The sequence below is a fragment of the Emys orbicularis genome, chromosome 24, assembly GCF_028017835.1.
Source record: "Emys orbicularis isolate rEmyOrb1 chromosome 24, rEmyOrb1.hap1, whole genome shotgun sequence".
NCBI classification, from domain to species: domain Eukaryota; kingdom Metazoa; phylum Chordata; order Testudines; family Emydidae; genus Emys; species Emys orbicularis.
The window spans coordinates 5279031-5392049 of record NC_088706.1 but is presented as its reverse complement, the minus strand read 5'-3'; the positions used below and the strand labels follow the sequence as shown (position 1 = coordinate 5392049).

The following is a 113019-nucleotide window of genomic DNA, read 5'->3' as shown; positions in this document are numbered from 1 at the left end:
TGCTGCAAAACGACCGGTGCTGTGTGTCTGGGCAACCAAAGCTTCTCCCATCAGCAGCGACGCACATGAGGGGCAGTGAGCTCGGGGGGAGAACTGGATCCTGTTTGAACATTTCTTTGGGGAGCAGGGATAGCTTGGGAGGTCAAGGAGGTTTAATGTTACGGAAGCCACTTTCCCAAAGAGAAATCTCCTGGTTAATTGGTCTGGTCATTCTCTGTGGGTTTGTGTTTATTTAAAGCCAAGGCCCTGCGTGGTGGGGCGAGGTGCTGGCTCTTAGCAGACAGAGCTTTTGGGGAGTGGTTTATTGTTGCCAAATCACTTCCTTGTTAGGAATGGGTAAAAATACCTTTTCGCCTCCGTTTCTAGCAACTGATTATTTTTCAGACAGACTGGGGGTGCCTCACCAGAATCAGAGACTATCAGGGTTGGAAGGGACCTCAGGAGGTCATCTAGTCCAACCCCCTGCCAGCTGCTTCCCCAAACCCTTGGAGATGACCCAGCCACGAGGCTGCGATTTCTGACGTCCCCACCTCCGCTAGGGAAGAATGACCTTGGTTTGGCAAATTTCAAGCCCACCTGATCAGAGTCGGTTCAGAAGTTCCTCTAATGCTCCAATGTGACTGGCTCTGAGTTTGCTTAGAGGCCGAAATAAATCTTCATGGAAGGGCAAACGTGACCTTTCTCCTGTTTGTTGAACCCAGCTTAGGTTGGGGGGCTCAATCTCTGATGCAGGGGGCTTTGTGTTTTACACTGGCCTGCCTGTCTCGTCAGGGCTGGCGAGGGATCGTGGGTTGAAACGAGGCAGGGGGAAGAAAGAAGTGGAAAAGCCTGGCTGTGTCTCAATTGACGGTTCCCCTCCTCTCTCCTTGCTAGACCAAATTCACCCAGGAAGCCAGTGGAGTCGCACCAGGCCTACTAGTAATAAGGTTCATGTGGATGTCGTTCCCTACTAGCTTGTCCCCCTGTTAAAGGGAAGAATCGGTCATCTGTGGTTTGTTCCCCTGCTCCTCCCTTGTGCTAACTGTGTCTGGGTTCCCATGATGCCCCCAGCACGGATCCCAGCCCACGGCAGTGTGGCTTTAGCTAGGCATCCCGCTCTCCCTAGCCTGGAGCGCTGGCTTGCCCTTTGCACAAGATGTCCCCAATTTCTCGGTGTCTCTGGCTGCAGGGGAAGCTGGTGGACGCTGTGCTAGGAGCTGGTTGCTGCATCACCAAACTCTTCCCTTTGCTGGCTGACCTCCCGCTCCCCACCCAGTGGCAGATTCTCTTTGTTCAGGATCAAGCTGCGAGCGGGGAGCATCCCTGCCATGTCGGAAGGAGATGGGTTCTCTGCTCGCAAAGGGATGCTGCCAGCAGGAAGCTCTAGATTTTGTCTAACACGCAGTTTGTGGGTCAAACCGTACAGCTTGACTGTGGCAATTCTGCTGTTTGAGTGGAGGAGGGGGAGTGGACCCTGGGAAGCATAGTGGGTGTTGCGCTCCCATGTGTGTCCTGTGCGGGTGAGAAGCCAGTGGGTGGAACCTACGTGGTGTGGTTAATCCGCTCACGTAGGGATTGCAGGTGGGTGCGCTTGTGCTCCCTGGCCAGCAGGGGGTGGGATTCCATTCCATGCCTCCCGCATCCATCTCCCCCTGGAGCTCTGACATGATATATCAAAATAAGACCCTTTGCAATGTTCTGAGCCCAGATCTTGTGCTGATCCACGAAAAACCAGCAAGCGAAACTCACGGGGGCTGAGCTGAGCGAAGTGCGACTAGCACAGATGCCGTAATGAGCGGGGTCCCCCCACCCCATTTAACGTTCAGTTTCAACAACCTCCGGGGTTCAGAACACACTGCGATGCGGCTTTTAAACTGAGGCGGCGGCTGCGGGCACAGGCCGGGGAAGAGAATCGGAGCTGCGGGATGGCTGGTGGAACTCAGGCAGATCCAGCCCAAAGCATTGTAGGAATGGGTCGGTCACTGGCCTGCCGGTTCTCGGATGGGAACCATCCTGGGCACTGCCAGGACAGCGGGAGCCGACGTCCTCTTCTCAGGTGGGAGCAGGGTGCTGGGAGAGAGCAGACCTTTTAGGGAACTTTCTTTTGCAAAACGTGGGGTTGGCTGGTCGGTCCCCTTTTTAACCAGGTGTCTGTTCTTCAGGTCACTGGCCCGGGAGCTGCGCGTGGAAGGATGGGTTGAAAACGTTGCACAGTCTTGGTGCTGTATTTTAAAATAAATTTTTTTATTAAAAAAATAAGTCCGTGAAATATTTTGACTCGTGACCACATTTAATTCTTGGGATGCTTCTTTCGAGCTTATCTGTTCCCTCTTCCCACATCCTCCTTCCACCAGGGCAGTGCCCCAGCCTGCTTCTAGCCCCAGCCCAAAGGAGATTGATCGGACCCAGCCCTGCCCTCTTTCAGGTGCCTGACCACCTTGCTGGCCGAGCTTTAATTGAGCTCATGAGGCCTGACCCTCAGCTGGATGGCGCTTCTCTGTAAGTCTGTAATGCAATGACTTCTGAACACCACGGGGGCAGGTGGAGAGGGGAAAGTGTACGTAGCCCCTGATGTGGAGGGAGAAATGGGGGATGCGGCTGTAGGGTGCAGGCAGGAATGGGGGCCACACAGAACCATGGGGGACCCTGCCATTGGGGGAATGGGGATGCACACAGCTGCTCACAGGGGATGACACGGGTATGGGAGGAGGTATGAAGAGGGGCCACACAAACCCCTGGCCAGGGAGAGATTAGGGGAAGTACAGGGAGTCCCTGAAATAGAACGGGGTGTAAGGGGGGAAATGGAGGAACATAAGGAGCCCTGCTATGGATAATAAGTTCTGGCTACAGAAGCTAAAGACATTGGCAACCCCTTCTTAATGATAGTATCCAATTGCCAAGGTAGAACTTGGCTGGCAGATAGACCCCTGAGCAGGTTCAGTGGCATTTCTCTCTGCAGGACCTACTGTCTCCAGCTCCTGGCTCCAAGACTTTCTGCCTTTGGAATGGAGTGGGGATAATGAGACACATCTGCTCTGCCTCTTGGCATGAGTCAGCGGAACAGCTCTGCACCTGCAAATGGAGCCCTGCCGTTATACAACTGTTGTGTTTTGGTTTTGAAGGCCAGGTAGTTCCAGTAGCTAACAGCTTTCCCCACTGGAAATGGGGGGTGGGACAAGCCCTCTCCACCTGGGGAATGAAGACACCAGGCACCTCCTGGAAGCCGCTGAGCATCTTCCCCTGTTCACTTCAGTGGGGCTGAAGGTGGGTGAGTCGCTGGGTTCTGTTCCTAGCTCTAAACAGCGAGGCTGTGGCAGCTTTGAGAAATCCCTTCACTGCTTGATGCCTCAGATTCCTTATCTATAAAAGGAGGTTTAGGCACTTACAGGGTTCAGCAGCAGCTGACTGTGTGTGTGTGTTGTGAATCCCAGTGGGGCCTGATTCTGGGATTTAGGTGCCTAAAGTGGCAGTTAAACACTGAACCCTTTTGCGGATCTAGATTCTCAGGCTCTTTGTGCTTCAGCATCTCCACCGCCATGGATACTTTCCCCTCCTCATGGGGCATTGAGGATAAATACACCATGGTTCCTGGGGGCCATATCGGTACTTTCGTGCCCATCAGTGGAGCCCACCCTGTGTCCCGAATGGTTACCCTGGGCATGCTGCCGCTAGGTGGCTGGGATTTATAGCTAGAGATGGGTCTGATCCAAACACAGATACATGAGCCTACACTGTGTCTCGGGGGCAGCGGAAGGAGATTTCCTGCGACCCGTGAAAGAATCCTGGTCCTTTTAAAAGGTGACCCTAGGAAATGCCCCACAGAAAACTTTGTGACCATTGTTAAGGTTGGCAAACGCAGCTCAAAAGCCGGCCACGTTTCCACTAGTCTGCTGAACATCCAAGTGCAGAGCAAAGCCCCCAAGGAGCGGCCCTCAGGGGCCTGCGTACAAGGAGTCTGTTGGTCTCAGGCAGCTCCCAGGCGAGAGGTGTCGCCACGTGCCAACTGCCCCTTGCAGGACTCAGCACCCAGGAGCTGGTGCAGGGAGGCCAGGGCCCAAATGGCACAGAATGACCCTCTCGCCCCAGGCAAGTCTGAGCACAGCGGCGGGGAAGCCTGCCCTGCTGCCGGCCGGATGGGCCTGTCCTGGCGGGCCAGCGTCTTTCAGTCCCACACAAGACACTGTTAGTAAGTAAGGGCTTGCCTGGCTCCCTGTAAAATCTCTGCATGGCAGCTCCTGAACCTTTCCGGGGTGCGTCAGCCCCAGGTTACAGCCGGCGGGGTCTGAAAACTGGTGCCACGCTCGAGTGACGCCGGAAGTAGGAAAATCCCACCTCCACCAGCGAGCCCGGCGTGCGCAGCGGCACACTAGCGAGGCCTGGTCTGTGCTTCAAGATTGGCTTGACCCAGCAATGTCGCTCGTGGCCGTGACCGGTCGTGCGCCCTGAGCACCCATCCTTCTGTGGACCCAGCTGCCGTCTCTCTGAAAGAGGGATGAACTACGCCGGCGGCAAACCCCCCTTCCGCCCATGCTGGGAACCTCTGCACTGTGGCACTCCCGCTGTAATTTAGACATAGCCTGAGTCTCTCTCCTTCCTGCATGAAAGTGTCACCCACGCTTCTCCTCTGCTAGGCAACGGGCAGGCTTCCCTCGCCTATCGCTAGGCAACTGAAAGCCGCCTTCGCCTGTTGCAGTGGTGGGATGGGTTGAGCGCTGCCCCCTCGGGCTTGTCTAGACACGCACAGGTTGCACCGATGACATTTAAATTGGTTTAGTTAAATCAGAGCAGCTTTTGTGTGTGGACTCTTGTGTTGGTTTAAAATGGGTGAACTGATTTAGCTTGTGCCAGTTGATCTACACCCATAACGCTTTACACTTTCCCCCAAGCCTGGGGGCAGTTCTGCCTCGGGACAGGCGCTCCTACTGGTGTCGTTATTCCGCTAAGGACAATATTGCTGCTACAAGGCACCTCTCTCCAGCTGACTGGACATAACTGTTGCACTACTAGGGAGGTGGCATCGATTTTACTGGAGCAGCAGAAAATCCCACCCCTCCCTGAAGCATCGATACAAACAAACCCTGGAGCTAGGTCAGGGATCACAGGTGCAAATTAAACCACTGACGGCCAGGCTGAGTGACCAAGGTTTGGCTGAAGTGTAATGGGTGAAGGAATGGCTGGGGGAGTGGGTGGGCTCACAGAGTGCTCTGTGCAGAGGGCAAGCACTGTCTGGCCCTTGCTCACGGCTCAGGATCAGTGCCTGGGCAGATGGCGAATACCTGTGGTCACAGCATGCCGGCCCTACTGTGCCAGCTGCCACGGGGTTCCGGGCTCATGAAGGCCCTCATCCTTTCTGGAGCCAGGCTGCTCCAGAAGTTCCCCAGCCACGGTGTGCAGGAAACGGGCAGCAGGGAATTGCTGCATTTCATCCCATTGCAGGGGATTCCAAGGAAGAGGCTTTAAGGGGGTTTCCTACTGGACCCGTCCCCTCTCGACAGTACTCAGAGGGGCAGATTCTGCTCCTGTGCAACTGGAGCTGAGTGTGGAATTCGGTTCGGAGGAGGAGCGGGTCCCTTGGGGCCTGCAACCTAAATCTGTCTCGCCAGCTGGTGCATTCTGACTGCCCCTTCTTTGATATTAGCATGCGATGTTTAAACCATGGACACGAGCGGGTGCTTGCATGATGACAGTGGCACTTAGAGCCTCCACGGTGCTAGCTGCTGTACATACGCACAACCCCTGCCTCTGAGCCAAAGAAAACAGAGCCAGAGAAGGATTTGCCTGAGGTCCCCCAGCAGGCCAGTAGTCGAGCTGGGAATAGTACCTAAGTCTGCCACATCAAAGGCTGGGCCGCTCCACCTCATAGCTAGAGTGAGATTGGTGATGTCAGGAGGTCTGGGTTTTATTCCCAACTCTTGTCACTGTGTGACCTTAGGCAAGTCACTTTGCCTCCCTGCCAGTCACCAGGGGACAATGAGCATGCAGTCCCACAATGCCATTTTTCCCATAGTCACTTTTTGGAGTCAGACTGTATTGTGCCTCAGTTTCCCCATCTGGACAATGGGTGCCATGAGTCTGACTCGCTGCAAAAAGTAAACCATTCATATTTATTGCTAACCATGACTCTGTGGAAATTAATTGTGTACAAATCATTCCATCCTGCTTCTCTCAGAGCTATTCTCCCTAAATACATTGCAAGCTATCCAGGGCAGGAATCAGGGCTTCAAACCTATCCATAAAATGCCCGGCCCAAGGATGGTGCTATACAGTTAAAAATTAATGAAGATAACCAGTGGCCTCATCACCAAGTTTTCATTTTATTACTGTTAGGAAGTTTGTCCTAATTACTTTCCAAACATTGATTAATGTAAGTGATATTACCCCTTATTTACAGATGGGGAAACTGAGGCATAGCAAGGGGTGTTTGTGTGTGTGTGTGTGACTTTTTGACTCAATCTGATTAAACTGTGGAACTCCTTGCTGCAGGAATTTGTTGACACCAAGAACATCATAAGATATAATTAATGGCAACAGACAATTTGGAAGGGATATTGAGCCTCATGCTTCAGGGCTTAACCCAAGCTCCATTAGAGAGCAAGATGAGGTGGGTGGGTGGCAGATTCTCTGCATTTGCTACTGAGGGGTTCTTGCACCTTCCTCTGAAGCATGTGGTCAGAGACAGTACACCTGGCTAGATGGACCCTGAGTCTGATCTTACGAGGCAATTACTCTGTTCCTATGACTTTTTCAAGGTCACAGACAGAGGCAGCATTGGAGGCGGAAGTAGAATTCAAGGTTTCCCGGCATTGGGCTCAGACCATACTTAAGTTAAAGCCAGAATGTCTGCCAGGAAGTTCTGCTTTTCCTGGAATTTTGGTCTGAGAAAAATGATTAGAAGGAAAAGTGGAGAATGGGGAGAGAAAAGGGAAAGAAGGAGAAATGAAAACCCAAAGAGGAATTTAAGCATTGTTGCTAGCAACTTGACTTACCACCGTTTGAGTGTAAGATTGAATGGTAGTTTGGCTCTTTCTAGATCAGAGGTTCTCAAACTGGGGGTCGGAACCCCTCAGAGGGTCACGAGGTTATTACAGGGGGGGGGGGGTTGCAAGCTGTCAGCCTCCACCCCAAACCCCACTTTGCCTCCAGCATTTATAATGGTGTTAAATAAATAAAAAAGTGTTTTTAATTTATAAGGGGGGGTCGCACTCAGAGGCTTGCTGTGTGAAAGGGGTCACCAGGACAAAAGTTTGAGAACCCCTGGTCTAGAGCTTATCTTGGCCAAAGTGCCTGACTAGAGACACTTTAAAGGACCGGATTTGCACTGGAGCGGCATCCAAAAGCATCAGTCCTTCTTGAAAATCTAGGATCTGAGTATGCTGCACACTTAGTTGATCTGGCCTGGAAGAACAGGGACACAAAATGGCCACACGTGATCAAGACACTGATGCACTGATCACCGTATCTGGGCACCAGGGATGGGAGGGTTTTTTCCTTTCTTCAGAACATCTGGTAGCGGCCCCGGCTGGAGGTAGGATACTGGACTGGATGGTCCAATGATCTAACCCAGAATGGCAAATCCTCATGTTTCTTCGATCCTTGGAAAGGAAGCGATAGAAGGCCAGGCATCCTTGATCGTTAAATTTCGGATAAACTTTCGGAACTGGAACCAGTATAGGGTAAACTGTTGTGGCTTAAATAACAGGAGTACTTGTGGCACCTTAGAGACTAACAAATTTAGCTTTTTGCACAATGCCCAGTTAGCTAGCGGATCTCCTTGCCAAAAAATCTCACTGAAGCCAGGAGCCTAGCAGGGTTCCAAAAAGGGGTTGATATGGATAATGAGGACAAACAGAGCTAGAACTGTAAATATTAAAAATAACCAAGAATTTGGCAGGGAGATTAAACCCTCCTGCTTCAGGGCATAAACTGACTTCCAATTAAGGGTGTAGAACCAATGTGAATGAAATTGTTTTTAGTTATTCACTGTACCATTGTAACTTCTGTTCACCATTTCATTACACTTGCCATTTTGCCTACATTGTAACATTGTAACTTCTGTGCAATATTGTAATTCAAAACCCATTTTAAAATGCGGACTCCATTTTGTAGAAGGCCTGTGCTGCAGCCTCCATTTTTGCAAGCCATACTGTAATTTTATTAGTCTAGTTGAGATGTGTGAATGAGGTATGTATGGGTGACAGAATCAACCTCCAGCACCAGCCTGTCCTGATGAGATAAAGTTCAAATACCAACGGCTGAAGAACTAGACAACAGCCCTAACTCAAGCAAGAAGCATCCACCCTAAAAAGAAAAAAACAACAGAAGGAAGATCAAAGCCAGGTCCCAGGCTGACAGTCACGCCTGCAATTGACGGGTGATCAAGCACCAAACCCAGAGGCAGCGTGACACAGCAAGACCTAGAGACTTTGGATCCAGACTAAAAGCCTATAAAAAAGGAAGGGTGAGAGGAGAGACTTTGGGTAACGTTCTGCTATCAACATCAAGGAGCATCAGTGCCCGACAGAGACCCGGCTCCTCCTCGGGCTCAGCCTTCCTGGCCAGTTAGCTGCCACGAGCTCCGATCCCAAGCTGCGAACTCAAACTACAATCAGGACCGGTAACTATCCAGCAGCTGCAGAACATTTTGGTGTGTGTGAGTGTATGTGTATAAGCATTAAGGTATTTGCTAATAGTTACAGATTAATAATAAATGTGGCATCTTTATCTTGTCCCCTTTAATAAGATCCTGCTAGTTTTTATTGGTATAACAAGGGATGCCAGGAAGATTCTTTCTCTGGGGGCAGGTTACCCCATAACTGCCACTACAGGGTTTTTTGCACCTTTCTCTGGTGCACCCGGTACTGGTCTCAGTTGGGGACAGCGTACAGGACTGGATCCAGTCTCACAATGCCTGTGTTCCCATTAGAACAGCCCAGGGATGAGGAAAAATGCAGTACAGAACTGAGAACACTAGAGGGCGCCGACGCAAAGGTACAGGAGCAGACCGGCAGGTGGGAGCTGTGATATTGTGTGTATCTGCTTGAGTCAAGAATACAGTTTAATCCCTCTCACTGCTGGCTTCCTTCGTCCACGATCCAACAGAAACACCCTACAGCGCTCCTCAGAGCTGCACCCCAAAATAAAGCTCTCTCAAGAGGGGGCAGCCTAACACCACTGCCCCCTCTTGGATGGAATCAGAACCGATGGGCTGCGTGGGATGGGCTAACATGCTGCTCACCGTTTATGGCAGGGCCGGCTTTAAGCCGATTCCCCCGAATCAGGCCCTGCGCCTAAGAGGGCCCCGCGCCCTAAAGAAGAGCACCTAACTTAGGCGCCTTTTTAATTTTTACTCACCTGGCGGCGGTCCGGGTCTTCGGCGGCACTTCAGTGGCGGTTCCTTCACTCGCTCCGGGTCTTCGGCGGCACTTCGGCAGCGGGTCCTTCACTCGCTCCGGATCTTCGGCGACATTTCGGTGGCGGTTCCTTCACTCGCTCCGGGTCTTCGGCGGCACTTCAGCAGCGGGTCCTTCACTCGCTCCGGATCTTCGGCGACATTTCGGTGGCGGTTCCTTCACTCGCTCCGGGTCTTCGGCGGCACTTCGGCAGCGGGTCCTTCACTTGCTCCGGGTCTTCGGCAGCATTTAGGTGGTGGGTCCTTCAGTGCCGCGGAAGACCTGGAGTGAATGAAGGACCCGCCGCCGAAGTGCTGCCGAAGACCTGGAGTGAGTGAAGGACCTGCCGCCGAAGACCCGGACCGCCGCCGGGTATTCGAATCGGGCCCCACACTTCCTAAAGCCGGCCCTGGTTTATGGAAGTGTCTACCACCAACCTGAGTGACTAGGGCCTGTGCCGTCACAGCAGGAGTATCTGTTGTGTTAATTGAACCATTCATCTAGATTCCCAGCTAGGTTCCCGGATTCTCTGCACTGATTAGGCCTCAACTGGAGTATTGTGTCCAGTTCTGGGGGCCACATTTCAGGAAAGATGTGGACAAACTGGAGAAAGTCCAGAGAAGAGCGACAAAAATGATGAAAGGTCTAGAAAACATGACCTATGAAGGGAAGATTGAAAAAACTGGGTTTGTTTAGTCTGGAGAAGAGAAGACTGAGGGGACATGATAACAGTTTTCAAGTATGTAAATGGTTGTTACAAGAAGGAGGGAGAAAAATGGTTCTTCTTAACCTCTGAGGATAGGACAAGAAGCAATGGGCTTAAATTGCAGCAAGGGAGGTTTAGGTTGGACATTAGGAAAAACTTCCTGACTGTCAGGGTGGTTAAGCACTGGAATAAATTGCCTGGGGAGGTTGCGGAATCTCCATCATTGGAGATTTTTAAGAGCAGGTTAGACAAGCACCTGTCCGGGATGGTCTAGATCAGAGGGACTCGAGGTCCCGTCCAGTTCTGTGATTCAATGCCAGGCGCAGTAGGGGAGCCTGGGGTTCTGTTTCTCTCATTTGGGATCCAATTAATTGACTCAGTTTTAAACCATGTGAATTCTGCCCAGATACTGAGGTAATGGGTGTCCTAAGCTGTAAATGCTGGCGAGAACAATTTAAGCTTTTCCCATGAATGGCCACAGGGGGCAGCATGGAGACAACTTGATGGCCATGTAAAAAACTCTGAACCCGTCAGTCATTCTTTGCCTACCAAGGGCAATACGTAATGACCCTTCATAGTGTACAGCCCTGCCCTCTACTGGACAGAATCTGAACCACTCAACGAGGTGTCACAGGTTCTACCCCGCTACACGCTAATGGTGATTCTCCTTCGGCTCTTGAGGCCTCTGTTTTCAAGCCGGGGGATCTGGATTCGTTTGCCACAACTGTTGTGTTGTTCGGGCAGGCAGCATAGCGACAACCAGGAAGTTAGTAGGTGCCCAGAGATGTATTAATAACAGGAGTACTTGTGGCACCTTAGAGACTAACAAATTTATTAGAGCATAAGCTTTCGTGGGCTACAACCCACTTCTTCGGATGCATATAGAGTGAATCATATATCATAGAGATGTATTACTGTGTTATAATGTGTGTGAAGAATGGCTGGCCATAGCTTTCAGACCTAAATATCTGGGATCTGGATGTGCCATTGCAGGTATGTGCTCTGCAAACTATCCCAAACTTGACCCTGGATCAGAGGGAACATAACCCAAGAGGGACAGCCCACCCTTCCAGTGAGAAAGCAGTAGAGAGCTCTCTAATCAGCGTATTAACTGAGATTACCTATTTCATATGTTCCACACAGCCCAAAGGAGAATGAATAACAGTACCACTCTATGCAGGAAATGTCTGTTATACAAGCAGGGTGTATCTATTTTTATCTGGTGGCTCCAGACGATAAAGGAACTGTCAGGTCCACCTACACACGCACTGTGTATTCAGCACCACTTCAGAGAGCGGCTCTGAAATCTCCAGCTACTTCCTGACATCTCCCACCTCGCAGAGGACTGCCGGCTGCCGCAGCTGAAGAATACCAAGCGGCGCGCCTCGGTTTCCATTGCTTGGGAGCAAGATGTCCTGCGGTAACTAGGGTTGGCAACTTTCTATTTGCAGAAAACTGAACACCCTTGCCCCGCCCCTTCCCAAGGCCCCGCCCCTTCTCCGAGACCCCTCCCCCACTCACTCCATTCCCCCCTCCCTCTGTTGCTTGCTGTGCCCCACCCTCGTTCACTTGCGCATTTTCACTGGGCAGGGGATTGGGATGCGGGAGGAGGTTCAGGGTGCGGGCTCTGGGCAGCTGAGCTCAGGCTGGGGATTATGGTGCAGGAGGGGGTGAGGGCTCTGGGCTGGGGTGTGGGCTCCAGAGTGGGGCCAGAAATCAGGTAGCAGGAGGGGGGTCCAGGCTGGGGTAGGGGGTTGGGGTGCAGGAGGGGGTGAGGGGTCCAGCTCGGGGTGCAAGCTCCAGGGTGGGACCAGAAATTAGGGGTTGGGGTGTAGGAGGGGGCTATGGGCAGGGGCAAAGGGTTGGGTGTGGGTTCCAGGAGGGAGTTTGGGTGCAGGAGGGATCTCAGGACTGGGGCAGGGAGGGGCGTGGGCTCCAGGCGGTGCTTACTTCAGGCACCTCCCGGGAAGCAGCGACATGTCCCTGTAGCTTCTAGGCGCAGGGATGACCAGGGAGGCTCCGTGCGCTGATCCCGAGCGCCGGTTCCACAGCTCCCACTGGCTGGGAACCGTAGCCAATGGGAGCTGCGGGGGTGGAGCTGGGGGGAGGGTGTGGAGTCCCAAGCACCGGCTCTGCAGCTCCCATTGGCCCGGAACCGCAGCCAATGGGAGCTGCAGGGGTGGAGCTGGGGGGAGGGTGTGGAGTCCCAAGCGCTGGCTCTGCAGCTCCCATTGGCCTGAAACCACGGCCAATGGGAGCTGCGGGGGATGGAGCCAGGGGCAGGGCGCAGTAACTCCCTGGCCACCCCTGTCCTAGAAGCCACAGGGACATGTTGCTGCTTCCCAGAAGGCGCCTGAGGTGAGTGCTGCTCGGAGCCCAATCCCCGAACCCCCACTCCCATGCCCCAGCCTGCCTGGGGCCGACCAGACTGGTAATGGCCCTGTCAGCAGGGCTGAACGGAGCCACCAGGGTCCCTTTTCAACCGGGCGTTCTGGTCGAAAACCGGATGCCTGGCAACCCTAACCCAGGCAGCCTCCTGAAGGATAACAGTCCTGTCTGTGTCCGGGGTAGGGGGATTCATTTTCTTTTGCAGGCGGGGGTGATGTGGCGGGGGATGAGGTAGAAGAATTAATAAGCGATGGCCTTTCTGGGCTTCACCTGATCAAATAAGACAAAGAGGCCTGGTAAGCATGCCCCTGCTGCAGGAGGAGCTAAGAACAGGGGGCACATTTGGGCCACTGGGCGGCATCTTTTAACCCTGTAGTCAGCCCATAGACGCCCCATGACCAGTGCTTTAGGAACACTGCCCGGCCAGACACCAACGGTGGCGGTGCATGATATAAAAATACAACAGTCCAAGTACAGAACCCCATCTGTTGATTCAGTCCCCCAAAACTGCCTGGAGGACTAATGTCCTCTGGTCATTCCCGGAGACAAGCGCCGCTTGGGGAGTGCCAGGATGCGTTCATCCCCGCCGCCCTATCCACGTGCCTCCAACCTGAGCTGGAGGCAGTAGCCCTAAGGGGGAGGAAGGATGGTCCAGTGGTTAGGGCACTAGTCTGAACCGCAGATTTAATTCCCTGTATGACTCTGGGCAAGTCACTTCGTCGCTCTGTGCCTCAGTTTCCCATCTGTACAATGGGGATAATAGCCCCTGACCTGCCACACAGGGACGTTGTGAGGATAAATACATCACAGGCGGTCAGGTGCTCAGATACTGCAGTAATGGAGAACCATATAAGATACATGCCTCTGTCTCCCAGGAGTCGAGACTGCAAATTAGTCCCCATTCGGGGATGTTTTTGTGCTACGCACTCTTGGGAAACTGAACTGATGCGGCCAGCTAATGACACACAAGCCACTTAATGAACAACCAGTCTGGCCACTCCTGAGTTGGATGCAATCTGAACTAGCAACTTTGCCTGCGTGCTGAGTAGGGCTAGTCAACCTTTCTCATCAAAACAATTTTTCAACAGTATTTGTAGAAAATGTACAGTTTGGTTGACATTTTGTTTTTGAAATGAAAAACAGGGACCTGGAACATTTTTTAGTAGAAATATTTGTCTTTTTTGGGGGAAAAATTGGTTTGGGGGTTTTGAAAACGGATTATTTTTACTGATCATGGTTTTCGAAAACCAAACATTTTTGGTTTCATTTTTAATGAGGGATAATGAAACATTTTCAGGGATTTTATTTCTGAAAAACAACTTGGTTTTTTGCAAGTTCCCGTGAAAAATAATTGGTGGGTTTTGACCTGCTCTAGTATCGAGCGGGCCCATCTCACAGTCTTGGACTTGAAGACCCAGAAGTTGAAATAGGATTGGCCCTCCTCAACGCAGCCCTAAATGGTAGCAAAACATCACTATATTGAGAGTGCTGTTGGGTGGACAATGCGATGGTACTTTACTCAAAATCCACTGACAATCCTTAAAGCACCCACAATCCCACAGAGACTCAATATTTCCAATAAAAGGATGGAAAGAGAAAGAGTTAACACTGAGAGCTAAATTGTAGTCATTAGGCTTCAGAGTCAACACCCAACTGATATGAATGGGGATAGTTCATGTCTCTCAGAACTCAATCTCTATAGACTCAAGACAACGGCACGGCATCAAGTCACACACAGAAGCTCTTCCTTGCACCATAAGGGATAGAAACGGGATCCCATCTGCACTACAGGACACCTGACTGAAGATGCTTTCCCCCAGCTCAGCTACATCCAACACACTTTGTATCTGTAATGTGGATGGGATCGCACTGAGTTCCCGTAACTGGGCTAACGCTGGTGCTGGCTCTTAGTTCTCATCTAGAACAGTGAGTGCGCAACAGAACTTTCCCCGCCTGCGGTGCATTCGTAGGTTCTCTCCCACGTGGACACACCAAGTAGGCGCAGTGGTTGAAGCTTTTCCCACCATCAACACACTTATCGGGTCGCTCGCTCGAGCGGAGCCTCTGATGTGTAATAAGGTTGGAGCTGTGACTGAAGCTTTTTTTTTCCCTGTGTTTTTTCCCCAAGTGGGTTGTCCGATTGCCATCAGGGGCCACGCTGGCATGGATACTTCTCCCGCACTCGGGAGATCTCTCTCCCCGTGTGCACTCTCTGATGTTTCAGAAGGCGCAATCACCGTGAAAACTTTTCCCAGTCGGGGCAGCCATCGAGTGTCACTCCTGTGGGATGCTCTGATGTGCAGGCTCTGAGCTTGACGGAGGCTCTTCCTGCAGTTGGGGCATTGATGGAGGGTCTCTCCTATGGGGATGCTCTGAAGTTCTTTTGGAAGATTTCCCCACATCTATAGGATCTCTCTCCACCGTGGGTTCCCTGATGTATCACTGGGAGCCCCGTCCACATTCAGTGCTTCCGTCTCTCCGTTGTACTTCTCCTTAACTAAGGACTAAGAGCTCTTCAAGTTCCTTGAGACTTCCTTCTTCAGGAGTGGATTTCTCCTCGCTCTTCCTGGGTGGGTTTCCCTGCTGCTCCTCCAACCTGCCCTGATTTTTGCAGCTTTCTTCCTGGCAGATGTTCCCCTTGCACCTTCTCGAGACTGTCCTGTGTGGTTCTGCTGACTCAGGATGTCCTGGCTGGGGAGTTCACCGTCCGGTCACCTGCTGCGCTGGTGCCTCTCAGGATCTCCCTCCCCCCAGAGATCTGGGAGTCATGGCTCGTCCCCTCACTCCATGCATGAGATCAGGTTGGGTTTAGGGATGGGGGATCCCAGTGAGGCCACAGTCACATAATTCTCCTGCATGACTTCCCTGTAAAGGGCTCAGGCCAAGTTCCAGCCATGCCCCATGGAGAAATACAGCCACTTTGGGGCTGCTGCAGCCACGTCCCTTCCCCATCCTGTGGGAGGACAGGACGATCTGGAGTAAAACTTGGACACTATTGTGCAACTGGCTGGAGATTTTAGTGGATTCTTGTGTAACTTATGCTCCAAACCCCCATGGCTGGGGGGATGGGAGGGGGAAGATGCTGCCTGGCTCCTAGTGCCTGGGGGGAATCCTCTGCAGTCCTTGATCCAGAGGGGTGCTGTGGGGCTCATTCCCCCCCCCCCAGTGCAGCAGGCCCTGCTTTGGCTGCTTCTGATCCTATGGGCTGTAGACTCCCCTTTCCCAACTCCAAACCCTTAGCCTTTTGCCCCTCTCCCCTCTTATCTGCCTCCTCTTCCTCCCTGTCCCTCCCCGCCCTTTGCTCTGCCTCTCCCTCTCCCTCCCCCTTTCCCTTCCTTCCCCTCCCCTTGCACCCCATCTCCCTTCCTTCCCCTCCCTCTGCACCCCCATCTCCCCCTTGCACCCCTTTCCCTTCCTTCCCCTCCCCCTGCACCCCCATCTCCCCCTTGCACGCCTTTCCCTTCCTTCCCCTCCCCCCGCACCCCATCTCCCTTCCTTTCCCTCCCCTTGCACCATCTCCCCCTCCCCCTTTCCCTTCCTTCCCTCCTCCTTGCACCCCATCTCCCCCTTGCACCCCCATCTCCCCCCTTGCACCCCCTTTCCCTTCCTTCCCCTCCCCCTGCACCCCCATCTCCCCCTTGCACGCCTTTCCCTTCCTTCCCCTCCCCCCGCACCCCAACTCCCTTCCTTTCCCTCCCCTTGCACCATCTCCCCCTCCCCCTTTCCCTTCCTTCCCTCCTCCTTGCACCCCATCTCCCCCTTGCACCCCCATCTCCCCCCTTGCACCCCCTTTCCCTTTCTTCCCCTCCCCCTTGCACCCCATCTCCCTCCCCCTTGCACCCCATCTGAGCTTTCCCCAAGAATTGGGGTGTTTGAATTTACAGGGGGCTGGTTGATCAGTGTGGAGGTGGATGGGGGAGTTGCACGGGGGTGTGGTGGTAAATCCCTGTCACCCTCATCTCCCTTCCCCCGCCCCCCGGGCGGGTTTCCAGTCAGGCGCGGCGCGGGCAGCCCTCTCCTGGCAGCGGCCTCGCCGGGGTCCTGGGCCGGCCGGGCCCGGCTCCCCAAGATGGCGGCGCTGGCGGGGCCGCGGCCCGGGTTGTTCGTGTGAGGCGGGGACGGAGCCGCCCGGCGCCCCGCGGAGCCGGCGCGATGCTGCGACCCAGCGGCTACTTCCGCGGCATCGACTGCCCCTTCCTCGGCGCCGGCGGCCGGGGCCCGCCCTGCAGGAGGCCGCACTGCCACTTCCGCCACCCGCCGGCCGCGCGCGGCGCAGCCCCGGAGCCCGGGGCCAAGCTCGGCGCAGGTACCGGCCCGCCGGCTCCCCGGGACCCCCCTCCTCGCCCGGGATCCCGCCGCCCCCGGCCCCGAGCCTCGCCCGGCCTCGCCCCCCGAACCAGGGCGCGGGGCCTTGTGTCCCCCGAAACGGAGCGACAGGCGCCCCCCCCGATATATACTGACCGGTGCCTCCCCCCCGATATATACTGACCGGTGCCTTCTCCCCCTCCCCCAAAATATACTGACTGGTCCTTGCCCCTCCCCCCCCAAGATATACTGACTGGTGCCGCCTTCTCTCCCCCCCCCAAAAATATACTGACCGGTCCTTGCCCCCCGCCCCGCGATATCGATATATAGTGACCAGTGCCTTCTCCCCCCCCCCCCGGAAATATACTGACCGGCACCTCCCTCTCCGCGATATATACTGACAGGCGCCCCCCCCCCGCAATATATACTGACCGGTGCCTTCCCCCCTCCCGAAATATACTGACCGCTGCCGCCTTCTCTTCCCTCTCCCCCCCGATATATACTTACAGGTGCCGCCCCTGAAATATACTGACCGGTGCCTCCCCCCCGAAATATACTGACCGTTGCCGCCTTCTCTCCCCCTCCCCCCCCGCGATATATACTGACAGGTGCCCCCACCCCGAAATATACTGACAGGCGTGTGCCCCCCACCCCGCGATATATACTGACCGGTGCCTTCCTCCCCCTACCCCGAAATATACTGACAGGCGCCTCCTCCCCCTGAAATATACTGACTGGTTCCTTCTCCCCCCCTTGACTGTTTTTTTCTTAGAATCAGAATATCAGGGTTGGACGGGACCTCAGGAGGTATCTAGTCCAACCCCCTGCTCAAAGCAGGGCCCACCCCAACTAAATCATCCCAGCCATCCCATTCCTCTCCCCCCTCCCCCCAAAATATGCTGACTGGTTCCTTCTCCCTCCCCCCTCCCAATATACTGACTGGTGCCTTCTCCTCCCCCCTCCCCCATGTACTGACTGGTGCTTTCCCTCCCCCGCCCTGAAATATACTGACCGGTGCCTGCCCCCCTGAAACATAGCGACCGGTGCCTCCCCCCCCCCCCAATGTAGCTACAGGTGCTTTCCTTCCCCTCCCTGAAATATAGTGACAGGTGCCTTCTTCCTCCCCCCTCAAAATGTAGCGACAGGTGCCTTCCCTCCCCCCCCCCCAAAAGGAGTGACAGGTGCCTTCCCTCCCCCACCCCAAAAGGAGCGACAGGTGCCTTCCCTCCTCCCCCCCTCGAAATGGAGCGACAGATGCCCTCCCTTCCCCGCTCCCCCAAAAAGGAGCAACAGATGCCTTTCCTTCTCCTCCCCCGAAATGTAGCGACAGGTACCTTCCTCCCTCCCCCGAAATGTAGCGACAGGTGCCTTCCCTTCCCTCCTCCCCAAAATGTAGCGACAGGTGCCTTCCCCCCCAATGTAGTGACGGGTGTCTTCCCCCCCCCTCCCCAATATAGTAACAGGTGCCTTCCCTTCCCCCACTAATATGTAGCAACTGGTGCCTTCTCTCACCCGCCCCCCCCAAATATAGTGACAAGTTCCTTCTCCTCCCATCCTCCCTCAAAATTTAGTGGCAGGTTCCTTCTCCGCTGCATTCCCCCCAAATAATGACAAGTTCCTTGTCTCCCCCCAAACATGACAGGTTCCTTCTTCCCCCTCTCCTCCCAGCATAGAGACAAGTTGCAGCTCTCCCCAGAGTGACAGCTCCCTTGACCAGTCTTCTTCCCCCCTTCCCAGCCCTCACTCCCCAGTGAGAGCTCCATGTATCGCCCATCCACAGTCACCCTGTCCCTAATTACAGGTCTGCTGAGGGGACAGTTTCCTTTCCCTTCTTAACTGCAACCCCACTCAGGGTAGCCCCCACCCTGTTATACTCCAAGGGTCCTTTCTTAGTCATCATGGAGGTGATAGGCATAGAGGAGACCTGTTAAGTCACCTCGTCTGTTCGTCCTGCTGCTTTTGTGACCTTCTCATAGACCTAGGCTTCGCAGTCAATTTTTATTTTGTTATAATTTCAATGGATACATTTGAGGTTGGTTTTTAGCATCTTTGATTGTTATCAATTTAATGACAGTAAATGTTGAGGTTCAAAAGGTTAAAGCTTTATAACAGTTAAAAAATTAATTGCCAACATCACAATGTTCAAAAAAAAAAAAAAAACCCAGTGTAAATATTCTTAAATCAAACTCTAATAAGTTCTCAAGCAGCATTTTTCTTACCTTGCCTATCTGTACATTTCGATTATTATTGTTAGAAATATTTGTCCATCAGTTTGTGTGCATTTTCAAATGAGCCTAACTGACTTAGGTGCCTGGGACCAACTCTCTGCCCCCCCCCCCAACCTGACCCAACTTTATTCAGGTATTTGTGCCGTGGTATGTGAAGCTATTTTTGTAGTACGTACAGCACTTAGAGTTCCTTTTGGATGATAGAGGGATCTATACATTCATGATTGTATGATGTCTGAAAGATAACCTTGTTTTTTTGATCATTCTTCTTGTGAGGGATTCTTTTCAGTAGAACCCTTTTATATATGTGGATTTGGGTTGAGAAGTGGAGAGTAATTATAAATCGACTCCAAGGCACTGCCTTTAATAGGAGGCTGCTGGCACTGCTACTGTTAGCGTGTGTAATGTCTTTAAGAACAAAGTACTCTCTAGTTTTAAAATCTGGGGGAGGGAACAACCCTTTTGTTTTAGCTCATTTGATCTGAGATGGATTTAGACTAAAGAGACTATGCTTTGATTTAGTATTTCCTTTCATGTGCAGTAGTGTAGTTCCCCTGATCTGTGAGGTTACATTTAAAATTTACGCTAGAGGGTGGTGGTTTCTCTGTTGTATTCTGACTTTCTTTAGCAAGCAACCAACTTTTTGAGATCAGTCTCTCTTATTCAAGATGAGTTGCTGTCTGTCAGTTAAATTGCTTGTATTCTAAAGGAGCCTTACAAAAGATCATGAAAACATATGAGGCCAGACACAATATCTCCTTTCATGTCCATGTCATGATGTTTACTAAATAAAATTAAAAACCATATATTTTGTAATCCTTGGGCAAGAAGAGCAGTGGAAAAAGCAGCCTGCAAGCAAATAGTTTTTTCCCCCAAGGGTGCTATCAAGGGTAAAGAATAATAATGCTCTAACAAATCCAGCGTATACAGGGTGTTTGCTTCTGAGGTTGAGGTCAACCATGATGCCCAAGGAGTACATTGGGCCTGCCATTACTAGTGTGCCACCCAAAAAATATTCCGTAGTTCATCCAAGGCAGATCACGGTGTGGAGGGAGGAGGAGAGTGAGTCCGATTGACTGACTGCAGGCAGTTACTGAGCTTTTAAAACAAGGGGCCAAATCATCTACTCCTCCATGCCTGAGTAGAAGATATGAACCCCAGGCAGACCTAGGTGAATGGAGGGCATACGAGGGAATACCTGCTTCATGGCATCATTCTCCTTCCCTCTTCAACTACTCCTGCCTCTGAAGGGTGACAAATGGTGGAGCCGTGGCCTCCAGAAGAAGAGCTTCTAAAATCTGCACGTTGTAAGGGTGACCCCCCTCCAGCCTTGCACAGAGGTTGCAAATGCCAGTCGTTCCCTCCCTGATGTGAAAGCACCCCAGCAAATGGAAACTTGGGGAGTTTCCTGGCCCCTTACTTGTAGGGAAAACCCACCTATGATTTCTCACCGAGAAATCTTCCGTGAGCTTAAACACAAAAAGGAAGCTTACAAGAAGTGGAAACTTGGACAGATGACTAGGGAGGAGTATAAAAATATTGCTTGAGCATGCAGGCGTGTAATCAGGAAGGCCAAAGCACAACTGGAGTTGCAGCTAGCAAGGGATGTGAAGGGTAACATGAAGGGTTTCTACAGGTATGTTAGCAACAAGAAGGTGGTCAGGGAAAGTGTGGGCCCCTTACTGAATGGGGGAGGCAACCTAGTGACATGATGTGGAAAAAGCTGAAGTACTCAATGCTTTTTTTGCCTCGGTTTTCACAGACAAGGTCAACTCCCAGACTGCTCCACTGGGCAGCACAGTGTGGGGAGGAGGTGACCAGCCCTCTGTGGAGAAAGAAGAGGTTCAAGACTATTTAGAAAAGCTGGACGAGCACAAGTCGATGGGGCCGGATGCACTGCATCCGAGGGTGCTGAGGGAGTTGGCTGATGTGATTGCAGAACCATGGGCCATTATCTTTGAAAACTCATGGCGATGGGGGAAGGTCCCGGATGATTGGAAAAAGGCAAATATAGTGCCCATCTTTAAAAAAGGGAAGAAGGAGACTCCAGCCTCACCTCAGTCCCTGGAAATATCATGGAGCAGGTCCTCAAGGAATCCATTTTGAAGCACTTGGAGGAAAGGAAGGTGATCAGGAACAGTCAACATGGGTTCACCAAGGGCAAGTCATGCCTGACCAACCTGATTGCCTTCTGTGATGAGATAACTGGCTCTGTGCATATGGGGAAAGCGGTGGATGTGATATACCTTGACTTTAGCAAAGCTTTTGATACAGTCTCCCACAGTATTCTTGCCAGCAAGTTAAAGAAGTATGGATTGGATGAATGGACTAAGGTGGATAGAAAGCTGGCTAGATTGTCGGGCTCAACGGGTAGTGATCAATGGCTCGATGTCTAGTTGGCAGCTGGTATCAAGTGGAGTGCCCCAGTGGTCAGTCCTGGGGCCAGTTTTGTTCAACATCTTCATTAATGATCTGGATGAGGCGATGGATTGCACCCTCAGCAAGTTTGCGGATGACACTAAGCTGGGGGAGAGGTAGATACGCTGGAGGGTAGGGGTGGGATCCAGAGTGACCTAGACAAATGGGAGGATTGGGCCAAAAGAAATCTGATGAGATTCAACAAGGACAAGTGCAGAGTCCTGCACTTAGGACAGAAGAATCCCATGCACTGCTACAGACTAGGGACCGACTAGCTAAGCGGCAGTTCTGCAGAAAAGGACCTGGGGGTTACAGTGGACATGTGGCAACAGTGTGCCCTTGTTGCCAAGAAGACTCACGGCATATTGGGCTGCATTAGTAGGAGCATTGCCAGCAGATTGAGGGAAGAGATTATTCCCCTCTATTTGGCATTGGTGAGGCCACATCTGGAGTATTGCGTCCAGTTTTGAGCCCCCTGCTACAGAACGGATGTGTACAAATTGGAGATAGTCCAGCGGAGGACAATGAAAATGATCAGGGGGCTGGGGCACATGACTTACGAGGAGAGGCTGAGGGAACTGGGGTTATTTAGTCTGCAGAAGAGAAGAGTGAGGGGGGATTTTATAGCAGCCTTCAACTACCTGAAGGGGGGATCTAAAGAGGATGGAGCTTGGCTGTTCTTAGTGGTGGCAGATGACAGAACAAGGAGCAATGGTCTCAAGTTGCAGTGGGGAAGGTCTAGGTTGGCTATTAGGAAACACTATTTCACTAGGAGGGTGGTGAAGCACTGGAATGGGTTCCTTAGGGAGGTGGTGGAATCTCCATCCTTAGAGGGTTTTAAGGCCTGGCTTGACAAAGCCCTGGCTGGGATGATTTTGTTGGGATTGGTCCTGCTTTGAGCAGAGGGGTTGACTTCTTGAGGTCTCTTCCAACCCTAATCTTCTATGATTCGGCCCATTGAGGGGTACTGGATACTGAAGTATATGAATAGTTGGAGTAGAAATATTAATTTCTATTTATTAACCGTTAGGGTCCATTTGTGCAGTAATAGAAATAGTGCCCGGTTTGAGGGGCGTATCTCTAAAATATTGCCTGAAAGGTGGGTAAGTTACTGGGGGTGATGTGTAATACACTTGAAATAGTATATCAGATATGCCTTTTGGGAGAAGGCATTGTGTGAAAGATTGAGCGCAGGATTGGGAATCAGGAAATCCTGTGTTCTAATCCTGACTTTGCCACTGACTAGCTGGGTGACTTTAAGTGAAATGATTTGCCCTAACTTTTCCATCTGTAAAATGAGGGCAATATCCACTTGGCACATTAGAGGGCGTGTGAGGATTAATGAATGTTTGTGAAGTGCTTTGAAAATGTAGGAAGCAAAGAACTATCTTTTCCCCCCAAAAGCATTGCTTTCTGTAGCTATGGTTTGGGAGAAACCCCCCCAGCTATTTGTTCAGTTTTTCTGTTTTGTGAAAGTCTAGAGCTTGTTTGAGCTGAAAAGTCATAAAGCATAACAAAGATTTTGTTTGTGAACATTTAAAAAAGAAAACCAAACCTTATTTCTACTTGAATTTTTGGTTAGGCCAAGACCATGCTCAGAAGCTGGGTGCTCTCTGCCCTGGTTTCAAAACCAAGCTACAATCCAGCTATGGATTTCTAAGGTTCTCATCACCTATGTGAGTCTGCTATCAGAGTAGGATTGAAAGAGCAGAAGTTTTAGCATATAGCCTGGAAGCAGTTACATTAGAACAATACATACGGATAGTTACATTGTGTAGAACAGCTGTATGGTAGTGGACCAGGCTAAGCCATGAGACAGTCTCTTTGCTAAACAAAGATCAAAAACCTGTGGTGGTTTCGTGTGCTGTGTGGATTATATGTTTAGAATGCTTCCAAGGATTTTGCAAATTATTTAGATAAAATACGCATCCTTGAGAATTCCTTTAAAGGAGGGAGTATAGTCTAGTGATTAAAGCTGGGGACAGTAGGAACCAGGACTGTTTAGTTCTTTTCTTGACTTTGTCACTGATGCAGTGTGCCCTTCACTTCATGTCTCTGTTCCTCAGTTTCCTTATCTGTAAAACAAATACTTACCTCACAGGAAGGTTGAGGGTTAATTGTAAAATGCTAGAGGCTTAGATTGTAGAAGTGCAGGGTAATAATAAAATACAGGAGATAATTTAAATATTAAAACAATTTGGCAGTCTCCCTTTAGGAGATGCAGAACCGTCCGTTTTGGCAAAGCCTTTCAGTCATCACAAGAACGACACAATAACCCCTCCTTCTACCTGCCCCTTCTCCCTAAAACCCCCTCCCAAAAACAAGCACGGACACCCAAAATTAATAAATCAACCAACCAAAAACCTAACCATACCCCAAGCAGAAATTTTAATAAAGCAAAAAGGGATTCATGAAGTCGCCTAGAAACTCCGCTATTGCCAATCAGTTTTACATAGAAGGTTCTCAGTTGCTATGGTGATAGAAGCAGCTTATTACCAAAATATACAAAATATTAAAGGATAAAACTATTAATAGAAATATTATTACTAAATTTAAAGAATGTCAATGAAAATACACAGTTTTCTGCAGTGTATGTATTGGAAACTTTGTAGCATTTTGCTAAAGTAAAAACCAAGAAGTTAAATTAACCTGGTTTTGGTGACCTAGCTCAGTGAAATGAAGAATTGGGGAAGGGAGAAATAAATTTAAATCCTTTGTTTTAAGAACTGACGTGTTAGTAACACAATTGAGAAGTTTAAGACACTTTACTTATCTCTTTAGGTAGGATAGGGAGCAGAGAACTAGCTGCTGCTTGCATGGAAAAGCTTGATGACACACACCTTTGCATTTCTTTCCTATACATTTAAATTAAATACTTTTCTTAAACCTGTTATAAACTTTAGGAAAGAAGTGAGTGAAATGCACACATTTAAAAACAAACCACAAAACTTGTATTCCTTGTGGAGGAAAAAAGATGAATAGTGAGACAGTCCACAAAAGCATGCTGCGAATGCAAAATATTTTCCTGATTCTGCAAACACTTACATATGTGCTTAGCTTCACTTGTGTAAGTAGTCCCAAGCACATGCATAAGTGTTTACAGGACTGAGGCCTGTGTTTAATCTGTCTGATCTCTCTGGTTTCTAATACATCACATATTGCAATGGCATCTGAATTAATACTCTGTGGGCTTATTGCATTCAGTAACGTATTTTGGGAATGCCCTTTTTATTTTTCCTAGGAAACTTTTTTTTTTTTGGTGCTAACTGGAAAGGGAAATAGAATGAACAGAAATGGTAAACTTTTCTCTTGCAACACATGTAGGCTGCGTCTTCACTACAAGCGAGGGGTGTGATGCCTCTGCTTGTGGCCACATACTTGCAGTAGCTCTCATCACGCTGTCATGAGTATAAATAGTAGTGTAGTCACAGTAGCACGTTTAGCAGCAGCAGAGGCATGGGCACTGGTTTTAGGTGGGTTTGAACTTGGCACAGCTAAGCGTTCTGTTGCCCGTGCTGGTGCTGCTGCAGCTACCCTACTGTTTGTACTCCCACTATCATGTGGACACAAGCAGGGGAATCACACCCTTAGCTCGTAGTGTACATGTAGCTGTAGACTAGAGTTCAGATCAATTAAATGCAAGCTTTTATTGTGGATGTTCATACTTAAGTGGATTCCAAGACTGGGTAGAATCTTTTGACTAGGCTCTCTAAAGACTCTAGAAAGTCATGCTGGCTGGTAGCTCCAAAGGCTTAGTATCTGTCATAATTAAAAAAATACTGTCAACTTAAGATAGGTAATGATTACAGCTGTGATTTGTGAAATGAAGACTGGCAAAACCACTTGACAAACCACTTGATAGCAAGGTCAAGAGCATGTCTTTTCATTTAATAAACTGATCTTAATATTGGTCTTCCAGTTGTCAGAGATGACTTGTCATTTCATTAAATTGCCAGACGTGGTAAATTATGTAGCAATGTTACATGGCAAAATAGTTGAGATTTCAACATGTTACTTGCCCCTTGGAATGTTTTATTCTTTTGTAACGTCTTTCACTTCCCTGTGAATGGGGAATGTCAAGATATGGAGCTTTTTAAAATACCTCACTTTTCAGAGTGGCTGCATGTAGTGCCCTCATTTGGTAAAGATGCAAAACAGTTTCCATTCAAACTTCTGTTTTCACATGTTCATAACTTCCTAAAATATTTATTTTGGGGGGAGGAAATCTTCCATGTTTGATCTCTGCTAGAATGTGAAACTTACTTGAAGCAAAATTTCTTCAGCTGGTACAGACATGATGCGGTCTGCAGTTCCTGGAAGCATTATTACTGTGCCACCTTTTGAAACGTGCAATACGTGCGCCCCCAGGGAAGTCTCCACTGGTGGAGGCAGATCCCTGGCTCTTCCCACCCACTTGGGAGAGATTTGTCCTGCTGTCACAGCTAACCTCATGAAGTCCTTGTGCTTAGATTCATGCAAGGACCAGATTATGTGCAGCCTCTTCTCAGGGCTGTAGGGTTGTGGTGGAGAGGAAGGCTCATTGTGTTGTTTCTTTCTCCCCCATACCCTCTCCCTTTTACACTTGCATAAAACCAGGCACAATCCAGCTCTGATTGTTCTAAAGCCTTTTTTGGCAAGTGTTCATTTGGAAGCATTTATTCAGTACTATCAGAGGTTGTTATCCTAAATTTATTTTATGCATTGTAAAAGGTCCATTAATTAGCCTCCAATCCTCCAAACATGTACGTGCATCCGTAGCTTTACTTAGGCAGCTAGTTCCATTGAACTCAATAGAACTATGTTTACATTTTGTAATTTTGTCGTCAATTGAGACCTGCCTCTATGATGTTAAACGGACACACTTTTAGGTAATTTAGGCTCAGTAATTAGATTTTGTGCATGTTTTTTAACAAAAAGGCTTTTATAGGTCCCTCTAATTAGAAATATTTTGCTTCATATTTAAATGGTTCCCGTGTAATTTTCGCAGATCAAACCTTGCCACATTGCATTAATGCATGAAAACCAAGAAGTGAAATTGACTAGTCAGTTTTCAGTGTCTAAGCTGAGTGATATAAAAAGTAAGTAGAGTAAATATTGAAAATAAATTAGATTTTTAAAAATTCCCCTAGGTGATATTAATAACACTGATAAGGGGGTTGGGCAGGAGGAGGGAGAAACTGTCGTAGAAATGATAATTTTGCTTTAGAGTAAATGAGAGTGGGGGCGGGACTTCAGCAAGTTTCTATGTCCTGCCCTCCTGCCACAATTATCTTTGGGACCCAGAAGGTGCTGTCAGTGTACTGGTCAGCAGCACATTGTGACATAAGCATTTGTTTGAGTGCCTTGACTATACAAAATAGATATTAAAATCCTCAAGCAAAACATGAACAAATATCTTCATTATTTATTAACTGTGGAGAAATCAGGTAATTCTTTGACATTTTTATTATTGTATATTTGGAGTTGGCTTGTGAGTTGATGTGGATTTCAGTACATGAAGCAGTTATAGAGAAATGCTTTCTACAAGCAAACTTTTGTCTGTTGAAGTATTTTTGTGTATTAACATCATATTCTATCACTCAGAATAGAATCATGTCTAAATAAATAACTACCCAAAACCTCAGTCCTGTTCTGGAGGTTATAGATATATAATATTTCCCATATTTTTAAAGATCTGACCCTTTTCTGAGAAACTAACTCATAGGTTCCATGCTTAAAACCGCTTGAAGAATGTTGTACTTACTAATTGTGGCGTCTGGAAAGTTTGAGCTGCAGGTGTTTGAAAATTGTAAATCAGTTACTTTGTTCTAATATAGGCTTTGAGTCAGTGAAATGTGTGGTGTTTTTTATACAGTTTGAGTTTTGTTTTTAGTCAAACTTTTTCATAGGTAACTTGATTTTTTTTTAAAATGTAACACCCTCAAGTTTGAAAACTGTTCTTTTTATATGTCAGTTAACTTTAGTTTTGCTCTTCTAGAAGTCAAAATTGCTGACTTTCCACTGAAGTACTACATCTTTTTAATTAAGTGCTGCACAAGACATAGAAAAGAAGGTTGTTTATGCCCTAAAGAGTTTAAAAAATAAAAAGCAGATACTGAGAAGAAAGGACATAGTGAGAAACCCAGAGGGAGGAATTGACTTTGAAGATTAAACAGAGAAAAAATTGTTGCTTCTGGTGACCGTTGTGGCAAAAGTGAACTTTTAGGAGATACTTGAATGAGAAGAGAGGATATCAGAATATTTAAAAGATCCTTATTTTGGTTCTGCTAATTGTAACGTACTAATAATTATTTGAAGTAGCTGCTTTAAGTTGACATGCCGTTTCTGTAGTGGGCTCTGAAAATTTTACAGGTGCTTTTGTTTTCTGGAATCGGAGACAATTACTCTCAGCTCATGCTTTTTCAAAATAGTTAATTTAAACTTTATTTTTTTAATACTAGAGGGAAAATAATTGTTTTTAAGCCAGACCAATTGGAGGTCTTTAGATTTCCTTTTTAAGAATGTAAACGTATTTAAGATCCTGTCACAGGGCGTAAAAAAGTTACCAGACAAACTACTAGTCAGTCTGGTACGAAAGATTAGGGGTAGGAAGGCCACTTTGATCCAAGGGCAACAGTCCCAGTATTTACTTGTCTTCCCTTTGTGCACTCTTTTTCTGTTAAGTACACTAGCACTCTTTAAATATAGTTTTATATTTAAATTCTTTGTGATGTTCTATCCCAACTTTGAAAATTTCCTTCTTACTGTGAGTCTCCCCCTTGGAAAGATTTTTTCCCGCCATAAAGCTTGACGTTAATCTGGTGGTTTTTGTATACTTGTATCATTCACATCACCACAGCTCAGGGGCATTAATAACAGTTGCAATGGCAGGAGCATAAACTATTGTTTTTGTATACGCCTGACAAACAGTGGAAGCTGTCAGTTATTTTTTGTATCTGTTATTTTGACCTCTTGCATCTTTTAGCAATAAAGCTTTAGCTGACATTGAGGAGGTCTGTGTGAGGCAGCATAGAACTCAGCAGCCTCTTTCACCGCAGTATTATCTCTGAAGGTGCCATGAGAGTAAAGCAAGCACTTGGTTAGATATGCCCTCTTGTGAACAGGAAGCAAAAAGAACTGTCAAGGAGATGTTCTTGGTAGAGACTGTTGACCTTGCTCCCTTTGGTGGCTTCTTAGGCCTTATCTTCACTAGGAAAAAAGGTGGCTTTTTACCACGTGTTAGTGAACGTATGGTAAAATATAGCGTTTATTTTGACCTGCTAACATGTTAAAACCCTGCCTTGTTCACAGCAAGTTAGCTAAGATGGGAGGAGGAGATGCAAACTAACCTTTTTTCCTGGTGTGGATGCTGGGACACTGCATCCCATATTCTTCATAGTGATACTAGTATGATTAATTATATCATAATGATGTATTTTATGCAAGGTAAGGCATGTGAGGTGTCATTGGAAAGGTAATGGTTTGCTGAATATGATATCCTATTTGTTTGCAGGTATTTTTGTATCTGAAGTTATGAATATTGTCTGTGTATCTATTTCACATGTAGCTAATCCAGGGCAATGCCCACTAGGCAAAATGCTCTCAGTCTAGATGGCTGGCTGGGAAGGGCCCATTCAGGTTAATGAGCCATTAGAAAGAAACAATAGGCCTTAGGAGAAGCTTCGCTCCCACCTAGTGAGCCTTCCTGTGAGCGCGCCAAACAGCCCGTGGGGAATGGCTGTGGGACATGTGACCAGGTCACCTGGTGCTGGACTCCATTTTGGGATGTCAGTATTTTTCCACTGACTGGTGTGGGAACCAAGCTTTGAAACAAAGGGTTCCTGCCATTTGCAAAAGCTATATAAGGCAGGGGAGTGACATCATCTTGGTTGTCCACTGACTCCCCACCCAAGAAGACTCCTGGAAACACCTGAGGAACAAAGACTGAACTGGGGGAAGTGCTGCACCCAGGCTAATGGGATTTTCAGCCTATGAATGGAACACCTGGGGATTCCAAGCTGTAAGCAAGTGTAGCTTGCCCCTTAAGAATCTGCAGCCTGCTTGTATCATCACTTAGAGTGCGGATCTGCTCTTCATAGCCAGTCTATTTAGTATATTAAGCTTAGTTTGCGTTTTTGTTTATCTGCTTTGATCTGTTTGTTATCCCTTATAATCACTTGAAATCTATCTTTTATAGTTAATAAACTTGTTTTTGCTTTATCTAAAACCAGCGTGTGGGAATCCTAACTCGGGGAGAAAGCTGTTGCATAATCCCTCTCCACATTGAGGGAGGGGGCGAATTTTATGAGCTTACGCAGCACAAGACAGTATAATTTTGGGTTTATACTCCATAGGGGGTGTGTTCCTTAGGAACTGGGAGGTGCCCTAGCTGAAGCCTTCCCATGCAGGGGCTGGTTAAAGAACCTGTCTGCATGTACTGCAGCTGGGTGTGTCTCTACCTGTATGTATGCTGGTGAAAGTGCAGGCTGAAGCCTGGAGGGTTGGCAGCTTGTCAATAGCAGTACCACCCTGGCGGGAACCCGTCACAGATGCACCCTTGAAGCCTGAGTTTAAAGCGGGCGCTGCCACTTTGAAATCTACTCAGTTTAAAACATAAGTTAAATAAATTAGATACTGTGTCTGCCCAGACTCCCCTGCCAATGATTTTACAATTACACTTTGCCTTTTTAAAAAATAATCGTGTTTCTCTGTTCCCTGTTGCTGTGTGAAAGATCCACACAAACAGGAGAAACTGCTTGTCTATACAGGAAAAAGCCTGGAACTTACAATACACTAAGTGCTGTCAGATGTGCTAGGTAAGCAAACTCCAAAAAATATAGCGATATTTCTCTAATCTTTCACTTAGACACATTCGGTGTTACTTGTAACAATAGTATGTTAAAAAAATCAGACAATTTAAGTGATTGAGGCAATTTTGTCAAATCTCTTGTGAATAAATAAACATGCAGGTAAGACTTACACACAAGGAGCAGGTACATTGAATAAGAAGGGATACATTGTGAGTTTTCTGACTGCAACTGTACTTTAAATAAAAAAACCCTTGCTTTCGGTTCCGCTTTTACACCCCTTTCCCAAACCTACTTAATCTGAGCCACTTATTTGAAATGTTCTACTATTAATTATTTTCTGCCCTTTATGGGATTTAAGCTTCACCATTGGAGCTGTGCAAAGCTGTCAAACTCTGCTTTGGGTATTTGCGAATAAGGTCTTTGCCAGAAGTCACCATTTCAACCAGCACATACTTGTGGTATTTTATCACTAAGTTCAACCTGCTGAGCCAAGCCTTTGTTGCTAGGACGAAATCTTGCCATTTTCACAGAAAAGCAAAGCCTCTTGTGAAATAATAATATCTTCTTGTGGGAATTGCCTTTCTTTTTCTAGAAATATTAAAGGCAAAGCTCAAAAATATTCTTCCAGTAGGGATAATTTTTTCTGGTAATTGCAGTGGTTGTTGGTATGGTCAGCACTAACATTGTAAACAGAAGCATGCTGTTAATCTAGCATAGGTGCTCTGACTGTAGCAAAAATGGCTATTTTTCTGAAAATGTTTCCAAACAGCTACCTTGAACAGTTAGATGCCCGAGATTGATAGTCACTGTAATGAAAGACTAATGTCTTGCTTACAAGTCTTGCATTGCAAGACTTCAGTTGCCCAAAATTTTAATATTTCTGATTCCCCTGCAGCTACCTTTTAGCTCCTTTAGCTTGTGCTGCCTTTGAGAGCAAGATATGTGCTCCCCCTTGAGCGGTACAGATGCAAAAAACAGCCTGTTTTCTTCCAAAATTATAAACTTCAGTGGTAAGAATTGATCAAACAGCAGGGCTCTGTATTCTGAATAAAAAGCATGTTATATAGATACACTCCTAGGTTGCCTTTAAACAAAGCATCTATTGATGCAGAATGATTCATTGTAAAATAAGTTTTTAAATCAAATAGGCGACCTTGTACTGGCTGCATTATGTTTAATAAATAATGTCAGTCTTTGTTTACTGTCTTCATCTGTGTTGCAATAACTAGAATGACCATTATACTGGAGAAGATGCTACAGCCTTTTGCTCCTAGCCTAAATGAAGCTGTCTGAATAACATTGCCATTGCAGAATTGACACCCCCCCTCCCAAACCAACAGCACCATCATAACTACAACTAAGGGGGGGGAACCCTAACTTTCTGTGGAAGCCTGTTCCATGTTTTCTATTCTTCTTGCCCAGAAAAGCTGTTTGTTTTAAGAGGGATTCATTTCAAAGCACACTGGTTTCTTCTGGAATATATCTGAGTTAAGTAAATTTTCTGTTTTTTTTTTTAATGAAGATATCCTATCTCCTAGAACTGGAAGGGACCTTGAAGGTCATCGAGTCCAGCCCCCTGCCTTCACTAGCAGGACCAAATACTGATTTTGCCCCATATCCCTAAGTGGCCCCCTCAAGGATTGAACTCAAACCCTGGGTTTAGCAGACCAATGCTCAAACCACTGAGCTATCCCTCCCCCCCCTTAACTGAAACAGTTACACCAGTACAAAAACCTATGTGTTTTAGTGATAAGCATTTATATAGGGCTATAACATGGTTTTTAAAAGGAATGATTTTTTTCTGTTTTACTTCCTTTTGATGCATTGGAAGATGTATTTTAATATGTTCATTCTAAGATGTATTTATTCTTAAAATAATTTGAATTTTTTTTTAAAAAGTGTCTTGATCATAATTACAACAACAGTCAGACAGGGAGTTGCTATCTCAAGTTTGGTTGCCCTGTGATATTCCTGGGAGGAATCTCTGTAACTTCTCATCAAAAAAGAGAAATTTCATTAAGTAATACCTTTAATCTGCCCATTTTGTTTTAGCAGAATTATCATAGGGTTATTATATAGCTGAAATAGCAGAAACTAGATCACTTATTTTGCAGTTATCTTCCTTAACTATAAAGATTTTTCTTAAATGTTTTATGTACTGAACTGAAAGTAACAAATGCAAAAGCAAATGAAGATTTTTTCTTTTTCTTTTTGCATTTAATACAATGGCCAAGATTTTTAAGCATCTAAAGTTAGGTTCCATATTAAGTATACAGTATGGTGCTTAAATAAGGGCTTGTCTACATTACCCGCTGGATTCACAGGCAGTGATCGACCCAGTGGGAGTCGATTTATCGCGTCGATGCGATAAATCGACCGGCGAGCACTCCCGTCGGCTCCGGTACTCCACTGGAGCGAGAAGTGGAAGCGGAGTCGATGGGGGAACGTCAGCCGTTAACTTACTACAGTGAAGACACCGGAGTAAGTAGATCTAAGTATGTCGACTTCAGCTACGTTATTCATGTAGCTAAAGTTGCGTAACTTAGCTCGATTCCCTCCCCCCCGCCCCCAGTGTAGACCAGCCCTTAGTGGCCTGACTTGAGGCAGCTTATTTAGTTTGCCTTACTCTAGGCATTCACTCTTAATGCACTAGAAATGCAAGCAAAGATTTTTTTATCTGCAAACACATCACGACTGAAGGTAACAGCCCTAATTACTATAGTGGAGCTCACTTAAGCAAGTGTCTTATATAGGAATAAAGCTGATCAAATACCACATTTTCTGTGTAATCCAATCAAACCATCCACCAACACACAAAAGAGCTCTTTTAAGAGGAAATCTCACAAGACCCTTGATATTTTCAGGGTTTATTCTGTAGCTCACAAACTGATCATTCCACTAAAGTAAAATGTGTACAAAATAAAATAAACTGATTTGTACATTAGAGTATCACAATACAAACTGCATTAGTCTAAAACGTGGTCGACACATAGGTTTTTGTACTGGTGTAACTGTTTCAGTTAAGGGGGTGGTTTTTACTTATACAGTCCTGATGTGGATGAGTTATCCTGGCATAAAGCTGCCTTACGCCACTGTAGTTTAGGGCATGGCTACACTTGTGAGTTAGAGCACATTAAAGCAGCCCTAGGCTCCCTATCTCACGATACGTCCACACTGGCAAGGCACGTAGAGCGCCCGGATTCCGTGGCTGGAACGCTCCTGGTAATCCACCTAGACAAGACGCATAACGCTGCACCCTGGCTGGAGCACCGCGGCGCCAGTGTGGATGCCCTGTCTATTAATGCGCTCTGATCGGCCTCCAGAAGTGTCCCACAATGCCTGTTCTAGCCACTCTGGTCATCACTTTGAACTCTACTGCCCTGCCCTCAGGTGACCAACCGTCAGACCTGCCTTTTAAATTCTCTTGGAATTTTGAAAATCCCCTTCCTGTTTGCTCAGCAAGGCATGGAGTGGTCTCAGTGAATCTTTCCAGGTGACCATGCCTCCACGCGCCAGGTGATCCCCAGTATGGAGCAATGGCGAGGTGCTGGACCTCATCAGTGTTTGGGTGGAGGAAGCTGTCCAGTCCCAGCTGTGCTCCAGCCGTAGGAATTACGATACCTTCGGGCAGATATCAAGGGACATGATGGAAAGGGGCCATGACCGGGACGCACTCCGATGCAGGGTTAAAGTGAAGGAGCTGCGGAATGCCTACCACAAAGCCCGTGAGGCAAATCGCCATTCCGGTGCTGCTCCCGCGACCTGCTGTTTCTACAAAGAGCTGGACGCGATACTTGGGGGTGACCCCACCTCCACTCCGAGTACCACCATGGACACTTCAGAGCCCAGTTCAACAAGGCAGGAGGAGGAGGAGGAAAGCAGGAGCGAGGGTGCTGAGGAGGAGGGAGACAGCCCGGTATCCCTAGATGCATGCAGCCAGGAGCTGTTCTCAAGCTAGGAGAAAGGTAGCCAGTCGCAGTGGCTGGGGCTTGGGGAAGGACAAACACCAGAGGAGGTGTCCGGTAAGCGGCTTTTATTTTGGGAAGGAAGTTGTTCGGTGTGGGCTCTTGGGGCGAGGAGGGTTAGGGCTGCATGCATGCCTAGATGCGGAATAGGGCGTTGATGTGCTCTCTCACATCACGGTTATCAGCCTCAGTGATCTCTTCAAAGGTCTCATGCAGAAGCTGGGCAATCCGCTTGCGCAGGTTCCTTGGCAGAGCTACTGTGCTCCCTGTCCCAGTCAGGCTAACATGTCAGTGCTACTGTGCCGTGAGGGGCGGGGGGACCATTGCTGCACACAGGCAAGCTGCATATGGGCCAGGGCGGAAGCCGCATTGTAGTAGAAGACCCTCCCTTGCTTCCCAGGTCACCCTCAGCAGTGAGATATCTTCCCGGACGAACTCTTGTGGAAAACGTGGGGACAGTGTTCAGTATAGGGGCCCCCTGCAGCTGTTAGCTCTCCCCAAGGTTCAGAAACCCAGAGGACAGTACAGCCGTGAAACAATCAGTCCCCCTTGCCCCTGTGCTTACTCTCCATTTTGGGGCTCCTGTGGGTTATGTGCGCTCACTTTAGGATGGGCAAATTCTCCTATTGTGTAGACTGTGCTTGTCTTTAAGTACGGCGAATCATTGCTCTGTCTGGTGTGAACAATGCTGCCTCTGTTAAGTGTTGCATTTTGGCTTTACAGATGCAACCTTGAGATCTCAGCCATCAGTGTTATCACCGGCCGAAAGACTCCAAAGAATTAGGAAGCGGCCACGTAGAAGCAAAGAGGACATGCTGCATGAAGTAATGCAGCAGTCCCTTAATGAAAATCAAAAAGCGCAGGAGTGGTGGGAGAGTGAAAGGAGGGTCCGCCAGCAGAATGCGGATCGCTGGCACCAAAGCATGGAGTGGCTGCTAAGCATCATGGAGCACCAAGCGGACTCGATACAGGCGCTTGTAGCAATGCAGGCGGAGCACTACCACGCCTGCCCCCACCCCCCTGCAGCCCTTGTCCCAAAACTTTCCCTTGTGCCCCCATGTCACCTCCAACCCACTTTCCCCCACATCCGGGTTCTTATCGCCACCAGCTGCCTCCAACACCTGTAGCTTCACCACCCAGCCCTGCAAACTACGACCCTTACCCACTGCACTCAACCCCCATCCCCATGCAGTACAGCCAGCCTGAAGTGCAGCACTCATTGCACAGCACTCCAGCCAGGACACACGCAAATCTGTGATTGTACCGTTCCCCACCCCACCCCCTTGCCCTTTCTGTTTCCCAAGCAGTTGTGTTTCTTTTCAATAAATGGATTTTTTGGCTTTGAAAACATTCTTTATTATTGCATAAAGTAAAAGATACCTTAGCTCAGGAGAGCAACAGGCACTGCAAGTCAGCGTAGCAAACACAGATTCCTACTAACGTTGGAACCACTGCACTTCACTCTCGTGCAGGGCACCAGACATTACTGGTGGCTTTCAGCCTCAAATTGCTCCCTCAAGGCATCCCTAATCCTTGCAGCCCCGCGCTGGGCCCCTGTAATAGCCCTGCTCTCTGGCTGTTCAAATTCAGCCTCCAGGTGTTGAACCTCTGAGTTCCATGCCTGAGTGAATCTTTCACTGTTCCCTTCACAAATGTTATGGAGGGTACAGCACGCGGATATAACCGTGGGGATGTTGTCATTGGCCAGGTCCAGCTTCCCATACAGAGAGCGCCAGCGGCCCTTTAAATGGCCAAAAGCACACTCCACAGTCATTCTGCACCGACTCAGCCTGTTGTTGAACTGCTCCTTGCTGCTGTCAAAGCTCCCTGTGTAGGGTTTCATGAGCCACGGCATTAAAGGGTAAGTGGGGTCTCCAAGGATCACAATGGGCATTTTGACTTCCCCTACGGTGATCTTCTGGTCTGGGAAGAAAGTCGCGGCTTGCAGCTTCCTGAACAGGCCAGTGTTCCGAAAGATGCATGTGTCATGCACCTTTCCAGGCCAGCCTGCGTTAATGTCAATGAAATGCCCACGGTGATCCACAAGTGCCTGGAGAACCATAGAGAAATACCCCTTCCAATTAACATACTTGGAGGCTAGGTGGGCTGGTGCCAGAATTGGAATATGCAGCCCATCTATCACCCCTCCGCAGTTAGGGAAACCCATTTGTGCAAAGCCAGCCACAATGTCATGCACGTTACCCTGAGTCATGGTTCATCTGAGCAGGGTGCGATTAATGGCCCTGCAAACTTGCATCAACACGATTCCAACGGTCGACTTTCCCACTCCAAACTGGTTCGCGACCGATTGATAGCTGTCTGGAGTTGCCAGCTTCCAGATTGCAATAGCCACCCGCTTCTCCACCGGCAGGGCAGCTCTCAATCTCGTGTCCTTGCGCCGCAGGGTGGGGGCGAGCTCCTCACACAGTCCCATGAAAGTGGCTTTTCTCATCCGAAAGTTCTGCAGGCACTGCTCGTCATCCCAGACTTGCATGACGATGTGATCCCACCACTCGGTGCTTGTTTCCCGAGCCCAAAAGCAGCTTTCCACGGTGGTGAGCATGTCTGTGAATGCCACAAGCAATCTCGTGTCATATGCGTTACGCGAGTTGACGTTGTCGTCGGACTCCTCACTGTCAGTTTGTAGCTTGAGTAACTCGACTGCCATTAGTGACGTGCTGGCGAGGCCCATCAGCATATTCCTCAGCAGTTCGGGATCCATTCCCGCAGACCGAAAGGGAAGACCGAGCGCGCAGTACAAAAAACGTTGAAAGATGGAGCCAAATGTGGACGGAAGCACAGGGATTGCTGGGATGTGAAGCAATGCATCACGGGGCGTTGGGACAGGACCCAGAATGCCCCTCACCCACTCCCCCTTCCCACAAGCCACAGCGCCAGAGGGGGAAGAGGTGCTCTGTGGGATAGCTGCCCATAATGCACCGCTCCCAATGCCGCTGCAAGTGCCGCAAATGTGGCCACACCACTGCGCTTGCAGCTGACAGTGTGAACACACTGCAGCGCTTTCCCTAACTGCGGTCTCCGAAGGCTGGTTTAACTCACAGCGCTCTACATCTGTAAGTGTAGCCATGCCCCAAGTCTCTTCCCAGTTTTTTCTCTTTAGACTGAGGCCTGGTCTACACTTAAAACGTATACTGGCATCAGGGGTGTGAACCCTGCCACTCCCCACCCCCCCACGCAACATAGCTATGCTGACAAAACCCCCAATGTAGATGCAGCTAACATCGTTTGGGGAAGTGTTGTTCTCTGCTGGCAGAAAAAACTCCTCCTGTTGGTGTATGCTGCGTCTACACTAGGGGGCTATACCAACACAGCTAGGCCAACATTAGCTAAGCTGGCATAGGCTCTGTAGTGTGGACAGAGCCTGAGAATTTGGTCTCTGTCTACCTTTGGTTTTATGTGCCACCTCCCTCGGAGGTGTCTTCTGCTTTGGAGAAGGGAACACTGAGGCCTGATCTACACAGAATCATAGAATATCAGGGTTGGAAGGGACTTTAGGAGATCATCTAGTCCAACCCCCTGCTCAAAGCAGGACCAATCCCCAGACAGATTTTTGCCCCAGATCCCTAAATGGCCCCCTCAAGGATTGAACTCACGACCCTGGGTTTAGCAGGCCAATGCTCAAACCACTGAGCTATCCCTCCCCTCCCCGCCTTAGCTGTGCCTATCACGGGTGTACACAGCGCTAGTTCGATGGAGGAGTTGTTTTGCTGACCTAGCTACGGCTTCTCGGGGAGGGGAGAACCCCTCCCATTGCTGTAGTGAGTGTCCACACTGAAGTGCGACAGCGCTGCTGCTGTAGCATGAAATATAGTCTTAGCCTGAGACTCTCCATAACCACCTTTTAAAATCACCGTAGGGCTCACTCAGCCCTTCCTCCTCCCGAGGAAGATAAATTGAGTTCAGTTCACACGGTGTAGCTGTCTTTTTGGTTAGGTATTAAGCACCATGTGTGGACGTGAAAGATTTTACGGCTAGTAGATTGCCACACTTACCCAAAGATGGCTGCGTTGCAGAAGCGCTGTCTATATTTGGTTTGTAAAGCACTTTGGGATCTTTCGGGGGGGAGGATGCTATGTAAATGCAAAATAATATTCATTCTTTCAAAGTAATGCCCTGCGTTCCGAACGTTGAAGACAGTTTGAGCTGTCACTTGGAACATAGTGACATACCGCCTTTGCCCACACAGTCCCTGCGCTTTCAGCCTAATTATTTTGTAAAAAGCTTTGAGAGACTTGGAGTATGAAAGGCATTTCATATAACTAGTCTCTATTCCACCCACTCAAGGGCTCATTCTATAAGGTGCTAAGCACCCTCAGTTCTTACTTTCAGTGGGAGATAAGGGAGCTCAGCACCTTTCAGAGGAAGCACACAACCTTGTATGGTTAGGCTTGTAGGCGTTTGAGGAAGGATCATAGAATATCAGGGTTGGAAGGGACCTCAGGAGGTCATCTAGTCCAACCCCCTGCTCAAAGCAGGACCAATCCCCAACTAAATCATCCCAGCCAGGGCTTTGTCAAGCCGGGCCTTAAAAACCTCCAAGGAAGGAGATTCCACCACCTCCCTAGGTAAAGCATTCCAGTGCTTCACCACCCTCCTAGTGAAATAGTGTTTCCTAATATCCAACCTAGACCTCCCCCACTGCAACTTGAGACCATTGCTCCTTGTTCTGTCATCTGCCACCACTGAGAACAGCTGAGCTCCATCCTCTTTGGAACCCCCTCCTCAGGTAGTTGAAAGCAGCTATCAAATCCCCCCCTCATTCTTCTCTTCTGGAGACTAAACAATCCCATTTCCCTCAGCCTCTCCTCATAAGTCATGTGCTCCAGACCCCTAATCATTTTTGTTGCCCTCCGCTGGACTCTTTCCAATATTTCCACATCCTTCTTGTAGTGTGGGGCCCAAAACTGGACACAGTACTCCAGATGAGGCCTCACCAATGTCGCATAAAGGGGAACGATCACATCCCTCGATCTGCTGGCAATGCCCCTACTTATACAGCCCAAAATGCCATTAGCCTTCTTGGCAACAAGAGCACACTGTTGACTCATATTCAGCTTCTCGTCCACTGTGACCCCTAGGGTCCTTTTCTGCAGAACTGCTACCTAGCCATTCGGTCCCTAGTCTGTAGCAGTGCATAGGATTCTTCCGTCCTAAGTGCAGGACTCTGCACTTGTCCTTGTTGAACCTCATCAGGTTTCTTTTGGCCCAATCCTCCAATTTGTCTAGGTCCCTCTGTATCTGATCCCTACCCTCCAGCGTATCTACCACGCCTCCCAGTTTAGTGTCATCTGCAAACTTGCTGAGAGTGCAGTCCACACCATCCTCCAGATCATTAATAAAGATATTAAACAAAACCGGCCCCAGGACCAACCATTGGGGCACTCCGCTTGAAACCGGCTGCCAACTAGACATGGAGCCATTGATCACTACCCGTTGAGCCCGACGATCTAGCCAGCTTTCTATCCACCTTACAGTCCATTCATCCAGCCCATACTACTTTAACTTGTCCGCAAGAATACTGTGGGAGACCGTATCAAAAGCTTTGCTAAAGTCAAGGAATAACACATCCACTGCTTTCCCCTCATCCACAGAGCCAGTTATCTCCTCATAGAAGGCAATTAGGTTAGTCAGGCATGACTTCCCCTTGGTGAATCCATGCTGACTGTTCCTGGTCACTTTCCTCTCCTCTAAGTGTTTCATAATTGATTCCTTGAGGACCTGCTCCATGATTTTTCCAGGGACTGAGGTGAGGCTGACTGGCCTGTAGTTCCCCAGATCCTCTTTCTTCCCTTTTTTAAAGATGGGCACTACATTAGCCTTTTTCCAGTCATCCGGGACCTCCCCCGATCGCCATGAGTTTTCAAAGATGATGGCCAATGGCTCCGCAATCACATCCGCCAACTCCTTTAGCACCCTCGGATGCAGCGCATCCGGCCCCATGGATTTGTGCTCATCCAGTTTTTCTAAATAGTCCCGAACCACTTCTTTCTCCACGGAGGGCTGGTCACCTCCTCCCCATACTGTGCTGCCCAGTCCAGCAGTCTGGGAGCTGACCTTGTTTGTGAAGACAGAGGCAAAAAAAGCATTGAGTACATTAGCTTTTTCCACATCCTCTGTCACTAGGTTGCCTCCCTCATTCAGTAAGGGGCCCACACTTTCCTTGACTTTCTTCTTGTTGCTAACATACCTGAAGAAACCCTTCTTGTTACTCTTAACATCTCTTGCTAGCTGCAACTCCAAGTGCGATTTGGCCTTCCTGATTTCACTCTTGCATGCCTGAGCGATATTTTTATACTCCTCCCTGGTCATTTGTCCAATCTTCCACTTCTTGTAAGCTTCTTTTTTGTGTTTAAGGTCAGCAGGGATTTCACTGTTAAGCCAAGCTGGTCGCCTGCCATATGTACTATTCTTTCTACACATCGGGATGGTTTGTTCCTGCAACCTCAATAAGGATTCTTTAAAATACAGCCAGCTCTCTTGGACCCCTTTGCCCTTCATGTTATTCTCCCAGGGGATCCTGCCCATCTGTTCCCTGAGGAAGTCAAAGTCTACTTTTCTGAAGTCCAGGGTCCGTATTCTGCTGCTCTCCTTTCTTCCTTGTGTCAGGATCCTGAACTCGACCATCTCATGGTCACTGCCTCCCAGGTTCCCATCCACTTTTGCCTCCCCTACTAATTCTTCCCTGTTTGTGAGCAGCAGGTCAAGAAAAGCTCTGCCCCTAGTTGGTTCCTCCAGCACTTGCACCAGGAAATTGTCCCCTACACTTTCGAAGAGATGGAAATTGCCCATATCAACTGGTTCAATTTTTTTTTTTTTTGATTCTATGACTCCTTTGCATCACTATTAGGGCCCCGATTTTCACCTCCTTTATGTACCCACCCGTGAGAGCCAGCATTGTTACTGTCCCTCTGGTGAAGGAGAACAGGGCTGCTTTAGAATAAGAGCATCCAGGTTTTACAAGAGCGCCACAGTGGCGATTTGTCAGCAGCCAGAGGGCTGTGCCCCATTTGCGTAACTTACCTGCAGCTTCAAGTAGTCTGTAAAATTGACTGTGTTTTATTTATAGTAGCAAGTTCATCACAGCTAAAATTGTGACGCTGTGTGCCAAAGTGTAGTATTCTGAACCTGCCACTGAAAAGTGTGCCAAATTTGGATACCCTGGTTTTGAAGGTGGGGGAGAGCACCTATGGATTTGCCAATGCTGCATATGTGAAAGATATAAAACCTCATCTTTCCGCAGGGGATGGGATAGGCCTGTGGGAGTGGCTGGAGAGGAATGTGTGTTCCTGTCATTGACGATCTGGCAGCGAGGAGAGGCGTAGGCGTTTGACAACCAACTATCTGTGTGTCTTCCTCTGTCCTCTGGGTTGCTTCTCCTTCCTCTGCTAGAGCAGCCCCATCCGTTGGCTGACCTGTCATTTTGGAAATGTATCGTGTTGCAAAGGTTACTCCTGTTGCCATGTTTTCATAGGGTGGAACTGCACTTTCCAAAAGGTGCTACTGTGCAGGACAGGCAGAAGTAACAATACAACGTTGCCAAAATCCATTCCGTTTCTAAGGTGCACAGTAGACACCCCCACTTTTAAATGCCATCCCTTTTCCACGCTGCCTGAGAAGCAATGTCACATTTGCACACGCTGTGAGCAATATGACTAACTTGGCAATAGCCAGCAGAAAACGTGTATAACAGGACTTTGGAAACAGATTATTACAGGGGTGAGCAAACTACGGCCTGGGGGCCGCATCCAGCCCTTCAGACATTTTAATCCGGCCCTCTGGGGAGCAGGGTCCGGGGCTTGCTCCAGTCGGGGAGCGGGGTCGGTGGCTTGCCCTGCTCCTTGTGTACCATGGCTCCACGCAGCTCCCGGAAGCAGCTGCATGACCCCCCTCCGGCTCCTACACATAGGGGCAGCCAAGGGGCTCGCCACTGTGCCCCCGCCCCAAGTGCCGCCCCCGCAGCTCCCATTGGGGCAATGGGAGCTGCAGGGGCGGCGTCTGCAGACGGGGCAGCGTGCAGAGCTGCCTGGCTGTGCCTCTGCGTAGGAGCCAGATGGGGGACATGCCGCTGCTTCTGGGAGCCGCTTGAAGTAAGCGCTGCCTGGAGCCTGCACCCCGACCTCCTCCCATGCCCCAACCCTCTGCCCCAGCCCATATGCCCCTCCTGCCCTCCGAACCCCTTGATCCCAGCCTGGAGCATCTTCCTGCACCCCAAACTCTCATTCCCACCCCAGAGTCAGCACCCCCAGCCAGACCCCTCACCCCCTCTCCCCCCACAGCCCAACCGCCTGCCCCAGCTCGGAGCCCCCTCCCACACTCTGAACTCCTCATTTCTGGACCCACCACAGAGCCTGCACCCCCCCAGCCGGAGCCCTCACCCTCTTCTGTACCCCAACCCCCAATTTCGTGAGCATTCATGGCCCGCCATACAATTTCTATACCCAGATGTGGCCCTCGGTCCAAAAAGTTTGCCCACCCCTGGATTAATAGCGTGAGAGTAGGCTGACAAATTTTGATCTTTCAAAGAGTTCATTACCTAGGATTTGCCTCCATCCTACGATAGGGATTAAAAAAAGATCATTTATCCTGGAAGTGGAAAGCATAATTGCCCTGTTCTGTACACTCCCCTGAAACTCGGGTATGGTATGGTATCGGAGGCAGGACACTGGGCAAGATGGACCATGGTCTGACCAAGTATGGCAACTCTTATATTCTTGTAATTGGCCATAAACAATAAATGCCATGAAAGAAGATTCTGTCTCTTCTAGTTTTGAGTCAGTTGACAAGATTAAAACCTAAGTTAAGTCTTCGCATTCGTGCATTTTCCATTTTTGCAGTATGTTGTAATGTACTGCCTTGAGTAGCCCTTGTTCAGGAAGCAACATGAAAAACCATCTTGTTTTTCATCTCTGCAGAGCCCTGAGCTCTAGCCATGTTCTGCACAAAGGCTTAGCCAGTGGTTTCTTAACGTGACCAAACTCATTATTTTTACTGATTTACTTTTAAAATACATCCTGTTTTCAGTATAAACTAGTAAGTTTTTCTTAAGTTAATGTCGTGGGTTCAGCAGAATCATTTTGATTGAGATCTTGGTTCGTTTTTTAGAAACGTATGGGGATGAACAGGCCAGTTTAGTAGCACTTAGTGGCCCTGAATCATGATTGTTATCATGAACTTCTGTTAATTACAGAGGAGAAAATTATCTTTTTCTGTGCTTGGTACTTAGCGAGGGAGCAAGTTGCTTGCTGACTACATAATTGCCACAAAATTATGTACACTGGTTAGCATACGGGTGCCTTGTGAGCAGATTAGACATCAGGCTATGCTTTATTGATTTTCTTTGACTTTAATGTCTCAATTGAAAGTTGCTATCTCCTACTTGGATAAATAGATGTAAAATTTTCAAGTGATGTGCAAACTACTTATACAGCAAGAGTAAAAATGCATTCACCAAAAAAAATCTCCCCAACAATTCTTTCTTCTCTATTTCTATGTAAAAGATCAAATGGAGTGGTAGGATATCACTGCAATTAGTCTAAGTGCCAAGGTGGATTGTTCAGAGTCTGCATGCTCCAAGATTCTCAGACAGTTTTAATGTTATAATTATCTGAGGAAGTTGCAACATCTGAAAAGAGATTTGTGGAAAGACAAATGTCAAACATTTCTGGTTATCTTTTAAATTTTGTGAGCGTACTTAATACACTGTCTTAATCTCCTTGCTCTATGAAATTGAAATGTAGTTTTACCTTTCTAAAAGACCCGTTAATGGTGGTACTTTGTTCCATTTCAGTGACTTCTGTGTCACATTTGCTCAGTTTATCAGCCAGGGTAAGGTTTTCTCCCTCCCAGTCACAAACCTCAGTGCACTGCAAGTGAAATTGGAGATGTTTGGTGCTTCAGACACTGGCATCAACGGTAAAAAATAATTAGAACTTGGTTGGTAATTTTTGTCACAATAAAATACAGTTCTTGTGCAACCATGTTAGCTCTGCAGTGCTTACAGTAATAAAAATAATTTAAAAACTCTTTACATTAAGTAGCTAGGACACGGAGAAATAGGAGGAGCAGATATGTGCAGTAACAAGATGGAGTTTTAGTTATCATTTTGATGAAAACTGAACTTTAAATTCACAAATGAAAATTTTACCTACAGAGCTTTTCAAAACTGTAGCAAGTTATAAAGGCATTGGATTCACAATGGTGTATTATTCATAGGCTTTAAGACCAGGAGCGACCATTGTGATCACCTAGTTTGACCTCCTACTTCACACAAGCTGGAGAACGTTGAGCAGCTAGTGTGTCCCATTCCATATGCAAGAGCATGTTTTTGGTTGGTTTTTTGTTTGTTACATATCTTTCCAATGCCGGGTTCTGATGATAGTGGAGCTTCTCTTTTAGACTTTAATAGACATTTCATACATAGTCAAGGATAATCTTACTTTAGAAAAATTGCTGGATCTAAGATACTTTTTTTTTCTCCCCTTACAGAGCTTGGTTATGATCCATATAACCCTGAGCTTCCCAAGCCTTCGACCCAAATAGCGAATGGTGCTTTGGGTGACATTACAGTGTCAACCCCTAGCATTCTGCAGCTGGAGTTGGTCAACAAGGCCATTGAAGAGGTAAAATATGAAGTTGAGAGAGAGCAGAAAAAGTATGAGGAGCTATTGGAGACAACAAAGGAATACAGCACATCTGAGGCTACTTCGCTTATTTCCAAAACACCTGTATCAGCTGCTGTGACAAAAACAGACTCTTTAGAATATAACCCAGGTAGCTATAACTTGAATAATAACACAGACTACAACCCTACGCCTTTGGCTGCTGCTAGTTCAAGTAAATACACCTTGGATACTTTTGATAATGCAAAATCCAAAGGTAGTTCATTGGAATACGTTCCCAAGGTTGTGGCTCAGCCTAAAAAATACAGTAGCGTTGTCACGAACAATAAGTATGTGATTGATGACTCCAAGCCTTCTACGGACTTGGAATATGACCCTCTTTCAAATTACTCAGCAAGGCTTTTGAGCAAAGCCTGCACAAAGGAGCAGAAGGGGACCAAAAGGAGAAAGGTCTCTAGTCATGGAGAATCTTATTCTCCTTCACGCAAAAAGCACTGTAATGTATCCAATAACTATGGAACGTATGCCAAATTCTCTGACTCTGAAGAGGATGTTGACTTGGAATACCAGCCAACCTCTGTTAGCCGTTTACAATCTAAAGTCAGTTCTGAAAATGAATCAAGTGATGGGTTGTCCATCAAAGAAAAGAGCACCAAACTGGAAGACCTAAATTCCCGGGAGATGAAAGAAATGGCAGTGCAGTATGATATGGAAGATATTGAAAGTCCACGGAAAAATCTTGTCAAAGACTTGTCGGAGAAGAATACAAAATTGGCAAAGGCATCTTCTGGCAAGAATGATCAGGATGTTGAAGAGAGAGACAGCAAAGAGATTGCAAAAGACAAAATGAAAAAGAAAAAAACAGATGGCAGGAAGCCCCCTTGCCACAAAGAGATGGGCAAGAAGGAGAAAAGTAAAAACACAAAGAAAGAGAGAATAGTCAAGAAAGAAGAAAAATTAAAAATTAAAAATGGAGAAAAAAACTGTAAAGAGAAATGTATCAAAGCAAAACCAGACGGGAATTCGAAGAAATCTGAAAAAGAGAAATTGGAAAAAGTGGCTAAGAAAGAGAAGTCTAAGTCCACCAGTTGTGCAGCCAGCTCAGGGAAAAGCAAGAATGAGGGGCTCTGTAAGGGAGCTAGCACAGAGAAGCTGGAAGGTAGCAAGAAGGACTCCATGCTAAAGGCAGCTGATCTGAAAAATGGCAAACAAGCCTCTAGTGATAAACACAAAGACAAAGGGGGCAAGACTTCTGCCTCTGATCGTCCAAAAAAGAAGGCAAGCCCTGCGAAAGTGGGGAACTCAAAAGGCAAGTGTAAGCCGAAACAGCGGACGTTGAGCCACGTTGACCTATTTGGAGATGAGAGTGGGGAGGAGGAGAAGGTGGGCCAATCTCTGGCTCCATTTCCAAACATGAGCTCAGACTCCGATGGAGATGATGGCTCCTATGGTTTTCAGAGTGATAATGAAGGGACAAAGAGCATTCAGCGCTCCAAGCTGTCCAAGTCATCTTCATCCTCCTCAGCCTCTGATGACATTGATTATTCCATCCTGGAGAAAGATTTGGATTATGACTCTGACCCCATGGAAGAGTGCCTCAGAATTTTTAACGAATCCACGGATGTGAAAACAGAAGACAAGGGAAGGCTAGGGAAGCAGGTAATGCTCATTCTGAATTCAACACTAGTCAGTCATTCCCCTGCCTCCAAATCTAGATGTTAAACCAACTGCCTTTAGTGTCATTATTCTATTGTTGTTACCTTTCCCAAGGAGTTGGCGGGGGAGGGGAGAGTGGGGATTTCCCCCCCCCCCCCCAAGAGTTTAAATTGCTGTTCCATTTATAATTTTGACCAATGATTGAAAGTATTTGTGGCTTGAGTGTGCTATCCATTTCCATCCCACCAGTAGTTAATTGGGTATCGGAAGTAGTATCTAGTTACTATTTTTCTGTGTTTTGCTATACCAAACCAGAAGTTTGGGGGATGGTTCCTCCCTGCCACAAGATGGACACAGCACTGGAATCTGAGTTTTGACATCCATCAGTTTTGAAGTGCTTTGCCCCAGCAGAATTGGCAGTTGTTTGGGTCTCCAGCAGGTGTAATGACAACCCCAGCTGTCTAGCTGGATACATCAAAAGTTTCAGAGAGAATTTCCGGGCCTTTCAGAGGTAACCCAGGCCAGCATCATTGCTGATAGGCTGGGGACCCCCACTCCTTCGTGCAACAGGTTCCACTGAGTGCAGCATGACCAGAAACAGCAGTGCAACCTCTAAGGCAATAAGTTCATGGTGAAAGTAGGCTAGTATGGCTGACGCTTACTGAATTGAGTGGAGGACTGAATGAAAAAAGAGTCCTCCTTAATGAGGAGGCAACTGGCCAGGTAGGGATTGGGTGTGTAGGAAACCCAGGACCTAGACAATTCAGCCAGGTAGCCTACTCCCTCCTGTAGCATTTCATAGCCCATAACCAATATTTAGTTGGATATTGGGATATTCTCTAGTTCAGGGGTTCTCAAACTTCATTGCACTGTGATCCCCTTCTGACAACAAAAATTACTACATGACCCCAGGATGGGGGACCAAAGCCTGAGCACCACCACCCCGTGCAGGTGGGCCAAAGTCGAAGCCCAAGGGCTTCAGCCTTGGGTGAGGGGGGGTCTGTAACCTGAGCCCTGCCACTCAGGACTGAAGCCGTCGGGCTTTGGGGCTTGGGCTTCAGCCCCAGGCCCCAGCAAGTCTAATGCCAGCCCTGGCAACCCCATTAAAACGGAGTCACGACCCACTTTGAGGTCCCGACCCACAGTTTGAGAACCGCTGAAGGCGGCACGCGAGCTGATTTTCAGTGGCACTCACACTGCCCAGGTCCTGGCCACCGGTCCCGGGGGCTCTGCATTTTAATTTAATTGTAAATGAAGCTGCTTAAACATTTTAAAAACCTTATTTACTTTACATACAACAATAGTTATATATTATAGACTTATAGAAAGAGCCCTTCTAAAAACGTTAAAATGTATTACTGGCACGTGAAACCTTAAATCAGAGTGAATAAATGAAGACTTGGCACACCACTTCTGAAAGGTTGCCAACCCCTGATCTAGTTGATACTTTTAAAGGGAACCTCTGAAAGCCTACATGTTTGCCATTTTAAACTCTCATAGTTCAATTCCTGCATAAGGATTCCCATCCATCCATCCATGAATAGTGTAAACTCTTAAGTGGCAGGAAGAATTACTCAGCATGATACAAAAGGTATTTGGCGGAATGGGATAAAATAAAGAAAAAGAACATTTATCTTAAAAGCTGCATAACAGTGAGATCCCTATGGTTGTGGCATAGACTCCTAATTAAGTATAGAAAGCCCCATCCATGGAGACATTTAAAACTAAGTAGGGCAAAGAACTAGAAAACACGCTGTCAGTAATAATCCTTTAGTGGCCTCCGGGATGATAGGGTAGAAATAAATTAATCTTATCCTCCATCTTTTTGACATCTGAGTTAACGAGACAATGAGAACAAACCCTCAGCTAAATGTGTGGCTGGCTGTAAATGAACAGAAGCACTTGATTTCATGTCAAACATAATGCTGTTAAGTTTTCTATTGGGGATCACTTCATTTGCACCATAGCAGGTGTTTCTGAAAATCAAACTGGGAATAGACTCTAGAAAAAACCTGACTTCCTTTATTCAAAGAAACCCCGAAAACTCTTATTCCCTTGAAAAAGTACTGAAATGAGGGCTCTAATTCACTTCAATGAAACTGTGCATATGCAGTGTTATGGCGCAGAATGGAAATGTTCATAGGGCAACATTCTCACAGCAACTAACTGGTCCTTGCACGCACAGCATTTTATATTCCTTCATCAAGGCATTAATTTTCCCTTTTTGGAGAAGGCTTCCTTCCCTTGCACCCCATAGCTATTGAAGATTAAGAGGAGAGAAGATTGGTCTTTTAAGAGGGAAAGATACCTCTGAGTAGGTGCTTATTTAGGTGTGTTCTGCTTTAAAAACCAGCCCGGAGCCCCAGATCTCAGTGAGTTGTTAATTTTGAAGGTATTTATAGGGCCAGATTTTTAAAAGAGCTCCGCACTCAACAGCTCCTATTTAGGAATCTAACAGGATCATCCTGCTGGGATTATCTGCATATATCTCATCTAACCCGTTCTTTGTCATTGCAGGCGCCTCGGACATAGGGCTTTCCTGTTCTTTGCCTGTGGCACACAGTTTAGTCTCTCGAGGACTGAAATGCTTTGGTCTAACTCGAGTATTTGGGCTTAATATAGGGGTATCTGGATGGACTGTAATGGCTTGTGATATGCAGGAGGTCAGGCTAGATGATTTAAAGGTACCTTCTGGCCTTAAACGCTGTGGAACTCTGTGGTCAGATTTAAGAAAAAAAAATTAATCTCCTGTTGAGGCCCCTAAATAATTAGGACCTGACCAGTTTTGAAAACCTGGTCATGAATGTCACAGTGGGAACTGCTGGGTGCTGAGCGCTTTTGAAAAGCCGGCTCTTGTTTAGATGCTTAAGTGAGAACTGAGCTTTTGCTAAGATCACGTCTATAGCTTTGTCTAAACTAAATTTCTTTGCGAATGTCAAACTTAGCTCCTTTGAGAACTCTGCTAGTGGCTCTTTTGGAGTGTTAAAAATAAGAATGATCAGAGCACGGATACGGCTCTAAAATAGTTAATATGTGCAACACTGATTGTACGTGCCTGTATAACTCAAACAGCTAAATAGAGTTTTATCAACATTTCTAAACAGGTTGGTTTGTTTGCTGGGAACAAGCCTGAGGAGTAAGCCCAAAAGTGGCTTTTTATCTGGCAAATCAAGTGTCTGGAAACAGGAGCGTTAAAAAGCATCTTCTCTACTGCAAAGCTGTTGTTCTATCCTGGGTTTCTGCCTTGTGAACAAAGCATCTCTGCATTTGGCACCACAGTCCCTCGATGGATTAGTCTTGTATATAGCTGCAGGGGTGCATTGTTTCTTAAAAGCAGAATAGTGACATTGAGGCGCAGTGCGCTGCAGCTTTTCAGGGCCTGCTCGGTGAGAGATCATTATGTGGGACCAAGAAATTAACTAATCTAGAGTTTAATTAAATTCCTTGGCTTTAAAAATGTTGCTAACACATTGAGGTATGTAAGTGGTTGGCAGGTAAACAGCACTGCTGAAGCATTCAATCTTTAAGGGCGGCCAATAGAATAGTGTCTGTAATAGATTATACCAAGGCATCCTATTGTAAGATCCGTGAATGGGCTGCATGGGTGGGAACAGTAATGCTGTTATTCATTTGCTTCACTGGTGCCTCTTATTTTGAAAGCTGGTTCTCTTTCAGTAGTTTAGCAGCTGGTAGTAGTTTGTACTCACCTGCTGTCTGGAAGCAATTTCCCTTTATGGTTCCATTATCCCAGAGGGAGGCTTTCCAAACATCCCCATGGAGCAGAAACTTGAGTTGATTCAATTTTGGAAGTTTGCTCTTTTGTTTTGTAGCCACTGAAAGAAGAGGCAAGTGAAGAAAAGGTGGATGACGCTTTAACCACTCTATTTCCTGGCCAAAAAAGGAGGATCTCTCACCTTGCCAAGCAAGGAAACGTAAGTGTAAACCTCATTAACAAGAATACAATTTGGAGAAAGTGTTAATAAGATTTCTTTCCCATCATATGACCACAATGTATTAGGAAACCGCACAGGCTGTAGGTGAAACAACCAAAATATAGGGAAGTTGACTGTGATATATTTGCAGTGGAACACTGTTACATAGAAGTTCTTTCTTTTCCCCCCTGAATAACTTCACTCCGAAATACAGTTTGACTTCCAGTAAAGTTAATGGCAAAACTCCTATTGGCCTTCAGCAAAAACAGGTACCAGCCCTGTAACTGGAATTGCATTCTGCATGTTGTGATGCACTGACACAGTCTAAGATTTTCATGTTCCATTAGTATAAATGTAGCTTCATTAGATCAAAGTTAACTGTACATAGGTTACCCTGGGTATTTAAGAGAGCTTATTAAGTTTTTGTCTTGCGAAAGCAAAAAGGTTAACATAGCATATTTGCCTGAGTCTGAAGCACTGCAAATCTGAGGGGTTGATTTCCTTGTTTGTATTTGCTCCATTTTAACCAGCTGAGTATCTCATTTTACATCTTTTTTCTACACATTTGAATTTAAACTATCTTCAGAAAACAAGAAAATAGGCCATAAAGACATCATCGTTTTCTTTCATTCAGATTTTTCATTTGTTTGCCATAGTTTTTCCCTCCAGCTGCTGAAGATAGATTATTCAGTTTTATATTGCAGCAGGAGAAGAATGAAGTTTAAGCATTGATCTAACCAGGATTTCCAAAATGAATTGTTCTTCCTTTCCACACAGTCTGGAAAAGGGTGTTTTTAACCTTTTAAGCCCTGAGGTCAGTGCAATGCGTTTTTGTTAATTAATTTTGTGAATATCTTCAGCCAGTTCGCTTGTTTGTTAAGGCTCTTTTTTATAAACTAAGGAGATAAGAGATTGAAGTAAATGGGTTGGAAATTCATTAACACAAATATTCATTGTAAATATGTACACGTTAGGCATTTATGTATCTTTAGATAAATGTTCTTAATGCAGCTTCTGACCCCCAAAGCACTTTTCAGAGACGCGAGGTAGTCATAGTGCAGTCATTGTCTAGGCAAACAGCAGTCTTGGTGTGCTCAGCAACGGTTTGCACCCAGACTTGGACATCAGAACCTGATATATAAAGAGAATGTTGCCTAGGAGGTGGTATTATTGCCTGCTGCTTTCATGTCATGCCATAGGATCCTTAACTTCTTCCGTTATTGTCAGAAAACATTTACTATGTGTATGCATGCAGAATTAGATTCCCGATATTGCTACATGCATCCAAATGGCATTGTATGCATTGTGTTCCTTGCCACTTACATCTCAAGAACTTAAGTAGAAAAAGAAGAAAAAGAGGGTGTCTTTTAGTTGAGTTTTCGAGTGCGAGAATGAAGAAACTGGTGAGGAGGTAGAAAGCCATTCACATCCAGTTCAGTAGTAATCTAAAGTTATCGTCTATTCTCTGTTTACTCTGACACCAGTTTCCAGTAGACACTAATTTGCTCCCTAGTTTGCAGTCTCAGCAAAAAGGCCAGGTAATTAATGGGTTGTAGAGACTGCCCTCCCTTCTTAAAGACACTAGATGTGGACACCGAGAGTTAGGTTTGAGGTACATCGACTGGGAAGTGTGGGGAAGTTTGCATTGCTACTGCCTCTTTGGTATTTGTTCTCTTGCTAGAAGGTTTCGGTCTTCACTGCTGTCCATTCTGTCACCTTTCCTGCATACTGAATTCCTGCATCAAAGAAAATGCATATATAACTTTGTCATACATGAGTATTGTTTTTCAGAAGGGTGCTGTTCCTATGTATGAACAGACCTCTGAATTCTAGTTGTCATGTTCTGATGCTGTAAACACAAGTGAATTGGGTTTTTAAATAAACTAAAACTGAAGGGAGCTGCCTGTAATGATAACTATTCTGGAAGACTAGCATGACCTCCACTTCCATCAGCTGACACACGCAAACCTTTATAAACAAAATAAGGCTATGTACACGCTACAGCTTAGGTTGGTATAATTTATGTCGCTCAGGGGTGTAAATAAGCCACCCCCCTCAGCAACGTAAATTACAACAATCTAAGCACCGGTGTGGACAGCACTATGTCGGCGGGAGAGTTTCTCCTGCTGACATAGCCACCGCCGCTCGCGGGGGCTGGAATAATTAAGTCGACAGAAGAGCTCTGTCCCATTGGCTTAGAGCATCTGCACTAGCAGCACTAGAGCAATGCAGCTGCATTGGTGTAGGCTCCATAGAGTAGCCATAGCCTAAATCCTGGGACCTAGAGTTGTAAAAGAGCCTCTACCCTTTTCTACTCTGAATGAAGGCCAGGGGTCTGGACTTCAGCAAGCACACAGATTGATTTTAGAATACTTTGTATCTGTACAGGCAGATGTCCCGAGCAAACCAGTCATCCGGCCGTACCGCCCACCAACTGCCCAGGAGGTCTGTTACCGGAGGATTCAGCTGGCACAGCAGCAGGCGGCACAGCTGGCTGTGGCAGTCCAAAAGGCCTCTCTTGCCTTGCCAGGAGAAAAGAAAAGGATCGCTCATGTGCCCAATGTAGCACTTTCCACAGCAGCAAAGCAGAGTAAGTCACCGCTAGCTCCATTAACTGCTGCCCTTTCACTTTCTCCTATTAAAATGACACTGTCTCCTTAAGAGAATGTTTTAAAGATAATAAAAGCTCCAGGTATTTTGCAGCGAGAATACAGGAAAACAGAAACATTCCTCCATTTGAGGTAGCACTGGCCAAGTTCAGATTTTTGTGTGCTGGGCCAGAAGTCAGGGATGTTGTGATTTTCCCCCCCCCTCCTTTCCCCTCTCCTCCAAACTGAAAAATCCCATGTAACAGGATTCAAAAAAGAATTTCATGGAGGATAGGTCCATCAATGGCTATTCGTCAGGAATGGGTGACGGGGATGTCACTTGAGGATTACCTGTTCTGTTCATTCTCTCTGGGGCACCTGGCATTGGCCACTGTGGGAAAACAGGATGCTGGGCTAGATGGACCTTTGGTCTGACCCAGTATGGCCGTTCTTATGTTCATTGTTTGTTCTCTGAAAAGTAAGAAACTCTAGGAAGCGCACACACGTTTTATGAAATGAAACAAAATGCATGCTACGTGATCCATGTCATAAGTGTATTTATTCCTCAACCATGTTGTCCAAAATAAAAAGCTTTGCCATTCTCTTAGCAAAACAAGAATGCCGTTAGTAACTTTCCTTTCCCTTGACTAGTTAGATCTAACGCACTTTTGTATCTGCCTGTACATACAGATACATTTTTACCAACTTATTTGCTTTTTCAGTAGCTAACACAGGGGTAGGCAACCTATGGCACGTGTGCTGAAGGCAGCACGTGAGCTGATTTTCAGGGGCACTCACACTGCCCGGGTCCTGGCCACCAGTCCGGGGGACTCTGCATTTTAATTTAATTTTAAATGAAGCTTCTTAAACATTTTAAAAACCTTATTTACTTTACATACAACAATAGTTTAGTTCTATATTATAGACTTATAGAAAGAGACCTTCTAAAAACGTTAAAATGTATTACTGGCACGCGAAACCTTAAATCAGAGTGAATGAATGAAGACTCGGCACACCACTTCTGAAAGGTTGCCGACCCCTGATCTAACATATTACAAAGTTCAGAACAATTTGAATATTCTAAAAGCATGCTGGACTCATGCTAAGCTGATTGAACAGGAGTTCAGATCTTCTAAAAATTGACAAAGTTCTGAATGCAGCTGGTCCCGTCTTCTGTGACTTTACTGCCTCCGTTTTCCATCATTTTAATGCAATGACCTGTGGCACTACTGCCTTCACAATCATAGTTACGAGGTAGAAATCTGGATCTTCAGTTTTAAATGCTGGAAGAGAAGGAATGCGCTTATGTTCTACCAGCCATGATTTGGCCACTTCTCCTGTTCAGGGGTTTAACCTATAACCTTTGTATTTGGGAGCTGTAATATTGGCAAAATAACGAAAAGGTTCTGTAATTTCTCTGAATGGCTTTTTGATTTTATTTCTGTGTAGTTCCATTTTTTTTATTTGTTCAAGCCAAATTTTCACTGAGGCTCTGACAGTGGTATCATCTGCCTGTAGTCTCCCAAGTCCCCCTGAAATGTCTACTTCTAAAAATGTCGTGCCTTTCTGTCGAGTCCCTCGTCTGCATAAAACGTGTGTTATGCGTTGTTAAGTTTTCATGCTCGTTGGAAATGTCAACATACTAGTTCTAGTTGCATGCCAGTGTATAGAGTTCCACTCGGCAGGGTATCTGTCAGTGTGACTCTTTCTAAAGCTAGTTAGCAAACCAAGCTTACAAACAATTCATAACTCCACCTACTACCTTCTCTTCAACAGTCAGTGACCATTGAATCCTCCCGCTAGATACTCTTCTCTCTCCAGTCACAAATGACTTTGTCCATTCCGTGTTCATATAAATACTTCAGAATGGCGCAAGTTCAAAAAGTAGAAAAATCTGGGTTGACTTTTTTTCTGGATAAAAGCTTTCGCAGCACTATAAGCATTACTTTCCCATTGTAAGACCCTCCTGGGTATTGTCAGTACTACAGATACCCTTAGCCCATGCTGACGGCAAAGAAGATCTGGAGATTATAATCTAGAATCCTCTATTTAGGATTTTTTGGATGAGAAAAGATGTTTTAAAAATTATTGGGTTGTTTCTTGGAAACACAAACTCTGACATCTGTATTTCCTTCTGCCTACAAAATCTACCCTGCCATGTGTGAAAAGAAAGCCAGCCACTTCTCCATGTGTAGTGTGAAAGCAACATCCTCAAACAGCATTTTAAAGGGGGAAAAATTGCCCCAATATATTAGTGGCAAGACGCTCTTCTTGCAGATGTGTTTTAGGCTAGTTTTGGGGAAGAGGAACTACAAAACAATCTTCTTAGTCCACTAAGGATGTTGTTAAACTTTGGGTTAAGAGGGATGTTGGCATATATTTTTTTTTCAAGACTCAAGTCACTGTACAAGTGAGACATAAGATGAAATATACTCAGCTGAACATTGCCAACTGTATTTAAGGGAATACAGAAGGTGGAATTCTGGCCCCACTGAAGTCAATGGGGGGGTTGCCATTGATTTCAGTGGGGGAAGGTATTTCACCCCCAGTGTGTTCACCCTTTTGCTTTTCTGTTATCATAATATTGATTCATCATGAAGTGGTTTCTGCTATCTAGCTTTCATGTTGCAGATGTCAGGGTATTCTGTCTCCTTCCTCTCCTGCATTTGTGGCATCATTGAGATCTTTTTGTAATGGCTTTTCTGGTATCTGAGTGTCCATGGTAGTGACTGAGTCCTTCGCTTAGCCTTCTGAGCCCTTCCCTCTTGCTGTGTCACAGAAGGCATTATTTCAGGATGTGGACAGGTACTTCCAATAGCAACCAAGAACTCTTCTGGTCAGGTGATGAATGAGTCCCCCTGAGACTCTTCAGAACACCTTCCGATGCTGTTAGGGCTTATTCACTGGCTCTGTGGATATGGGGAAAGCGGTGGATGAGATATATCTTGACTTTAGCAAAGTTTTTGATACAGTCTCCCACAGTATTCTTGCCACCAAGTTAAAGTAGTATGGATTGGATGAATGGACTATAAGGTGGATAGAAAACTGGCTAGATTGTTGGGCTCAACGGGTAGTGATCAACGGCTCAATGTCTAGTTGGCAGCCGGTATCAAGCGGAGTGCCCCAGGGGTCAGTCCTGGGGCCGGTTTTGTTCAACATCTTTATTAATGATCTGGATGATGGGATGAATTGCACCCTCAGCAAGTTCGCAGATGACATTAAGCTGGGGGAGAGGTAGATATGCTGGAGGGTAAGGATAGGGTTCAGAGTGACCTAGACAAATTGGAGGATTGGGCCAAAAGAAATCTGATGAGGTTCAACAAGGACAACTGCAGAGTCCTGCACTTAGGAAGGAAGAATCCCATGCACCGCTACAGTTCTGCAGAAAAGGACCTGGGAATTACAGTGGACGAGAAGTTGGATATGAATCAGCAGTGTGCCCTTGTTGCCAAGAAGGCCAACGGCATATTGGGCTGTATTATTAGGAGCATTGCCAGTAAATCGAGGGAAGTGATTATTCCCCTCTGTTCAGCACTGGGGAGGTCACACCTGGAGTATTGTGCCCAGTTTTGATCCCCCCACAACAGAAAGGATGTGTACAAATTGGAGGGAATCCAGCAGAGGGCAATGAAAATTATCAGGGGGCTGGGGCACGTGACTTACGAGGAAAGGCTGAGGGGACTGGGGTTATTTAGTCTGCAGAAGAGAAGAGTGAGAGGGGATTTGATAGCAGCCTTCAACTACGTGAAGGGGGGGTTCCAAAGAGGATGGAGCGTGGCAGATGACAGACAGATGACAGAGCAACGGTCTCAAGTTGCAGTGGAGGAGGTCTAGGTTGGATATTAGGAAACCCTATTTCACTAGGAGGGTGGTGAAGCCCTGGAATGGGTTACCTAGGGAGGTGGTGGGATCTCCATCCTTAGTGGTTGTTAAGGCCCGGCTTGACAAAGCCCTGGCTGGGATGATTTAGTTGGGGTTGGTCCTGCTTTGAGCAGGGGGTTGACTAGATGACCTCCTGAGGTCTCTTACAACCCTAATCTTCTATGATTCTATATTCTTAACTGCTCTTCCCGCACCATTTGAGGACATCACATTCATGCATTTCTTATTAAATAAAAGTGACTATTTTATCACATCAGGTAGTGTGGAAGAATTAAAACCCAAGAGCATTTACACAGATCACAATGAGTAGGAGTGTGACAGGATTTAACTTCTGCCAATGCTCTTTGCACTGGAACCAAGATGTCTGTAATTCTGACACTAACTCCCAAGTCAAAGACTAACTGTGTAGCACATTGCAGCAGAAACTTCCACCATCATCACTACACAGGTTGGACACATCACGTAATTTGACAGACCCACTGAGTTCTTTCTCCATTGACATGGTAGATAAGCACAAGGAATGAAACGACCATTCCTGCATCCCAGTGTGCAGTGCAGTCCTTGAGCTCTGTGTGCTCAGTATGAGAAGTGAAAATGTGGATGGAATTTCTGTCTAAAATGGTATTTTCTGTACCTTGTAGTCACTGTGGGCATTAAGAAAACCATTCCAGTCAGCAGCGTTACAGCCCCCAATGGCTCTGAGGCACCTGCTCTTACCCTGAAGGCCCGGACGCTAACTGGCATGACGTCTAAGACCACTACTACTGCTTTCCAGAAAAGAATAGCACACGCTCCCAGTCTACAGGTAAAACAAACTCTTGGCATATCAAACCCATCTCCGTAGTATGGTTTTTCCCTTCATTCCACACTGGTTTGATTGCATGTAACTGTGTGCTGCTGCAGGCTCCTGGAGCAGTGAGATTCAGCTAGCTGCTGCCATGTTCTAACTGAGTTTCCCACTCTTATTGTGTTTGCCCTACCCAGGATTACGTAACTGTAGCATTTAGTTGGGCTGCAACGTAGAAACATACAAGTACTTCAGGAAATGCTTCTCTGATCATTCGACTCAGAGTGACATTGAGGGCAGAAGTGGTTTCTGTCCTAAAAATAACCTTTTGAAAGCCACCTGGATGTATCTGCAACCGAATTCTAATGTTTAAATATACTGTAACCTTATACCAATCTCTCATCTTGTGCCTGTACCCTGTTTGTACTGTCTGTGTAGATTTGTAGCTGTTTGGGGCATGGACCTTGTCATCCTATGTGTTTGAAAAGTGCCACTTATGCTACAGCTCTCTGTTGCTGGGCAAAAAGGGTGCATTTTCATGTTGTTAGCTCACTTGAGTGAGGTCTACACAGAAAAGCTTTGGTGATTTTTAGTTTTACATAAGGCGTGAATTTAAACTGGTCTAGTTATACCAGTATATCCCTCTTTGTGGACACTCTTATTCCAGAATAAGAGTGGCTTTTTTCAGTTTAGCTCAGGCTGTGTTGTCTACACTGCCCACTTTCAGTGATAAAATTTTAGACATTCAGGGGTGTGAAAAAACATCCCCCTGAGCAACAAAAGTTTTAGCACTGAAAAGTGCCAGTATAGACAGCACTTTATCGCCGGGAGCTGCTTGTTCAGGGTGGTTATTTTTTATTGCCGGGAGAGCTTTCCCCCGGTGATAAAGCATGACCACACTGCCCATGTCACAGTGCTGTGTAGACATACCCTCAGACTCCTTCCCAAGTGACCTAAACTAAATTGGAAAAAGGCACGTTGAATGAGTGTCCACACAGGAAGTTATACTGGTATAACTACATCTGTTGAAAGTTACACCTTAGGTTATGTTGGAAAAACTTTCCTATGTAGATAAGGCTGTCACTTAACTAGCAGTACGAGTGATTTTCAGTGGTGTTAAGTTAACTTCATTGAACAAATATGACTGACAGAAGCACCCTTTCTGCCTGTCAAGACAGGGTCAATGGCACGACATAAAACAAACTTTCATCCTCATTGGAGCAATTGTTGCTGCAGGTCCCTTTCACCCCCCAGTCTTTCCTGGTGCACCTCGGTCTTAACTTGCAGCACGTGGGCTGTTATGTTCCTGGGTTTATGTTGGGTGGCTTTGTGATGTGGGCATACAGTTTGCATGTCACTTGTGATGTAAGCTGGCATTTAGAGTATGTCTACACGGCAGTCATGAGGTGTGATTGCAGCACATATAGGCATACCCAAGCATACTCGAACAACAATAGCAGGGAAGCCGTGGCGGCACAGACTAGCTGCTCGCAGGAGCCTGGGCAGGGTTGTACCCAGGCAGTCAGGCTGTGCCTCTGCTCATGCTGCTGTCGCTTCTCCGCTACTGTTGTTCAAGATAACTAGCTCAAAACTGGCTTGGGTGTGTCTGCCTGTGCTTCAGTCACACCTCTGATTGCAGTGCAGACAGACCTTTTTAGGAAAACGGCAGTGGTTGGGTGTACCCTAGTCAAATACAGAGTATTTTTAGTCAGTATTCCAAGACAAAAATCGTTAGGGCATAGAAAGTGCACATCAGTTACTTAAGGGTAAAAGTCCTTACAAGCACTTTGTAGTTGGCACGCACAAAAATGTACAAAGACAGGAAATTCAATGGCGTAATTAAACTTACGAGAACCCCAACTTGCGAGTATGGGAATTCAGTTAGGTTGCCAAATTATCTGAATTCAGCCCCTTAGCGTGTTGCCAGCCTCCCATTTTCCCTTCTTTGCAGGTGGAGTATCGGAAATGTGCACCACAGACCATTGGTTTTATGTTTGGTTTCATACAGTCATGTCTCCGATACGAAGTGTGATGCTTTGTCACCACACTAACCTTGACTCTTTTAATGTAAGTGCTACAATTTTAATGGTCTGGGAAGCTTTTCTATGTAGACATACTAGCTTTGTGTCTAACGCCACTGAGGCTACTTGGCTGCCTTGTGGAATCTTAAGGCCCGATTCCACTTGGCTGTAACAAAACACTATAAAAATCTCAATACCTCTTTATAATAAAAATACTGTGGGGGACCAGAGCAGTTGCAAGTGTTATTTTTGCGACTGCAAATGACACACATTGTATCGGGGTTTGAGAAGGTTTTCAGAAAGGAAGTCACAGCACTATTAATAACACCTGGGAAACATGAGATACCCAAAGCAATTTGTTTCTCAAGCCCTGCACAACCTTTTATTCCTTTCTTTTTCTCTTTAGAGCGCTAGTTTAAAGAGGCCCGTTATTCCCACTGAGTTTGGTGCCAAAGTCCCAACCAACATTCGCCAAAGGTACCTCAATCTCTTCATTGACGAGTGCCTGAAGTTCTGCTCTTCCTCACAGGAAGCGTTTGACAAGGTCTGTGTTGGCATTCGCTTTTAAGTATGAAGTTTGGAGTGGGGGATTTTTTTTCTGTTTGTCATGATCATTTTGGGGTTTGTTTTCTAGCTGTGCTGCAGCCAATGCTACTTATTCAGGAGTGAAGTAGGTTAAAAACGCATGTGATCCTTAGAAAAATGGCAAAGATTACAATTCCAGTGGAATTTCACCTTGCTCCCTGCTGGGAGATCCATGCATGGTCCCAGGGAAATCTCTTCCAGAGTCAGACTCTAGAAAATCCTTCCCAAGTTTTATCCTGAACCCAAAGCATGCTGGTAAAGGCCTTCTGGAGATTGTCCGTCTGTACAGCTATGCATATGGTGCAGACATGATCTGTAAAGCTCATAGTTCATGTTCCCTCACTATTGAGTCTCGGTGCCTTGATTTTAAGGAGCCTCACAGTGACTTGCTAACATATCATTAGCATTTCCTGAGGCAGAGTTGAGAAAATCATGTGCTTTACTTTGAGACACCCTAACCACTGAGGTCAGTTGGGTAAATTCAAAATAACACGCCACGCGTGTCTGGTGCAAAACCAACTCTGAGGATTTTTCTTGTGGCATCTCCCCTTTCCCACTCCCAGTAGGAAATGTTCCTATTGCAACCAGGGCGTGGTTCTGAGGGTGAATGGGTTCTTCTCTGCCATTCTGGATAACCTCCCTTTTTGCCTGCTTCATACCTCTGTGCTTTCATGCAGCTGCAGGAGGACCAGTGAGCAATTTTTACTAAGACAGTGTCCAGGGCTACGCTGTGAATCTAGCTAGAGTTCAAATGCATCCCCTCCGTGACTTGCTGTTAACACTGTTACCCCACAAGTAGGAGGACCCAAGACAGTTTCTGAACTAGTGTCTCTTGCCTTGTATCTTGGCACATTGCTTCTGAAACCCTTTGTTGGTGCCAGTTGTATGGACAATCACTTTGAGGGTACTGTGTTCAAGAAGACTCACGCTCTCTCACACAACTAAAATCGAACGCGCTAAAGGAGCAGGTGGTAACAAACTACATTATTTGCAGGCTCTATCGGAGGAGAAGGTGGCTTATGAACGCAGTACCAGCCGGAACATCTACCTGAATGTGGCAGTGAATACGTTAAAGAAGCTAAGAAGTCTAGTGCCCAATTCCCCGCCTTGTGTAAACAGTACGTACTGCACTGTGGATTTTCAGATCCAAAACCATGATGGGATTAGAGGCAGCAGAGTGAAACACATTGAAAAGACAGAGCCATTTCTCAGATGCATTAGGCTTGAAAGGCAAGCAACTCGAGTTAGCTTTATAGCCTTGCAAACTTTAATAGATCTCCTCAAGAGGAAAATCCTGCAATGCTTTGTTGGCTGTCTATACCTAAATGGAGATAATGCCACGAGGATGGGGTTGTTTTTTTTAGCACAAGTTCTTTAAAATGAAAAATCCTGCTAATGGAGTAACTTTCACATGGTGCCTTCAAAGTGAGAGACTCGTCCATCACCACAGAAATCTGTTACACGCATTAAGCTTCAAGAGAGAAAAGAAGAGGGTTAAGACATTTCATTATTGGCTCTCGAGAGGGTACATTAAACAATCAATTTGTGCTGTTCTTGTGAAAAAAATTTCTGATCTCAGCCCCCTTCCTTCACTCCCCCCCATTACTTTCACAGCCATTAGTCAGCCAGGCTGAACTTTGGGAGGCTGTCCTTTTGGAGAGCTGCCAGTTAATGATTAGTAAAAAGCACCTGTGAACCATTATCTAATGTGTTGCACATATTCCCAGGCGGTGAGGTTCTTTTTTAAGAAGGGTGAAAGATTCAGGCCTTGTCTACACTACAGGGGAAATTCGATCTAAGCTACGTGAATAGCGAACTCAAATCAACGTAGCTTAGATCTACTTACCGCGGGGTCCACACTACGCAATGTCTCCCGTCGACTCCCCCTACTCTTCTCGATCCGGTGGAGTACAGGAGTCGACGGGACAGCGATCTGTTATTGATTTAGCGGGTCTTCACTAGACCCGCTAAATCGACCGCCGATGCATCGATCGCCGCTCGTGGATCCCCTGGTAAGTGTAGACAAGCCCTCAGTGTGGAAGTCTGGTCAGCAGGGACTTGGTGGTGGAGCTGCAGGCTGTGGAGTGGCTTTGGCCCTCTTGGTGGGCCATGGCGATGTCGTTTGTCAGTAAAGGAGGTGGGGGGTGTCTTTGGCAGAAATGCTGCAGAGATGAATTCTTCCTCTCCTCCCTGCTCGGGAGCTTTTCCAGGAAACAGCCTCGTTTTCCTAGCTACACAGCTGCTGTAGTGGGTTCTCTTCTCCGCATTGCCCATTTTTACTCGTGGCGTGTTTCCGCCAAATGGGAATGCTGTGCAGCAGAAGAGGTCATGGTTCCCATGGCTGAAATAAAGCCTGCAGCATGGCTGCAATGTCCCCTGTATGCAAACAAGATTGTGCTATCCTATCGCACAGGATTGCATGGTCTAGAGCAGCGAGCAGGCGGCTACCGGGAGTATACTGTAAAATTGTACAGATATCCTGGCTGCCCCTGGAAAAACCACAGTAGGCTGACAGTGTAGGCAGCAGTTTTCCTGTGACAGATAGGAGTATTCCAATGAACAGGCCAGCCCTGAAAGCATCAAACAAATTCCAGCTCCTGAAGTAGAAATTCCAAGAGAGTAAACCGAACCATCCTTTTTCCAGCTACCCAACCTGTCTGTACCCCAGCTTCCCTCTGTGTGTTGTGCCCCAAACCCTTGGAATAAAGACTCTACTGTCAAAAGGTGGCAGCTGCGGATTTGATCCTTTATTGTTCCTGTTTCTCTTCTCCCCTCTCACGGCAGAGACCAGTAACAGGAAGGTGGTGTCCCACGAAGCTGTGCTAGGAGGGAAACTCGCTGCTAAGACGAGCTTTACGCTAAACCAGTCAGGGAACTTGCGGGCGGAGGACTTGACAGGTAAGTCCCTTTTTCTCTAGTTCCATATCTTGCAAGTCAGCGGTGAGAGTATAACATAGCTGGAAAAGAGAAGGGCGGCATCTTGCTGATCCATGAAGCAATGTGACTTCTTCGTCGGGTCAAAGCTTTGCACGTTATCACTTACCGAATGGTGCAAAACCTATACTGGGTGCTGAAGTCTATATAAGAGCTGCAGGCTCATTCACTCCAGTGGCATGTTTGGCATCCACCCCCAGCCCTTGAGGAAAAAGGAGTCCACCTCTGGCTGATGTGCACTCTAGCTGCCCTCCCTCTTCTGGGCCGTACCTTTGAGGTGAGTTAATTAATCCTGCCCATATGGTTTTGATGTAACATCAACAGGTGGTCAGAAAACTCGTTTGATGTGCTTGGATTTGCAGATGCCTTTTGGATGCTCCATATCACTGACTTGCCATTTCCAGCACTGGGGGTTGCTTTTGCCTTCCTACCCCAGAAGGTGTGCTTTGCATGTGGTTATTTTGGGTCCATCACCGTAAGGGGAGATTGTCTGTATTAAGTGTTAATATGCCTCCATATGTTCTGTAGGGGCTCTCTTTCAAATGGTTTACTAACATTGTACTAAAGGGTCCAATTGCATGCAAAGGATTGTGCCACCGGCATTATCGTTGTTGGGTCGAATCGGTTGTGCACATCTCAGTTGCCAAGAGATGTGCAGTAGACAGGCTGTTGGGGAGATCAGAGAAAAGCCACAAAAACTACTAAGGGGCTGGAGGGATTGACATATGAGGAAAGCTTAAATGGATCTGTGTAGCTCAGGTAAGCAACAGAGCGTCCTCTTTGCTAAGAAGGCTAACGGCATATTGGGCTACATTAGTAGGAGCATTGACAGCAGATCGAGGGAAGTGATTATTCCCCTCTACTCGGCACTGGTGAGGCCACATCTGGAGTATTGTGTCCAGTTTTGGGCCCCCACTCCAGAAAGGATGTGGACAAATTGGAGAGTCCAGTAGAGGGCAACAAAAATGATTAGGGGGCTGGGACACATGACTTATGAGGAGAGGCTGAGGGAACTGGGCTTGTTTAGTCTGCAGAAGAGAAGAGTGAAGGGGGATTTGATAGCAGCCTTCAACTACCTGAAGGGGGGATCTAAAGAGGATGGAGCTAGGCTGTTCTCAGTGGTGGCAGATGACAGAACAAGGAGCAATGTTCTCAAGTTGCAGTGGGAGAGGTCTAGGTTGGCTATTAGGAAAAACTATTTCACTAGGAGGGTGGTGAAGCACTGGAATGGGTTCCCTAGGGAGGTGGTGGAATCTCCATCCTCAGACGTTTTTAAGGCCTGGCTTGACAAAGCCCTGGCTGGGATGATTTAGTTGGTGTTGGTCTTGCTTTGAGCAGGGGATTGGACTAGATGACCTCCTGAGGTCTCTTCCAACCCTAATCTTCTATGATTCTATGAACATCAAAAGGAAACACACCAGTCTTCAAGTATTTGAAGGGTGTAAACACAAAGCATAGAGGGGAGTTACTGAGTGTGGTGCAAGGAGTGAATAGGCATAATGGAACTAGGCATAATGGAATGAAATTAACAAAAAGAAAACCTAGGCTGAATATAAGGAAAAAACTCCTGAGAGCAAGATCTTAGATGGCTGTGAGTAGTCTCCCAAGGGTTGTGGTGGAAGGCATGTCGCTTGACACACTTAACCATGGTGAAAACATTTTAAAGATGAAATAATGTATCAAGCTCCCAAGTGTACAATCTAGCCACTGAGATGTTCTGAAGTCTGACCCTTCAGAGGAATTCCATTTTGGAATGCCTTAACAGTTCTAGGCCAAAATTTTGAGACATAGGTGCCTAAAATTAGTTGCTGAACAACTCTACAAATCAGGTCATATATGTATGTGCCCAGTGTTGCCTTGGAGTCTATTTCCCTTGACTTAGAATTGTTTAAATACTGAATAGAAGATGTAGAAGCAGGTTTGAGACAATGGGACTCTCTATGTGAGATGTGATGAGTAGCACGACTGCTGCGTAGAAAATGATTAGTATTCCTGCTGCTTCAGTGTTGTGACATCAGCATTTCCTTTGGTACCTAGGAGCTGCTTTGTACAGAAGACTGAAGGAATATCTCCTGACGGAAGAGCAGTTGAAGGAAAATGGTTACCCAATGCCACATCCAGAGAAAGCCGGCCGTGCTGTCGTTTTCACTGTGGAAGAGAAGAAAACGACTGACTGTAAGCTCCGCTGGCTATTGTGGTCAGCAAGGTTTCTTATCCAATGTACAGCCTGTTTGCCCCATGCCGCCTGCAGCCACCCTCGAAGGTGCAGCCTGAGGACACTGCAGATCCCAGCATGTGGTCATTCGCTTTCATCAGGATAGAACTTCGTATGCTGGGACCCAGTGTCTCTGCAGGCTGCCCCTTCAGACTGAACATGAGGGTGGCTGCAAATGACTCCCTATCGTTCTGATGAACCAGAGGTTTCTAAGGCTTCATGTCCTCGAGAGCTATTTTCACTATAGGGTGTGTGCCCTTTGGCCTCACCACAGCTTCATATGCCTTGTATGGTGGTTCTAGCTGCTGCCAGCGGCAAGAATCTTTTGGTATCCCTTCCTAGGCCCACTGACTCACATGTCCTCAGAGGAGATGGCCGGGATTGCAGTCACTTGTTCTCCACTGCGTCGTAGAGCACTACTGGGTTATAAACCTAAAATTTTTTTAAAAATTGTTCGCTCCTCAGGGATTAGCATATGTCGGTGTCTGATTTGACATCCAGCTTTGGCTGGTGTTTTGTCAATCCTGAGGGCAGCAAAGGTTCTGTGTTTTGGGGAACAAGTATCTAGACCTCAGCATTAGGGTGGAGCACGTTTTAATTGAGTTCCCACTTGGCCTTCCTCTCGTCCCGTAGGTCCCCTGAGCTACCTGTCTGCTTCACACTCCAGAAATAGTGAACGTCTCTGGTTGGAATTCAAAATATCCCAGAGCTTGCAGGCCATCCCTGAGGAAGGCAAATGACAAAATTGTTTCACAAAGAGCCTTTCATGGAGCTGCCTAAGGGGTTTCCATGTGGGCATTGAAAACCAAGTTCATGTCCAAGGGAATTGAGGGAGACATACTCTAGGACTCAAACAGCTGTAGCTCCCATGAACTGCTTTGGTGGTTTAATAAACAGCAGGAGGTGCCTGATTGGGTCCCCAATAACACTGCAGCATGATTTAGAATAGTGCAGTTTTCAAATCTGACACTTGCGTGCCAATACACATAATTTTAAAGGCCCTTTAATAAGCAGTGGATCTGATTTTTCTGAAAAATGGTGTTCATTCGGAGGACTTAAACTTCTTCTTTTTAAACTAAGAGGAGACCAGAGTCCTATAGATTGAGTAAAATGTCAGGCCAAAGTGAAAAATATAAATGCATTATCAGAATTTATAAGAGCAAAAATGGGACTTGAGGTATCTTGTTCAGCGGAGTCAGTCATTTGGTTATGGAGGGATAGCTGGCTAAAGCGTGTTAAGTATTCATCCATTTAACACCTTGCATCCACTTTTGTACTGTGAATACTGTTGCATCCTGCATTGAAGTTTGTTGGCTTTAATGCTGTCAGGTACTGTATTTGTTAAATGCTTTGTCTTCTGAGCTGACCAGTCACCTACCCTCACGTAGTCCAGAGTTCATAGTACCTAGTGTGTGTCTGCAGCTTCTTGCAGGTGTATTGGGAGCTTTGGTTTTGATGCTGTCAGTAACTTAAGCCATTGGAAACATACATCATTATGTTATTACAACCTATTGAGTGAAAATATAAAGTAGATAAGTAGGACACGCAGGCTGTACAGACCTGTTAGCTAAAATGATACTTTGCTTTTGGGAAAATTGTTCAGACTAGAATGCAAGGAATTATTGTATTGAGGTTAGAGGTCCTGCTATCAACTTTTTGGTTTTGGAATCTCCCTTGTAGTCTTTTAATAGTGAACAATGCAGAAAGCACAACAGAAAATCACCCAGCACTCTGTTTTTGGGCATTCTTCCTTTCAGGTGATGCACAAAACTGATTGTTTTATCACTTGTTGTCATTAACGATCCTATGGTACATTTTTGGAAAGAGCAGGGGTAGTAATATTCCAGGGATTTGGGCCAAGTTCCAAATGGTGAAATTCACGTTGTGCTTATCCTAAATACCCTGTGAAGTTCTATTCTGGTGTTAGTTTGTGGTGTGCTGTTAGTGTCATGTTTCACCCCAGAGGGAGCTGCATTTCCCTATGCCTGTAAAAGTGTTACAGCATTTTTAGTAGGAAATGCAACAGTTAAGACTGTGTTCCAGTTTCCATTCTAAACTTTTTCTCTCCTCCACCCCCTTTTTAGTTGTGTTTAACTTTTTCAAATTCCTCTTGAGCTGAAACTTACAATACTTAGTCTCAGCCCAAGATTACTTTTTTTTGATAAGTTTGACCCCCTTTTGACTGATGAGACCAGGGTGGGAGAAATACTAATTTTTCCCTGTATATTCTAATTGGAGACTTTGTGCTTTCAAATGCCTGTTACTTAGAAGATTCAAACAAGGCTTGTTTTACAGCTTCCAATAAGGGAAGAATGCAAGCTGAGTTTGAAGAAAATTGGTTCAATATTTATAAAGTTTTAGGAACTTCAGAATCATGATGGTCACATGTGCTGTTACTACCTTTCTCCATCTTTGTGCTATGCGGTTTCTAAAGTGGCTTGGAGTGTTTGGCACACGCTTTGGTTTTGAGTGCCCATACATGCTTATGGCCATCTGAACACAGGCCACGGTACTAAAGCGACATTTTTCATGTTTTCTTTTTTTGTGAAATCAGGGAAATTAAATGCAAAACCTAAACATTAATGCAACGTTAAGGTTGAGAATTCCAGCAGGCAAGATTCAGGAAAATCGGTTAACGTTTCAGCTGCAAAGTTGGCTTAGCCATGGGGGTGTGTGTGTGTATACACACACACACACACACACACACACACACACACACACACACACACACACACACACACACACACACTAGTTTCTAACCCTGTATTTCCATGTACAGGGTATTTCCTAAGTTATTGTGGTTGTATAGCTATCTCAAAATACACAGGCTGTTTGTGTACTAGGCCAGAACTGAGAGTGCAAAGCAATTAACAAACATTAAGCCTCCTTAACATCTCTAAGTTGGTACGTAAGCGGCACTATACCCATTTTATAAATGGGCAAACTGAGCTCTAGAGACTGAATTTCACAAGGTCACCTCCTGCATCTTTGATGGGGCATATGAATTCTAGCATCCTCATTCCCAGTCTTCCCTGCTCTAAACACTAGGCAAAGCTCTCTCCTGTTTCTTTTTGACATTGGAAATAGGAACAAGTTTAACTTACTGATTGCCCTGTTTAAACTGGCTGAAATGTAGACTTTCCAATGAGCTAACTCCCCTTGTTTTAAAGCTTCATGCAGGGTTTGCTGCCGCTGTGGTACTGAATACATGGTCTCAGCATCTGGAAACTGCATTCGCAAAGAGGAGTGTCTCCATCACTGGGGAAGGCTACGCAAGCAGCGAGGTAAGGTCTCTGATGAAGGTGTCAGCAAAACATTAGCTGCACTTTGCCATTTAACATCTGACCTGTTATTAAACTTGAATCACTACAAAAGCCAATTTGTTTTTGTGCTTTGTCATTTTTTTGTTTTCGGTGGGTTTCACCAAAGTTGTGCACTGTAGCTGCAAATTGTCAGTATGTAATTTTGCCACTTGGTGGCGCAACACATTACAAAAGAGTGGACTTGGCAAAACACAATGTTAGCAGGCGGTGGTGTGATCCATGAAATGTAATGTTGCAGCTGTAGCAAAGATTTAAGTTAAAGAAATACTTCTTCCACTCTACTCAGCACTGATAGGGCCTCAGCTGGAGTACTGGGTCCAGTTCTGGGCACCACACTTTGGCAAAGATGTGGACAAATTGGAGAAAGTCCTGAGGAGAGCAAGAACAGTGATTAAAGGTCTAGAAATCATGATCTATGAGGAAAGATTGAAAAAATTGAGTTTGTGGGGGAACTTGATAACAGTCTTCAAGTATGTAACAGGTTGTTATAAAGAGGAGGGTGATAAATTGTTTTCCTTCACCGCCGCCAGTGGGCTTAAATTGCAGCAAGGGAGATTTAGGTAAGACGTTAGGAAAAACTTTTAGGATAATGGCTTGTGGGCTTTCAAAATAGTCAGGCCAACTCTAAAAATGATTTTAATCTGTTGGGAGTCAGTGCAAAGGCATGTACCGTACTGGTGGGGGCAGAGCTGACTCGCTCGATCAACAAGCTGCTCATTATTGTGCGTGGGATTCTGCCTTTAAGCTAATTTCCTTTCTAGAAGGCAGGTGGGGGGCAGTGTATAGCAGAAGGATGCACTAGCCAGGTCTCGAGATAGTTATATCTCTAGAATGAGTAACTGTTGGAAGGAGAACTGACGGGTGAAAATAAGCTCTATTAAGAAATAATGCTGGTCCCCGATGGATTAATTGTATCTACTGAATCAGTCTTACTGTTATTACAGTAGCTTCCTGAGGCCCCAGTCGGGGTCCTTGTTTATAAGGCGCTATGTGAACAATACAGGGTAGTGGTCACTGCCCCAAAGAGCACAGTGTTTTCAATTGAATTCTTTCCCAGAGAGAGGCCTTCCTAATTTGAATCTTTGCTGTAGCTTTCAAAATATCCCTTTGCACACAGAGCCTTTGTCATCCATGCCCGTTTCGCAAGCCTGTTTGCTAACCAGATCCACAACAAAGCTCCAAAGCATACCTGGCGCTCTGACACCCTGCTGCTGAACTTGGTTCGGACTGGCTGGCAGGGGAACACTTGAACCCTCTAGGTTTGGGGACTTTACTCCTCAATCTTTTCCTTTAACTGCTCTAGAAATTTTAGCAAGTGATCCTGAAAGCGTTGCGTCGCGTCTTCACAGCAGCCGGGAGGCCTAATGCCCAGCTCAGGTAGACATGCGCACTCTAGTTCGGCTCCAGCGTGGCCACGGCAGCACCTCGGGGTAGACATCCAAGCACGTGCCCAGGGAGTCGCGTGGGGTTGTACTCATGTGGCTACCTCGAACTGCAGCCCGTGCCACTGTAGCCACACCTTTCTTTTTAGGCGCTAGCTCAAGCAGATCTAGCATGTGTCTGCCTCCCCAAGTCGGGAGTTACACCTCCTGGCTGCTGTGTAGATGTACCCTTGAGCTAACAGGGTTCCTTGCTATCTCTGATGTCTGACTCTCGTCTCTTGCCATTTCAGTGCCGGGGGGCTGGGAAACACACTACAGCTGCTGTTCAGGAGCTGTGGGTTCACCAGGATGCCAGGTGGCCAAAGTAAGTTGTGCTTTTTTTCCTCTCCATGACCCTGATGATCTGTCGCTTACTGTCTTGTGTGCGCTTTCAAAAGACTCACTGGTTTCTTTGGGAAAAGCGATTATATATTCAACATATTCAGTTATTAAAAGGTTGGAAATGTTCTTTAAAAAAATCATGTGGCGAGAGAGGGGTTTCTGCCTGGAATTTGACTGAATGATTCCAGGCAAACCATCATGCATGACTCCCTCAAGGAGTTAAGATCTGGTCTGCCTTTAGGGGATGTTAGAGCTATAGTAAAAGGGAGGCCGAGAAGGTTGGTGCACTCGAGCTACAAGTACAATCACTGCTATTACTGATGCTTGGAAACAGCTACGTGGCACAAAGCAGTCTAGACAGAACTAGTGTCTCTCTCTCTCAGATTTTCCCTTGGCCTTCCCTTCCTCACACGCCTATAAAAGCCACTCTTGGTTTGGGGGTGGGGAGTATGGGGTTTTCTTCCCTCTACAGGGCACTTTCATTACCCTGGCTTGTTCTGTCCTCCTCCATATCAGTGCTCAATGCTCCCCCCCTTCTGGGAAAGTAGTGGATGGGAGAGTCCCTTTGGAACCCATAAATGCTGCTCAAAGCTTGGGGGCGCAGCAACTGTAAGTGATTCTAGCACCTGAAATCCAAGTGGGTAAGAAACCCGCTCAGGAATCGAGCTCTGGTCTCTTTCTCCAGGGAGCGGAGTGTTGCTCCCAAACGCTTAGTTGGTAAAAGGTGCCTCTCTTTCTATGTGCAACTTATAACTGGAATCCTAGCCCTGGCATAGGACCAGTCTTGGGAAGGAATGACTGTCTAAAGCGAGCACCCCTGTCCCATCAGCTCCTCCCCTTGGGTCTGCTGAGCTGCTTCTCAATCATTTGCTTCACTGGCGTCTCTGTACTTTCTTGTTGCTAGATATTTTCTTTCCAGACAAAGAAACATGATGTAGAACAAAGCAAGAGGGAACACAGAAGGAGCTTATCGAGTTATATTGGGCCCCAAATTTAATCAACTTCAAAATGTCTGATATGCCCCATGTCTTTAAAAATCTGTAGCAATAGAGCTCATTTTCTCCCGCCCTGTTTTTGAGGCCCTTGGCTGGCCCAGCAGCAATGATGAAGTAATGACTGGAGAGGTCTGTACATCCTGTTAACCTGACTCTGGCGCTTGCAAAGGACAAACAAACAAAAGGCAGCCATATTTGATGCCAGGAAGTACGAGGGCAGCTGTCAAACTCAAGGTTTTGCAAAACAGAAAAGGTTTCAGGGGTGTGTACTGTACAGAATTATCCTGCCCTGGCCCTCAGGGCAGAGACTAGATTTACTAGGCTTTTGCTCTTTCTAATTTATTATTACTCACATAGTAGAAAAGAGACAATGTTTTTTAATCATCGGTTATATCTGACAGTGTTCTAAGGAAAAATACAATGGGGGGAAGTCATAGAATCAGAATATCAGGGTTGGAACGGACCTTAGCAGGTTGTCTAGTCCAACCCCCTGCTCAAAGCAGGACCAACCCCAACTAAATCATCCAACTAAGTCAGAAGACCTTGACAAGAAGTTATAGAAACATGACTTCCCTGAAGGCTTCTGTACTGCTGTCTGAGGCCATCTTAAGCCATAAAAATTCACAGCCTTTCAAGAAATATTCAATCTCCCTAGTAGCCTCTTATTCCATGAAGCTTGCTACAGGGCTCTCTGGGGTTGAGGCATCCTCCTGCAACCGCCATCTCCTGGTTGCTATTGTACTATTGCTACACAACAATCATCTCTTTTCTGTTTTCTATCAAAGTGGGTGAGTTTTCACAGCATCCCTTGACGGCAGAGCCAGTATCCGTGATCCCCCAGCAGGCGTGTGATGAGGGAAAGTAGAATGTGCGTGTTTGGAAGGAGAGGGAAGAGAGCTCATCTCAGCAGCCCTGAAGGCAGGCATTGTAAACAACAAATAGCTGTAGCCAAGGCACTATGAATGGGATATTTGGCTGTTCTTCGCCCTAGCGAAATTTCTACATCTTTTCCTGCCAAACATACTTGAGATGCACAGGCCCTGAGCTGCATTGCAATTAGCAAATCTAACAGCAGATGGCAGACTGTAGCTGCACAGATGACTTTAGCTTTCCTAGAAATGTGCATCTGGAACTGCTGTACTTCACAGTAACTGTTGAGGGCTGGTTCTCCTCACCGTCTAAACACTGGAGGTAAGAGAGCATGGAGCAGTAAACTCCCAAGTGACACAGTCAGACAGCCATTAGCTATCAGTGGTCCCAGCATATCTGTTAGGTTATTTTACTGACCCCAGTCATACTGCAGCCCTAGTTGAGGGAGGAAAAACCCACTTGATACCCAATGACCAGGCTTTGTAAGTATCTGCATCCTCCCATTTCTTAGCAAAAGAAACCTGATATGTGTGCACAGATGCAGTGCTGGCAGGTCTGGCCATTGACTGCATGGAAATGGTTGAGCTATTGTACACAGGAATAGTGTTGGCTTTGAAGAAACAGATACTGAGGAGAAATTTTGGCAACGCGGGGCTGCTGTACAGTCACTGATGCACAGCATGGTTCATTCCCATTCATGCCGTTTCCTGCACTGTGGGCATGTCTGATTTGCAGTAATCACTTGTTTCTGCAAATATGCAACTCTCTCTGCCTTTATTGGGTACCTTTTAAACATCTGCTTTGATTAGCCTACTGCCTTTGGATCTCTTCATCTATGCAGCCACCTTGACTTCTAACTCTCCGTACCCAGTCACCAAACCTAGTGCCAGATGTAATTTATTTCCTTATGGGACAAGGAGGAGCCAGAGACAAGTGAGGTGCGTTGGTGTATGGAGGAGATGAGGTATTGAGGCAGCCGTGTTGGTTGTGGGCATGTAGCTGGAGAGTTGAGGGTGGTAGCCAGGCAGAGCTTAGTAAATTACAGAAGCCAACTGAGAATGGGAAGAACATAGATGAGACTTTCCAGGATGCAGTAGAACAGTCCCACCCCTGGTCTGACAGCCTCTGTGCTGTTGAAGAGGATAAAAGGAAAGGAGACCATCCAACTGGAGCAGAGGGAAATGATCCCATAGTTGGGATCATCCTTCCAGATGATGTCATGGTATCCTCTCGCACTGAGGGTACCTCTCCGGGGCAGGGAACTCCAGTTATTAGGAAGAGACAGGTAATAGTTATGGGGGGATTCAATCATAAATAGCTGGGTTTGCAATGACCAGGAGAGCCTCATGGTGACGTGCCTGCCTTGGGCAAAGGTTGCGGATCTCTCAAGACATCTAGATAGACTTTATGTGCAGTGCTGGGGAGGGGCCGGTGGTCATGGTACTTGTACGTACCAATGACATAGGGAAGGATAGGAAAGAGGTCCTGGAGGCCAAATTTAGGCTGCTACATAAGAGATTAAAGTCCAGGACCTCCATGGTAGCATTTTCTGAAATGCTTCCAGTTCCACGCACAGGGTCACTTAGACAGGCAGAACTGCAGGGTCTCAATGCGTGGATGAGACAATGGAGTAGGGAGGAGGGGTTTAGATTTATTAGGAACTTGGGAAAGGGAGAGCCTATACAGGAAGGATGGGCTCCACCTAAACCAAAATGGAACCAGATTGCTGGCACGTAAAATTAAAAAGGTCGTAGAGCAGCTTTTAAACTAAGGGCTGGAGGAAAGCGGACAGGAGGAGCACATGGTTCAGACAGAGGCATCCTTTAGGGGAGGATATATTAATGGAGATTCTCTATGTCCTAGTAAGAAGGAGAGGATGGAAAATGATAAAATGGGTAGGATCTGATGAGAAACAGTCAAATAAAAAAGAGGCCCATTCAATTACATCATGTAATGGCAGACAGCTAAAAAGTGACAAGTTTTTAAAGTGCTTATATACCAATGCTAGAAGCCTAGATAAGATGGGTGAACTAGAGTGCCTCGTATTAAATGAGGATATCGATATACTAGGCATCACAGAAACTTGGTGGAATGAGGATAATCAGTGGGACACAGTAATACCAGGGTACAAAGTATATCAGAAGAACAGAACAGGTTGTGCTGGTGGGGGAGTGGCACTATTTGTGAAAGAAAGCATAGAATCAAAATAAAAATCTTAAATGAAGCCAAACTGTACCATAGAATCCCTATGGATAATAATTCCATGCTCTAATAATAAGAATATAGCAGTAGGGATATATTACCGACCACCTGACCAGGATGGTGATAGTGACTGTGAAATGCTCAGGGAGATTAGAGAGGCTATAAAAATAAAAACTCCCCATATTGACTGGATACATGTCACCTCAGGACAGGATGCAGAGATAAAGTTTCTTGACAACTTAAATGACTGGTCTTGGAGCAGCTAGTCCTGGAACCCACAAGAGGAGAGGCAATTCTTGATTTAGTCCTAAGTGCAGCACAGGATCTGGTCCAAGGGGTGAATATAGCTCGACAACTTGGTAATAGTGAACATAATATAATTAAAGTTGGCATCTCTGTGGCGGGGAAAACTCCACAGCAGCCCGACACTGTAGTATTTAATTTCAGAAAGGGGGACTACACAAAAATGAGGAAGTTAGTTAAATAGACATTAAAAGGTGCAGCGCCAAAAGTGAAATCCCTGCAAGCTGCATGGAAACTTTTTAAAGACAGCATAATAGAGGTTCAACTTAAATGTATCCCCCAATTTAAAAAACATAGTAAGAGAACCAAAAAAGTGCCATTGTGGCTAAACAACAAAGTAAAAGAAGCAGTGAGAGACAAAAAGGCATCCTTTAAAAAGTGGAAGTTAAATCCTAATGAGGAAAATAGAAAGGAGCATAGACTCTGGCAAATAAAGTGTAAAAATATAATTAGGAAGGCCAAAAAAGAATTTGAAGAACAGTTAGCCAAAGACTCAAAAAGTAGTAGCAAACATTTTTGTAAGTACATCAGAAGCAGGCAGGACTGCTAAACAACCAGTGGGGCCACTGGATGATCGAGATGCTAAAGGAGCACTCAAGGACGATAAGGCCATTGCAGAGAAGTTAAATGAATGCTTTGCATCGGTCTTCACGGCTGAGGATGTGAGGGAGATTCCCAAACCTGGGCCATTCTTTTTAGGTGACAAATTAGAGGAACTGTCCCAGATTGAGGTGTCATTAGAGGTGGTTTTGGAACAAATTGATAAACTAAACAGTAATAAGTCACCAGGACAAGATGGTATCACCCAAGAGTTCTGAAGGAACTCAGATGTGAAATTGCAGAACTACTAACTGTAGTTTGTTAACCTATCATTTAAATCAGCTTCTGTTCCAAATGACTGAAGGATAGCTAATGTGACGCCAATTTTTAAAAAGGGCTCCAGAGGTGATTTCGGCAATTACAGGCCGGTAAGCCTGACTTCCGTACCGGGCAAACTGGTTGAAACTATAGTAAAGAACAAAATTGTCAGACACATAGATGAACATAAATTGTTGGGGAAGAGTCAACATGGTTTTTGTAAAGGGAAATTATGCCTCACCAATTCTTTGAGGGGGTCAACAAGCATGTGGACAAGGGGGATCCAGTGGATATAGTGTACTTAGATTTTCAGAAAGCCTTTGACGAGGTTCTTCACCAAAGGCTCTTAAGCAAAGTAAGCTGTCATGGGATAAGAAGGAAGGTCTTCTCATGGATTGGTAACTGGTTAAAAGATAGGAAACAAAGGGTAGGAATAAATGATCAGTTTTCAGAATGGAGAGAGGTAAATAATGGTGTCCCCCAGGGGTCTGTACTTGGACCAGTCCTATTCAACATATTCATAAATATGGAAAAAGGGTTAAAAAGTGAGGTGGCAAAATTTGCTTGCAGATGATACAAAACTACTCAAGATAGTTAAGTCCCAGGCAGACTGTGAAGAGCTACAAAAGGATCTCACAAAACTGGGTGACTGGGCAACAAAATGGCAGATGAAATTCAATGTTGATAAATGCAAAGTAATGCACATTGGAAACGATAATCCCAACTATTCGTATAAAATGATGGGGTCTAAATTAGCTGTTCGCACTCAAGAAAGAGATCTTGGAGTCATTGTGGGTAGTTCTCTGAAAACATCCTCTCAATGTGCAGCGACAGTCAAAAAAGTGAACAGAATGTTGAGAATCATTAAGAAAGGGATAGATAACAAGACAGAAAATATCATATTGCCTCTATATAAATCCATGGTATGCCCACATCTTGAATACTGCGTGCAGATGTGGTCGCCCCATCTCAAAAAGATATATTGGAATTGGAAAAGGTTCAGAAAAGGGCGACAAAAATGATTAAGGGTATGGAACAGCTTCCGTATGAGGAGAGATTAATAAGACTGGGACTTTTCATCTTGGAAAAGAGACGACTAAGGGGGGATATGATAGAGGTTTATAAAATCATGACTGGTGTGGAGAAAGTAAATAAGGAAGTGTTATTTACTCCTTCTCATAACACAAGAACTAGGGATCACCAAATGAAATTAACAGGCAGCAGGTTCAAACAAAAGGAAGTATTTTTTCACACAACGCACAGTCAACCTGTGGAACTCCTTGCCAGAGGATGTTGTGAAGGCCAAGACTATAACAGGGTTCAAAAAAGAACTAGATAAGTTCCTGGAGGATAGGTCCATCAATGACTATTAGCCAGGATGGGCAGGGATAGTGTCCTTAGCCTCTGTTTGCTAGAAGCTGGGAATGGGCGACAGGGGATGGATCACTTGGTGATTTCCTGTTCCGTTCATTCCCTCTGGGGCACCTGGCATTTGCCACTGTCGGAAGACAGGATACTGGGCTAGATGGACCTTTGGTCTGACCCTGGCTGTTCTTATGTTCATGTCAATATAATTTGAGGGAGGGTGTTTCCTGCTAACTCAGTAATAACTGTATTCTGGGCTAAAACTCCTTGATCTTAGAGCTTTAGTTCAGAATAAGGTTATTGCTTTATAATGGGACAATAATTTAACACTTTGGAAATTTGCTCTTTAGGCCCAGAAGATAAATGGAAGGCAGTAGCTCTTTGCTTTTCATGTGGTCAGTGTTTCTGTGCGTTTGTCTGCATGGCCTGGTTTTGAAGTAAGGTAACTTATTTGCACTGACTGAGCACAGTATTTTGATTTTCTTGTACTCCCTTATACCTGGAATGCTCCTCTCATTGGCTCTTTATATGTTATGCATAGCTTTAAATCAAGAAGATAGAGACTAGGTAGCCATACAAGATAGGGATATGATGCCATTGAAGGGATTCTAGGGATGATCTAATGAGCCTGAAGCTGGAGTGGTTCAGTATGAGACGCTCACTATGGAATTTCCCTGCATAATTTTTTTTTCTTTAAGTAGAAAGAGCAAATGTTATTTATTAGAGTTTCCTCCTCATTTAATACCTGTTCCCGAATGGGTAACTTGTCTCTCAAACGTGAGCAACGGATGTGATGCTTGAACTTCTAGATCCATGTGGATGTGAGATTCTGGTTGTACATGACCAGGTTTGCAATCCCCTTCCTGTCAGTTCTTTCTCTGCTCAGTGGTAAAGTTATCAGACGCAGTGGATCACCATGTGGCGTGAGACTGCAGAATACCTGCATTTTTCCAGGCTGTTGCTGCCCCCATGCCTTCAGCTTTGTGTATTTGCTGTAGTATAACAGCACTAATTGTTCATAGAATCATAGAACATCAGGGTTGGAAGGGACCTCAGGAGGTCATCTAGTCCAACCCCCTGCTCAAAGCAGGACCAATCCCCAACTAAAGCATCCCAGCCAGGGCTTTCTCAAGCCTGACCTTAAAAACCTCTAAGGAAGGAGATTCCACCATAAGAACATAAGAACATAAGAAAGGCCGTACTGGGTCAGACCAAAGGTCCATCTAGCCCAGTATCTGTCTACCGACAGTGGCCAATGCCAGGTGCCCCAGAGGGAGTGAACCTAACAGGCAATGATCAAGTGATCTCTCTCCTGCCATCCATCTCCATCCTCTGACGAACAGAGGCTAGGGACACCATTCTTACCCATCCTGGCTAATAGCCATTTATGGACTTAGCCACCATGAATTTATCCAGTCCCCTTTTAAACATTGTTATAGTCCTAGCCTTCACAACCTCCTCAGGTAAGGAGTTCCACAAGTTGACTGTGCGCTGCGTGAAGAAGAACTTCCTTTTATTTGTTTTAAACCTGCTGCCTATTAATTTCTTTTGGTGACCCCTAGTTCTTGTATTATGGGAATAAGTAAATAACTTTTCCTTATCCACTTTCTCAACATCACTCATGATTTTATATACCTCTATCATGTCCCCCCTTAGTCTTCTCTTTTCCAAACTGAAGAGTCCTAGCCTCTTTAATCTTTCCTCATATGGGACCCTCTCTAAACCCTTAATCATTTTAGTTGCTCGTTTCTGAACCTTTTCTAGTGCTAGAATATCTTTTTTGAGGTGAGGAGACCACATCTGTACACAGTATTCGAGATGTGGACGAACCATGGATTTATATAAGGGCAATAATATATTCTCAGTCTTATTCTCTATCCCCTTTTTAATGATTCCTAACATCCTGTTTGCTTTTTTGACCGCCTCTGCACACTGCGTGGACATCTTTAGAGAACTATCCACGATGACGCCAAGATCTTTTTCCTGACTCGTTGTAGCTAAATTAGCCCCCATCATGTTGTATGTATAGTTGGGGTTATTTTTTCCAATGTGCATTACTTTACATTTATCCACATTAAATTTCATTTGCCATTTTGTTGCCCAATCACTTAGTTTTGTGAGATCTTTTTGAAGTTCTTCACAATCTGCTTTGGTCTTAACTATCTTGAGTAGTTTAGTATCATCTGCAAACTTTGCCACCTCACTGTTTACCCCTTTCTCCAGATCATTTATGAATAAATTGAATAGGATAGGTCCTAGGACTGACCCTTGGGGAACACCACTAGTTACCCCTCTCCATTCTGAGAATTTACCATTAATTCCTACCCTTTGTTCCCTGTCCTTTAACCAGTTCTCAATCCATGAAAGGACCTTCCCTTTTATCCCATGACAGCTTAATTTACGTAAGAGCCTTTGGTGAGGGACCTTGTCAAAGGCTTTCTGGAAATCTAAGTACACTATGTCCACCGGATCCCCCTTGTCCACATGTTTGTTGACCCCTTCAAAGAACTCTAATAGATTAGTAAGACACGATTTCCCTTTACAGAAACCATGTTGACTATTGCTCAAGAGTTTATGTTTTTCTATGTGTCTGACAATTTTGTTCTTTACTATTGTTTCAACTAATTTGCCCGGTACCGACGTTAGACTTACCGGTCTGTAATTGCCGGGATCACCCCTAGAGCCCTTTTTAAATATTGGCGTTACATTAGCTAACTTCCAGTCATTGGGTACCGAAGCCGATTTAAAGGACAGGTTACAAACCTTAGTTAATAGTTCCGCAACTTCACATTTGAGTTCTTTCAGAACTCTTGGGTGAATGCCATCTGGTCCCGGTGACTTGTTAATGTTGAGTTTATCAATTAATTCCAAAACCTCCTCTAGTGATACTTCAATCTGTGACAGTTCCTCAGATTTGTCACCTACAAAAGCCAGCTCAGGTTTGGGAATCTCCCTAACATCCTCAGCCGTGAAGACTGAAGCAAAGAATCCATTTAGTTTCTCCGCAATGACTTTATCATCTTTAAGCGCTCCTTTTGTATTTTCATCGTCAAGGGGCCCCACTGGTTGTTTAGCAGGCTTCCTGCTTCTGATGTACTTAAAAAACATTTTGTTATTACCTTTGGAGTTTTTGGCTAGCCGTTCTTCAAACTCCTCTTTGGCTTTTCTTATTACACTCTTGCACTTAAGTTGGCAGTGTTTGTGCTCCTTTCTATTTGCCTCACTAGGATTTGACTTCCACTTTTTAAAGGAAGTCTTTTTATCTCTCACTGCTTCTTTTACATGGTTGTTAAGCCACGGTGGCTCTTTTTTAGTTCTTTTACTGTTTTTCTTAATTTGGGGTATACATTGAAGTTGAGCCTCTATTATGGTGTCTTTAAAAAGGGCCCACGCAACTTGCAGGGATTTCACTTTAGTCACTGAACCTTTTAACTTTTGTCTAACTAACCCCCTCATTTTTGTATAGTTCCCCCTTTTGAAATTAAAGGCCACAGTGTTGGGCAGTTGAGGTGTTCTTCCCACCACAGGGATGTTGAATGCTATTGTATTATGGTCACTATTTCCAAGCGGTCCCACTATAGTTACCTCTTGGACCAGCTCCTGCGCTCCACTCAGGATTAAATCTAGAGTCGCCTCTCCCCTTGTGGGTTCCCGTACTAGCTGCTCCATGAAGCAGTCATTTAAAGTATCGAGAAATTTTATCTCTGCATTTCGTCCTGAAGTGAAATGTTCCCAGTCAATATGGGGATAATTGAAATCCCCCACTATTATTGGGTTCTTAATTTTGATAGCCTCTCTAATTTCCCTTAGCATTTCATCATCACTATTACTGTCCTGGTCAGGTGGTCGATAATAGATCCCTAATGTTATATTTTTACTAGAGCATGAAATTTCTATCCATAGAGACTCTATGGAACCTGTGGATTCGCTTAAGATTTTTACTTCATTTGAATCTACACTTTCTTTAACATATAGTGCCACTCCTCCCCCTGCACGGCCTGTTCTGTCCTTCCGATATATTTTGTACCCCGGAATGATTGTGTCCCATTGATTGCTCTCAGTCCACCAGGTTTCTGTGATGCCTATTATATCTATATCCTCCTTTATCACAAGGCACTCTAGTTCACCCATCTTATTATTTAGACTTCTGGCATTTGTGTACAAGCACTTTAAAAACTTGTCCCTGTTTATTAGCCTGTCTTTTTCTGATGTGCCAGATTCTTTTTTATGTGGCTGTTTATCATCTGATCCGGCCCTTACATTATACTTTTCAGTCCTCTGCTCCTGACTATAACCTGGAGATTCTCTATCATCAGACTCTCCCCTAAGGGAAGTCTGTGTCCGATCCACACGCTCCTCTGCAGCAGTCGGCTTTCCCCCATCTCCTAGTTTAAAAACTGCTCTACAACCTTTTTAATGTTTAGTGCCAGCAGTCTGGTTCCACTTTGGTTTAGGTGGAGCCCATCTCTCCTGTATAGGCTCCTCCCATCCCAGAAGTTTCCCCAGTTCCTAATGAACGTGAACCCCTCCTCTCTACACCATCGTCTCATCCACGCATTGAGACTCTGAAGCTCTGCCTGCCTACCTGGCCCTGCGCGTGGAACTGGGAGCATTTCTGAAAATGCCACCATAGAGGTCCTGGATTTCAGTCTCTTCCCTAGCAGCCTAAATTTGGCTTCCAGGACATCTCTCCTACCCTTCCCTATGTCATTGGTACCTACATGTACCACGACCACCGGCTCCTCCCCAGCACTACACATAAGTCTATCTAGATGCCTCGAGAGATCCGCAACCTTCGCACCAGGCAGGCAAGTCACCATACGGTTCTCCCGGTCATCACAGACCCAGCTATCTACATTTCTAATAATCGAATCTCCCATTACTAACACCTGCCTTTTCCTAGAAACTGGAGTTCCCTCCCCCGGAGAGGCAACCTCAGTGCGAGAGGCAACCCCAGAACCATCTGGAAGGAGGGTCCCAACTACGGGAAAGTTTCCCTCTGCTCCCATTGACTGCTCTACTTCCCTGGGCCCTTCTTCCTCCTTAACAGCACAGGTGCTGTCTAAGCGGAGGTGGGACAATTCTACAGTGTCCCGGAAAGCCTCATCAACATACCTCTCTGCCTCTCTCAGCTCCTCCAGTTCCGCCACCCTGGCCTCCAAAGTCCGTACATGGTCTCTGAGGGCCAGGAGCTCCTTGCACCGACTGCACACATACGCCACCCGCCCACAGGGCAGGTAATCATACATGCAACAGTCGGTGCAATAAACTGGATAGCCCCCACTCTGCTGCTGGGCTTCTGCCTGCATTGTATCCTAGTTAGTGAAAGGGTGGTTTACAGAAGGAAGTTTTGGAATGTGGTTTGGTTTATAGGTTTTAGGGGGGGGCCACGGGGATGGGGTTACGGCTGGCGAGGGACTCCCACTCCCTTCCCACTCCCCTTCTAAACTCCCTTGCGAAACTCCCTGTTAGCAGCCCCTGGTCGCTTGTGCGCGGCTTTATAAAGCCCTGGCCTGAGTGAATGCCCCGCCCACTGAGTAAGGCTCAGCCAATTACCAGAGGCTTCGAGCTTTCAAACCTGCCTCCAACTGCCAGCCAGAGCACACGGTCCCTCAAACAACCAAACAAACAAACACAAGCTCAGCACACAGCAAGTAACCCCCAAACACAAACAAACACACACTACAGACAGTCACTTACCCCACAGATGCTGTATTAGCTCCTCCTTCACCTGGAGAACTCCCTTGCGAAACTCCCTGTTAGCTCCCTAGGTAACCCATCTCCCTAGGTAACCCATTCCAGTGCTTCACCACCTTCCTAGTGAAATAGTTTTTCCTAATATCCAACCTAAACCTCCCCCACCACTGAGAACAGCCAAGCTCATCCTATTTGGAACCCCTTTCAGGTAGTTGAAAGCAGCTATCAAATCCCCCCTCATTCTTCTTTTCTGCAGACTAAACAATCCCAGTTCCCTCAGCCTCTCCTCATAAGTCATGTGCTCCAGCCCCCTAATCATTTTTGTTGCCCTCCGCTGGATTCTTTCCAATTTTTCCACATCCTTCTTGTAGTGTGGGGCCCAAAACTGGACACAGTACTCCAGATGAGGCCTCACCAGTGCTGAATAGAGGGGAATGATCACGTCCCTCGTTCTGCTGGCAATGCCCCTACTTATACAGCCCAAAATGCCGTTAGCCTTCTTGGCAACAAGGACACACTGTTGACTCATATCCAGCTTCTCGTCCACTGTAACCCCTAGGTTCTGTTCTGCTTCCTAGCCACTTGGTCCCTAGTCCGTAACAGTGCATGGGATTCTTCCGTCCTAAGTGCAGGACTCTGCACTTGTCCTTGTTGAACCTCATCAGGTTTTTTTGGCCCAATCCTCTAATTTGTCTAGGTCCCTTTGTATCCGATTCCTACCCTCCAGTGTATCTACCACGCCTCCCAGTTTAGTGTCATCTGCAAACTTGCTGAGAGTGCAGTCCACACCATCCTCCAGATCATTAATAAAGATATTAAACAAAACCGGCCCCAGGACCGACCCTTGGGGCACTCCACTTGAAACCGGCTGCCAACTAGACATGGAGCCATTGATCACTACCCGTTGAGCCCGACGATCTAGCCAGCTTTCTATCCACCTTATAGTCCATTCATCCAGTCCATACTTCTTTAACTTGCTGGCAAGAATACTGTGGGAGACCGTATCAAAAGCTTTGCTGAAGTCAAGGAATAACACGTCCACTGCTTTCCCCTCATCCACAGAGCCAGTTATCTCATCATAGAAGGCAATTAGGTTAGTCAGGCATGACTTGCCCTTGGTGAATCCATGCTGACTGTTCCTGATCACTTTTTCTCCTCTAAGTGCTTCAAAATGAGGACCTGCTCCATGATTTTTCCAGGGACTGAAGTGAGGCTGACGGTCCTGTAGTTCCCCGGATCCTCCTTCTTCCCTTTTTTAAAGATGGGCACTACATTAGCCTTTTTCCAGTCATCCGGGACCTCCCCTGATCGCCATGAGTTTTCAAAGATAATGGCCAATGGCTCTGCAATCACATCAGCCAACTCCCCCAGCACCCTCGGATGCAGTGCATCCGGCCCCATGGACTTGTGTTCGTCCAGCTTTTCTAAATAGTCTTGAACCTCTTCTTTCTCCACAGAGGGCTGGTCACCTCCTCCCCATACTGTGCTGCCCAGTGGAGTAGTCTGGGAGCTGACCTTGTTCGTGAAGACAAAGGCCAAAAAAAAAAAGGAGGCATTGAGTACATTAGCTTTTTCCACATTCTCTGTAACTAGGTTGCCTCCCCCATTCAGTAAGGGGCCCACACTTTCCCTGACCACCTTCTTGTTGCTAACATACCTGAAGAAACCCTTCTTGTTACACTTAACATCTCTTGCTAGCTGCAACTCCAAGTGTGATTTGGCCTTCCTGATTTCACTCCTGTATGCCTGAGCAATATTTGTATACTCCTCCCTGGTCATTTGTCCAATCTTCCACTTCTTGTAAGCTTCTTTTTTGTGTTTAAGATCAGCAGGGATTTCACTGTTAAGCCAAGCTGGTCGCTTGTTGCTTTATGAAACATTTTCCTGTACAATTGTATAATCGCTGGCTGTTGTGTAATTGCTGCCTTTCTACAGGGTACCTGCTCGATTGGAACCTTTTGCCAGCCAATCCTATTCTTCATTTGTAATTGTTGGAAATGTAAAGAAATTTGAATCTGAGATTTGATCTGTTGGAAAGTTAGTTCTGAGTTTTGTGTCTGGCTTGTGATGGGATTTCAGGAACTTGCTTTTGTCTTACAAGTGTGTGTGGATTTCTTTTTAAAGCAACATGTCCAAGATGGCCGGAAGGAGAACCTGGAGGGTTTTGTGAAAACTTTTGAGAAGCTGCCTACTACCAATGGCTATCCAGGGATCTATGCTTTAGACTGTGAAATGGTGGGTATCCGGGAGCAGAAATCCTAACTGGAAGGGGAACACACACATGAAATAGGGCCGGTGGGAAGCTTAGGGTGGAACAGGGCAGCTCTCTGCAGTGCTCTCCTGTAGAGATCTGTTTCCGCTTGTCAGTCTCCCAGAAGCATAAAAGCCGCACTTGGGATGCTGCATGTTGTTCAACAGTTACTCTCTGAGTGGGAGTCTTATCCATCAGCAGTGGGAACAGTACATTCTAATCCATTTGCAATAAGAGCCAGGGCTCAGGATGTAACTGATCAGAACGATCTAATCCAGTGCTTTTAAGCATCCTTTTGATACGGTTTATTAAGAGATCACTGCATATCAAATTATTTTAAAAAGTGGATTATAAATTGTAGATATCCTCTTTGTGGAACTCTTATTAATATTTATACCAGAAGGTTACCTTGCTGTATGAATAACTGTTTCTCCCCTGATGCTGTGCTCCAGAGATCACGTACTGTAGACCTGCCTGTCTCTAGGCCATGCTGTGGTATACATATACAACTCCTAGTTACTTCTCCTTCACCTGCCATATTTAGCATCAAATAAGACTCTTCTTTTTTTCCTTTGGCAGACCGTGTGATTATCTGGCTGTATGATGCCACAGCACATTCTGGGGGTTAGTGGGAGATGTATTTTTAATTGATCAGCTGCTGTTCATACTTAAGATGATAAATTTCTTTTGAAAAATAGCCGTGTTAGCCAATGTATGCCAGCCAGCCATGCAGCAGCATAACTGTCGTAATTCAGGAGACGCTAGTGCTAACATGAATGGGGTGGCACATAAATACCAAGACCTGGACTGCAAACACCATGCTAAGACCAGCTCTCTTTGCTTGTTTGGGGTTGACAGTGTTACACCAAGCAAGGACTGGAGCTGACGAGAGTAACCGTGATCAACTCTGACCTGAAAGTGGTCTATGACACCTTTGTCAAACCTGACAACAAAGTGGTGGACTACAACACCAGGTAAGAGCAACCCCTCCCTTGGATGGAGTATGGCCAGAGCCATTAAAAAGGCTTTTGACTCGGCTTTCTGGGGAGAGTTTTGAATAATAAATGACTTCAGCAGCCCAACAATGATCTCTCGGCATGGCTTCTCTCCCTTAGCCTGTCAGCACCATCTGTAGCTGGCTCGAGAAGTGATGACAAGGCATTTCTCAAGTCCCCTCCAGCCATTCCTCCCCAGCAGCTGAGTTCGCTGCCTCTGCAGCGTGTGGCTTATGATTAGAATTTGAAATGGCAAAGCTCATTCGTGGCTGCTTGTCCTCTCATACGGAGGGCATGAAGACTTCCCCTCAAGCCCAGCCACTTACTTGCTATGCATGTCTCTTGGAAAGCGGAGGAACAGGGGTCCTGCAAGGGTGTGGAGAGTGAGCTCACCCTGCCGCAGCAGCTCCTGTCCTGTGGGGCTGCACCTGGCCCATGAGGTCACAACGTTACTCAAGTTTGGTGCATCCGCCTGCCCATCTCCTTCTAGGTGGGGGGGGGGGGGGGCGGATGCACCAAACCCGAGTGGCCCAGTGATCACGTGGGCCAAGTCACAAGGCCCTGAGGGCAAAGGAGCTGCCACTGCAAGCGTCTCAGACGTGAATCACAATTACCACAAAGACCAGGACCTCTGCACCAGAACTGCAGTCTTAAACAAGAGCCGTTTCAGTAATGGGGGCAGGTGCCTCTGTCACCATGTCGTGCGCCAAGTCTCAATGGTCTGAATCACTTGGCTGGAAGCTTCTTGAGAACTTTGAGAATGGGAAGTTTTCATTGCCTCAAATGTGTGGGTGTTGCTAGGGCGTGGAAGGTTCAGCCCCACTAAGGAGAAGTCCCTCTGTTGCTGTCGCACTGCAGGTTTTCAGGTGTGACGGAGGAGGACCTGGAGAACGCAAGCATCACCCTGCGAGACGTGCAAGCTGTTCTATTAAACATGTTCAGCGCAGACACGATTTTGATAGGACACAGCTTGGAAAGTGATTTATTTGCACTAAAGGTAACAAACCCTGTCCTCTCCTTCCTTTCCTTTAATCTGTGTTTACCGTTTCACCATTACAGAAAGAGTTTGCCTTCATGAAAGCAAGAAGATCACAGTAGAGCCTTGTCTGAGCCATTGGAGGCTGCCAGATCGGTTGAGCAGGGGCACAAGCAGTGTTCAAGTCACTAGTGATCTGTACCAAAGGATACCTTCTAGCTCTGTCTGACTGAATGGGGTTGCTTTGTGAGACTGTGAGCTATCCATGAGGCAGCTGTGGAGTGTGGTGTAATGGTTAGAGGCTGGAGGGGATTGGTTGTATGCCATTAAGCCCCTGAGTGAGCTCTAAGCTGACAGGCATCATTAGAAAGGAGAAACACCATCCCCAGTGGCCCAGATTGTTCCCTTGTTGATGCGCTCAGCAGTGCGGTCAGGGATTGGATGAGCCGTGGAAAGAGAAACCCCTCTTTTACCCCTGGAGGCTTGTCATGGAACCACCCCAGAGGAGGGCTGGCCTGTCAAACTGTCTCCTGAAACCAAGACTGCGTTCACATAAATTATTTAATTTTGTAAGAGTTTTGGGCGGGAGGGAGAGGACTGGCTACTAGAACTCCTGGATTCTAGCCCCAGGTTTGCCACTGTCTTACTGTGTAACCCTGATCAAATCATTTTAACCGTTCTGTCTATCTGGGGCCAGGTCTATGCTAGCAAATTAAGTTGGCTTAACTATGTCACTCAGGGGTGTGAAAAATCCGCACCCTGAATAGTGTAGTTAAACTTCCCTACCCCCAGTGTAGACAGGGCTAGGTTGATGGAAGAATTCTCCTGTCAGCCGAGCTGCTGCCTCTCAGGGAGGTGGGTTGCCTATGCCGACGGATAGACAGTATCGGCGCAGCAGTGCTGCTGTAGCATTTTGAGTATAGACAAGCCCTAAGGTGCTTCTCTGGCCTTCATCACCGTAGCATCTAGAATGGGTTACTTAGGGAGGTGGTGGAATCTCCTTCCTTAGAGGTTTTTAAGGTCAGGCTTGACAAAGCTCTGGCTGGGATGATTTAGTTGGGGATTGGTCCTGCTTTGAGCAGGGGGTTGGACTAGATACCTCCTGAGGTCCCTTCCAACCCAGATATTCTATGATTCTATGATCTGAGCTCCTCAGTCTTTCATCCTCACCACTCCCCTGTGTGGCAGGGCAGGGCCATTGCCCCACTGTACAGAAATGGAAACACAGAGAGACGAAGTGACTCCTCCAAGGTCAGGGGAAGTCTGGCAGATTGGCACTTGGTTCAAGCCCACAAATCACAAGACCATCCTTTATCCATGTAGCCCTATTTGATAAAGGGGTAATAGTTACTAACTCACGGGGGTGTTGGGAAGTTTACTGCATTCGTGCCTGTAAGCTCTTTGCCTTTCTATACCACCCTCCTTCCCAGGATCTCAAAGTATCAGTAATCACAATAAAAAAATCATTTACGGTCTCATCAGCACAAGATGACTGTGTTGGCCTCTTAAAGTCATTATTTTCTCTTAGCATCACAGAAACTGCCAAGAGAACGAACCCAAAGGCAATCTAGCAAAGCTTTACAGGCAGTGCCATGCAAAGTCATAATCTCTAAAGGCTCTGGCAGTAAAGAAGACATCCCAGTCATGGCCACAGCAAGCTTCACATAGCAATAGCATTTCAGTTTTATATTTAAAGCTGTATTAGCCCCTTTCCTCCGTCTCCCTGATCTACATAAGTAATTATTCTGCTTGGGCTAATGCCAGACTTGACTGTGCCAGAGAGGAGATTATCCATCATGTTTGGCAGTTTTACACTTCAAAGAGCGCGGCAGGTTGTTTCCATTAAACTGCAGCTGTTCTAAAGCATTTCCATAGCTCAGCTATGAAACGCTTAACGAGGAAGTTGCAAGTTGTCACGCAACATTAGCAAGTGCCTAGACAAAATAAGGGGCAGACGGGCGGCTGGAGAGTCAAAGGCCTGTTCACTTCATCCTGCGTCGTGAATCAGAAACCTAAAGAAGAGAGCCCTCCAGGAGTCGCCCTCGCTGGCCAGACGGACAAATTAACCTCAGTCTCAGGGCTATACTGTCCGTATGATACTTAACCTCTCTCTCACCCTGGCTTCTTCATAGCCCCTGTTAAACACTCCTCTGGCCAGCACAGAGAATGAACGTGTTAGCTCTCCAACAGATTTAAGCACATGCTTAAAAAAGCACATGGGCTCTGTCATGCTGGATTGAGGCACTCACCCCACTATCTAGCCCAGGGGTAGGCAACCTATGGCACGTGTGCCGAACGCGGCACGCGAGCTGATTTTCAGTGGCAGTCACACTGCCCGGGTCCTGGCCACCGGTCCGGGGGGCTCTGCATTTTAATTAAATTTTAAATGAAGCTTCTTAAATGTTTTAAAAACCTTATTTACTTTACATACAACAATAGTTTAGTTCTATATTATAGACTTATAGAAAGAGACCTTCTAAAAACGTTAAAATGTATGACTGGCACATGAAACCTTAAATCAGAGTGAATAAATGAAGACTCGGCACACCACTTCTGAAAGGTGGCCGACCCCTGATCTAGCCATTATCCTGACTCCAGCTTTGGCCAATGCTTGATACTAGAGGCAAGTGAACTCTCCGCCCCTGTTATGTACGTGAGTGGCAGGAAATTCCTTCCCGGCCTCTGCAGTGATTTGCTTGTGCCCTGCCCATAGGATCTGCTCACCCTGTCTCATCCTACATTAACTACAAACAACACACGCGATCAGATTATCCAGCCCTCTTTAAATCCACCTGCAGATAGAGCAGGAACAGAACCATTCAAGCTAATTTAAAACTCTCATAAGTGATTCCCTTCCAAAGCCCCAGCCCCAGCTTAGAAACCAATGGACCTGTCTCTAAAAGAGGCAAGAGTCTGCTTGTGCAGAGGTGTGGTGGGTAATGGGTTAAATCCAAGTATGGTCCAAAGCACAGCTCATTCTGTTTCAAAGGACCCCTCTCCAGGAGCTGCTCTGACTGTGTAACAAGCTGTGAAAAGGACGAGCTGCCCTGTTGCTTGGAGGAGTTTTAATGGCTGAGTTGAGACTTGGATAGAAGCAGCTTTGCCCGTGGAGAGGAGGTAGTGCCTTGGCCGGGCTGGCAGAAGGTGCTGTTCAGGACCTTCGGTTCAGCTCAGGCAGAGCCGCCTGTGGAACTGGTTTGGTGGGAGTGTTGTGGAGGTGGTACCTGAGGACGATCAAGGTCTTACCTGGGGTGTGGTTAATCTCAGTTAATGCATTGACTGCTTCGAGGAGGGAAAACAAACCACCCTGTTTTTCTCCCCTCCCCCCCAGCTTATCCATAACACAGTGGTGGATACTGCAGTTGTCTTTCCCCACCGGCTGGGTTTGCCTTACAAACGAGCACTCCGGACGCTGATGGCCGACTACCTCAAGCGCATCATCCAGGACAATGGTGAGACTTCAGAGACGGGGGAAACGGGAACACTGCTTTCCCATCTAATTCCACCTACACTGCGAGGTCCTCCACTCCTCTCTCCCCTTCTGCCCTTACCACCACGTGTGCCCCACCAAGCTGAGATTGGGGCCTCACTGTGCTGGGTGCAGTGCAAACTCCTAGTCAGACAGTCCTTGCCCCAAACACCTTTCACTCTTACAAGACGATACAAAGGGTGGGAGGAAGGAAACGTTATTGTCCCTGCATTGCAGATGGGAAACGAGGCACAGAGAGTAAGTGACCTGCCCAAGGCCAGTGGCAGTCTATAGCAGGGCTGGGACTCGATCCCACGTCTCCTGAGCCACCTTCCTCTTCGTTCCCCTGTCTCGAAGCTGCAAGTCATGTCCCCATTCACGCTGAGACCAGCCTACTGACTAAAGCACAGCAGCGCCTCTCCTGAAAGCCCACGTAGCAAGCCTGCTAGTGAGTCGTGTTCACGTGTCTGTCTAACTGCACGGGAGCCGTCGGGGCCTCTAGACTAAATTCCTTTGAGCAGGGATCTTGCTCTCAGGCCTGGCTGTTGTCAAGCACTCTGTATGTTTTCAGCACTGCATAAATAACCTTGCAGGGCGGAGCAGTAGGACGTTTTTCAGAGCTCTCTCTTGATCTTTCAGGCAGGGGAGAATTGAGGAGCCAGGGGCGAGATCAGGTCCTAAACCACCCTTTCCACCCCTCCGCTTTGGTCAGGCTCAGAATGCCTCAATCTGAGCCTTGTTCTGGTGCCGAAGTCAGGCCATTCTCATGGGGCGGGTGCAGGCTCCAGGGCGCGCTCCTCCTCTGAGGCGTCTGCCGGCCCCACATCCAGTTTCTGTAAGGCAAGTGTCAGCGGTTGCCTTCTCCTTGTGCGGAGGGGTCTAGCGAGCTGATGGTGGTTCTGAGATGTCAGGGGAATTCAGCTGCGTGAGCCGCATAACCCCCCCTGGTACTTCTGCCCTGCTCTCGGGTGTGTGAAATTCCCGCTGGCATCTGTCAGCTCAGAGTTTCCCTTGAAGAGTGTAACTGTCTCTGCTGCGTTTTGCTCTGGACTCCCCCAGGAGACCGTCCTGAGGCCTCCCTCTGAAACGAGGTGCTCCAAGGATGGGCTACGCTCAGCGTAGAACAGCTGTCACTCGACAACTTTGTTTCTCTGTTTGAACCATGGAATCTCTCTCCCCCTCCCCCCCCCGTGCAACTAGAGCAATGCTTATGATGTAACTGCAGGGGATTTTGAGGCCACTAGCTCCCAATTAAGTGTCTCTGAGTTAATCCCCCCACCTTCTAATAGAACCTGGACCCCTAATGTACTCTAGAATCTGTGCCCAGGAGCCGGGCCTAGGACGCCTGTCCCTTCTGTCCCGCTGTGGCTAACTGTGGCACTTGTGTCTCTCGTTCCCAGTGGAAGGTCATGACTCCAGCGAGGACGCCAGCGCTTGCATGGAGCTGATGATCTGGAAAATCAAAGAAGATGCTAAAGTGAAACGATGACTTGTGCTCGTTCTCTCTCCTGTTCCTCCTCTGCCTCTTTGAAGCAGTGCAATAAATACTCAGCGTAACACTGCTCACCTGTACCCAGCAGCATGCCATCCTCCAGAGCCCCTATGCACTTGCTGGTATCTATGGAACGTAGAGACTGCTGCTGGCACAGCTACAGGGTACAGGCTCTCATCTGGCAATGGTCACGTGGCCGGGTAGTGGCTCTGAGATCCTCTTGATTCCACCAGAGAGATGCTCTGTGATGCGGTAGTTGCCTTGTAGGCATGGCAAGGCTGCTTTGAGTAGTTCAGCCAGAAAGAGGCTCTTTATTCTCTAGGAGAAGCGTTCAGAGGCACGTTGGATACATCTGAAATGATCTTTTCTATGAAGCTAAAGGTAGACCACTCTCTTTTATTTCTGATTTAGATTTGAAGGGTGGCACAGCCTCTGCCTCTGTCTTCTGAAGCAAACCGCTGCCCCCAGTGGCTGGACAGTGGGAAACAGACAGAAAAGTTGGGTAAGAAGGGTGTGAAACAGGAAACGTTTGGTAGCTGGCATGTGAGTTGCAGACAGGCTGGTGGGGAGAGAATTGGGTCGCCCAGAAGGGATCGTAGCAAGAAGCCACTGCAAGGGAGTATGGCATGCCCTTGAAACGCAGTGAATAGAAACAGCCACACTGGGTAGAAGAGGAGGAGGCGGGATGGGGATGACTTTCTCCAGACTCTCTCTTGCTGTGCCCAGATCCTTCTGAACAAGTGCAGGGCTCCGTAGATCCTGGGTGGCAACAGGTGAAGAAGCCAGAAGTGTCTTATGCTCCATGCACCGTTAGGCTGCCATCACCACCTGCTGCTGCAGTCCGTTTCAGTGATACAGCAGGAAGGTGGACAGGACTGTGAGGAAGGCTGTGAAGCCATAGAGCAACTTACAGCTGTCAAGGACAGGAGGAACTTAGACTTATTAACTTGTTGGGGAGGGACAGGTGGGGTGATAGGGGCTGACTTACACTCTGGCTGGCTAGGTTGTGGCATCCAGCAAGCGCTCCTCATTGCATCCTCTGGGTGACTGCAGGATGGCAGGAGTTGGCTCCCTCCAGGGTCACCCCTTCAGCTGCCAGAGCATCTCCATTGTGTTGATCAGAAGCAAGGCTCAAGGGTTGCCGACGGGAGCTGGGTGGTGGTAGTACAGGGGTCCCTGCAGACTGATCCCTATAGCTAGGGACTGACTTAGCAAGATCAAAGCAATAGGTGAAAATAGGGCTTTTTAAAACTGGTTTTCACGGAAATTGGGGTGTTTTTTAAAAAAAAAAAAATCCCCCAGTTCACTTTCTCTTCCCCCCTCTCTCTCCTCTTTTACAGACCCCCCCCCATCTGTTTCTATACTCGCTCAATGTACTATCAATATTTATTGATGAATAGTAACTCTAAACCAGTAGTGCACAGGAATAGCAAGGGCTTTGATGGCTTGACTTGAAATGTACCGTATTCATAGCGCCCCTTTTCTAGTCCCTTTGCATTCAGGGCTCAGAGAGAGAGACTCTTGTCTGAGCTGAGATCAGCGCAGCAGCTGAGCCCAGCCATGGCTGGCTTTTCGAAGGGCAGAACGCTGCTTTGCCTACGCTGCCTCCGTCAGCTAACATACAGTGACCAGAATGGAAAATGGCTTCCGCTAGCTGCCGTCCGTTTGTTCCAGGCCTCTGCAGCCCCCGGGGGTACGTTCTAGAGTGAATAACTCACACCCTCTCTTCCCCTAGTGCTGCCCACACTGGGCCTTACCCTACAGACCGTCTGCTCCCTGGGGGCCATAGCACTGTGGGTGTGGGGCGGGAGGGTGATCAGACTGATGTGTGGGATTGGCATTACTACAGTACATCCTGCTGCATTGTTCCCTTTATAAAGTGGCTGGCTGTAAATACGACAGTTGAACTCTGTCCCAAGGAGTAACTTGCCACTGATACCTTGTGTTCCATTGTGAGATGTATTTTTTCTCCCACCTAAAGTCTCTATTTTAGCTTCAGTTACCGTTCATAGATTATAACCTCACTACAGACTGTATAACCCTGCTGCTTCCCTGGAACTACAGCGGCCTCTGCCGTATTTCCCATATCTTCCCCATGTGCTTGCTTGCACTGGGGGTTGGGTGGGGTGACAATGGTTCTTGGTTTTCAGCATTGCCCTTAGAAACCTGCAAGCATGAGCAAAGCCATTAGCCAGAGGCTCCATCACTTCCCTGCCCTTCCTGGCTGCTTGTGGTTGGAAGCAGAGTTAACGGGGCTTGAGCCACTTTCTCTGAAGATCCATCCCCAAGTGGCTCAGCCAGTCCACTTGGCCCATCTCCCCTGTTGCTAACATGCCGTGTCCCAGCCCCTCGCTCAGCGCAGACCCTCTGCTAAGCACGGAGTTGCTGAATTGGGTTCTTGCTGTATTTTGGGAGGCATACACGTAAAGGGGTGTCCTCAGTCCCCCACCACTCTTCACAGCAGGCTGCCCTCCGGCCCTGCCACCTGCTATTCCAGACTCTGAGGCACTGAGCAGTAAACGTTGCTGTTCACAAGGCCTGTCTTTTGCTAGTGGGTGGGGCCGTGTAGGAAGTTTACTGGGGAGGAATGGATTTCTCTGCTCCTGCCCTCTCCCCACCAGAGGTACTTCCTAGGAACTACAGCTTAGAGGTTACACCATCTTTACTGCTAATGAGCTTCTCCTCCGGATTGCCAGTGCGGACTGTTCCCAGTCTGGTTCTGTTCCGCTGGCTATAGAAAGGGGCGAGCATTGTTTAGCAATAAAGCTTGGAGCAGTGCAGGATTCGAGGCAGGTTCTTGCCTTCAGGACGTCTTTCCAGTCAGCTTTTCCTTTAGGGTGGAACACCTCCGCTTTTCGTTCACGCTCCAGCTGGGAACTGGCTCCGGCTGCTTTCCCCCAGGAAGGCCCAAGTGTCTTTGTTCCAGAGCAGAAGTGGCCCGGGCAATGGACATCCCCACCCCTCAGTGGACGCCATCCCGTGAGGGCGAATGGCATAACGGGTGATTCCCCAGCTGCTATTCTCCAGTTGGGCCTGCTGCCCAATGTTCGTGTGGGCCCATGTAGCAATGGGGGGCGGGGTGGGTGGGTGAGAGGAGGGGTAGAAGGCACATCTACTGGGATGAGCTGCCCTCATTAATGGCTAGAGGATGGAGTCCTCTTGCCTGTTGTGAGAGGCATTTGATGCCAGGTTTCCAGCAGCAGAAATGATGGATCTCCTTCCGTTCCCCCTTCAATTTTCAATCCATCATGATGGGCTTCAGTTGTAGCCCGTATTGGACGACGGTCTAAAATGAGATTTCTGGCCGGGTTCGTTATAGGGGCTTGGAATATTCCACGTTGCTTTATATCTTTTGCAGTCCCTCTTGTCTTCCTCCCGCTCTGTCCATTTCAGGAAGCAGCTCTGGGGTGCCAGTCATCACTGTGCTGATTAAAATCAGGCCTCTTGGTCACTGTATTGTTACTAACTCTATCTCCTCCCCCCTGCCTGTGTTCTCTACCCCCCCACCTCTCGCCCGGAAACGTGGCGTACTGTAGATGCTGCTGCAGGTAACCAGTTGGCATGGGGGTCTGCCCCCTTGCAGTAATTCTTTCTTTGAAGCGCCTGGGACGCTGTAACAGCAAAGGGGATAGATTTTTGGACTGTATATAAACATTGTAACCTGTTCCTTTTTGTAATTCTTTTTAATAAAAAGGTGTTGAATAGACCCGTGGGCTGATCGCTCTGGGGCTCCTATGTGCTCCCAACACTGAACTGTTCCTCTGCCATTGCTGTGTTCTTGTCAGTTCAATACCATGGGTGGGAGATGCCCAACAGCCCCGCCCATTGCTCCCTGAACTTCTCCTGCGGCACATCCCTGGAGGTGATCTGGATCACACAGTTGGCACCACTGTATATTTGAATAGCACCTGTCATCTCCCGGGGTTGCAAAGTACATTGCAAACTGTGTCCTTTCAGCCCCATGCAGAGCAGTGGGTGGAGGGGAGGTAACCAGCATGTATTGCTCTGCACAAGCGGGACAAGAGGGTAAATTTTGACCAAGGCAACTAGGCTAAGTATGTCTAGGGCTCTCGGTGTCTGTACTGCTGTCAGGGGTCCTTTGAGAGACCCTCCACCCCATAAGCTCCCTGGAATTTAATTTCTTTCTTGCTGGAGGATAAAGGGCGACGTTAGCTTTCATCAAACACCCCCAAAGCACTAGGCAAACTGTAGGGAGTGAAGGATTGTTTCACCCATGACTGAAATGCAGCCAGCTCTGGGGTGGAACATCCATTCTCAGCACAGCACACAACAGGTTCGGCTAAAAAGCGAAGAACACTGAGTCCAATCGAAACTCCAGGCATGATATTCAGTAAACAGCATCAACTTCCCATAACCCCCCGTAGGCTGTTTAAACATGGTGAGTTGTCAGCATGGCTTGTCCCATCCAGCAGAGCGCCCCCTACCCCTCTCAGTTCATAACTGAGGCCACCGGGCTACATTCCATCATTAACTCTCCCACCAGCTTGGTTTTACTTCTATATCTCACATCAGTCTGACTTGGGGCCAATGCTGCTACCTTCTGAGCCCAGCTGGAGCTGGTGGGACTACGAGAGAGGCGCTCCGGAGAGCAAGGGGGCTGGTGATCAGGGTTCTGTTTCAACAGGACCGTCGGCCTTCCCTCTGCCGCAGCCACGGCTGCGTTACAAAGTGTGTGGTGGCTTTCTTACACCCGCAGAGACAGTGGGCCTTTTGGTCCCAGCCTCGCCCTGGCAGTCAGGACTCCTGGCTCCCACTCCCGGTCCTGCCCCAGCCTGGCTGTGTGCCTGTGGGTAGCCCCTTCGCTCTCCAGTGCTGTCTATACAATGGAGGTGGTGATGACAGAGGGCTGGTAGGAGGAGGAGTGTTTGGAAAGGGCCCTGGCTCTGCGGTAAGGGGCAGGGATTTGCTATTTCACGGGTTGGGGGAAGGGGGGAGACTGAGCTGCAGTTGGTAGTGACCAATGCTCTGAAATCCAAGGGTGTGATTGGGCCAGTGGAGCTCAGCAGAGGAGGATGAGGGAAAGGCTCGGCTTTGCATTAGGGCTTCAGCCTGGGCAGCACAGGAGTGGGGTGCTGTTCCGGGGGCCCCGATCCTGTATGAGTGGGAGTGCTGCTATCCTACCGCATGGGCGAAGGGAGGGTGGAGCTCAGTGCAGCCAGAGCATAAGGCTCCTACATCACCCCTGTCCTGCACCTAGGCCCTGCCCTGATTTTACCCTGGGCCATAGGGAGACCGGTGTGCCAGGACCTTGAGACTCACCCACCAGGCACTGGTGCCTGTGTAACACAGCCACCGTGTGCACCGCACCAGGCCCTGCAGCATCAAGGCCAAAGGAATTGCCCATCAGCCAAAGCTCTCAAAGCACTTGCTGGGCCATTAAACCTGCCTGGGTTGCCAGGCCAGCGTCACTATGCAGCGCGCTGCCTCCCAGGCCCCTGCTTCTCTCTCAGATCTAGGGGCAGAGCCCAGGAGTCTGGCCTCACTGCCTCTTCCTCTAAGCTGTGGGCCACACCGTTTCCCAATGCAGGGAATACAATCCAGGCCTCTGGCCTGCCAGTCCACACCCTCCTCCCAGTTCCCCTGTGCTCACCACTCGCTCACACCCAGTCCCAGAGCTGGGCTGAGCACCCCAGAGTCTTCACCCCTGCCCCTGTTCTAGCCACTCGACCACGCTCCCTTACTCCTGCCCCATCAATCTCCCAAATGGGGGAGAAATTAAAGTGCCGGTTGGGGAAGCTGATTCAGCGCTGAGAAAAGGTTAAGGCAAAAAGTTCAAATTAAAAATAATAGGCCATTAGATGACCTCACCGGCAATGCGTTTTATTGAACACGCTCGTTATGGCTTTGATAATCTCACTGGTTACTTAGGGTGCCATAAAAGTCATGGCTCACCTCGAGCTCAGCCCTCCCCTGTGTCTGTGTCTCGACCCGTCTTGTCAGCCTTTATGGGTCTGGCATTTTAAACTCTGGCTCCCCTAGTCCCTAAGGAGAAGCTTTTCAAGCCCAGGTCAGGTCTGCACTTCGCGGGTGGCTGACTCTCCAGAAAGCCGATTGTACGGAAGGGTGTTCACCTACCTAAGTGTGAGACCGAAACCATGTCCCTGGGGTGAGGGTGGCAAGGTCAGGGTTACAGGTGACCTGCAAAACCCAAGTCTGCCCTTTTTTGCTTCTTTATATATGACATTGGGCAAATGGAGTGGGTCACCCTCTTGTGGTGGATAACAGCCTTCCATTGCTGTTAGCTCAAAAGCAGAGGCTGGTGCTTTAGATGCTGAAGGTCCCTGGTCCTGTCAGCAGGGGTCATCAGCGGGGATTGGGACCTTCTGCCCAGGCCTCTGGAGTTACAGAAGTTGCTCAGTTTGCTGCTAGGCTGAAATTCCAAGCCCAGAAGGGACCACTGGGATCACCTAGTTTGATCTCCTGCAGCGCCCAGGCCCCACAGTAACTCCCAGAGCAGATCTGCTAGAAAAACAGCCCGTCCTGCTTTACAAACGGTCCGTAGGCTCCTGTTCTCGATATGGGCTAGAAACAGAAGCCTGGTCCACCCTGTCTCGCGCTGGACACTGGATCAGCTGCCGAACTAGTTGGGTTGTGAACAAAGCGAAACCCAATTAAGTGGGCGGGGGTGGGGGAGCTCACTCAAGCTGTTGAAAACCCTTTGTCGTTCTTTGTTTGTTTTTACCTGAACCCCTTTAACTCAAAACACCTGAGTAACAGTTGGAGCAAGGGTCTCTGTTACACATCCAGAACCCCCTCTCTCAGTGAAGGACAAAGACAGCTCCCAAGATGCATATCTCTGGGTCCTCCAGTGAGCCCTCCAGCAGAAGGTAAGGCCTGACCTCCCTGCTGTTCTTAAATTCAAAAAGCAGGAGGGCCGAGCGGATATATTCAGGGTTCTGTATTCTTCAGAAGGCACCAACAAAAAGACCTAAACCCAGCAGTTCTTTACCCTCCCTTTTCCAAGTCACCTTTATAATAATTTATTACGTGTCTTGCAGCAGCAGCAGCTGGCGAGCCAGGCCCTGCCCCAATGGCTGGCTGAATAGAAAAATGTTCTTCCCATTTCGCTGGTGGGCAGCTGAGGTGCAGAGATGAAAAGACTTATACAAGGCCATGCAGTGAGTTTGTGTCAGAGCTGGGAATTGGACCCACATCTCCTGCGTCCTGGCTCTGTGGCTTAACCACAGGAGCAACCTGCCTTGCTTTAAACTCACGGCCAAACAGCACCTGCCTGGACTAAGACACAGCATGGGGTCTCGGAGAAAGGATTTGTGTCATCTTCCCACAAGAGGCGCTGAAACAAACTAGATGTCATGGTGCCACTTGTCCCCCGTGTCTGTGCCCGTTGAGTGTGGCATCAGGGCTCTCTTCGAGGTCAGAGGTGACGGAGCTGATCGGGAAGCCCCGGCATTAACCTCCCACCCCTTTGTCCTGTCGTGCCGGCGCTCCCAGAGCCTTGCCGTGTGCAGAGTATCGATCAGGGAGGCTGAGCCTGTCTTAAAGCCTGTCTTTAGTTAATTTCCCAGTGTAAGCTCTTTACTGGCCAATTCGTGCCACTGGGAGCCCTCTGTCCGCGGGGTTGTCACGGATGCAGCGGCCTGCTGGGGGATTGATCGTGCTGTCAGGGCTCGTCTCTGCGGCGTGAAGGGTGGGCGGGGGGCTGGCACATGATCCAAGGGGACAATGTCCCTTACTTAAAGGAAATCTGATCTGGGGTTGTCACTAACCCTCCTTCCCCTTGGGATGACGGTGCCAGAGCACTGTCTGCAGGGCTTTCACTGCAATGTACTGCCTGGTTAATCACTGTGCATAGAGAATTAATATCGTTTTAAAGTGTGTCTGGGAGGAGAGTTTTCAAAGCACGGATGAAGCCAGGAGCCCACAGCCTACTGGCTTCAGTGGTGGCCGAGCTGCTGTTTATGTCCCTGGAAAGCTAGGGACTTGGGACTGGGTTTGAGGCCCTGCTCTGCCACAGATTTCTGGGTAACCTTGGCCAAGTCACTTTGCCTCTCAGTGTCTTAGTTACAGCCCTGCTCTACCTCCTGGGGGGGCTGTGAGGATAAACACATCAAAAGCTCCCAGGTGCTGGATATTACCGTGACGGGGGGAGATCAATACCATGAACAGACAATCTGACCCCGGCGAGCTGAGGACAAGTGGCCAGACAGACGGAGCTCTCTTCAGCTGCAGCACAAACCGCCCCGGCGCAGCAGCCGCTGGCCGCTGTAGTGACCGGTGCAATACAAATGACGCAGGAAAGGGGAAGAGGGTTTTTGATTTCCACTCTGCCCCCCATTTAAAGTGCCCAGTGGGGTCAGTGCCGCTCCCCTTTCGTAGTGCGAACACTGCCCGCTGAGTCCCAGCAGCGGGGCGTGGAGTCTGGTTTCCTCTCGTCCTGCACCTCGTTCGGCCGTTCACACCAGAGCAACCATCGGCTGGGGGTCAAATGCAGCACAGGGTGTATGTTTATGTCTACTGGGTGTGGGGGTGTGAGAGAGAAACACACGACCCTCTACTGCCTGGAATTGGAACTGATCCCGTGTGTCACAGGCCCTCTACCGCTAGCAGCTAACGGAGGGATGCCACCCACTGGATGCTGCGTTAGCTCAAGCAGTAGCCGCTCGCCCCTTTGGGGCTGGACCTTGGGCGTGCGCTCCCTCGCGATGACGGGGTACACAACTGGGGATTCACTGGTTCTACCTTTAAAGCAGGGGGGCTGGGACTCCAGAGAGCTCGGAGATCAATGCTTGGTTCTACCAGCATCAAGCCGGGTGAGCCTAGGTAAGTCGCGTCCTTTCGGGGTACCTCGGTCCCCTCCGTGAAATGGGGGCAGCATCGGATTAACGAGTGGATTATAAATCAGAGAACGTTTGCCAAGTGCCTTTGGCTGGCAGGGAGCAGGGAGCGCTTCCCGGGGCCCTTGTTACACCCAGACGGAGGCTGCAGTCACCTCTCTGGGTTGGTTAATTGGGGGCGGGGGGTGATGGTGTCATTTCTCCTTTGGTAAAGAAAGAGCTGGCCTTGGCCGGGCTCTCCTGGCGAATGCTGGCTCAGCGTGAAGCCGGATTCCCGCCGCGCTGCTTTCACAGGGCGTCTGTGCAGCTGACCTCTTTCCATAGAGCCAACCGGCTCCCGGGGTCAGAGGTGAGTGGGGATGATCGATCCCGTCTTTAAAAAGCCTTCAGCTCATTTTGTCCGGTCCCTTAAGAAGCGCGAGCGGCTGGAAGGGGCCCCGCTAACACCGTGGCGTGAAAGTGACAGAAGGGGAGGGGGAGACGGGAAAGTATTGATCAGAAATTGGGGGGGGGGCTGGCGAGAAATCTGCTCTGCCCTGCATAGCGGAGAGGGTAAGCTCTTTACCGAGTGACACCAGTGTGTCATGGCCCATTCTCCCATTGATTGGGAGCCCCAAACACATCTGCTGTCCCTCCTCGCAGCCAGGCGAGCTGCTGCGTCGACCCTCCAGCCCAGGCAGCCTTCTTCTTCTGGCCCTTCGTTTTCAGTGGGTGCCCCCCCAAAGTCTGGCTTCGTTTTTTCTAGTTCAGAGGAGGAAGGATGAGTTCAGTGGACTGGGCCCGAGGAGAGCCGGGGTTCATTATTTCATAGAATCATAGACTTTAAGGTCAGAAGGGACCATTAAGAACATCTAGTCTGACCTCCTGCACAAGAGTTTTAAGCCGGAAAGGACCATCAGCCCATCTAGTCTGGCAGCCGGTATAACACAGGTCATTGGATTTCACCTGGAGCCTCTGTATTAACCCCGAAGCCTTTAGTCAGACCAGAGCGTTTCCAAGCTCCCGGCCAGCCTGATCCTGGGGGAAATCCCTTCCCGACCCCAGATCTGGCCATCAATATGACCCAGAGCATGTGAGCAAGGCCCAGCAGCCAGGTCTCTAGAAAGAGGATTTTGTGTCCCATCTCAGAGCATGGGTCCAGACTGCAGGTGTCCCGTCTCCACCTGTGGCCAATCTCTGATGCTTCAGAGGAAGGCGACCCAGAATACGGCTTGCCAAATGTGCATCTGTGGAAAAACATTCCTTCCTGACCCCTGCAGACAGCCTTGAAGCCTGAGATTGATTAACACCATTAATCATTTATTACAATGATTATATAACACCATTATTTTTCTATTTCTGGCTCTGTCACAGACTCCTAGGGTGACCAGGAGCAAGTCACTCAAGCTGCCCCGTGCCTCAGTTTCCCTTAGTAGAGTGGGGGTAATACTTCCCTGCCTCCCAGGGTTGGGTTATGCAGCTCAGCCCCATTAGGGCCTGGAGGTGTTTGCATGCTGTGATGCTGAGGGTGCCAGATAGAACAGCACAAGGGCTGCCTCTTACACTCCTATGGTCCCTTTTAAGCTGACCCCAAAGTACCAGGGAGTGAGGGAAAGTCCCTGGGCAGCAGGTTACCCCATCACGGCACCTTCCTCTCCAGCAGCTGATGCTGGCTGCTGTTGGAGACAGGCCCCTGGGCTGGATGGACCCTGCTCTGACCCAGTCTGGCCATTGGGGGTGGTTTTCTCACCCCTTCCCATCGCTCAGCGCCGGTGAGCCATCCTGGCGCCGTTCCCAGATCGCTGAGCGTCAGCCCCAGAGAGGGTAATGCTGGTTCACATCTGCCCCTGAGAACTAGAGACGCCAGTGGTTGAAAACACTGTCCTCTACTGCTTTGAATCAGAACTGACCGCATATGTGTCCTAGACCCTGTGTGGCTAGCAGCCAATGGCGGTTCTGTCGCAGCCAGCTGCTGTCTCACCGCTGTGTGAGCGACTGCGGTGGTGCAAGCGGTAGTGGCTTGTGCACTGAGTTTCACTAAGGTGGGTCCAGTCTGGAGCCAGGTGAAATGCAGCTCGCGACAGGCTCCCGTTCAGAAGGCAGGATCCACGTCAGCCCAAGCTGGGAAGTTTCCAGAGCTAGATCCAGATTCCCCCCAGGGGGCCGTGGTTCCAGGCTGGGGTGGAGTTTAGCTTTGAGGGTTTGGACTGGTCTGGAGCCCCTGCTCAAAGCGGTACCCGACGTGGGCTGGTGCCCAAGGAGATGTTTGCAAGAGCTCCCAGTGCAGCTAAAGACACATACCAGACACCCCTTGACACTACAGGCAGGGGGGATATGGGTCCTCTCTGTTGGGCATCAAGGAGTTAAAAGACACAGAACCAGGAGACCTCTTGATGGGCGTTATCGCTCCTAATAAATGCTCAGCCCTCTACATCCTCCAAGTGACGTCCAAATACCCACAGACCCCCTCAGCTGTGACGTGCATCTGTATCGTCACCATCCCACACTCTGCTGATGGGGACTGTGAAGGCTAATTCCCCACTCTGGCACTCTGAGTGCAGAAGGTGGGGGCCTGCAAGGATTCTAAAAATTAATACTGGCCACTCCAGGCTTGTATTAAACTCCCAAGGTTACAGCTTCTCTCTGACCTTGGCTTGGTAAATGCTGCCACCACCCAAATGCAAAAAACTCCCTTGGACCCAGGAAGGAGCACTTGGTAATTCCTCCCTGTGGGTACCCTCAAGCCCTTTAACCCCCCCTCCCCCTTCGGGGAAGAGCTAAGAAAGAAAACAAAGGAAATTAGCTGTGGCTACCAGCTAATCAAACAACATTCAGGGGGGAGGGATAGCTCAGTGGTTTGAGCATTGGCCTGCTAAACCCAGAGTTGTAAATTCAATCCTTGAGGGGGCCACTTAGGGATCTCGGGAAAAAATCTGTCTGGGGATTGGTCCTGCTTTGAGCAGGGGGTTGGACTAGATGATCTCCTGAGGTCCCTTCTAACCCTGATATTCTATGATTCCACAAACCTCTTAGGACACCAAAAATCCAATCCTGTTCTTAAAAAAGGTCAATTTTATTAAAAACTAAAAGGAAAAAAAATACATCTGGAACTTTTTGCTAGCTCTTAAAAGAAACAATTACAAAAATTAAGCATCCAAAACAGCTTTCTTGGGGGTTCAGCTTAAAGGTTACAAGCAAACAAAAGCATCTGGGGTTAGCACAGAGGAATCCACAAGCCAAAATAAAGAAAATAACCTGATTGCGTCTAGCTAAACATCCCTAATTTACTTACATTTGGGGAGGGGGGGGGAGGTTTCAAATCAGTAATTCTAGGTCTGATCTGGTGAATTTTCATACCTGGTTTAAGCCTTACACAGCATTGCTGCTCTGTGTCTCCTTCTCCTGAGAACAAGGAACAAAGGGAAAGTTTCTTTCCCAAATTTAAAAGTTCTAGCCTTCCCATTGTGCTTTTGGTCAGGTGCTCACTCCTTTTCTTTTACCTGTGGGCTTGTTAACCCTTTACAGGTAAAGCAAGCAGAGAACAGACCCCAAGAGGGATTTTACAGCTAACTGGCTGTCTGGGTGTTTATAAAAGGGAGCTCCCCCCACCTTCATTTATCACAGGGACACTGAGGTACAGAGGGGTGGATGGTTAAAGAGGTAGCAGGTCAACTTTTCCAAAAGCAGGCTCTAATGTTGGGCGCCCAGATTGGGTCCCCTACAGGGCTTTAACATGAGGCACCCCCAGTTAGGCCTTGTCTACGCTAGAAGGGATCGCCCGTAGAACTAGGCTGGGCAGAATTCAGGATCTATTTGTTACCATTTTGACGGATATCAACGTTCCGTTTGAAGCTTTTTTTTTCTGATTTAAATGTTCACAGTTGTGCAAAATTATGGGTTTTAAGCATCCCCACCCTGCCCGATTTGTATCGATTTAAATTTTCACAGTTGTGGGAAATTATGGGGGGGTTCAGATTACTAAGGGGGGGGGCAGACAATCATGGTTTAATAACAGTAGATGTTGAGATCTACGAAGTTAACACTTTGTAACCACTAAAACGCAAACTGTCAACATCACATGGCAAAATATACAAAGCAAATGCCCTTCAATCAAACTCCCCTATGTTCTCAAGCAGCGTTTTTCTTACGTTGTCTAACTTTTGATTGTTATCGATGGAAATATTTGTCTGTGTGTTTGGTGAAATCAACATTTAATCGAATCCTGCCAAGCCTATGGAGCGCTAAACTCACAAGCTGTCCTGGTGGAGATGCAACTTTTGCCAGCGTAGCTTAAAGCAGTTCCTCGAACAGACTCGTCTATACCGACAGAAGGACTCGTTTGGCTGGTATTGCTGTGTCTACACTGGGGCTTCTGCTGGTGGGATGCGGAGTTTTTTCCTGCTCCTAACAGACATAGTTATGCCAGGAAAACTTGGAAGTGTAGACCAGGCCCTTCTGAAAACGTGGGCGTTACTGACTAAGGTCATGGCGTGTCAGAACCAGGATTAGAACTCAGCACTTCCTGCCTCCTAATCCTTACAACTCATGTACCTCAATACAAAGCAGCTACAGCTGGTACCCACCTGACTGAGCCAGGTCCTTTCCCACTGTGCTAGCAATTGTATCAGTCCTTAAAGCTCCTTGCCCTACTTCTCTCTGGGTCAGGAGCTCGGGAGACATAGCCTCCCAGACACTCCTAACACAGGCAGTGCATAAAGTCCTAGAGGAATGCGACAACCATAAGGGATACCCGTTGGTCCGGTGTCCGGCAGGCTTTGGCTGGGAGTGGCGTCGGTGCAGCCAGACCTTGCAGAGACTCAGGGGTTGAGCGCTGGCTTTGCAGCAAGGGGGACGGCTGAGCGCATGGGGACGGCCCCGTGGATTCATTGCTCTGCCATGTGCTCTCCGGGTGACCTTGGGGCCCAGTTCAGCTCCCGGTGTGCTGAGCTCTTGGGACAATCTAGCCCTGAATGTCTTGCCTCAGTTCCCCCATCTGCAGAACGGGGCTAAACGTCCTGTCTCCTACCATTCGGCTGTCTGGGCTATTTAGGCGGGAAGCTCATTGTAGCAGGAGCTGCCTCTCACTCTGTGTCTGTCCAGCATCGTGGGGGCCCGATCAGCGCGGGCCGCTAGGAGCTGCTGATCTCATACAGAGTCCAGTGCCCCTGGCAGTGCCGCTGATAGAAGTGAAACGATCGGAGGGCGGCTTTGGTTTCCATTCTCCCGACCGGCAGCTCAACCGCCTGTCGGCGCTTCCCGGTGGAAAAGGATGAGCTGAGCCAAACCGCATGTGCCGACGGGAACCTTGTTTGGGGGAGAAACTGGGACCAGCTCAGCGTCCAGCTGAAATATCCCTGCTCCCTCGGAGGGGGCTGACGCCAGAGCATGGGGCTGGTGGATGAATACACAGGGCTGCCCTTGCCACCCAGCCAGGGGGGAGATGCTGCTCACAAGAACCGTTGTGGCTTGAGTCCTTCCCCTCCCCCAGCCCAGCCGTGGGGTAGCAGAGGAGGGAGAAGTTGGGATGAAATCCTGCCCCCCCGCCCCCGCGTTTTAAACAGCAAATCTTTGCTAATCCCCCAGGGTGGCTGGCAGACAAAGGCCCCTTGGCCCCTAATCCCACCTCTCACTAAGGGCCAGGGGATTGTCAAGAAGGGGATCAGCTAATTGATTATTTAGCTCGAAGCTAATTTGCTCTGACAGCCAAAGAACGGCCACCAGAATGGGCCGGCGTGATCGCTGGTGAAAGCGGCTCGCTGGACAGCCACCGTGAGCCAGGTGGGGGGCAGTGCGTGTGGGTAGGAACTGAGAGCTGCCCAAGGGGCCGTGGCCAGGCCAGACGTGTGGGCAGCTCCAAAGGGCACGGTGGCGGGGGGGGGGGGGGAAGGGCTGTCAAGGTATTTGGGGTTTGTGCATCCCCCTGGCTCTGTTGTTATTAAAAAAGGAAATAACCGTGGCGCTCAGAAACTCAAATCTATTTCCCTGAGTTCAGGCCCTGTCCTGTTCCCCTGCCCCCAGATGATCAGCTGTGCATTGGTGTGTTATTGTAGGGTCACTCGTGTGTGCTGGGCTATGCAAGTTGGTTTGCCGTCATAATGTTTTCAGGAGAATTAGGCTGCGCATACTGGGTTGTTATTGTAGGGTTGCTAATAAGAACTAAGCATATGTTCTCTGGTTTGTTATTGAAGGGTAGCTCATGAGGACTAGGCTGTGTACACTAGTTTGTTACTGTAGGGTTGCCCATAAGCACTAATCATATGTACTCTGGTTTGTTATTGCAAGGTGGCTTGTGCGATCAATATTGTACACACTGGTTTGTTATTGTAGGGTTGCTCATAAGAACTAAGCCTATGTACACTGGTTTGTTATTGTAGGGTGGCTTGTGGGATCTAGGTTGAGTACACTGGTCTGTTATTGTAGGGTTGCTCATAAGAACTAAGCCTATGTACACTGGTTTGTTATTGTAGGGTTGCTCATAAGAACGTGGCCTCCATACACTGGTTTGTTATTGTAGGGTGGCTTGTGGGATCTAGGTTGAGTACACTGGTTTGTTATTGTAGGGTTGTTCAGGGGGTGCAAAATCATGCAAAAAGAAGCATCAAAAAATTCTGTATGAAATTCCATAAGCTGGTGACGCCCGTGGGGCCCGGGGAAGCTCGATGTGGGGCGTGTGTGCGCTGGACTAGGAAGCAGGGGCGCTGGGTTCCCAGACTGTCTGCTAACTCGCCATGGGACCTGGGGTGCCCCTGCTGCCTCGAAGGAGAGGAGTGAGTTAGTGAGTCCTTTGTCTTGTCCGTGTGGACTGGAAGATCCAGGGGTGGGGGAGTGGGGGCTGTTTCTCGGTCTTGGCTGGGCTGTTACGTACGGCGCTTCGAGAGGCTGCGTGGAAAGCTGGTGGTGAAGGGGAAGGGCTATTGTTTGATTAGCCGACCAGAAAACCCTCACTAGCTGCGACGGCCTGTGTTTGTGTGCCTGTGTGTCCATGTTTGTGTGTGTGAACCTGGTAGGCCTCACACCATTCCAGCCCCACCCCTGCTGTGGGCTCTGCAGTGTGGGGGCAGCTTTTACATTCCCTCTCTCCACAGCACATCCGGGAAGGATCTCAATGCTCGGCAGTTAAAGGCTTCACTCTGCAGACAAGAACTCCCAGCCCCATGCTCACCATGCCCATTCCACAGCTGGGTAAACTGAGGCCCGGAAGTGTGTGGGGTTGGGAGGGGAAGTGATTTGCCCAAGGTCACACAGGAGGCCAGTGGAGTAGAACCCAGGAGTCCCCGGCTGCCCCGTTCACTAGGCAACGCCACCTGCCGTCTGTCGAACAACCGAACCAGGAAAAGGGTGTGGGGGGAGCGGGGGGGGGCAGCAGCCCAACCCTCTGCATTCTTCCACCCCTGCCCGCGTCTAATCCCCAGCCTGAATGGGGAATAATGGGACCCCCGTGAGCAGAGCCCAGCTTAGAAACCATTGCGAGTCCCTTTGGAGAGGAAGAAAACCGAATCCCTAATCTGGCCTGAGGCTTCCCCCAGCCCCATTGGCTGGCGGCCGCTCAGGCGCAGGGAGGCACAGTCTGCTCCCTTTTAAATAGCCCAGGGCAGAGAAGTTTTGGCTGTGGGTCCCCATAGCCCTGGGACCTCTGTGGTGGGGAGAAGAGGAGGCCGGCATCCTTCCTGGACAGGTCGGGAGAGGTGAGAGAGTCCTGCGGGGGGGTTGGATTCGATTGAGATTTCGGGGGGTCCCTGGGGTGTTTGGGGGCGATACTGTCAGCAGAGCCCCCAGGAAGCAGGAAGCGCCAGGGAGACCAGAGGGAGCTGCCAGCCCAGCGCCCAGGGCGGGTGCTGATCACACGGGCCTGGGCTCCCCTCTGCCTCAGGGAGGGTGGGCCAGGGAGCAGCCCAGGCGCTGGAGGAAAAACGACCCTTTGGAATCAGCATGGGTTAGCCGGGCGCTCTCGAAAGTGGGGGACGGAGCGGGCTGGCTAGAGAGTGGGGAGATGCAGCGCCAGCCTCCCTTCCCCCAGCTCTGCCCTTCGACCCTGACCACAGCCCCCTGCTATGCCAGCCCTGGGCTCCCCCCATACACACAGCTCTGCTGATACTCCTCACTCCCTATCCGCAGCCCCTTGCTATTCCTTCCCTCCCCCCCAGCTCTGCCGATGCCCCTTCGGCCTGAGCCACTTGGGCTCAGAGAGGCCGGGGAGCTGACTCTCCGGTGCTCGCCGCCGTGTGCAAGGTGGGTGCGAATGCTTCCAGAGCAGAACAGTGATGCTTTGCACGCACGCTGCAGTAGCGTGCACGACTGCACAATCTGCAGGTCAATGGAGACTCAGGCCCCGGGTACCGAGAGGTAAAAGGTATTCCAGCATTATCCCCATGGGACCCCGGGAGACCAGGCCCGCCTTTCCTCTCCCTTTGGGTCTACATAGGAGTAGGGCTGCCCCATGGCCAGCCAGCCCCCTTTGCTATTCCAGCAGACTTGGCTCAGGCCTGCGGGTGACAGCTGCCGTGGCGGAAAGCTGGCCCTTTAAATGAGGGGTGTGGGGGGGTGTGGTAGGAAGGGTTAGCTCTAGATCCAACTGGAAAATGGAATTTACGTACTGAATCGGGACGAAAAGTGGAAATTTTCAGCAAAACTGAAATTCCAAAAAAAAAAGAGTTGATTTGGCCCTGTCGATAATGTGGAAACGCTGCCCCATAATGGGAAGTATTAAAAGAACATTGACCAGGGGCTCTGTAAAGACAGTGTCCTGTTACGTCAATGTTTTAATCTAACCGAAACGTCTAAACGCGCTTAGCTCAAAGGAAGCCGAGAGGCAGCGTCGGTACCTTATCGAACGAAACGGGGATGAAACGGTTCGTTTCCAGACATGCTGCTCTTCCCACTTTTCAGAGGAGGAGCTCAGACACTGAGGGTCCGTCCACACCGCAATAGACCCCCGCGGCGCCACGTCTCAGAGCCCGGGTCAACTCATTTGGGCTCAGAGCTCAGGACGGTCCACATGGCTGTTCCTAGCCCCGTGCCGCCAGCCTGAATCAGTTGACCCAGCCTCTGAGCCTCGCTGCCGTGGTTTTTTGCAGTGTGGATGTACCCTACCCTGCATTGTAAACCCGGGTCTGTGGTGTCGGGGTTTCCAAGCCTGTGCTTGAGCGTCCACACTGCTTTGTAAACCTGGACTCTCAGTCGCTGGACCTGGGTCTCGCTAACGTCCAGATTGCACTGCGAAATGGCAGGGCTCGGACCGAGTCACTGGGAGGCTTGGGCTCTGACCCACCCCACTAACAGGGTCCTAGGCCCTGGGTCCCGGCTGACTTGACTCGGGCTTATCTGTGTGTGGACAGAGGAAGGGCTCAGGCTCAAACCAGAGTCAGAGCCTGGACTGGGTGTGCAGTGTGGACATACCCTAGGGTCCCACGGGGAGCCTGTGATGGAGCAGGGGACCTACCCAGCGTCATTCCCTAACCCTGTCTACAGCCCTGGGCACCACAGGAAGTTCTTGGTGAACTGGCTGGAGATCAGAGAAGTGCAGCAGAGCTGGTGGATGGATCACTGGTTTACCAGGCAGGGCTAACGCGGCATCTGGATCAATGATGCCCAAGGGCAGTTCTGAGACAAGGGGGAATTGAGTGTATCAATGCCATGGGGGGAGGGATGGTTTTGGGGAGTCCACAGGCGTATTACTAGGAATCCTGGATACAAAGCGCCCCCCAGACACAGGCATGTGCACATACCCTCGCCCCCCATGTATGCACAGAGCACGCGGGGCGCTTGGGGAGGGGCATCGCTCTCAGCTGGCCTCGTTCCACACCGACCGCCCCCCACCCCTCGCTCTGATTGGTTCGAACGGTTGGCCTCAGAAAGAAAGGGGAGCTCGGTGACGGAAGAAGCCAGGGCAGGAATCCCAGCGCGTCATGTGCTGCCGGCCTGGGGGAGGTTTGGCTCTGTCCCACCCTGAGGGGCACGGCGAGGGGTCCATTTGTGTGAACAGGGCCATGTGAGGGGGGTCCGTGGGAGCGGTATGTACAGACACCCACCGTGGGGGTGGATAGACCTGTGTGTAGCTGAGGGCTCCATGTGTGAGCTGTGACCTGCTGGGTGACCTGGGGTAAGTCACAGCCCTGCTCTGTGCCTCAGTTTCCCCTCCCGCCCACTGTCTGTCCTGTTTAGACTGTCAGCTCCCGGAGGGCAGAGTCTCCCTCTCCCTGGGCGTACAGCACCCTGCGTGCCAGGCCCCGAGCTTTGACCGAGGCCTCTAGATGTTCCTGGAATACAAAGAACAAACAATAATTCAGGCCACAAATTTGAGGCCCAAATCTTTGCATTAGGAGATCCCTGGCATGCTCTGTCCTCCCTCTCTCTGCAGGGCACTGCCCCGCTGCCCCAGCCCCCCAGGTGTAACCCCGGCCGCTCCCCCCTCTCCCTACACGGCGAGTGGCTGAGCTTCTCTCTTTATGGTGACTATGTTTTTAAAGCTGCCTTTTGTTTCCAGGGCCCTGGTGTGAGACCCCCGGCTGCTAGCGGGGCCCCTTCATGTACTACTTCAGTGGGGGCGCTCACACCCTCGGCAGCATGAACCCCCTCTCCCTGCTCTACAGCCTGCACCAGCTGCCGCCCGCCCCGGCCCCCCAGCCCTCCTCCCTGCGTGCAGCGAGCGTGGTGGATCGGCTAGCAGGTAGGGTGGGCGAGGAGTGGGGGGTCTGGCATGGGGGGAGCAGGGCGTGGCTCGAGGCTTTGCCAATTTACCGGGGTTGTGAGGAGAACCACAGCAAAGACTGGGAGCTGGGGGCCGGAGCAGCAGCCCAGCCCGGGGATGCTGTGATCTAAGGGCACAGGGCCGGGACCCACGGACACACCCGGCCGATTGCAGTCACGTTCCTTATAGGAAAGGTACCAGACGGGGACCCTTGAGTAGTGTTCTGCACTGGAGAGGTTTCACAGCTGCGCTGTGGACGGAGATCTCTCCCTGAGCTGGGACGACGGGTCTGAACGGTTCCCCGTCTGCTCCCCGGTAGGAATAAATGGTTGGGCCTCAGGCAGGTCCGGTGGCTGGGAAACCTCCAAGGAAAGCCGCTGGGCTAAGACGTGCTGCTGGCCGCAGGGGTCTGAGCCAGCCCCACCGTGGCGCGTGGGGCAGTGCGCTACGGGAAGGGGTATCGGGTCCTTAAAGGTCCCGTGGGACTTTAATTTTTACAAGAGCAGGAATATGAACTCAGGCGTCCTGGCCAAATTCCAGCCTGGGCGATGCCATTGGCCCTGCCCAAATCCGCCCCCAGAAGTCTCCTTCAGCTTCTCTTCTAACTGGTTGTGCAGCATTGCGGTGGGCTGTGAAACAGCTGCCATGCCCGACCCCAGAGGTGGCTGCATTTCAGTGGTGGGTGTATGAGCCCAAGTGAAGTGTGTGGAGGTGCTCTCTGAGGAGAGCTGCCCCAAGATCGTTTTCCTGTGGCTGGGCATGGGCAGGCCCCAGCAGTTGACTCCGCACAGAGGATTTTAGTTCTTTCATTCCAGTCCCTTCCCTTGCTCCCCAGAGCTCCTGCTGGAAGCGCGCTACGGGATCCCCCAGAAGCAGCGCCGGAGCCGCACGGCATTCACCGGCCACCAGGTGGAGGTGCTGGAGAGAGCCTTCGAGAAAACCCAGTACCCCGACGCGGTGACCAGGGAGCGGCTGGCCGTGCTCGTCAACCTGCCCGAGGCCAGGGTCCAGGTAACCCCACTGAGCGCCCCGCACCCACGCCCTGGGGAGCTGCAGACCGGGCTGGATCTGGGCTACGGGGGTGTCTTGCTAGTGGCTCCCTTGGGAGCTGGGCTGGAGGAGTCTGGCATTTCAGGAATTTACTCTTTCGTGTCCCAGGCAGACAGTGGTTTTAAAGGCTCTCCGAGCGGGCAGAGAGTTGGCACAGTGCATGGACCACAGGGGGTGGAGGAGTGTGAGCCAGGCACTGGGGGCAATCCCAGCATTCCCTCTGCCCCCCCACCCCCTTGGGGCTGGCCTGCATCTCCCCCCCATCTAGACTATGTGGGGCAGGGAACCATGGGGCTGTCATGCCTCTGGGCAAGTCTGTGCCCCCTCCCCCCGCAAGGGGGAAGAAGCGCCCCAGCAAGCGCGGGTGGGTCCCACGTGCACGGTGCTGGCCGCCGGCCGACACTGGCTGAGTCATTAATCATCCCTTTGGCCCCTCCCCTGCCAGGTGTGGTTCAAAAACCGCCGAGCCAAGTTCCGCAAGGGCCAGCGCCAGCAGCCGGACCAGGGGGAGGCTACGAGCC

At 48.2% G+C, this 113019-nt stretch overlaps 1 protein-coding gene across 1 annotated transcript; it reads left to right on the top strand.

The window, feature by feature from the left end:
- The first annotated feature begins 16614 nt into the window (after positions 1–16614).
- Positions 16615–91963, top strand: REXO1 (RNA exonuclease 1 homolog). Its single transcript, XM_065422072.1, has 16 exons — positions 16615–16768; positions 44674–46466; positions 50294–50395; positions 52784–52985; positions 57507–57670; positions 60080–60217; positions 61253–61376; positions 63043–63156; positions 65230–65367; positions 68578–68691; positions 70403–70476; positions 84908–85018; positions 85893–86008; positions 86888–87026; positions 90337–90457; positions 91875–91963. The coding sequence occupies exons 1-16, from the start codon at positions 16615–16617 to the stop codon at positions 91961–91963; spliced, it is 3693 nt and encodes a 1230-aa protein (XP_065278144.1).
- The last annotated feature ends 21056 nt before the right edge of the window (positions 91964–113019 follow it).

Bases quoted from the DNA above. Each gene is read 5' to 3' on its own strand.
- REXO1 (XM_065422072.1), top strand. From the start codon at position 16,615: ATGCTGCGACCCAGCGGCTACTTCCGCGGCATCGACTGCCCCTTCCTC. The intron at 63,157-65,229 runs GTAAGTCCCTTT...TTTGGTACCTAG, and splicing joins GCGGGCGGAGGACTTGACAG to GAGCTGCTTTGTACAGAAGA. The intron at 70,477-84,907 runs GTAAGTTGTGCT...TTCTTTTTAAAG, and splicing joins CAGGATGCCAGGTGGCCAAA to CAACATGTCCAAGATGGCCG.